General features: G+C 38.3%; 1 protein-coding gene across 8 annotated transcripts; it reads right to left on the bottom strand.

The window, feature by feature from the left end:
* Positions 1 to 31,130: 31,130 nt before the first annotated feature.
* Positions 31,131 to 101,605, bottom strand: EFEMP1 (EGF containing fibulin extracellular matrix protein 1). 8 transcript variants are annotated; one of them, XM_069583282.1, is made up of 11 exons: positions 101,193 to 101,605; positions 99,866 to 99,953; positions 95,696 to 95,744; positions 95,131 to 95,532; positions 48,821 to 48,943; positions 44,755 to 44,874; positions 43,696 to 43,815; positions 42,374 to 42,493; positions 37,845 to 37,968; positions 37,570 to 37,765; positions 31,131 to 31,756 (listed from the first exon to the last, which is right to left on the bottom strand). In XM_069583282.1, the coding sequence occupies exons 2-11, from the start codon at positions 99,944 to 99,946 to the stop codon at positions 31,595 to 31,597; spliced, it is 1,497 nt and encodes a 498-aa protein (XP_069439383.1). In that variant the 5' UTR covers positions 99,947 to 99,953; positions 101,193 to 101,605; the 3' UTR covers positions 31,131 to 31,594. The 8 variants fall into 8 exon arrangements, with proteins under 8 accessions (XP_069439383.1, XP_069439391.1, XP_069439385.1 ...); XM_069583290.1 differs by having other exon boundaries at positions 101,129 to 101,505; XM_069583284.1 differs by having other exon boundaries at positions 100,527 to 101,198.
* Positions 101,606 to 144,179: the final 42,574 nt, after the last annotated feature.

The following is a 144,179-nucleotide window of genomic DNA, read 5'->3' as shown; positions in this document are numbered from 1 at the left end:
TATCAGGAACCTCCTGGGTTCATATATATATATATATATTTATTTCTGAATTTTAATGAAGGGTTTGTTTTATGTGCCACCAACAGAACAACAACAACAAAAACAGCAAAGCCATCTTCATTTTCTTTATTTTTCTTTGGTTGTCTTTTTTTTTTTTTTTTAATCAAGTCTCTCTGACTCATATCCTGGGCTATCTCAATTTGTGCATGTTTCCAGAATTCTTTTTAGTTTTCAGTTTTCCCCTAATTCTTTTTTTTTTTCCTGTTATTCATTTCCCAGCTCCTGTTTCCACATAGCCTCCCTTTTCTGCTCCATCTCTTCCTATTTCTCTACATCTTTGTGGAGAAATATAACCTTCTTTGCTCTTTTATCACAGAACTTTCATGAAGTTCTATGCCAAGTCTCCTTAAACTATGTGGGACAGATTGCCCTAGTTTAAGGGAACACTCAGGAGAGAAGCTTGGAGTGACTCATGATTGCAGGTGTGAAAGGTGATGGGTTATGACCTCTTGTAGGTCCATTCCACTCTTAGGACCCCATGATTCCATGAAGAGATACTCTTGAGATTTGTGTATCATGTAAACTTTTTTTGCATGTTTAGATTCTCCTTCAAATATTATAGTTTTAAATTAGGTTATGGTGAGCTGAAAAACAGATGAAACAATTTCCAAGCCATAAAAATTTTTGGCTGTTTTCAGAGAGGTCAAAAGATCAATATTGTCAGATGGTCAGAAATCCTTATAATATCTGAGAAGAGAGCAACTCTCAGAAGGGAGGGTAGCTGTGGCAAGAATAACTCCTAATGCAGTTAACATGCCTTGCTTTAGCACCTCCTGGTTTTCCCCACCAGTATGGTAACTTTAATCTCTCCCAGGGGAATTAGACGTCATTGATCTCTGAAGTTCTTCATGCTCTCCCCTTGGATTCCTATGGTGAGGGCTTTATTCAGGGTGAAAAACCTGCTTCCTCTATGGGAATGTGCCCTAAATGGGAGCTACGTATTGGGAGACTACACATTTATGTATCACAAATGATAAATGTAAATTTAAATCTGTTTATTTTGTTGAGGCCGTTCATTTATGTATTTGTTTCATAGTGCATCTACTTTGTTCCAGGCACACTGTTAAACAGTGGTGAACAATGGTGAGTAAAACCAGGTATGGAGTTTAGAATCCAGTGGGAAAGACAGATGGTAATCACATAACCACACAAATATATTCAAAATGATATCAGTAGTAAGAGTTAAAAAAATGGAAGTACATGGAGCTATTAGAGCATAAAGTAGGTGGGTTTGACATAGTTGTGAGGTGGGAGGAGATCTGAAGGAAGAAGTGGAGTTACTCGGTTGGAGAGTGGGGTGAGCCATTCCCTAGAGGCTGTGGCCAAGTACCAAAGCTCTGTGATGGGGGACAGGGAATCTGGATTAGAGTGAGGATGAGGCAGCAGGAGGGGCTAATATGAAGATGGGCAGCCGAGCCCAGATCATCCAGAGGCTCAAAGGCCATGTTCTTTAATCCTAAGAACAATGGGGCTGTGGCTATGCTTAGTAGCTCAGTCTTGTCTGACTCTTTCCATCACCATGGGCTGCAGTCTGCCAGGCTCCTCTGTTCATGAGGATTCTCCAGGCAAGAATATTGGAGGGGGTTGCCATGCCATCCTCCAGGGGATCTTCCCAACCCAGGGATTGAACCCAGGTCTCCTGCATTGCAGGTGGATTCTTTTCCATCTGAGCCACAATGGGGAGCCATCAAAACGCTTTGGGGAGAAGGTTGGAAAGGTGATCAGACTTCCATGTCAAAAATACTTATTTTGTTATTATAATAAGCACCCTGTGAATTATTGGAGGTCCTCAAGCATTTAAAACTGAGATATGTTTTCTGTTTTATTTTATTAATGCAAGAACACTTAACATGAGACCTACTATCCTAACATATTTGCAGTTTACAATACATTATTGTTGGCTACAGACACAAATATTGTATAGATCTCTAGAACTTTTTCATCTTAACTAACATTTTATGGCTGTTGATGAAAAACTCCTCATTTTCTTCTTCTCTTAACCCTTGGTAACCACCATTCTAGTCTCTGGTTTTATGAATTTGACTATTTTAAATATCTCATACAAGTAGAATCATGCAATATTTGTCTTTCTATGCTCAGTTGCTCAGTTGTGTCCAACTCTTTGTGACCCTATGGAGTGTGGTCCTCTAGGCTCCTCTGTCCATGGGATTTTCTAGGCAAGAATGCTGGAGTGGACTGCCATTTCCTACTCTCTTTAGTCTTCTATACCTGGATTATTTAAGCATAATGTCCTAAGGGCCCACAATGTTGTCAAATATTGCAGAATTTATTTTATTTTAAAATGCTGAAGAGTATTCCATTGTAAGTGTATATCACATTTTAAAAATCCATTCTTTTGTCAATGGACATTTAGGTTATTTCCACCTCTGCTATTGTGAATAGTGTTGCAATGAATATGGAAGTTCTAATACCTTTTTGAGATCCTAATATCAGTTCTTTGGATGCATACCCAGAAATGGGATTGCTGAATCATAACAGTAATTCTATTTTTAAGTTTTTGAGAAACTTTCATAATATTTTCCACAGTGACTACACCATTTCACATTCCCACCAACAGTGTTCAACTGTTCCAGTTTCTCTATATACTTGCCAATTCTTATTGCCTTTTATCATAATAGTCATTCTGACAGGTATCAGATAATATCTTGTGGTTTTGATGAACACTCACTTTTTCTGTATACCTGTTGACTGTTTTTATGTATTTGAAGAAATATTTATTCAAGTCCTTAGCCCATTTTCTTTTTGGACAGGTGTTCAGTTCAGTTCAGTTCAATCGCTCAGTCGTGTCTGACTCTTTGCGACCCCATGAACCACAGCATGCCAGGCCTCCCTTGGACAGGTGACATTTACTATAAAACATTATTTTTTTTACAATGTTTTTTTACAATGGGCTTAGCCCATTTTTGAAATCAGATTATTAGTGGGATGTTGTTGTTATTGAATTGCAGGATTTCCTTGTATCTATTGGAGATGAACTCTTTATCAGATATTTGATTTGCAAATATTTTCTCCCAATCCATAGATTGCTTTTCAGTCTGTTGATTGTTGCCTTTGTTGAGCAGAAGTCTTTTAATCTGATGAGGCTCCACTTTTTAATTTTGTTTTTGTTGCCTGTGCATTTGGTGTCATATTCATGAAATCATTGCCAAAACCAATGTCATGAAGATTTTCCCCTATGTTTCTTCTAGGAGTGTTATGGTTTGGGGGTTTCTATTTCAGTCTTTTTTTTTTTTTTTAATGGCATAAGAAAAAGGTCCAGTTTCATTCTTTTGAATGTGAACATTCAGTTTCCCAAAGTCATTTGTTGAAAAGACTATCCTTTCCACATTGTGTGTTCTTGAAATCTTTGTTGAAGATCATTTGACTATATCTGTGTGAGTTTATTTCTGGGCCCTATCCTGTTCCATTGGTCTATTTGTCTTCATATTCATACCATACTTTTTTGATTGCTATAGCTTCATAATCTATTTTGAAATCAGAAAAGTGATGCCTCAACCTTTGTTCTTAGTCAGAATTGACTTGGCTATTTGTGACCTTTGGTGGTTCCATATAAATTGTAGAGTTGTATCTTACATTTCTATAAAAATTGTCTTTGGGATTTTGATAAGGATTGCATTGAATCTGTAGATCACTTTGAGTACAGATGTTTTAGCAGTGTTAAGGTTCCAGTACACGAATATGGGGTGTCTTTCCATTGTTTTTGCCTTTCTTAATTTTCTTCATCAATGTGTTATAGTTTTTAGTGTATAAATCTTTGACCTCCTTAGGTAAATTTACCCTTAAATACTTTATTCTTTTTGGTGTTAATGAAAACGTGATTGTTTTCTTAATTTCCTTTCTAGCTAGTTCACTGTTAGTGTATAAAAATGCAACTGGTTTTTGTACATTTATTTTGTATCCTGCAATTTTACTGAACTCCTTTATCAGTTCTAACATTTTTTTAAATGTCTGGAGTTTTCTGTATATGAGATCATGATATCTGAAAACAGGGATAATTTTAATTCTCCTTTTGCAATTTGCATATATTTTATTTTTTTCTTATCTAGTTTCTCTGGAACTTCTGGTACCATGTTAAATAGAAGTAGTAAGAGTGAGCATCCTTGTCTTATTCTTGATTTTAGAGGAAGAATTTTCATTTCTTCACCATTGAGTATGATGTTAGTTATGGAGTTTTCATATGTAGTCTTTATTATGTAAAAGTATTTCCCTTTATTCCTAGTTTGTTGAGAGTTTTTATCATGTAAGAGTGTTGAATGTTGTCAAACACTTTTTTTCTGCATCTACTGAGACAATCATGCGACTTAAATTCTTTGTTCTGTTGATGTATGGTATCACATTCATTGATTTTCTTATACTGAACTCCAGGAGATAGTGGAGGACAGGGAAGCCTGTTGTGCTTTAGTCCATGGCGTTGCAAAGAGTAAGGCATGACTTAGCAACTGAACAACAACAAGAACATAACTGAACCATTCTTGTATCCCAGGGATAAATTCCACCTGGTCATATTGTATCAGTCTTTTAATGTGTTATTGGATTCTGTTTTGCTAGTATTTCACTGAGGATGTTTGCCTCTATATACATCAGGGAAGTGAGTTAACACACATATTGCAATTTTTAGGAACTGTGAGCAGTTGTTATAGCCAAAACCAAGTCACTAGGAGGTAGCAGTCTTTACTATGAATTACATAGTGTTTTATTTTATTTTTTACATAAATGAACTAAATATAGTCATTCCTAAGAAAGTAAAATGGTTGCTAAATTATGATAGAGAATGTAATAATGAAAGTTTCTTCTTTCTTTCAAAGAGAGTTAGGTACTAGGTATAAATAAAACAGGATATTTTGATCCCACATTTGATTTTGCTGCTTTGATCTTACCATTTTGACTCCGTTACATTGATATCAATAGCATTTTGACCCTTCTGCTTTTTACTTAACACTAATAACAAAAGTGAAAAGTATGATAGCTTTGATTTCTAGGTGCCAGACTCTGTTTTAGGTGGTTTGCATGTATTTTCTCATAGCAATTTATAAGGTATGCACTATTATAACTTTGATTTTATAAATTAGAAAACAGAAACAGCCAGGTCATCAGGTTAAACAACTTGATCAAGATAATTCAGTCAATGATATAGGATGTAGACAGTTAGCTCATGGAATACAGAGGTGATTAGAAGTATACAAACCATACAGCTGGCTGACCATTAATAATTATGTTAATACTGGATTATCTGAGAGAAATTATGCATTATCATGAACCAACAAAGCAGTTATTTTTTAATCAAGATCATAATGAATATTATATATGTAAAGAATCAATAATAAATAACAATGACAGTCATTAAAACTTCACATTATAAAATGTGTTATTTACAAAATTTAACAGAAGAATAAAATACTGACAAAATTGAGATGGCAAAATGCTTACTTGGTATGAAAAAAATGATCATGAAAAGAAAATTTGGAATGACTGAAGGTATAATCAGTAACATTTGATGTATATAAAAATCTCATAAATGATAAAAGCTTCATTGCAAAACTTACTCCCAAAAGAAGTAATCACACTGGAAATAATATAGAAAGTGAAAATAAAATAGAAAAATTAGAAATACTACAAGTGTATGTAGAAACTTGGTCAAAGAATTTTAATGATTTAGTGAAATTTACTACACTGTGTCTTTCTCCATTAAAAATGTAGTTAAACTAGTGGTGCTAAACTATTTTAGACCTATTTAAAAAATTTTTAGGTATATCTCATGAGCATCTATTATGTAGTCCTGTTCATCATGTTTATCTTACTAAAACAAGATACCATGCTTGGTTTGCTTAGTTTATAATTTTTTTTTGAAATCAGATTTTTACTTTATCTTATTTGAAAAGTGAGAGAAAAAATGAACTGTTGAGGCTCATGTGCTACTTAGAGAAGAAGAGCTAAAAAGAAGTTGATCTTCCACATTTAATCAATAATTAACCCTTTTACTTCTGCCTATAAATAACATGGATGCTTGTTTGTTACTGGTACTGACTAGTTACATTATATTCAACAAATTCTATTGAATTGTAATTACTCAGATTATTTTGTAAATTGAAAATGAATTAATTTGTTGTTTTTCAACAGTGATTTATAATTTGACACTTTGGAGAATTCTGATCAGCTTAAATGTATGTGATAAGTATTTGACAGAGAAGCCATCTCGTATTTTGACCATTAAAAAAATTCAGGCTTTTTGTTTCAAAAAGTGAGCTCACTTGTAGTTACAGTTAATTTATCATTGATAAAATATGTAGTAACAATTGGCATCTTTTATTTACACTTAGTGAAAAGTAATCCCATTTACAATCTGCAATGAGTTATTCAAACCAAGCATAATTTCCACTAATAAATTATGAGGACTGGAACAACTTAGGAACGATGACCAAAATATAGAGGTACTAAATCTCTAGTTTAAAAAAAGACAATATTTAGAGAAGAAGCCTGCATTCTTGAGAAATGTTAAAATAAGTCCATACCTTTAGTTATTAAACTGAATGCAGTCATATTAATTAGTCATAAACATTAGCTAGTGCAATGAAATGCAACACATCAGTGAAGAGGACAGCTTGAAAACTGTGGGATATTGTATTATTCTACTGACTTAGATCAACAGTTCCAAGATCTATATAAAAGTAGAAAAAATTTTAATTTTGTATATAGAATAAAACTTTAAAAAATTAAATCAATCTTATGCATATTGTTTATGGTTGTGTATATTAAGTCTGACTGATGGTGACTGCAGCCATGAAATTAAGAGATGCTTGCTTGCTCCTTGGAAGAAAAGCTATGACTAACCTAGATAGCATATTAAAAAGCAGAGAGATTACTTTGTTGACAAAGGTCTGTCTGAGCAACTGAACTGATTGATATTAAGGCTAGTCAGTACCAGCATAATGGTTAAGAGGACAATCTCTGAAGCTTGACAGCTTAGATCTAACTTTTTGATTTCTCACTGATTAGCTATAGAACCTATAAACAATTGGGAAAATTACTTAACCTTTTTTGAGTCCTGGTTTCCTCACTTCTAAAATGGGGGTAATAATAATTCTGCTACATAGGATTGTTGTCAGAATTAGGTGTGTTAATATACCTAAAAAATTCCACCTGTTTTTGTTGTTGTTATTATTTTACTAGCTACAGGTGAAAAATTTCTGGTCTATTACAAATAACCTTCTTTACAACTAAACATTTAGTTGGTGTTTGGAGAATATTCTCTTCTGCCTAAATTATTTTTAATCCCCCTATATGTGTTACTCCAGAAGGCCTGCTAGTCAACTGTTGGCTCTGTGTGGTTATTAAGATTATAAAGCATAGCTATGCATATTATTATGTGGTTGTTGTCTAGTTGCTAAGTCGTGACTAACTCTTTTGTGACCACATGGACTATAGCCCACCAGACTCTTCTGCTCATGGGATTTCTCAGGCAAGAATACTGAAGTAGGTTGCCATTTTCTTCTCTAGGGGCTCTTCCTGTCCCTGGGATTGAACCCGTGTCTCCTGCATTGGCAGGCAGATTCTTTACCGCTGAGCCACCAGGGAAGCCATTATATTGTGATAGGAATCTAGTATTACAGGTATTAAAACAGTGGTGGCACAAGAGAATAACTAATTCTGAGAAGATACTTGTAACTATGTGAACTTGGTAAAATACTTTCTCTCATGTCTTGGCTTGTGTAAAAATGTTTCAAGTCGTGTAAAATGCTGGCATTGGATTAAATCCCTAATTTCCTTCTTAAACTTCAGATTCGTAGTAGTACTCTTTCTTCTGTCTGAAATTCGCTCCTTACATGGCTGGTCCCACATTAATGATGCCATGCCTGCTTGCCCACCTGTAGGCTGGGCTAGTGTAAGGTGGATCATCTATTTTTAAGCCACTCAGGGTTGTCAGTGGAAACCACAGTATAACGGTAAAGACATCCAGAGTGAAGTTTGCAATATTATATGCAATATTAATATAGAGGCAGTGTTGAATGACAAGATGACTTGATGAAAAGAAGGGACCACCCAAACTCCTGTGGTGCTGAATACTAATAGGCATTGACTAACATCTTACTGAACCAAACTTTCTTTAGGCAACATATTCCAGACAGAAACTGCTGGGAATTTTTATCTTTAACTTTCATCTTCACTACTCTTGTCTTCTCCATTTATAAAAAGGTACTGTGTAAATGGTTATTTGTTACCAGTGTAAAGTGTTACCACTATCAAGGACCCACCGTTTTTTAAAGTACTTTTCTGGGTATTGAATAAATATTTGCCAGTGTTCTAAATGCCGGGGCCTCTTGAGAACTTAAGAGGAATGTTGCGTAGGCAGGGATGGGGGAGGGCAACTTGCCGAGCTGCAAGTTTTGGAGGTTTAGGCTGAATGTCTTCAAAACATGTACCGTATCACTATTGCTTTAACTGTTACTGTGTTGGTGGCTGCATCTCCCTCAAGCTGCCTTGTTGACACTTGAAACGTGAGAATTCTTTTCTCCTTTGGGTTTTGCTCTGTGTTTGAAAAGGGAATCATTTAAATGTAGGTCTGCAAGAGCACGAGAAGGCAAGCAGTTGACCTCACAATGAGAGCTCAGCAAGTTGCTTCGTGTTTTCCATTCAGAGCTGTCTCCTCTCTGTCAGCTCTTTTGAAGCACCTATAAAACAAAATAGGCTCATTAACTATGAAGGGATAAGTGAAGCTGGCAGTTGCACCTATTCAAATAGGTTTTCCTTTTTAGATATTTGCCCTCCAGAAAAAAGAACAGTCAGAAGACAAATGCCTCCCTATCCTTGTCTACACATGGCCTCCCTTTTGGGGTGAGTGAGGTTAGTCAGGATCTGGGGGTTGTGGGTATTTTGCTCCAGATCTGTTACTAACCTGGAGGTTATTGTCATGGTGAAAAGTCAGGATGAGCTTGTCACCATCATTTCATTCAGTAAGTTTGCTTATAAGGATAATGACTGTATCTCTTTCTAAACAATCAAGGGCAATGCTTCATGGCTTGTCAGTGTGGACACAGACTTGTCTTAGCTGTGCCACGTTGCTGATAGGGACAAGCAATAGTTCTGGCCTGTGGACCAGCTCTTCCCATCCATAGATTCTTCTCTTTTCATGGAGCTTTCACTGCAAATTTGATTCCTTTTCTGAACTTACTGCATTCACATTTTAATGAGCTTAGAGGGATGCCAAGATACATAAGAGGTGGTTTTAACCCTTGAAATCTTAGTCAGTAAATGAGGTAACATGTGATGATGTTCAGTAAATCACCACGCAAATGTGAGGCAATTTGAGACTATCCTTGAAAGAAATATGGGAAATGTTTCTATGGTTTCTAGTTGTAGAATAGTTTGAGCAAAGGCACAGAGGTGTTTATAGTTAGGGCACAATCATTTTGGTCCTCACTTTATTTGGCCTATTTGATACTGTTGACCCTTGGCTTTATCCTGAAATATTCTCTTGGTTTCATGACACCACACTCCACTGCGTTTCTCTCTGCTTTTCTGACAGCTTTTTTCAGTCTCATCCCCAGGTTCTATGACCAAATGTAGGCTGATGATACCTCACCTGTGCCTCTAGCCAGACTGCTTTCTCAAAAGTCAGACCTATATAGCTAACTGTCTTTTGTACATACCCACATATCCAACTCTTATTTAAGTACCTTAAATCTAGCATGGCCAAAACTGAACTCCTTATTTTTCTCCCTAGTTTCCCTAGTTTCTTCCTTAGTGTTTTCTTTTTCAGTGAATAATATACATAGTTATTTAAGTCTGAAACATGATTTAGTCTTTGACTCCTCCTTCCCCAATACCCTCCATATGATAAATCGTAACACCTTTTATATTAGTTTCTCAATATCTCCTGAATTTGTCCGGTCTCTTGGTCTCCACTGTTACCTCCTTGGGCCAGTTCTCCATTATCTTCTACTTGAATGACTACAGTAACCACCTGCCTTCAATATTTCCTCCAGCTAATTTTTCCTTTACATTGTAGGCAGAGAAATCGTTCTAAAGCACAAATGTGGTCATTTTTTTCTTACTTTAAACTGTCTAATAGCTCTTTTCTGCCCTAAGGATAGTGTCAAGATCCCCAAATAAGGCTACTGTTCTTTCTTGTTCTGGTCCTGCTGGCCTTTGTTGCCTCATGTCTTGCTACCACCACTTAAGCTCTCTGAGCTTCAGCCATTTTGAAGTGCTCTTGCAGTTTGTGGACTCCTCAGATGAGTTCTCCTATCTCCAGGTCTTTGTGCACACTCTTCCTGAGCTAGCACACTCTTCTCCCTTGCTCTTCCTCTGGTCTCAGCTGGAAAGTCAATGTTCATCCTGAATTCTCATGGCTTGTTCACTTGTTTATATCCATTTAGGTTTGTCAATACCTCTTCTAGAGTATGGAATATTTTAGATATTTAGTAGATACTGTGTGGATGAATTGGTTAGTGATAATGCATGGGATGTCTTTAAGGATGGCAGATGCCCTGGCTTGACTGAAATGTAGGCATTATATGAAGGACAGAAGTGAAAGATATGAAAGGTGTTTGGGTGTCTTAGCTTGGGTTCCTTGAACATAAATTCTGAGATAAAGATTTCAGTATAGAAAGTTTATTGGGGAATGCTCTTGGGGTCAACTCTTAAATTAAACTTTATTATGCCATGAGATGCCATTGAAGGTATTTAACAGAGAAGTGATGTGACTTGGAGCTGAAATTAGGAAGATTAATCTGGCTGAGGTATCTAGATTGGATTAAAGGTAGAGAAGTTGGAGACAGGGAGGACAATGGGAAAGTTTTAAAATGGCCCAGGTGAGAAAATAGGCCTGAACAAGGGTGTTGGCAGTGGAATTGAAAAAGGCAGGTGGTTATTTGCAAGAAATATAACCATGCTAGAATCTACAGGCTGTGGGACTCTTGGAAGAGTAAATATGGGATATATGGAATAAGAAGGAGACTCAAAAGTAAGTCCAAGGTTTTGAGCCTCATTGAAATGTAAGAATGCTGGTACTGGTGATAGAAGTTCAATAAGAATACAGTCTTGATGGTAGACTAGATTTGTTGAATTTGCAGTATGGCAGCCACTCAAGTAGAAGTGATCTACAGGCCGCTGGGCAAGGATGATGACGTTCTAAGTGGTGTTCAATGGTTCAGGATAGGGCAGCAAGGTAGCAGTGCATATCACATTTTCAGGGGACTAAGGGAAGACCACTTTGGCTAGAAGAGAGAATTGATTGATAGACATATTGGTAAAAAAGTTGGAATATTGACTGTGGAGGTACTTGAATGACAGGCCAAATAGCAGTGGGGTTTAGAGGAGTTCTGGAGATTTCTTATAAAAATTGCCTTCTTTTCTGAAGTTTGATCTTATCTACTGTCTGAATGTGGGTCTCCATAAACCCAAAGAACTAGAGCTCTTCACTTGAGAGACACTCTGTTTTTTACACTGAAGTGGTTCAGAAGATTATTGGTCATTGACATTCTTTTTCATGGAGATTATATGAAGACACATTAAAGGAAAGTCCAATCTGCTTGCGTTTCTGAGATTTTTTATATTCAGTCTTAGCTTTCATGAGGCACGAAGAATCTGTGGCCTAATTGGTCAGCTGATATAGTGGCTCACCCTGTAAAGTAAATACTGTATATCTGCAAGTGGAAAGTCAGTATGTATAATCTAACTGCCTAGTCACTCCTGCCCAAATGCTATTGAAAACTTTGACCAAGGGCTATAAAACTGTTAAGAGCCAGGGCCCAAGCTTGCTTCCACACCAAATAGCTCCTTATTGAAGCTATTGTGAAGATAATAGGGCATTTGACTTGCTGGGAACCTTTTTTGCTACAGAAGCATATGGCAGAGCTGAAAAACTTTGTGTTACATAATTTTGCATTTGTTGTTTTTTATTTACCCTCTAGTTCAGTTTATTTGACATCAAAACTTATCCCACCCTCCTTTAAGTACACTCATAGAATATAAAGTGTATCTTGATATCAGTGCAGTGAATTAAAAATGAAATCTTCAGATTGGCACTCAAATCATTAAAAAAAAAAAACAAATCCAAAATTTCTTTGCTGTTGTTGAGCAGATGTTTGATTTTTACCTTCCTCCAAGGTGATCATGGGCTTCCCTGGTGGCTCAGATGGTAAAGAGTCTGTCTGCAATGCAGGAGACCCAGGTTCGATCCTTGGGTTGGGAAGATCCCCTGGAGAAGAAAATGGCAAGCCACTCCAGTATTCTTGCCTGGAGAGTTCCATGGAGAGAATTCCATTCTTGCCTAGAGAATTCTCACCAGAGGAGCCTGGCAGGCTACAGTCCATGGGGTCGCAAAGAGTCAGACACTACTGAGTGACTTTCACTTCACTTGACTTTACTTGACTTCATTTTACTTCAGTTTCATCCCAAAGTATTTAAAGCATCTCTTGGGGAAAGGATGAGAATTGCTGCTGAAGGGTTAACCTTTTTTGTTATTTTGAACAGGAGGAAGTAAAGGATTCGTACTGGGGCCCCATGGTTACTTTTGGAATGGTCTGCTAGATTTGACCAGCACGTGGAGTGTATACACTCTGATGATTTGCAAACAATTACCTCTGTTAAGGTAAAGTGGCCTGACCATGTTTGTAGCTTTCTGCACAGCTAATTGCATGAGCTTTCACTCAACAGAAGAAAACATATCAAATCGACATATTAAAAAAAAACGACTAAGCATGTTATTAAGTTACAACTGATATTCAACAGCACTACATAAATCTCTGAGAAGCAAAGAAGGGAGTATTTACTCTTTTATTCATTGTTCAGCTTTGCCCAGTTGATTTTATGCTTCAGCCCACAGAAATGTTTGTTGTACTGTAAAGGCATTTTTATATTTATATTTTACTGTTCTTTGGATGTTTGGTCTAAAGAAGGTACAATTCAGTGATCCAAAGAAGAATTACGTAAGGACTGTACATTGTGTTTTCAAACAGAAATCTTAATTGCTTAATACCTTACTTATTCCATTTAGATCCTTCCTGAATCTGGGCTAATTTTCATGGTTTCTTAGCCATCTCTAGTATAAACTTTTCATTTCTTCCTTATTTACCTTGGCTAGAGATAAAGAAGAGTCAACTTCAGAGCTTATGATGTAATGTTAGGAATGCTGAGGAGACTTCCTTATTTTCCAAATTAATGCTCATAAATAAATATACATATATATATATTTCTTTTTTTAAGTAGTAATATTCTTTTAACAGGCATCGAAGATTTTAATGTTCTTTACTCACCTGTGGTTTCTATTAGCCTCATCCCTGGTAGATAGGATTTTTTGTTTACTGACATGTTTAAAAAAAGAAGCACAGAAAATATCCATGGCCACAGGGAACTAAGCACTGAACTGTAATGAATTGGTTAGGCCTATGAGCTTTGGTGTCAGACTAACTTGGGTTGCAGACCTGGTACCACCACTTTCTACCTGTGTGACTTGGGCAGTGTCCCTGTCCAAGACTCAGTCTCTTCATCTTTCAAATGAGATAGAAATGCTCATGTCATAAAATGAGATAATATCTGCAAGCATATAAAGCATTTAGTGCAGTGTAAGGCCACAGTAAAAAGCATATAATAGGTGCTCAGGAAATGTTATCATCATTACTATTGAAATATCAAGGCATTAAAAAGTACTTTTCTTGGAAAAAGGTAACACTGATTTGGTAACACTAAGCTAAAATGTTTGTTTGTTAAGATGTTTGCAGGCTTGCCTTAGATTTTCACCTGAGGCACGAAATTCCATCCTAGGAGATTAATGTGAACTCCTTGCTCCTCGCCCTCACTTAACACTTTTGAGTCCAAACTGCTCCTGCAGCTTTGCCTTTTACATCAACTTGTTCAAAGCCTGGACTTCCTGCTTTGCTTTTGTGTAGCCAAAGTCCAGCCTTTCCCCCAGTTCTCTTTTACTAGGAAGTTTGGCTTTGTTATGCCAATCATCCACTGAGGGCCGACTTTCTGGCCTCAGTACTGCTTTTTGGGTTTGCCTTATCAGCACTGATGGACCTGACACATCCACAGTGATGCTCAGTTGTGGATGTGTCTGGTGGTGAAAGTAATCTTTGAAGCATGTAGGTCACCAAGATATTATCAGTTCAGTCAGTTCAGTCACTCAGTAGTGTCTGATTCTTTGCGACCCCCTAAACTGCAGCACGCCAGGCTTCCCTGTCCAGCACCAACTCCCAGAGCCTACACAAACTCATGTCCATCGCATTGGTGATGCCATCCAACCATCTCATCCTCTGTCATCCCCTTCTCCCGCCTTCAATTTTTCCAGCATCAGAGTCTTTTCTAATAAGTTAGTTCTTCACATCAGGTGGCCAAAGTATTGGAGTTTCAGTTTTAGCATCAGTCTTTCCAATGAATATTTAGGACTGATTTCCTTTAGGATTGACTGGTTGGATCTCCTTGCAGTCCAAGAGACTCTCAAGAGTCTTCTCCAATACCAGAAGCATCGATTTTTTGGTGCTTAGATTTCTTTACACTCCAACTCTCACATCCATACATGACTACTGAAAAAAACCATAGCTTTGACTAGATGGACCTTTGTTGGTAATGTCTTTGCTTTTTAATTTTTTTTTTATATTTTACTTTATTTTACTTTACAATACTGTATTGGTTTTGCCATACATCAACATGAATCCACCACGGGTGTACATGAGTTCCCAATCCTGAACCCCCCTCCCACCTCCCTCTCCATACCATCTCTCTGGGTCATCCCAGTGCACCAGCCTCAAGCATTGAACCTGGACTGGCGATTCGTTTCTTACATGATATTATACATGTTTCAATGCCATTCTCCCAAATCATCCCACCCTCTTCCTCTCCCTCAGAGTCCAAAAGTCTGTTCTATACATCTGTGTCTCTTTTGCTGTCTCACATTCAGGGTTATCATTATCATCTTTCTAAATTCCATATATATGTGTTAGTATACTGTATTGGTGTTTTTCTTTCTGGCTTACTTCACTCTGTATAGTCGGCTCCAGTTTCATCCACCTCATGAGAACTGATTCAAATGTATTCTTTTAAATGGCTGAGTAATACTCCATCGTGTATATGTATCACTGCTTTCTTATCCATTCATCTGCTAATGGACATCTAGGTTGCTTCCATGTCCTGGCTATTATAAACAGTGCTGCGATGAACATTGGGATACATGTGTCTCTTTCAATTCTGGTTTCCTTGGTGTGTATGCCCAGCCGTGGGATTGCTGGGTCTTTTTAAGATGTTATAGTCCCCAGTTAATGGGACTGGTAGGCTCTTACTACTATTGAACAGGAACTCATATGAAAGATTGTGGTAACCACCTCCAAAATTTTAGACTGAACCTTCAGCTTCACTGTCCAGTTTTTGCTTCAGTTCAGTTCAGTGGCTCAGTTGTATCCGACTTTGTGACCCCATGAATCGCAGCATGCCAGGCCTCCCTGTCCGTCACCAACTCCCGGAGTTTACTCAAACTCATGTCCATTGAGTCAGTGATGCCATCCAGCCATCTCATCCTCTGCTGTACCCTTCTCCTCCTTCCCCCAATCCCTCCCAGCATGAAGGTCTTTTCCAATGATTCAACTCTTCACATGAGGTGGCCAAAGTATTAGAGTTTCAGCTTCAGCATCAGTCCTTCCAATGAACATCCAGGACTGATCTCCTTTAGGATGGACTGGTTGGACCTCCTTGCAGTCCAAGGGACTCTCAAGAGTCTTCTCCAACACCACAGTTCAAAAGCATCAATTCTTTGGCACTCAGCTTTCTTCACAGTCCAACTCTCATATCCATATGTGACCACTGGAAAAACCATAGCCTTGACCAGATGGACCTTTGTTGGCAAAGTAATGTTTCTGCTTTTGAATATGCTACCCAGGTTGGTCATAACTTTCCTTCCAAGGAGTAAGTGTCATAATTTCATGGCTGTAATCACCATCTGCAGTGATTTTGGAGCCCCCCCAAAATAAAGTCTGATACTGTTTCCACTGTTTCCCCATCTATTTGCCATTAAATGATGGGACCAGATGCCATATTCTTTGTTTTCTGAATGTTGAGCTTTAAGCCAACTTTTTCACTCTCCTCTTTCATTTTCATCAAGAGGCTTTTTAGCTCCTCTTCACTTTCTGCCATAAGGGTGGTGTCGTCTGTACATCTGAGGTTATTGATATTTCTCCCAGCAATCTTGATTCCAGCTTGTGCTTCTCCCAGCCCAGCGTTTCTCATGATGTACTCTGCATAGAAGTTAAATAAGCAGGGTGACAAGATACAGCCTTGACGTACTCCTTTTCCTATTTGGAACCAGCCTGTTTTTCCATGTCCAGTTCTAACTGTTGCTTCCTGACCTGCATACAGGTTTCTCGAGAGACACGTCAGGTGATCTGGTATTCCCATCTCTTGCAGAATTTTCCACAGTTTATTGTGATCCACACAGTCAAAGGCTTTGGCATAGTCAATAAAGCAGAAATAGATGTTTTTCTGGAACTCTCTTGCTTTTTCAATGATCCAGCAGATGTTGGCAATTTGATCTCTGGTTCCTCTGCCTTTTCTAAAACCAGCTTGAACATCTGGAAGTTGATGGTTCATGTATTGCTGAAGCCTGGCTTAGAGAACTGTGAGCATTCCTTTATTAGCATGTGAGATGAGTGCAATTGTGCAGTAATTTGAGCATTCTTTGTTACTGCCTTTCTTTGGGATTGGAATAAAAACTGACCTTTTCTAGTCCTGCGACCACTGCTGAGTTTTCCGTCTGTGATTACCTATCATATTTTCAAGATTTCTGTGGCTTCTTTGAGTTTGCTTTAGTTTTTAAAAAGAAACCTTTAATTTGATATGAATATCATTGTAAAAAAACAATTACAGATAAAAGGAACTACAGAGAGGAGACTACAATGTTCTTTTGATCCTATCTCAGAAATAACTATAGTTAATATTTGGTGTACTTCTTCTCTCCATACATATATTTATGTAATTGAGATAGTCCTTTATGCATTGCCCACACTACGTCATAAATATTCTCCACTCCATAAAAATCTCTTTCTAAACATTTTAATCACTGCATAATATTCCATTTTATAGGTGTGCCATAATTTAAATGCCCCCATTTTTTGTACTGTTCAAACTGTTTTCATTTGTTTGGTTACTAGAAATAACATTAAAGTAATCATATGTGTGTTAGTCGCTCAGTCATGTCTGACTCTGTGACCTCATGGATTCAAGCCCATCAGACTACTCTATCTATGGAATTTTCCATGCAAGAATACTGGAGTGGATTGCCATTCCCTTCTCCAGGGAATCTTCCTGATCCAGGGATGGAACTCAGGTCTCCTGCATTGCAGGCAGATTCTTACTGTCTGAGCCATGAGGGAAGCCCAAAGTAATCATATTTGCACATAAACATTTTTCTTATAAATTTAAAGTATTGATAACCTTTTTTTTAACAGTAAAAGAATAATTTTCTTTCTTTCTGCCTTCTCTGGATAAGAAGTAAACAACTAGACTGAGACAACTGTAGACCCTTAAATATCCACTGAATGGATAGGTATTGAAAAGGTGATTTGCTCTCATTAAAAGTGAATACATACGGATGTGGAATTAAGTAATGCTCCTACTTATTCTTGAACACAAACAGTATGGTAAAGAGAAGGGATATAGAGAAAAACAAATGAAACTGAAAAAATTCGAGGAGTTAGAAAACTGTTCTCTGCCCCAGTGGAACACTTCCATTGCCCTACTAAAGAATATATACTTGACCTTTGAACAATAAGAGTTTTCATTTAATGGGTCCTTTTATATGCACATTTTTTGGTAGTAAATTAAACAGTACTACACAGTTCACAGTTGCTTGAACCCATGGATGTGGAACCTCAGATATAGAGCATAAGGAGAGTCAAATGGATTTTTGACTGGTCAAAGGGCTGTTACCCCAACCCATTTGTTCAATGGTCACCTGTACTCATTTTCTAGTTTCTCTACTGAGGCAGAGACTGCTAGCTAGTGACAAAATCCCTTTGCTCTTCTTTCTGTATATACAACTAGATAGACTCTGTTTCCCAACCTTCCTCAAAAGTGTGGCCAAAGGAATATAACAGAGTGATGTAAGCCTCTTCCAGTCCTGCTCCATAAAAAGTTCTCATTTTCAATCTGCTATTGATCTAGCTCTTGATGTAGATGATCACAGGGACCTTGGAAGCCATCAGTTGCAGGTGGTAGAGCGCCCAAATGGAAGAAGCTTGATTCCTGAATCTCTGCTTAGAAACAATTATCTGCCTATTGGGCTACCAGACACCTAGGCTTATTTCCAACAAGTCCTTCTCCCTTGCTCTCCACTTCCAACCTATCATTAAGTCCTTTATTTTGTCTGCTATGTACAATCTGTTCATTTCTCTCCGTGCTCTCCACCAATTCTTTTGTCCAAATTAGCATATCATTTTTTCCTGGGTTGCTTGCATAATCTTCTTCTTCTTTTTCTGTATTTTTTTAGTTCTTTTTTAAAAAATTGGAGTATAATTGCTTCATAATGTTACTTTCTGCTATACAATGAAGGGTATCAGTTATATGTGTATATATATACACATATATATATGTATATATATTTACCCTCCCTTTTAGGCCTCCCTCTCATCTCCCACCCCTTCCCCCCCATCTAGGTTGTCACAGAGCACCAAGCTGAGCTCCTTGTACCATACAGCAAGTTCCCACTAGCTATCTATTTTTCACATTGTTGTTGTTGTTCAGTCACTCAGTTGTGTCTGACTCTGCCACCCCATGCACTGCAGCACACTAGGCTTTGCTGTCCTTCACTGTCTCCTTGAGTTTGCTCAAACTCATGTCCATTGAATCAGTGATACCATCCAACCATCTCATCCTCTGTTGCCCCCTTCTCCTCATGCCCTCAATCTTTCCCAGCCTCTGGGTCTTTTCCAGTGAGTCAGCTCTTTCTATCAGGTGGCCAAAGTATTGGAGCTTCCACTTCAGCATCAGTCCTTCCAATGAATATTCAGGGTTGATTTCCTGTAGGATTGACTAGTTTGATCTCCTTGCAGTCCATGAGACTCTGAAGAGTCTTCTCCAGAACCACAGTTTAAAAGCATCAATTCTTTGGTTCTCAAACTTCTTTGTGGTCCAACTCTCACATGACTGCTAGAAAAACCATAGCTTTGACTATGCAGACCTGTGTTAGTAAAGTGATGTCTCTGCTTTTTAATATGCTGTCTCAGTTTGTCATAGCTTTACTTCCAAGGAGCAAGCACATGGTAGTGTGTAAAAAAAATTCATTCTGACTCCTTTCCAGTTTATCTGAAGATCAAAGGGAGTTTTCCCAAAGTGCAAATATGATGACATTACTTACCTGCTTAAAATATTTAAGTAGCTCTCCATTGCTCTAAGAATAAAGCCACAGATTCTTCAGTGGTACCCTGTCTAGCTTTATCTCCTATCCTCTTATGTTTTCAGCTTCACCTACACTGGTATTCCAGTCCCTTGGACTCCGTCCCACAAAATACTTCTTCCCTCCCAAGGGCCCTTGTGTATGTAGATCCTTTTCTGAACATCCTTCCCTCCCTTCTTATTCGGTTATCTCCTTCTCATTTCCAATAGCTCAGCTCTGGAAACATTTTTCAAGGGATGCCTGGGTGGGTCATTTGATTTCCCTCATTATAGACTCTTGGAACACCACCTCCCTTTTTGGTAGAATCTGTCATAGCTGCAATTTTATATTTGTTTGTGGGATTATTTATTTGTTTCCCCCATTACTAAATTTACTAAAAAATAGGAAGAGTATTTTAAAAGCCACTGTATCCATGCTTGTGGGAAGATTAAAATAAGGAGACATATAAAGAAAGGTTGGGGAAATGAAAAAACTGATGGATGGAGTGAGATTTGTCACCACATTATTCAGTATTAGGAGTCAGGATCTTGGTTAGTTTAGGAGCTACAAGGTTTAAGAGGTTTCTTGACATGTCCCTTGTTGTGTTTTACTTCCTTGCCTTTGTGTGTAAATTCCCCTCTGCAGGAATAACCTTTCTTTGCTGGGACAAACGCATTCCACCTTTCAGACCAGCTCTGCTTTCTCCGATGTCCCCCAGTCAGGGTTAAGTGCTCTCCGTTGTGCTCCTGGTAGATCATATTAAGGCTCTAGAGAAAGATAGGTCTTGTTTCCAGTCTTGATCCTGCTCCTGCTTGACATCTGGCCCTAAGCAAGTCGTTAAATCTGCTTCTTCACCAGTGAAATGGAACTAAACTTCATTGTTTAAAATGGAACTCCTTCTTCATTGGATGAATATGAGAAATGAGGTAATGGACTGAAAGCTAAATAAATAGTGACTATTGAAAAAAAGTTGAACTGATATTATTGTGTTTAATTGTCTAATCATGTTGTAACTTCTTTGAGGCCAAGGACTATGTCATATTTACCTTTGCTCCCTTAGTACTTAGCACAGTGCCCTATGTATAGTGGATGTCCAGTGAATGTTTATTGAAGTGAATTACACTGGAATTATTATATGACATGTCCCCAGGCCTGGAGCTGGGATGTAACCAGGGGTTTGGAAAGCTTATCTCTTTGAGGTCTTTGTGAAAGGTAAAGTGAAAGTTGCTCAGTCATGTTCCACTCTTCAGTTCATGGAATTCTCTAGGCCTGAATACTGGATTGGGTAGCCTTTCTCTTCTCCAAGGGCTCTTCCCAACCCAGGGATCGAACCCAGGTCTCCCGCATTGCAGGTGGATTCTTTACCAGCTGAGCCACAAGGAAAACTCTTATTAATGGCTAATCAACAGATCTTAGGAGGAAATAAAAGCAGATAATCACCGCTAAGAGACAAAGTGGAGGAGCAGCTTACGTTTAATCACTGTAAGAACACACCTAATGGAGGCCAGAGGTTGAAAGAGACTTTTCAGCTTTTGAGCTTGAATCAGAAATTAGCAACTTTTAAATACACAGTTGCTATTAACAAGATTAATTAATGGCTATGCATTGTGCTGCTAAATTTGAAATTAAGGGTTATCTCCTATACCTTTTTCCCCTGCCTATGCAAATATTCTAAGGCTCAGATTAAATATTCTTTTCTCTTTTCACAAAAGCCCCATAATTGCTAGATGCAGGACTACTTCATGTGATCAGGGATGCATCCAGGCTTTGAGCAAAGCCTTTACATATTTAGAAGCTCACTTTACGGGAAAGAATACAAATTATAAATGCAAAATTAGACACAAAAGGGGATTATTATTTAAAATAACAAAACAGATCACAAATCACAAGATTTAAAAGCTGACAGTAAACATCACAAAGTCTAGGAAAATAATATTTTTTATTAATTAGCTACCAGGAACTCCTTGGTAATACTTTTCCTTCTACATTTTTAATACATATCTTTTGATTGCCTATGGCCACAACTTTGTAACATCATTTATTTTTTTGAAATTTTTATTTTATATTGGAGTATTATTGATTAACAATGTTGTGTTAGTTTCAGGTATACAACAAAGTGACTCAGTTGTAAATATACATGTATTTATTCTTTTTAAAATTTCTTTCCAATTTAGGTTATTGCAGACTATTGAGTAGAATTCCCTGTGCTCTACAGTAGGTCCTTTCTTATAGAAAGAATAGAAAGATAACACAATCTTTCTTCTAGAATGGTTGAGAACAATTTTAAATGGACACATTTACAAAAAGATTTCTTTCGTTTCAAGAGCCATTTTGGCAATGTCATATGAATTTTTGAAATTGTTGTCAAATTTGGAAACCTCTAGCAAGCTTCAATCATATAAGATATATACAACTGTAAATCACTCCTAGTTTTCTTGTGCAAGAACTAATGTTTAACACCCTTTGAAATGGCCACATTCACTTACCAATGAGTTGTCAATGACCTTGTTGTGGTGGTAAAATTATCAGTTTTATGTTTTCTTTACTGATATTAGTGTTCCATATCAAAGTAGCAGGACTCTTAAATTCCATCCCAACATGTTCACATAACTCATTCCTTTTTTATTAATTTGATCAATGTAAGCATCTATTTATTATTTCTACTTGAAATTTATTTCTTCATTTCAGTGAATTACAGTTTTGGGGGGAACTATAGATTTGGGGGGATTATAATTCAATTCTCATTGACAGAATAATTTCTAGTGAGTTCTTATAGAAATACATGGAAAATATTTTCATGATATGGTGCATTTATAATTGCATATGCTACATGCACTGTTCACTGAAGAACAATGTATTCAAAACCCTAAAGGATGATGCCATCAAGGTGTTGCATTCAATTTGTCAGCAAATCTGGAAGACCTGGCTACAGGATTGGAAAAGGTCAATTCTCATCCCAGTTCCCAAGAAGGGTAGTACTAAAGAATATGCTAATCATTGGATAATTGCACTCATCTCCCATGCTTAAAATCTTGCATGCTAAGACTTCAGCATTATGTGAACTAAGAATTTCCAAATGTCCAAGCTTGATTTAGAAAAGGAAGAGGAACCAGAGATCAAATCACCAACATTTGCTGGATCCTAGAGAGAACTAGGTAATTTCAGAAAAACATGTACCTCTGTTTCATCAACTACATCAAAGCCTTTGACTGGATCATAATAAATGGAAAGCTCTTAAAGAGATGGGGATACCAGACCATCTTACCTGTCTCCTGAGAAACCTGTATGCAGGTCAAGATGCAATAGTTAAAATCCTATATTAAACAACTGATTGGGTCAAGACTGAGAAAGGAGTATGATAGTGTTGTCTGCTGTCACCCTGTTTGTTTAATCTATATGCTGAGCACATCATAAGAAATGCCAGGCTGGATGAGTTACAAGCTAGAATCAAGATAGGTGGGAGAAACATCAACAACCTCAGATATGCAGATGATACCACTTTAATGGCAGAAAGTGAAGAGGAACTAAAAAGCCTCTTGATAAGGGTGAAGGAGGAGAGTGAAAGAGACAGCTTAAGACTAAATGTTAAAAAAACTAAGATCATGGCACCCAGCCTCATTACTTCATGGTAAATAGAAGGGGAAAAAGTGCAAGTAGTTAATAGATTTCCTCTTCTTGGGCTCTAAAATCATCGTGGATGGTGACTGCAGCCATGAAATCAGAGGATGTTTGTTTCTTGGCAGGAAAGCTATGGCAAACCTAGACAATGCATTGAAAAGCAGAGACATTACTCTAACAACAAAGGTCTGTATAGTCAAGGCTATGGCCTTCCCAGTGGTCATGTATGGTTGTGAGAGCTGCACAGTAAAGAAGGCGAAGCACTGAAGAATTGATTCCTTCAAACTGTGGTGCTGGAGAAGACTCCTGAAAGTCCCTTAGACAGCAAGAAGATCAAACCAGTCAATCTTAAGGGAAATCAACCCTGAATACTGGTTGGAAGGACCGATGCTGAAACTGAAACTCCAGCATTTTGGTCATCTGATATGAACAGCTGACTCACTGGAAAAGTCCCTGAGGCTGGGAAAGATTGAGGGCAGAGGAGAAGAGGATGTCAGAGGTTGAGATGGCTGGATGGCATCACCAATGCAATGGACATGAACTTGGGAAAACTTTGGGAGATGGTGAAGGACAGAGAGGCCTGGCATGTTGCAGTTCATAGGGTTGTGAAGAGTTGGACATGGGAAACTGAGCAATAACATGTTACATAATTAAATATATTCCTGAAAACGTATCGAATAAACACCAGATTTTTTGGTTTTCATTTTACACCTCTGATGATTGGGAGAATTTTTCATAGATTAGCTTCTGGCTCTTTCAAAACTTCTTTTTCTTCTACTACCTACTCTGGTGCTGGATACTGTGTGAAAGTGTTAGTTGCTCAGTCACGTTCGACTCTCGTAGGACACATTAAAATGTGATAAGACCCCTAGCCTTGAATCTCTGTGCATGCTGTTAGGTAAAATCAACAGAGAGGGTGGGTGGTAGGAATATTTTTAGGAGATATTCCTATACCAGACAGGAACTGGAATTAAACATACATAGAAGTGTTGGAGAAGGCAATGGCACTCCACTCCAGTACTCTTGCCTGGAAAATCCCATGGATGGAGGAGCCTGGTAGGCTGCAGTCCATGGGATCGCTAAGAGTCGGACACGACTGAGTGACTTCACTTTCACTTTTCACTTTCATGCATTGGAGAAGGAAATGGCAACCCACTCCAGTATTCTTGCCTGGAGAATCCCAGGGACAGGGGAGCCTGGCGGGCTGCCTTCTATGGGGTTGCACAGAGTCGGACACGACTGAAGTGACTTAGCAGCAGCAGCAGCAGAAGTGATTGTGAACTATATAGTTATATTTCTCTAAGGCGAAGTTAAATGTACTTTCTAACTCAATTTCCTGGGCTGGATTCCCCTAAATCCTTATGACCATCCCAGAGCTACATAACACAAGAAGTGTGAAAGGGGGCACCTAAGAGGGATGATCAGTCCTAACCCATTTGGCTAAAATGTATTACTTTTTCAAATTTTACAAAAATAATATGATAACATGGACACATTGTAGCTTCAGAGCCTTGGAAAGGATGATGCAAGGGAAAGGCCTTGAAGCTTTAGCTTTACTAGCTTCCATGAAAATTCATCTTTGAATGACAACTAATTTTATATAAAACTCTATAATTGGACTTGTGCTCTGGAATCAGGCTCATGGTGTTAAGTGTACAATACCACTGTACATAATATCTTGTGTGTCTTTGCATCGAATGAACATGTTTGGGGCCTGATTTGCTAAATGAGTGATACACAGAGGAGAAGAAAACTTGAGTTTTTGCCAGAGAAAGGAAGAGGGCGGGGGGAAAGATGAAGAACCAACAGAAAAAGGTTCAGGAAAGGCTTATGTGGTGTGAAACCATCAGGCCATGTGCTTCTGTGGTCAGAATCCAAGCAATGTGGGTATTGCTGCCTGGCAGACAGTCCTTCAGCAGCAAGAGCTTACTGAGGTTTGCAGTAGAAGTTTCTAGCTCCCTGATAACATCCGGTATCAAGCCTTAGTCTCTCTTCTCCTCTGCCTGAGGGCTTTCTCCAGTGCCAGAAAACTCACCCTGCTACAGGTAGTTGTAACTGGGTGTGTGTAGCATTAATGCCCCAGGGGTAACCCTCCCACAGGGATGGGAGTCTGTCTAGGCAGCTTCTGGTGGGAGGCTTTTGAGGAGAGTTCCACACTGTATCTCAGAGGATCCCCAGAGAAACTAAGTACTAATCTGCTCACAGAAGAGACCCACTCATTTACTCACTCAGTTATTAGCATCTCTCCCTTCCCTGACTCACTTTCCCTAGTTTCTCACCTGTGCTTCCTAAGTTAACCTGTCAAACTTCCCACACTCAGTTCTGTGACAGGGTCTACTTCTGGAGCAACAGAAAGCAAGACACCTGGTTTAAGTCACTTTAAGAAACATAATATAAACATTAAAATAAAAAACATGGAATACAGTTTTTAAAGGAAATAGTTTGGTATTCAACAAAATTATTTATTTGTATTAAATGCGTCTGTTTAAAAAGAATGCTGAGATTCTGAAGAAATTAATTTAGTTTCTATGGGAAGATAAAAAAGAACCAAATTATTGCATTCAGGGCTTTAAAATTCTCTTGTGTTTATAATCCAACTCTGGCTTATTAAAGGAGTCTGTGCTCTGTTAACATACACATGCGCTTATAATATAAACAGCTTAAATAGACATCTGTGTTGACTACGTATAAATGGCAGTTAACTTTTGCCTTGTTTCTGTTCAGCAATCCTGATATTTTAGTCTGCTGGCCAGATGAAACAAGATTGGTTTTTTGGTACCAGATGTGTCACAGTTTGCATTTGTATTTTGCAGGTGCTCCCCCCCAGCTGGGAAGATGGAAACTTGCCCTCTCTCTGAGATGATGAGTCAGGATAGAAATACAAACGTGTTAAAAATAATTCAACATATTAATGGAAGGCCTTGTCCCTTGTGGGCTTCTTATGTGTAACATATGAGTAGGCCAGCAGCTGTTCTATATTTTAAAAAGAAGAACTAGAAAGTTAGAAGCATACATGGCCATTCAAAATATAAGCAACTGCTTGCAATCGTGGAAACAGGGTTCAACAATAAACTTGTATTTGTGAATCTTCTCCCCAAATAATAATCTCACTGGGTCGTGTTCAGATGGTCTTAGGGTATTGAACAATCTTTCTATCTCCCTCCTTTGCATTTACGAAAACAACTTCCTTGTAGAGGCAGAGTGGTAGAGATAACTATATTCTTTAGATAAAAATGGGGATTGATTTCTAGCTTATTTCCACTCTCTAATATTTATGTTTTAAATCACAGTAAAAAGTCCTAACTTTTTTGGGGGGTCATTTTTCAAATTGAGGATGAGGTGAACTAAGTAAGTAAACGATGTCATCATAGTATTTATTTTGGCTGCACAGGGTACTCGATGCAGCATATGGGCTCTTTGTTGGTGCACTTGGGCTTTCTCTAGTTGCAGTGAGTGGGGCTTTATTCTCTAGTTGCAGAGGCTTCTCATAGTGATGGCTTCTCTTGTGGAGCATGGGCTCTAGGGTGCGTGGGCTTTAACAGTTGTGCTGCACAGGCTTAGTTGCCCCACAGCATGTGGGATCTTAGTTCTTGAACAAGGGATCAAATTCATGTCCCTTGCATTGGAAGGTGGATTCTTAACCACTGGACCACCAAGGAAGCCCCAGGGAGATCATTTTAACTTAAACATTGTGAAAGAACCAAAAGCCCCACAGTCGGCTGAGCTGTTAATAAAATATGGTATCTCTTGTGTTATTTCAAGCCTCTAAAGCAAGAATGCTTTAGGTGATGAGGTGATGATGTTTGTTGTTTGCTCCTTCAACACCTAATGAATGTTAACTGATATCAGGACTGGCAGTAATCTCTCATTAACCCCTTACCTTCCACTGATCTTATGGGAGGAAGGACTCATTGTCTTTTGGTCTAGTTTCTGAATGAGGAGAATGCTAACCCCTTTCCACCCTTACTGTCGCTCTCAAAGCTCCCCCGTGCAGAGAGTTCTGTTTGTACCTTTAGGAGTAGGCTTTCTTTTTTCCTTTTAGAAATGTCTAAGCTCTCAAGTATAGTAAGGTCTACATGATTGGTCCTTGAGTTTCAGTTTCTAGAGTTCAGAAGTATTTTGTGTAACAGTTATTTTCACCTCACTGGAGTTTTTTAGAGAACAAATGAGCAAAGTTTAACAGAGTAAATCAGAATCAGGTTAGTACCTGTGCTATTTCAATCTTTTTGTGGTTAACAGCAGTGGTGACAACTGCTCGTGGTAATCAGCAAAGCTGGTCCACAGTTTGGGGTGGATACTGCAGGAAGAAGCTTGGAAGGAAAGTGATTGCTTGTTGGTGTTGAAATTTGGAGTATAGCCAACAAAAAGAGCCCTAATCTAAGTCATAAGACATTCATTCAAGGCACAGTGCTCTTGCTCAATAAACTGTGACCTTGAAAGTCTTTTTTAAAAAGTTTTGTTTATTTGTTATTGGAGTATAGTTGCTTTACAATGTTGTATTAGTTTTTATTGTACAGCAAAGTGAATCACATTTAGGTCACCATAAAGCATTGAGTAGGTTGAGCAAGTGTTAATAACTTGTTTCACCAGGTGGCATCTAAGTTTAGAATCCTATTATTATTAAAAAGAAGTGTAGGTAATGGGAGATTTGACGTTTAGAAGAAACGAAGTCTGCATATTGTCAAAAAACCTATTAAAGAGGGAAATTTGGCAGCTAAAGGGAAGTTATTCCCCTTTTGAGAAGTGCTAGCAACCAAGAGGTCTTTTCTAACTGCTATCAGAAAATACCTCTGTCCAGTAGGAGAGCATGGAATTTTCAGGACCCAGGTATGGGCAGTGGACTGGTGATGGAAATTACTAGTTCAATCTTCATTATTGAGGCTTACTGAGTAAGAACGTGGTTTTTCTGGAAGCATGTTCGGAAGTGTGGGAACCTATGACTTGAATTTTTTGCTGGCAAAACAAAGTAAAATCATTTTCAGTTTAACATGAGAAATAATATTTCGGTTAGAATCAGTAGAAAGGAGCAAAACATGCATAATTTAACAGTGAAAACTAAAAAAAGTTATTTTGAATTGTAATTTTAAAATTTATAGCTAAACTGGATTATTTCTCATGTCCTTGTCCCTAGCAATGAACTCTCATTTTGAAGACATGTTTTGGGGTAGGAGCTATTAGTTTTCTTTTTTACCAATGCGGACATTGTGCTTCCCAAGGGAGAAGGAAATGGCAACGCACTCCAGTGTTCTTGCCTGGAGAATCCCAGGGATGGGGGAGACTGGTGGGCTGCCATCTATGGGGTCGCACAGAGTCGGACACGACTGAAGTGACTTAGCAGCAGCAGCAGCAGCAGCAGCGCTTCCCAACAGCCACTGCATACAAAGAAGACTCAAATGTTGTAAAAAGTTTGGCAAATAGAGCCACCTTTTCTGTCAATGCAGCTCAGGTATAAGGAATAGTTATAGTTTTTAATGATGAAAAAAACATCTTGTTTCAATATCCTATGTATAAAGAAACCAAGGTACCAAGAAGCTAAGTCTCATACCTCGTTAATGTTAGAACTGAGACTCAAACCCTGGTTCTTCTATGCTCCATCACACTGTTAGATGCTGGAAGAGACTACCATAGAAGCTGCTCAATTAATGTTTGCTGCTGAATAATAATGACTCTGATGATGAATTATTTTCATAATTTTTATTCATGGGAGCTGGTTTAAATCAGTGATTCTCATGGAGGAGGGAAGGTGGGAGTCATGTGTAGTTTGAAAACAAAACTTTGCTTTACTGCTTTGGTTTGTTTTCAGTGATGATATTTACTTTATTTTGAATTTCAAATTATGTTTGAAGACAGCACGAGACTTTTATGTTTACTGAGGACAATTGTACCTGTAAAGTGACTCATGTGTTAGCTTCTTTCAGGATTTTGCTTCTGTGAATAAAATTTATTTTCACTTGCTCTTCCTTTTAGTTAAAAATGAAACTAAAAATGGGTGATTTAGACGTTAATCAGTTTCCTTTTGGATACTCCAGATACAAAGAAATTGCAGGTGGAAGCAACCTATCAACTATAGTCTATCAACTGATGAATGGATAAACAAATGTGGTATATTTATACAATGGAATATCACTCAGTCATAAAAAGGAGTGAAACACTTACATATGTTACAACATGGCTGAACTCTGAAGACATTGTGCCAAGTGAAAGAAGCCAGACACAAAAGGACATCTGTTGTATGATTCTAGTTGGATGAAACATCTGCTGCTGCTGCTAAGTCGCTTCGGTCGTGTCCAACTCTGTGCGACCCCATAGACAGAAGCCCACCATTCCTTGGTCCCTGGGATTATCCAGGCAAGAACACTGGAGTGGGTTGCCATTTCCTTCTCCAATGCATGAAAGTGAAAAGGGAAAGTGAAGTCGCTCAGTCGTGGCCGACTCTTCGCGACCCCATGGACTGCAGCCTACCAGGCTCCTCCATCCATGGGATTTTCCAGGCAAGAGTAATAGGCAAATTCAGAGAGATAGAAACTAGACAAGTGGGAACTCCCACCAAAGCTTGTGGGAAGGGGGAATGAGGATTGACTGCTAATGGGTATGGACTTAATTTCTGAGTGATGGGCATGTTACAAAACTAGGTAGTAGTGATATTTGCAAAACATTGTAATATACTAAACACCACTGAATTGTACACTGTAAAATGGTGAGTTTTATCCATATTTTACAATTAAAAAGAAGAACGAGGATTGCATCAGTGACACTTTATCAACCCTTTTCATGTGTTTATGGTTTGTGAATAGGACTAGGTGTTGGGATGAAAGGGAAACCATCTTGTTTGCAATTAATGGCTTCTGTAGGTCCCCAAAATATATACATAAAATATATTAGTGTTTTATCATGATGCTGCTGCTGCTAAGTCGCTTCAGTCTTTTTTTTTATCATAGATTATATTTAACTTGTACAAATATATAAATTATGTTATATAAATTATATAAATATATAAATAATATATTCTACAAAAAATATTTGTAGAATATATTACTGTGTGTGCTTAGTCACTCAGTTGTGTCTGACTCTTTGCAACTCTGGGCTGCAGCCTGCCAGGCTCCTCTATCCATAGGGATTATCCAGGCAAGAATACTAGAATGGGTTGCCATGCCCTCCTCCAGGGGGTCTTCCCAACCCAGGGATCGAACCCAGGCCTCCCACATTGCAGGGGGAGTCTTTAACTGACTGAGCCACCAGGGAATACTGGGGTGGGTAGCCTATCCATTCTCCAGAGAATCTTCCTGACCCACAAATTGAACTGGGGTCTCCTGCCTTGCAGGTAGAGAAAGAATCCAGCTGAGCTACCAGGGAAGCCAGAAGTATATATAACCTATGCAGGGGCTGCCCAGGTGGAGCAATGCAAGAGGTTCAAGAGATGTGAGTTCAATCCTTGGGCTGGGAAGATCCTCTGGGGTAGGAAATGGCAACCCACTCCAGTATTCTTACCTGAAAAATTCCATGGACAGAGATGCCTGGTGGCCTACATTCCATGGGGTCACAAAGGGATAGATACAACTGAGCAACTGAGCACATAGACACATTTTAATACATGGATTATATGTACTTCTATAATTATATATATTTTAGAGGTTGGGGTAGAAGGTCAGGGCTTATGCATGTCATCAGAACCTGACCATGCTGGCACCCTGATCTTGGACTTCCAGCCTCCAGACTGTGAGAAATAAATGTATGTTGTTTATAAGCCACTCTGTTAGTTATAGTATTTTGTTATAGCAACTCCAACTGACTAATACACTAAGTTTGCTTCTGCTGGTCAGCTCTAAAGTGGTTTAGAAATGAATTTGTTTTCTCATCTCCTCCCCATAGATTTCTCAATATAATAATTTTCTAGGGGATATCTTAATCGTTTGGGGAATTTTGCTTACTGTTTTTGTTTACATTCATAACAAAAATTTCTGGAAAAATGTAAAATATAGAAACTACTATACTATGCAATAGTGATTTATTACTATGTAATAAACAACTACATTTAGACTGATCATAAAAGTAAAAACCAACACAAATACCCTCATTTTCTAAAGAAATATATCTTTATTGACTTTTTCCATTTTCTTACAAAGCAGTTAAAATCTCATTCTTGAACTTGCATGCTGTTCAATGTAACGGTGGCTGTCTCCTTATGAGACTGTCAGTGGAGCTGTGGTAAGTTTCCTTAAGCACCACAGAAGACAATCATTGCGTGGTCCCACTTTTCCAGAAAAGAATCCAAGTTTCACCAGAAAGAGTATGCTTAGCTCTCTTGAAGAAGACCAGTTTAGTGGATTAATGTCTAATTTACATACAGTAAGAAAGACAACCTTTGAATCTTTACAGATTAAATGCCCACTTTATACCATGGTGTAATTGTTTGAATTATTTATGAGTGTACAGTATATAGATGTAGATGAACTAGATATGTCTATAAATAAAATAGTGCTTTAAGATAACAATATTCTTTGGCTGATTTAAATGCCTACAGTGGATTCTTTAAAAACACTAAAATGAAAATGGCCCCACTATTATTGTCAATCTTAACACTGAACTAGTGCGGAAGGTTCCTATACTGTTGACTGTCAGCATCTCCAGGTCCACTATATATTCTCTTGGTCCTGAGAGCGACTTCACCAGCACAAGCATTGCACTTACAGGACTTGTTTGCTAAAATGAAAGAAAAATGAGGGAGTGAGAGAATAATTTTTCCTCTATTGGAGTTTTTATTATTTGTGAATACACTTCCTTATAAGAATTAGGGGAAGAATTCTGAGGTAGGATTAAAGTCACTACTTAGTCCATTCTGGGTTATAATCCTTCTTGAATCTTGTCTCTTGCCCACACAGTCATTAGTTTCAGATATAGGGACATGCTTTTTTGATAGTTCTTTGTTTTCTTTCATCTCTCTGTGTTAAATTGTCTCTTCATTTTTATTGAGTAGTTATATCAATAAGAGACTGCAGTTCAAGTGAGAATGACTCATAGAGACTGCAGTTTATGTGAGAATCTGATATTTTTTTGACTGATAAAAAAGTTGTCACCTTTCACTTCTCACCATTGTGGATCTGTTTATATTCTAATAGGTAAAGAGATATGTAAATAGTTTTAATAGAATGTGGAAAATGCTAAGATATGCGGGGATATGCAGGGTTACATGAAGATACATAGAGGCATATGTATGTGTATGTGTTAGTTGCTCAGTCGTGTCTGACTCCTTGTGACCCCATGGGCTGCAGCCTGATAGGCTCCTCTGTCCATGGAATTTTTCAGGCAAGAATACTGGAGTGGGTTGCTGTTCCCTTCTCTAGGGGATCTTCCAGACCCAGGGATTAAACTCAGGTCTCCTGCACTGCAGGCAGATTCTTTACCATTTCAGCCACCAGGGAAGTCCATATAGAGGTGTATACACACAGGGAAAAAGAGAGGGACTCTGAAGCATTAAGGGAAGGCCTTTGATTGCCTGAGGACAGTCACCCAGAATAATTGGGAGTTTTGTAAAGAAGGATGTTCTGGAGAAGTGGATGCAGTTTCATTTTAATGGACAATATCATGGGCACTGGAGACTCCAGAGAGATCAGTTTGGACAGGCAGGCAGGTAGATGTGTGGATCTGGATGCCAAGAGGAGGGCAGGGATAGAAACAATGGATTAGGACTTTCGCTGTCACTTCAACTGTGTGTGTGCTAAGTTGCTTCAGTCATGTTCGACTCTTTGTGACCCTATGGACTGTAGCCTGCCAGACTCTTCTGTCCGTGGGATTCTCCAGGCAAGAACACTGGCATGGGTTGCCATGCCCTCCTCCAGGGGGGTCTTCCTGACCCAGGGATGGAACCTGAGTCTCTTATGTCTCTTGCACTGGCAGGTGGGTTCTTTAATACTAGCACCACCTGGGGAGCCCAGTCACTTCAACAGATGGACATTAAACCAAGGGAGAAAATGTATGATAATACATGATACATGATAATACTGGGTCTGGGAGAGGCCAACATTTAAGGACGGGCAGAAGAGAAGCCATTGAAAGAAGCTGAGAAGAAATAGATAATTAAGTAGAAAACAGATGAACAGCAAGAAGCGCCCAATAAAGCAGGGGAGGATGAGGGTGACTAGGATGAAAAATGCCTCTGGATATAGCAGTATGGATGCTGTTGGTGGCTTTTTTACCAGAGCAATTTCAGTAAGGTAGTGCGAATAGAAGGCGGAAGAGCAGGAAGTGAGAAAGTAGAGACTGTGATTACAGACTATGCTTTAAGAACCTTGGCTAGGAAGGGAGAACAGAGAGAGGAGGCAACATCTAGAGGGAAAACAAGTTGGATATGTAGGAGGTATATTAGAATTTAATAGGGTAAGTTCCCAAAGGAAATGGAATGAAGAATACAGGAGTGAGTTGGCCTTGATGGATAGAAATGAAAAGAGTTTGTCTTTGGAAAATTCAAGCAAGAAGGATAGAAAGGAGACACATGGAGTTAAATTTGCAAGGGATAGGATGTTAAGTTCAAATAATTCATGACTGTTGGTTTCAGTGGTTTCAGAAGAGTAGGAGGTGAGTTCACCTACTGAAAATGAATGGTGACTACTCCATGGACATGAATTTGAGCAAGCTCCAGGAGTTAGTACTGGACCAGGAAACCTGGTGTGCTGCAGTCCATGGTGTTGCAAAGAGTCAGACATGACTGAGCAACTGATCTGAAGTACTTAAAGAGTATGGGGACATTTGCGATCAGTGACTGAAAAGAAGGAACAAAAGAAAGTAATAGGATTGTTGAGCATATTGAGGACACATCTGAAGACTTAAAATATTACCAATCTGTGCTGACAAGGTGGGTATGAAAATAGATATGGATTATGCGATTGATCTAGGGTTGCTGGACAGGGAGTGGAAGTGCTGATCACAGTAGTTCAAGGGTCCATTAGGAAATTGATAGGCTATAAGAAAATGGGGGGTGAAGGGTCAGAGGACTAACAGAACTTTGAGGGTAAAGTGAGGGCATGAAAGAGAAGGAGAATCAGTCCCTGAGGGGATCACTGGAGACTAAGATTCCAGTGTGGAACTGTTCTGCATGATAAAAGTGTCCATCACGTGGCTATGGGATGGTGGCAGAGTGACATGAAGCTGAAGTTCACGGGGGATGACATGGCCAGAGATTTGTAGGCTAAGGTCCTGGATGACTATAATAGTGCCCAATTCTGAGTGATCTCACTTATTCCCTACACACACGCCCCGAGTGAGCTCATCCATAGCCATGGCTTCAAGTATGACATATCTGCCAGTGACTTTAAAGTCTATACTATGAATTCCAAGCTCACATATCCAATACCCTACTCAGATTTACTTGGAAGTCTCAAGGCAACCAGTACTCCATATGTCCAAACTGAACTCCTTGGCTTCCTCTCCACACTAACTCCTTCTTCCTTATCTCAGTAAATGGCCCCATCATCTATTGTTGCTCAAGACAGAAACTTGGAGGTTATCCATGATGTTTCATTCTCCTTCACCTTCCCATAAAAAACAGCTTACAAAGTCATGTAGTTCTTCGTATATCATCATTAATCTGTCCACTTCTTTTGGACACACTGCTACTACCCTAGTCCCCCATCTTTTGAATTAATGGTCTCTCCATTTCCATTTTTGCTCCACTTCAATCCAGGCTCTACAGAGTAGCCAGGGTTGTTTTTATTTTTATTTTTTTAATGAAAATATGATAGCAACTCCTCTTCTTGAAACCCTTAGTATGGTTTGTCATGCATTATGTGATATAGGCCCTGCTCATCTCTCCAGGCTTCTCTCAAATCACTCTGCCTATAGCACCTGGAGTTGTAGATCAACTTGTCTGCTTTTTATTGCTTCCATTTGCTAGTCTCTAACTGCTAGTCTTCAGTTTAAATCTACTTCCAGGAAGCTCCCAGACCACCACTACCTTGGTTAGGGTTGACATGTAGTGTACTCATGAGGAATTTGCCATGTTCAATTGAAACATTCAGCACACTTGTGAACATTTGTTCAATGTCTTGACCATAAGACCCACTGGGGCCAAAACTGGTTTGGTTTTATTCACTGCTCTATCTCTAGAACCTAGCATGGTACTTGCCTCTTATAGGTAACAGTGATACCTTGAAGGTGTTGACTGAATTAATTCATTCATTTAAAAATATTTTTGAGCACTTGCAAAATGCCAGGTACCATTCATTCTATGTGCTGTGCATGGAAAAGTGAACAGATAGATAATGTTTCTTCTCATTGCCCTCACATTATAGTAGGTGACATTGACAAATAAATATTATGGAAGGTGGTGCTAAGGGTTATGAAGAAAAATAAGTCTCAGTAAGGGAGGAAAGATATTGGTTGGTGTGGGTGAAGGATGGTATTCTACCTTCAATTTCACGTATTACTTCTTTTTAATGTGTTCACTTTTCTAAGGAAGAAGATTTTCTCAGTATTCTTCCAAAAGGAATATAAATAAAATCCTATATCCCTCAGATTCTTTCAAGGATAAGGTCCAGTCTTATGCTTCTCAAGAAATTGTCTTTAACTCCTAATTCTTTGATGTCTTGGGCCATGGAATTAAACATAGTTAAACACTGCTGCTGTTTTCGTAGATGTTAACTATGCCACAAAGTAATATTTAAAGCTCTTTGATATAAGGAACTGTATATTACTTACACTTAGCATGGAACTGAGCATATAATAAGTGTTTAATTAATGCCTGCTGATTGTAAATGTCCTCTGCACAAGTGGAATTTCAATAAAGACATTTTGTAGGATTTTATACAACTACTTTTTGAATTATGTGATAAGAAGTAGTCTTGAAATATCTTTTTATTTTAAATGCTTCTTTTTGTTTTTCAAATAGTAGTATTTAACTCTGGGATTATAAAAATTGACAATGTTTTATACCATTCATTAAAAGGGCTTTTACTTGAGAAAAATACTGTATTTATGATAAGTGCACTGATATGAATCATAAAACTTTAATAATGCCATGTTTATTAAAAAATATGCAGGAACTTTGCATAACTATTTGTTGAAACTCCTAGGAAATTTTTTTCTTCAATTATACCTAAGAGTCCCAAGTGGAAAATTATTTTTAAATGAACCTATTTTGTTGCCATGAGTTATAAATAATGTGATTTCTTTTGGCTAAAATTATTAAATTGATATTATCTGAACTGTGTGAAGTTTCTTTAAAGTAAATTTCTTATGAATATCTATTATATCTCAAATTTAAAGCATCAAATGTTAAAGAAGTTTATTTTTAGTTATTAGAAAAAAGAATAGTAACAGATTGTATTTGGGTTGGGTTTTTCTCTTCAGAAGTTGGTCATGAGAAATTAATCATTTTTAATTTACTGGCAAAGAAACAGAATCACATAATTCTAGAGCTGGAAGGGAACTTAATATATCAAAGAACAGGATAAATGTGTAAACATTAAAAATCTGTAAACTTTACCACAAGGATGAATTTCCCAATTTACTTTTCATATTCTCAAAATGAAATATTGACCTTAAAATCTGATTAAAAATGAAGAGTGCCCAAAGGAGTTTTGAGAAAATTGTAACTGGATGAATAACATCCTTAACATGAAACAGTTACCGTAACTCTGCAAATTGGTTGGTGTGGTGCCATCATTTTCACATGAAGTGGTGAGCCATATTTAAAATGTCAGAATTTTAACCTAAAATGAACTTGCTAAGATTTTGCAGGGGGACTAGAAGACTGAAGCATTGGAGTCAGGAAGATCTGCTGGGAAACCTTTGGAGGGATTAGAGAGGTGCTAAGAGCCAGTTTAAAGGAACAGAGTCAGGGACATGAGGAAGCAAAGATAACACAGGGGACATTGTGAAGAGAGAAATGGCAGAATTCAGAGATAGATTTCGTATAGGCAATGAAAGAAAAGGAAAACATAAAGGTGACCTCACACTGTCTTCCTGGAAATTTGCAAGAATGGTACAACTTACTGGTTGTATACATGGTAAAAGGGTGGGAGGTTGGGGTCACTTCTCAGATACTTCTGGGTCTTAGTTTTGGTGCAAATCTTGTGAATGTAGCAATAAGGAATTTAGGGTTTTTGAAAAGTTCTGTAAGAATTAGTTTTTCTATGTACAATTAAATAGCTATCACTGATTTGTAGTATCTATTTTGTGTGTGTGTGTGTGTGTGTGTGTGTGTGTGTGTGTGTGCAGGCAGGCTTGTATTTTGGTGATCACATATAACTCTGTTAGAGTCTGTAATTTTTATCTGAGTGACTTTAGAGAAGCTATTTCATCTCCCTGGGTCTCACTTTTCTGTAAAATATGGAGATAAATATTAATCTTACTAAGTATCAATATTACTAAGAGGATTATGAGATAATACATACAGGAAGGCCTTACACAATGCCTGCACATTAAAACTTTTTAAATGTTGGCTTTCTTTCCAAGTGAATTACTATCAAACAACAACAAACTTGAACCAAGTTTGCTAAGGTTGCCCTCAGGATACTTACTCTTAGGTAGAACTCTCCGTTTTCATTTCCAGATTTAATCCGAAAAGTGTTGATAGTGTTGGCATAAATGGTTGTGGCCTGTATTTGGAAGATGTCTGATGGTACAGACCTATCAGATCGAATGCTCATGTATTTGTAGACGATGGATTGAGGAAGTTCTCGGCACATTGCATTTGAGACTGGGCAAACACATCGGCTGCAGAGACAAAAGTATTCACTGTTAGGCTTGGTAAAATCAGAAGATTCTCAGTTTCAAAAGTTCTGGTTTTTCTTACTTCTCTGATGTTAGAACATAGGGATCTTGACAAGGATTTCGTGGGTAACAACGGAAGCCGCCATGATAATTCCAACACATTTCATCTTCCCGACATTCATTTGTGGTCTCACACTCATTTATATCTGTAGAGATGCAGAGTCAAAGAGTTTACTGATATAAGTAAATTGTCTAAGTGGCAGATGCCAGTTTGCCACCAGAAAGAACTATATCTGGACTGTTTAATTTGATTTTAGACCTAAAATTTGGTGGGACCTGAATTCATTGCATTTAATTCAGAACAGATATAGTGAAACCATTCTCAACTGATTAATATGTGTCATTTCATTGTATTTTATCAAGCATCTATTATTCATCTGTTGAATTAAAAGCCAAATGCTAGGCCATTGACTTTGCTTAAATAAAAGTGAAAGACACCACTTCTTGGGGGATTAGAGAACGCTGAAGGAAGGAGGAGCCCTCTCAACTTGGCCTAGAAAAGGTGGTGGTTAGATAGGATTTTTATCATGGGAGTGGGGAGGGCCTTCCAGGGTGAGAAAGCAGCAAACAAAAACTCTGGAGATGGAAGTTTATCGTCAGGCTCAGGAGCTTGAAGAGAGGGAAAAGCTAGAATGTGGTTTCAGTAAGTTGTAACATGCTGCTGGATAGTGGGTGCTCTGGGAGTGGGTTACACTGTCCTTAAGAAGCTGTTTACAGGAAAAGAAATAAAGCTATGAAGCATTCCAGCATGTGAAAGTGAAAGTCACTCGGTCGTGCCTGACTCTTTGCAACCCCATGGACTATACAATCCATGGAATTCTCTAGGCCAGAATACTGGAGTGGGTAGCCATTCCCTTCTCCAGGGGATCTCCCCAACTCAGGGATTGAACCCAGGTCTCCCACATTGTGGGCAGATTCTTTACCAGCTGAGCCACCAGGGAAGCCCAAGAATACTGGAGTGGGTAGCGTATCCCTTCTCCAGCAGATCTTCTCGAATTGGAAATCTAACTGGGGTCTCCTGCATTGCAGGCAGCTGAACTACCAGGGAAGCCCATAGAATGTGGCTATTTAAAGATCATGGGGAAGAAGAGGAATTAAGGAAAAGGCAGTCAGCAGTGAGAAGCAACCCAGGAAAACGCAGTTCAAGGAGGTCAGAAGAAAAGAGAGTCTCAGGAAGGAGGGTTGTGGAAAGGTCAGGCTGGACAAAGACTTAAGTTTAGACATGGGAATCAAGAGTTCCCAGATAACATCTGCGAGAATTTTCTCCAGAGAACCATTACATTTACAACAATGACAAAAATTATATTACTATGCATAACCTTATGTGTGCCTCCCTTTACATTTGAATAGTGATAAGATTTTATCCGATATAAGTCTTTTCTGAATCATTCCTTCCACATAATCAGATATTTTCATTCATTAATTTACTTATTCCATAAATAATTTACTGAATTCTTGTTAACAAGGCAGTCATGGCCTAGTTGCTGGGATGTGATCTCTTTCTTCCCTCTGAATTCTTATATCTCATTTTTGCTCTTTTGGGGCCTTTATTGGTTTCTGTTTTGCATTATTGAAATCTGCATGTTTGTTTCAATCCTATTAGCTTGTAAACTCCTGGAGGGTAAGCGCCATTGTGCACATCTTTTTATCCCTTTATCACATAGCATGAATGCACTGGAGGCACCTGGATTTTAGCAAATATTAAACTGAATGTGAGAGTTGGACTGAAAGCTGAGCACCAAAGAATTGATGCTTTAGAACTGTGGTGTTGGTGAAGACTCTTAAGAGTCCTTTGGACTGCAAAGAGATCCAACCAGTCCATCCTAAAGGAGATCAGTCCTGGGTGTTCACTGGAAGGATTGATGTTGAAGCTGAAACTCCAATATTTTGGCCACCTGATGTGAAGAGCTGACTCATTTGAAAAGACCCTGATGCTGGGAAAGATTGAGGGCGGGAGGAGAAGGGGATGACAGAGGATGAGATGATTGGATGGCATCACTGACTCAATGGACATGAATTTGGGTAAACTCAGGGAGTTGGTGATGGACAGGGAGGCCTGGCATGCTGTGGCTCATGGGGTTGCCAAGAGTTGGACACGAATGAATGACTGAACTGACTGAAACTGAACTAAGTTGCACCGACTCAATGGACATGAATTTGGGTAAACTCAGGGAGTTGGTGATGGACAGGGAGGCCTGGCATGCTGCAGCTCATGGGGTTGCCAAGAGTTGGACATGACTGAATGACTGAACTGAACTAAGTTGCTCTTCAGACAACATGCGGAGATAGTGAGAAAGTTATCTCTATTTGGCATGAAGGAAAAACAAGTAAGGGTTAAGTGGCTGACTCAAGTGTATACAGATAGTGACAGGCATCTTTCTACCACAAGGTACTGCATCCTCTAAATGAGAATAATTCCATTCTTTGTCTTTGGAGAAAAAAATTTTTTTTTTAGTTTCCAAACTGGCAAGAGCTCTCTGGAACCCAAGAGGAGACTGGAAAAGCCATGCAGTTTCCAAGAGTCAGTTACAAAAAGTATCTCTTTTGGACTAGCTGTGGCTAAAGAAAGACCTTAGATTCCTCAGAAGAAATCACAGCTGACTTGTCCTTTCAATATTTTTTACTTTTTTGAAAAATAAAGATGCTGTTTAGCTACAGGACTGGTTTGTTATATGGAGTTCAAAAGTGGCAAAAGGAAACTTTATGTAATAATTTCATTTATTACTTCCAGTAATTTACAGCCTAGCATAATCAGCTCCTTAATCATTTTGGAGGGTTTTTCAGAAATGATTAATAGTATTAAAATATTTCATGAGTGTGTCTGTGTATCTGAGTATTCTCTCTCTGTTTCTCTTCCTCACCACTGTCCCTTTCCCCTTCCCACACCAACCAGCACATACACAGAGAATTTTCATTTTTGCAAGACTGTGGAAATGAGAACAGTTATTTCATCCCTCAAATAAACTTTTTAGGGGAAGGTGAGAATTGAAACTCTTTTGGTATTAATTTAACCTGTGGACTGTTGGGAAGGGATGCTTTCAGTTGGGTAAACCAATCATTTTATACCTTAAAAGAATGGTCTCTTTCACAAAAAATGTTTTAGTTTAACAAATATTCTTCAAGATATAACACTGATGAATCCCTTATTTGCATTTCACCTTTCATCCTAACAGATATAAATGTTTCCATAAAGTAGGCAGGTAACTGAATGTTAACTTGTCTTTTGCAGGGTATCAAGTCTATTTATGATTAGAAAAACACATAGATATTTGTTTGAAGGGCTCCAGAGAAATTGGTTAGGATAACCCTCTGGCTAACATTTTCCTACATGTAATATTCATGTTAAAAGTCTCAATTAGAGTTCAGAAAATAAAACCTCTGGAATGCAACGTTTTTCCACAATTAACATTACAGAGTCTCTAGTAACCTTGAAAGGGTTAGAAAGATGTTACTTGTGTAATGAACTACATTCTGATTATGCTCGTGTTTTGTGGTTAGATTCTAGTTGAATAATCACATGCATGCTATAAAGCATCAGGTAATAGATGTTCCTGTGAGTTAATATTTCCCTGCAAAATCATGATGCAGACTCAGAATCCTGTCTCCTTTCCGAGATATTTTCTTTTCTTAACAAAATTTTACTGTCCTTCTAGGAAAAGATTTGCTACTGGTAATTAATATTTCTAGGTAAATTTCATAAAAACACCTTGAATTTTCCAGGCTTTATAGTTTATAGTTTTTCTGTGTATTATTCCGTTTCATTCCCTCAACTCCCTTTTTCAAATGAGAAAGTTCAGGCTCAGAGAAGTCTGATAGTTTGTTAAAATTGTATAGATAGAATGTCATATAGCTGGGTCTACAACAGATTTTGTGTCTTCAAATTCAGTCATTTTTTTCACTTATTTATATAAACGTGTGTTTGTACCAATTTATCCAGGATTTTCAAATCTCTCAGAGAAATTCTGAAATCATCCTATGTAGGGAGCTGTATCTTTTCTACCTATATGTCACTATGAAGATCACCTGAATATTTACTTTAAAACTGGATTTAAAGAGATTAGCTATTTTTGGATTAATAGTTTTTTTTTTTAACTGAAGAATTCAGGCACATTTAATACACATGATGCTGACTTTGTCAACACTTATTACTATCCAGTTTATAATCCTAGCGCTTTAGAGTATTGAGATCTTTTTGAGGTACACCTAACCACACATTAAGCTTATGTTCTATACTGAAATTCATGGCAAAATATTTTCATAATTGAATAATTTTTGCTGGATGATTAGAAGATGTATATCATAGGAATTATGTAGGCTATTTAGAAGGCATATTAATATTAAAATTATTTCTATTTTAAGAAAAAATAATTACTTTAAATTTCAAAGAAAGATAACAGTGAATATCCTTTTTATGAGGTGTGCATGTCTCATGATCAACAGGGGAAAAAATAGCTCAAATTGTAAAAAACGAGAGTCTGTGGTAGAGATTCCAATACTTCCTCCCTGCTTTTCTTGGTTAAAACTTAACAGATCTGAAAACAATAAACTTACCCTGACATGTTCTACCTCTTACCACTTGGTATCCTTGGGGGCACATACATGAGAATTTCCCAGGTTCATTGACACACTGATATTGACACAAGTAGCTCGAGGTTCTGCATTCATCAATGTCTGTTGAACCAGACAAAAGCAACACCATAGAGTTGAATACGTACATGTCATTATTTCGGTATTTTTTTTTAAAACATTGCAATCTCTGAAACAGAAATGTAATACTTTATAAGAGGCTCAAATGCAAGTTCTAACAATATCAGCTTATTTCTCATGGAACTTCACAGAGCAGAGAATTTTCTTACCATCAGTTTTACTCAATTACTGCTGACACTTTGGCAAATCCTGGAACTAACCATCCTAGCTGAGCAGACTGAAAGAAGTGGTTTGTGGTTGATGATCCTCGTGTTGTGCTTGGCAGACCCACCCTTGATGCAGATTCATATTTGCCTTCTCAGAAATTGGGTGGCTCTGCTTCCAAGTTCATCTGAGTTTTGAACTCCAAGTTCCATCCCTATGCTAGCTTCTAGAGGTTGATGTCCTGGCAGAAGGCTTTGCATTTCTCAATGGTGCTGTTCTTATAGTTTACTCAGAAGGGCAGAGGCAGCCGTCCAGGGCCAGCCCCTTTTGGTTTTGAGCACAGTGGCATGATGGGAGGCCTCTCTGTGTAGGGTGTGATCTTTGTGGCCCCAAGTAAAGCTGGGACAGTTTGTGAGGAAGTCAAGAGCGTGAAGTGTCAATGGCATCCCTCAGGATGTCTTAGGCCATTTGAAGTACACAGTGGAGCGAGCATGTGCAGTGGACTCTGATTGTGATCCCTCTAGTTAAATGGCCCTCTTCCTGATCATGTGGAGAGTGAAACGAAAGCACCTTAAGAAATGTGCCCTGAGCACGCAGTGGCAGGGATGCCTAGAGGCCAGATCTTTTGGTTTCTATTCTAGTGTTCCTGACATGCAATCAGCTACTTTTGAACTTAAATATGCCACTAGTCCCCTGGAATTTTCATTAGACACAGAATTTGATTCAGTAGGTCCGGGCTGGGGCGTGAGAGTCTACAATTTCACAGGCCCCTAGGAGGTGCCAGTTCTGCTGGCCCATCTTTGCTAATTATCAGATCCAGCCTACACCTAGTATTTCAATTATTTTTTCTTCTTTCTTTTGATAACATACTAAAAAGACAGTATCATAAGTGAACTAAGTTAGTTAACTGGATTTTAGAACATAATAAAAATTTGCTTTCTTAAACAGGTATATACTCGGATAAAGCAACAGCAAAGACAGGAACTGTACTATTACTACCAATTATTTGGATAATATTTTACCTTCACAGTTGAGTCTGTCACTGCTTAACTCATATCCTTGATTGCACTGACAGATGAATGAACCAAGAATGTTGTAGCATTGCTGAGCACATTGATTGCTGGCATCACATTCATTTATATCTGAAAGGCAAGGTCATACACACTTATATATTTATGTCTTTAAATATAGTCTTGCTCTTTTGTACCTATGTCATCTGATGATAAGTGAGTAATTCCCTAACTGGATTCTTTGCCTTGCAGAAGCTCACTGGAGAACATCCATTCAGGTCTCATATTTATTGGAACAACTTCAAACATCTGTCATGTACTTTCAGAAATACCAGAATATTTTTTTTCCTGGGAATGACAGTTAGTTTGGTGTTTGATGAATCTTTCCAAAAGAATTTAATGATTCTAATAAATAAACATTCCAATATCTATTTTCTTTTATTGTTAAAATGCAAAATGCCAAGTCTATAAATAATTGATATAAGACACATACTGATACGGTCTCTCAGCATGCTGTAGTGAAGATTTATTTGTGCTATTTATTACTTTTTAAATGGGTCCTGTTAAATTCCATTACAATTATAACATAAGCCTTTGAGACCCATACAGAGTTTTGCAATGCTCTAAGGCACTGAAAATATTGTGAAAAGGCATTTTTCCTGCACTAGATTTTTTCCATGTCATGCCAATCTTAAAATTGTGTGCCGTGACATTGCATTCTGAAAGGGTAGAAGAAGCATGTGAAAATCAGATGCACTCTCAGCAGAAAGTTTATGTATCTGAACTTGTAGTAACCCTTTTGGCACCTTCAGTGTTTGTATCACACACTGTTGACTAACTGGTGTGTGTATATCAATTGATCTACAGTTAAAACTTTTTTTTGATACTGTCACAGAGGAGAACTAAAACCAAAGTTAAAATTTTTTTCCATTTACATCTTGATGTGTTTTTAAAAACCAGATTGGTTACTGTCTTTTCAGCTATGGGGAAGTTGATGGGAACCATGAATATAGAAAACTGGAGATACTGCTGGGAAGACAGAAATTGGTTGGCTGTTTCCAGAAGACTTACCTACACAGGTATAGTTGTTTGCTGCCAACTGAAACCCAGGATTGCACTGGCAATAAAATGATCCTGGTGTGTTCACACATCTTTGGTGGCAATATGGAGGGATGGTGCATTCGTCTACATCTAGGTTATTAAGCACACACGCAAAGAGAACCAAATTACCGACTATCCAAATTACTATCATTGATCTGTTTAATCTCAAGTTCTCAGCAGAGCATTATCTAGAAAACCTGGAGACCTCATTTTAAAAGTAATTATTTTTCTTTTTTAAAAACTGGGGTATCTGTGCTTTAAATATACTTTTGTATGCTCTCTGTAGCTAATGAAATGTTAAGAACAAAGATTTCATAAACCTGGCTGGATGGTTGAGACTTAAAGAGGGAAAAGTAATTAAGACTATTTCACATATAAGTGAGAATGTGAGGCTGGGAATATAAAAGCTTATTTATAATTAAAGAAGTAGAAAAGAACTACGGAAGAATTGAGGTATAGTATAAAACTAAGAAAGGAGGCTGTTGCTTAGTGGGTGACGTTGGTGAAGTCACTCAAATGTTCAGTAGTTCATTTTTTCTTCCGTATAAATGTAGACAGTAATGCTTGCTATGTGTATCTTATGAAGTTTCTGTGAGAATCAAGTGAAAGAATGCTGTGGAAGGAATGGAATACTAAACAAGTTACTTTTTGAGAGTGCCCTTCTGACACACTGATCAAGTGTTCCAGCCTGTGTCCTTCTCATATAAATATTTCCAACTATAAAATGCTCAATTGAGAACTTGCAGAATAGAATTAATATTTTAGAAGCATAATAAAATTTCATTAATTTACAACTGTACACTTTGTGACAACTCAAATATGGCATGTGTAATTTAAAATAATAATTATATACTTTCAATGCAATGATACTATCTTACAGGAAAAATGAAAACAAAACATAACTTTATGCTGAACTCTTCTGGTATTTTAATAACTACAAGTGTGGGAGGCAGTGTGCTTAAGTAGGTAGTGTACCACGAGGTAACCTGAGTTTAATTCTTTGTTCTGGCATTTACTAGCTTGGTCTTAACCTCTCAGAACTTCCACTTCCTCTTTTGTGAGTAATAATACAACAATGTGGTAGGGTTGTTGGGAGGATAACATGAGATGATACAGGCGAACTTCCTTGCACAAAATAGGTAAAAACAAATGGAAGCTATTATGAATAGGCTGCAAATATATGTGATTTAACTTGAATATTAAATAAACAATAACAATGTTCACATAGCTTCCCTCCTAATTAGCTGTCTGGTCAGATGTCATGTCAGGGAGGCCATTTCTGTCCATCCATATAAAATAACTTCTGCTCCACTTACCCCTAGTCCTGCTTTATATTTCTTTGTAGCCAGTGACACTCCCTGCCATTGTGTTATGTGTTTATTTGCTTCTTGTCTGTCTTCTTCACTATAATGCATGGCAAATAATATCCATTTTCTCCCCTTGAGGTAGAGATAAAGTATTTTTTGTCTGTTGTGTGCTTAATACCTAGAATAGGGTCTGGCACGGTAGGTGCTCAATAAACATTAGTTGAATGAATGGAAAGTTCATACTAATTAACAGCTGTTGTGGCACAGTTCTTCCTAGTACCTAGTATCATAGCCAGGTGACAATATCAATAGCTAAGTTATGTAATTGGTACTTTCTAATAGCTCCACGAGGGCTATGCTTCTGTAAAACTGTTTGTTTACCACAGTGGTCCAGCACCTGGCACACAGTAAGCCCTCAATAAATATTTGATGAATAAATGGTGCATGTCTTTTTAACAAGTAAACATTCATTGAACCTTTGTTATTTGTTAGCATTGTGGTTGGCAATGTAGGTTTATACTGCTAAACATATGATGATGATCATATGTATATTCTACTCCATCTTATATGGAAAACAGGCATGAAAACAAATTATTGTATGGAATTATAAGATTAAAAATAGAGAAGTGTACAAGAGATAGAGGGAGCACCATTCCATGTGACTTGCTGACCACTGCTGGTCTATTTGGACCAGTCCACAATGAATAAATATAGAAATTGGAAGCATGTGTTTAGGAAGAGCAATTTGGTGTTACTGCAACATTCCTATTGTACTCTGCAGAAGTACTGATCTATAACAGGCTAGAAATTTACAAAAAGAATCCATCAAAGTTTGAGAATTACTGGCATAGAGGAGGGAGTGACTATATTTGGGGAGATATGGAACACTTCCCAGAGGAAGTGACTTTGACCTGGAATTTAAGATTTGAATAGGAGTTTGTCAGAAGTGCATGTCTGGTACTGAAAGCTTATAAAGAGGTAGCAAAGTGTGACACTGTGTGATGTACAGGGGAACTATAACTCGTGGGACAAAGCTAAAGTATAATTGTTTTGGCAGGAAAAGGGTGTTGTTACAACAGAGTTGGGCGAGGATAAGATGGGGAAGACCTTATATGCTGCTGAGGAATGCAATGCTGATTCTGGGAGTGAGGGGAACAGCAGGGAAGTCACATGATTAGATCTGAATTTAAGGACATCTCCTACCATCTTATAAAGAGCTCTAACCATATGGTCCATTTGCTTTGATTCTTCCCATAGTAGGCTGGGTTTGTTCTTTTTCTATACTTATTATACCCTCAGTTGTTTATTTTCCTGTTACAACGGGCAAAACTTTGGTGCCTATGACTTTTTCTAAACAATTTTCTCCTAAATCACAGCTTCAGTCACTGCAAATTCCTGGTCCTTCATCAGAGACTGGACTAACTAGCCCCAGCACCTAGCAGAGCCTAATGGCAGAGAGAGCAGGGCCAGGGCCTATGAGAGTTCAGAGTGGACACCCTGACACCAACAGCTTACATTCATCGGTGAAAACTGAATGTGGCGTTGCCTGTCCCTAGACATTTTTATCCTCTGTTCCTAAGAGAAAATAAGAACTCTTCATTGATTTAATGGTACAAGGAAGTATGTAAGTCAGTGGACGAAGGGAGTCAATTACAGAGTTTCATCCTAGTGCTGGGCCTCAACATTGCACCCAGAACACTTGAGTTGACTTCTTATTTGCCAGCCTCCCCATATGTGTTCTTCCAGTCATTCAAAATGCTTGCACTGAGCATCTCCTTGGCTGGCAGACTTCAGGGACTGGGGAGACAACAATGACACAAACCAGACCTGGCCCCTGCCCTCAGAGAGCTCAACTAGAGCTCTCAAGGAGGGCTCATGTGTTGCGGTTCTAGTACTGGAGCCACTTGTAACATAAAGAATGTTTAGTACAAGTCTGTGAACTCATTACATAATGATGGCACACAACTATTCAACCCAGGACCAGGCACCATTCTAAGCATTCCTGCACATGAGCTCTTGAGATAGGGGCTGGTTTTATTTCCACAGTGCAAAGGAAAGAAGTGAGACACAGAGGATTTAAGTAACTCAAAGTGAGTTAGGGATGGAGCTGGGATTTGAACCTTACTATTCGCTCTATAGAGCTTCCCAGGTGACTCAGTGGTAAAGAATCCACCTGCCAATAAAGGAGATGCAAGAGATTCAGGTTCCATCCCTGTGTTGGGAAGATCCCCTGGAGTAGGAAATGGCAACCAGCTCTAGTATTCCTGCTTGGAAAATTCCATGGACAGAGGAGCCTGGTGGGCTACAGTCTGCGGGGCCACAAAGAGTGTGACATGACTGAGTGACTGAGCATACACACAGCACACATTTGCTCTGTAAGCTATGTTACACTAAAACCTAGTGAATGAAGCCCATAGCATCAGTGTTTTAGAGCTAGGACACCAAATAACGAATTTAAATGATTTTCCTCTTTGCTTTTGTGGTCTCACTCATACCCTAAATTTCTGTTTTTGCTTAGTCTAAGACATAACTGACACTTTGATATCCAGAATATGCTTAACCTATAAAGTTGGTTTTTTCTCATTAATATGGAAAATGGGTTGGTAGTCAACGAAAGAATAAGCATTATCATTCTGCAAATAAAGATGAGTGCTTTGATTTGAAGGCCTGAGTATTAAACAATTAAGATGCTCCAGACAGGATTTGGCTCACTGCACTGTTGTACTTACCTACACACTGCTCTCCTCGCTTCTGATACCCAGGAGGGCATTGACAGGCGAAGGAACCTCGTAAATTGATGCACACTTGATCCGCTCTACAGTTGTGTGTCCCTGCAGTGCATTCATCTATGTCTGATAAAGACACGCAGCACAGAGAGAGTTTGAGTCGACTGTGGAGATGTTGGTATTTCCTCCATCTTTTTTGCCATACTTTTCTTAAAGAAACCAAGTTTTCACTCTATTCTTAAAACATTACTCTGTAATACTGTTTTATTGGAAATGCTTAAAATGATAAATTATTTCAAATGTTCAGAAAGTAATTTCATAGATGCCACTGTATATCACTTATTAATAGATTTAACAAATGCTAACATTCTGCCATGCATGCTTCAGTTCACTTTGTTTTGTTAAGAAATAAAACATTGGAGGTGTGACCAAAGCTTTACTTCTTCTCATCCCTTTATTCATCCATCTACTACCATCCTGGTAGGCGTGAATCCTTCCTTGAGATTTTTTTTATACTTTCATTGAACATATATGCACCCATTACCATATATGGTATTATTTTGGGTGTTTAAAAATGTTAAATTGTATGATACTTGCTTTTCCACTCAATATATCACATTTGAAATAATTTCTAGTGACCAATCTCTAAAAATCTGCCTAATACCTAGGTAAAAATAAAGCTTTAATATTATGCATTGCTTGTTGCTGTTTTTTTTTTTTTCATAAACTTTAGCATAACATGGATGAATAAACTTTTCATTGCAGATTTCAAAATAAAAGGGATTAAATTTAATCATATTTCTCTAGGGGAGATAGGCTGGTATAGTTTAAAATACATATTTTACCAAAGCATTTCACATCTTGGAATAATTTACTAAATGTACCTTAAGGAGTAGATAGATTTAGTTCTAGAAAAGTAAAAAAAATGTTCAGTTTGAGATCAACATGTATATGCATGGCAGAATCCCTTCACTGTTTACCTGAAACTACCACAACATTGTTAATCGGCCCTACCCCAATACAAAATAAAACCTTTAAAGTCTGGGGAAAAATATGATGTGGATTTGTGTGTGTGCACTCATATTGGAATAACTTATAAGTGAAATTTAGTTCTGAACTTTTCCACATCACCTTTGCATTCATTTGAATCTCATATTTATGAGGTTAAATAGCACAGTGAAAAGATTATGAAATATTGGCATTCTTCAACAACTGAAGACTCTAAGCTTCTTTCAAAAATATCTAAAATTTGTAATTCCTAGATGACAGATTTTACATAAAAACTGAGAGAGGTTTTGGGGTATCTGAATCATCACTGTGGTAGACCCATGGAAGTGCTTTGGAGGAAATAGTGGGCCAAAAATCAGTACTGAAAATGAACCATCAGTAGTTAGAATTTATTCCTAAATCCTGCCTTCCCTTTAAGAGGCTCAGAGAGTAGCCCTGGGTGTGTTGCCTTTCATCTTCCTTTATTTTCAAGCATAATTGCTGCACTTACACTACCCAGCATATTAATGTAGGAAGCTCAGGTTATAAGAGAGTTGTCCTCAGATATCGGCTTTGGTTAGCTGGGTGTGGAAAAGACAAGAGGGATTCTTTCCAAGAGAAAGAGGGAGGGAAGATAAAGAATCCCCGAGGGGTGCCTGGCTGTTTATTGGATAATAACCTATAAAAGCATCTACTTACATAATTCTTATTATACGGGTTTAAAGTTCTGGCAAAATTTTTGTTATTATTTTTGTCTGTTTTGACAATTTTTATTGCTATTTTTAAATCAGTGATTACAACTCTGTCCTTTCTAGGTACTATGCAAAGGTACAGCAATCTTTCTTTGAGATTATCTGCTTTTTTGTGTGTGTCTTTTATTATTTTCTCATATGCACTTGATGAAAACATGTCTACTGGGGTTTCTTCAGAGCTTTATGACTCGCTAATACAGAAATGACAGCAGAATTCCTATTGTTTTATGTCAAGAACATTTGCCAGCATTTGCAGTGATAACAGCCCTGAGAGATACAGCAATGTGAGATTCAGATGTGGCAAGTTTCCTCAGTACATGCTGGCGGAAGATCAAGGGCTTGGGTTGGCTGCTACATTTTCTAAAGGAGGCCTCACCAGTGACTGTGGCTTTTCTTTCTGAGACATCCCTTTGCAAACTGCCTCCACCCCATAGCATTCCTGATGTGATTTCCTTCCTATTCTTTTTTTTTTTTTTTTTGTCTTTCAGTTCTCTTTGATAAATAGGCTAACATTTCCAGTGGAATTAATATATCATTAAATAGGTTTCGTACATAAAAGTCATGCTCCCTGGACTAGTTCTTTTTTAAGAGCCAGGTTTGTTTACCTTCTAAGAAGGATAATTTAATAAAAGTATTAGGTGAATTAAAGTAATTTAATTTTAAAAAAACCCAAAAAGCAAATAAAATGCCACCATCTCTACTGCCACTATATTCCTTTCTCTGTCAATAACAAACAAAACTGAAACAGGGTTTACCTCACGTAGGATTGACTGGTGATATTTTTAATATACTTTCTATTTACCTGGATTCACTTTTAGTTTTAATTCTTTCAGATGGGAAATCTCCCTGAAATTCAATAAAACACAATTGCATGAAATCCCCTTCAAGAAATTATTCCAAAGGAGTTGAAGGGATGCTTCATCTTATACCTTGAGCTGCCATCTGCTAGTAAATGAACAGACTACATTTTCATTTATGGCTTTTCTGACTCGAGTTTAGAATATTTATCTCCTTTGCTCTTTGCAAGTTATGTAATGCTGAAATTATGTGTAGATAGACTAGATTTCTCTGAACTATCTTCAATAAGACTGTAAATTTGTTGGTTTATTTAAATAACATGGTTTTATTAATTTGAAAGTTGTTCTTTGAGATCCTGTTATTGTTTATCTACACATCTATACAAAATCATGCAAAAATAATTTTACATTGTTATACTCTTTTATGATTATCTTTTCTACTGGTATGCATCTAAAATATACTACTATGCTAGAAACTCAAAGCAGAATATCCATCTCTGTGCAGATGCACCAGCAGACCTAGCTTTCCCAGATATGTTTATAAAAGTCCTCTGTGGTGGGAATACCTTACTGGCAAAAGCAATTCTTTATTCATACGGGAAACTACTCAGGTAAGCCACAGTTTCCCTGATAATCTAGGAAATAGTACTCTGGGGAGAGGAGTTTTTGTGTTGTTTTTAAACTATTTGTAAGTTATCTTTGACAGTTCAGCTCACTAGGTTCTTTAGGTAGACAGTTATCATGGTTCTTGGGCCTTGAAACCAAGTTCTTTGAGGACAATGTCTATGTATTACTTTTTTTTCTGTATTCCTAGAACCTTATAGAGTGCATGAAACATGATGGGTTTTCAAAACATAATAGTTCAATAATGGATGAATGAATCAAGGTTGTTTTCTAAGAATGGATGCCTATAGTTTAAAGAAAGTAGGGTCAGTGTTTTATCTCACCGAACTAAACATTTACAAGACAGAGTAACAGGTAAAATGTTAGAAACACACCAAAATGTCAGCAAATGGAAATGGCTATAAAGCAATGGAGTAGAGAAATATAGAAGCTAGGAAGAAAAAGGCAGCATCAGAGGCGGAAGGCTGGCCCAAGGAGGTGAATTTTGAGCTGCATTTTGAAAAAGGTAAGGTATGTGGATTGGCAGAAATAGGAGGTTAGGGGCTTTTTTCATGGCTCAGTGGTAAAGAATCTGCCTGCCAATGCTGGAGACATGGTTTCAGTCCCTGGTCAGGGGAAGATCTCAGATGCCATGGAACAGCTAAGTCCATGTGCCACAACTACTGAGCCTGTGCTCTAGAGCCCAGAAGCTGCAAACTACTGAAGCCCACACACCCTGAAGCCTGTGTTCCACAACAAAAGAAGCCACTGCAATGAGAAGCCCACACACCCCAGCTAGAGAGAAGCCTATGCTGCAATGAAGACCCAGCACAGGCAAAAATAAATAAAACAACACATGTGAAAAAAATTTGAAAAGAAAAAGAAATAGGAGGCTATTTCTAGGCAGAAGGGAGATTACATTAGAAAATGCTGATAAGATAGAATTGGTTTGCATGAGAAGAATGGCAGACAGCTGGAGTCAGCATGGCTGGAGGTACTGTGTATGAGGAGTTTGGTGCAGTGCCTGGTTAAAGGCACTCATAAAATGGTAACTCAAGTCATGAGCAAAATTCAAGGCCTTAAAGGTGTGATTAGGCTTCCTAGGTGGTACAGTGGTAAAGAATCCACCTGCCAATGCAGGAGATGCAGGAGACGTGGATTCGATCCCTGGCTTGGGAAGATATCCTGGAGGAGGAAATGGCAACCCACTCTAGTATTCATGCCTGGAAAATCCCATGGACAGAGGAGCCTGGCGGCCTACACTCCATGGGGTTGCAAAGAGTTGGACACGACTGAGCACGGCACAGAGCACAGAGCAAAGGTGTGATTAGAGTTTAGATTGAACACCACAGGAAGCAGCTCTGAACTATGTAGACACAGCCTAATGTAAACATTACCAAAGTACAAAATAATAGAATGTGCTTCCTAAAATATCACGACACATAAATCAACTCACATTTCATCATTCTAATGTATTAAGAATAGCTAATGGCAATATTTGGTGATTCCTTCATTTTTCAAAAATGTGCCCACACTCTCCCTTCTAGTGATTTATACTATTGTAGGTCCCTCTCTTGCTGACTTTGGCATCATCACTGCATTAAATAATCCAGCTGATCTTCGCTCAGCTCTCACTCCTAGCCTTTTTATCGCACTGATCCCCAGTCTATGGAACTGCATATTTGGTTTTCTCTCAGAGTTAGTAGAGGCAACTGTGTCCACATCTCCGTGGTGTCCATTAAGTCCCTGCTTAGGCCCTCATTCTCTATGTTTTTGGCTCCTGCCCTTCAGTATGACTCATATTTCCCAAACCCCTGACTCATGCTGCTTTCTCTCTCTTATGCAACATTTTAATCTTTGCAATGTTCTTTCCATAATTTGATAACTTACCACGACATGGAGTTACTTCAGTGTGTTTTCATGGGCAAAGATTTTGTGTACCTTAAACGCTCTATACTACCACTTATACTTTTCTTGTGCTGCTTTACATTATGGGAATAATTTAGAGCTACTTTGGAATAAGCCACCATTCACTAGATGTTGTATTTTATGAGAATGCACTGAAATAGAAATAAGGGACTTAAATTATTTTTATTCTGTCAATGCCTCTGTGATCTAGGGCCATGACATCAATTCCTTTTCTGTTTCTCTGTCTGTAAAATGGACTGTTTGTCCTTAATGATATGCACAGATTTTTAATTAGTTCAGAATTTTCAAAATACATCTTTTTAATTCCAGACCATAAATCCTTAGAGTAAAATAACCAGATCTTTACTAGTTCCGAGTGGGCCACTGTAAAATATTATTTGATAGCAAAGAAAAGGTAATGGTTAAATTCAAGTTGCTGCTATTTCTTGATCTTTGTGGCTCTAAAACCTTATTATGTCTTCACCAACAATACTAATTTAATCTCATAAATGAAAAGAAGTAGGAGAAAAAGGTCAAGATTCACATTTGCTGTAAGGAGAAGTTTCTTTACTCCTAGCTGCTTTCTTCCCTCCCTCCCTCCCTCCCTCCCTCCTCCTTTCTTTTTTCTTTTTTCCTTCTTTTTTTTCTATAGTGACAGGATAATAAATTAGTTCCTAGCAAAGTACACTTTCTACTTAATCTATGAAACTTTTTGAAGAAAAGAGATTCATTGGGTGAAGATCTTATAGTCATTTTGGATATTAATCTTATTTTTCAGTACAATCCTGGAAGATAGCATCTATTTCAGCAAGTGCTGAGGCATTGCTATTTTATTGCTGTTTCATCCATTAATGGCTATTGATAGTGATAGCCTGAGTAATCAAGGCATTATATTATATTGACTGAAATCTATTAAGGATAAAATGTGTAATATTTTATATGGCTTCATATACAAATTTGTTAAAATTCTAAAATTAACTGGTATAAAAATAGGTAAACATTTAATAGTATTTAAACATCTATTATTTGTTTAGGAAATAAGACCTACAAGTCTCTGATTTTATCCTAATAACAATCCTGTAGAATAATGGTCTCATTATCCACAATTATTGGATGAGGCAGGAGGATGCCACTGAAATGTAGGTTGGTAAGTGACCTGCTCAAGGTAACACAGAACAGAGAAATCTTGGAGTCAAGAAACGTTTCTCTTTTGCTTCTGTAATTTAGGTCTCCAGAAAGGCTTATTTCTTAAGAGTTCTGGATAGTAGAAGTTCTACTGTATATAATATATATAATTTTTCTTAGAATTAAAGAGAGGGTTGTTAATCATTAGGGTCTTGATTCTTCCTTTGCATCTTTCTGCTCCATCAGAGTAACATTCATAGCTCTCCAAGTCTTCCGTTTCCCTCCCCAGTCCTTAGCCAATTATCAACAATTTTTGTCAAAGACTTTCTATTTCCCTTGCTGCTTCTTTAATAGCCCTGGAATCAGATTTATCTGGGACAGATGCCCAGTTCTAGTTAGCTTTTCACCCTTCTGAAATTATCAGCTAGAATTCACCCAAGCTAAGCAGTTCTAGTGGGGAAAATAAATACTGACATTGAGTAACAAAAGAGGACTGTCTTTGTTGATGGCCAGCAGTAGATTTATAGTTCTAGATTCTTATCTGTTTTGGCAAGACAGATTGTTAATAGTTTGGTTTGCTTTAAATGATAAACAAAAATATCACCAAAATCAAGAAATATCAGCTTCCCAGATAGTTCATTTGTTCCTTTTAGAAGAGTAGTCAATCAACTATACTGGAAGTCCTTGGTACTGCACCGCGTTCTAACAGACCCTTGAAATGTGCTATCACCGTGTGGAAAAGTCATGGTACGTGTATTGGGGTTGCCTTGTCAGCCCTGATAGTGGATTTGCACTTCAAATGACCTTCTCTCACCTAGTTTCCTCTGTCTAGAGGTGTTCATTTGCAAGATGTTGGATGAGATTAGACATGAGGTTCAAGTCTAACCTCATGAAGTCATATCTAACATTCATGAATGTAGGGAAGAAAATCAACTGGTAAACATAAATAATCAACTTATGACTCATCTCTACTACAAACAAACCAAATGGACCCATCAGGCCAAAACAAGACAGCAAGCAAGGACTCAAAGACCTTAATCCTCATTCTTCAGCTCTTTTTGCACACTGTCAAAGTGAAGCTTATTACTTTCAGTCTTAAGGGAAATACATTTTCTACTGGTAAATTGTTGTTAATTGTCAGGAGTGTTCTCTGGAATCTCTGTGAATATGTCACATCCAGGTAAACTCTCTTTTTTCTTCTTAATCTTAATAATCCATTAAAAATATTTGAGAAAAGATGACCCTGGTATTTGAATGATATTACAATCAATCATTAATCTATAATCAATCATTAATACAGTGGAGGTAAAACTGTATTTTGAAACAAGCAGTACCATCAGTCTTTGTTCTAGGGTGGCTCAGTACCAGGAATAAAGGATTCTGTGTGAAAGTTCAAGCCCATCCCATACATGTCAAGGACCTACTTTACACTGGATGGCCTTCAGAGGAGTTGTGATCCCATTTTATTAGGGGATGCCTTTGCATTGACTGAGAAGGGAATGGAAACCCACTCGAGTATTCTTGCCTGGAGAATTCCATGGACAGAGGAGCTTGGTGGGTGACGTCCATGGGATCACAAAGAGTTGGACATGACTGAGAGATTTTCACCTCACTTGCACTTATATTTCAATTGTGTTTTCTGGTGCCCCACTACTTCATCTTGCCCCTCCCACCTCCCTCCTATTTCCAGCTCCAGATCACACCACTGGAGAGTGATGAACTGAATGGAGGCTGAGTATATTCGAAGGAGTCCACCATGCCTTCCCTGAACACTGTGATTCGACTCCTGGCCCCAATCCTTAAGGCTTTAACAGCCAGATTAGTCAGCCTCTCTAGCCCAAGGCACACACATTCCTGGCTTACTCCTTCAGCCCAGTCATCACTTGAGGTCACATAAACCGCTGGCTATGGCAATGCCAATTATAAGCATGGCTTGAGGACCTCCTAATTGTATGAGACCAATTACATTATACTTCTTGTTCATTTAACAATAAACAGCTTTTGTGCCCACTAAATTGAGGCATACTACTAAATTTGCTGAATGTAACTTGGCAATACTTCTCCAAATCATTAACTACCTAAGACTTTGAAAATAAAGTATATCTTTGTGCCTCTTGCCCTCAGAGCATGTTCCGTTCTTGTGTGTACTTTCCTACCCATTTCATTACACTGTACTTATGATGCTTCTGCATAATGTTTCCCCATATGCCTGAATGCCCTTCCAGTTTTCTGAATTCCAAATGGATAGGTAGGATGAAGTGAGTGAGGTGTGTGACACCAAATTTGTGCTAAATTTCCTTTTCTTTTTCATTCAAAATTTCAGCACAATGAAAAGCAATGAAAGGATAAATGTGTGTGTAAATCTTAATGAATACTGACTTTATAAAACAATAATAGTAAGGTCTTTCATAATTTATAAAAAATTAGAATTAAAATACATGGGAATAAAGTGCATATGCTGGCAGGAATATAAATGGATTTTAAGTATTTTAAGGTCCTGCTATAGTCTGGGAAGAGGTAAAACCAATAAATAAAACCAGTTTATTCTGGACTTAGATAAGTCAAGGGTATATGTTAAAGTATTCCCTAGGGAAAGCACTAAAAGGAATAGTAGAAGAATATAAAACTCAAATATAATACAGGGGAGAATGGAATAATACAAAATAGTCCATCATTTTAGTTTGAAAGCAAAAAAGAAAGGAAAGAAAAACAAACTATAATATGCAGAATGAAAAGAAAAAGGCAAATAGAAAATGGTAGCTTAAACCTAAACTTATCAATAGTTACATTAAAGGTAAGTGAATTAAATGCTCTTATGAAAACCAAAAGTTCTCAGGTTGATTACAAAAACAAAACCCAAATATGCTGTTTCAATAGAAATGATTTAAGTATAAGGACACAGGTAGATTAAAGAAAAAAGATGGAAAATATACTATGTAAACACTAACCCAAAGAAAGTTGGCTTTGCAATATTAATATCAGACAAAGTTGACTTTAAGGAAAAAAAGATTAGAAAGGATAAAAAATAATACTGTGTAATGATAAAAGTTTAGTTCACCAGAAAAATGTAGAAATTCTAAATTTAACTGCATTTAATCACATAGCTTCAATATAGATAAAGCAAACATGAGTCAAACTAAAGGGCAAATGGCTATATACAGTAAAAGATTTTAACAATCTCTCCCAGTAACTAAAAGAATAAACACACATTTGCAAAAATGAATAGAAAATATGAATAACATGGTTAAAATCTTTGAACTGACATATATGGAACACTGTACAGAATATATAATCTTTTCAAATATTGAGAAAGCATTAATGGAAAATAACTATATGCTGCTTTTAAGTCTAAATAAACTTCAAAAATTGCAGTATACAGATTTTATTCTCTAACTGCAAGGCAAGTAAGATAGAAACAACAACAATAATAATGACAAAACTAGAAAAATCACTCTCTTTTGGAAAAGAAGGACATACACTTCAAAAGAGCTCATGATTTAAAGAAGATAACAAAATTGAAATTTAAGACTATTTCAAACTAAGTGAAAATGAAAATGTTACGTATCAAGGCCTGAGGGGGCGGGGAAAATGCCAGCCTTTAAGAAGGACTATAGCCCCTACTCTCCTTACATCATCCTTATCGTCCCCCAACACTGTACCCAGTCTACAAAATGAAATTTGTATCTGAGCTAGTCTGCTTTGAGAGTGACTTGAGGATTTTGAAGGTCTGCTTAAAGAAGAAGAAAAAGATCTTGACCATGTCTTTCCAAAGAGCAGAACTAGAATAAACAGAAATCCGAGGAAGGCAGATTTTAGTTCAGTGAAAGAAAAAAATGTTGTGGTCATTGAACATTTTAAGATATTAAGAGATAACAAGGTTCCTATCACTGGAAATATGCAACTGGTGTAACTTTAATCCCAGTAGTGTGTGTATATATGTGTGGCAGGGGCAGAGGTGGGATTTGACCAGTTATCTGTGTTTAAAGATGGTGTTAAGGTACTGCATGCAAATATTAATAGTTTCTAAATCTGGATGGTGGATGATCAATGTTCATTTATCACACACTCAACTTTAAGTTTGAAAATTTTGATAAAAACACTGAAAAATAGGTGCTGCATCTACCCCAGTGTAGAAAGTTGTGAGGATTCAATAAGATGAAATATCTATATTTTCTCTCTTTGACATATGGTGTACATACATATATCTTTGTGTATACACAATATATATTGTGATGTTTGCTTTTATACTTTTATAATTTTTCCTCTTACATCTGAAAAACTTACTCTATGACAAAGTATAACAAGGAAAGATCTCATCTTAAGTGTTTTATTTTTCATTCTCTCTTCCTTGAGCAAGGAAGTAGTTAAGATATCCTAGACTTGTTATTATACTAATATATACTATATGTTATACTATACTATACTGTATAATATACTATATATTACTGGTATATATAGTTTACTAACAAATACTAACAAAATATATACAGTATACTAACAAATTCCTTGTTAGTTTTAAGAATTTTTCAGGAAGGAAGACTCTGCAGGCTTTACCATATTAAGGCAGAAGATTATTCAGTGTTCAAAATGTTAAATGCAAGCAACTATCAGCTTGTGCCCAAGTGTTTCATGTGCCATCATATCAAGTAAGATTTGACTTTTTGGTTTTGTTCCAAACTGATACTATAGTTACCATTTCCTCCAAGTTATTCATGAATTATCATGCATACTTGAATTTAATTTGCTGATAAATTGTGTTTGACCTAGATAAGCTATGGGATATACCCTTACCCACTGTTAAAACACTTTTAGTGATGTGAAGCAATAGCATTCAAATAACTCCTGATTATTAGTTCAAACAGTACCTAAAGGCAATAGGGGACAAAAGAAAATACTGTTCCCTAAAACTATGACCTGGTGAGTTTTGATGCTAAAGATTTCTCAAGCTAGCATATAAATAGTCTTTGGACTTTTTAAATGAGTTTGGGGTATTTTGCCCTCCATTTCCATTAGAAGGAAAAATACTATATATTCTCTGAAATTTCTTTCAGTTTTAAAAATCTGAAGTTAAAGCTCACTTTGCTGAATTCCTGAATGCTGTTGTAAAACGGATTCATTTTCCAGCTCTTATCACTTCTACCCTTTCTAACACACAACATTGAATCCTGGAAAACCTGAAAAACATGCTCTTGCTTCTTGAGAGCCATGACTGTTTCTTCGTCCCTTGTTTTCCTTTTTCCCCTTCTAATCTGTAGAATCAAAGGAGGATTTAAAATGGACTCATCTTCTGAACAGGATTAAATGGCTCTGTTAGCAGAGGGGGATGCACAGAAAGTTCTCTTCAATGTTTAGGCAGTACTGTGTACCTGTAAAGTTACATACTTGCCCAGAATTTAGAGAAGCTTAATGCTTGATTGCCAGCTTAAACTCTGAAAAAAAATCTTGTGGGGAAACATGCCCTATACACGGTTTCTGTCTGTAGACTACAAAGAGAGGTGGACCTGTGCCAGTTATGTGTTAAAGGTAGATGCCAAACTTAGTCTTTAAGAGAATTTCTTGGCATGAATAAACACAGATTAAAAAAAAGTCTATATTCTTAGATCTGTTATATACACTTAAAATGGTTACCGCATGGGGCACATCCATAGAGCCTATCATATTCCAAGTTTTCATTTTAGAAGAAAAATGGAAAAATTGAGTAATTCATATTGTTAATTTTAAAATTAGCCTATAATTATTTCTTCCTAGAAATATAACAATTTGTTTATGGAAACCTTTAAATGAAAACCTTTGACTTCAGGCACATATATAATATGGTCAATGTGGATGACTGTGAAGCTGCCAGATAGCTGTAAGGAGGTCCCCTATCAGTGACCTTCAACTACAGATCTCTTTCCATGGCTTTTGGAATTTGAATAGCCATACTATTTTCTCTTCATTTTCTGCCATAAGGGTGGTGTCATCTGAATATCTGAGGTTATTGATATTTTTCCTGGCAATCTTGATTCCAGCTTGTGCTTCTTCCAAAGCCTCTTGAGGAAAGTGAAAAACTTGGCTTAAAGCTCAACATTCAGAAAATGAAGATCATGGCATCTGGTCCCATCACTTCATGGGAAATAGATGGGGAAACAGTGGAAACAGTGTCAGACTTGCTTTTTGGGGGCTCCAAAATCATGGTGATTGCAGCCATGAAATTAAAAGACTTGCTTGCTCCTTGGAAGGAAAGTTATGACCAACCTAGATTTCATATTAAAAAGCAGAGACATTACTTTGCCAACAAAGGTCCATCTAGTCAAGGCTATGGTTTTTCCAGTTGTCATGTATGGATGTGAGAGTTGGATTGTGAAGAAGCTGAGTGCCAAAGAATTGATGCTTTTGAACTGTGGTGTTGGAGAAGACTCTTGAGAGCCCCTTGGACTGCAAGGAGATCCAACCAATCCATGGTTGGATCAGCCCTGGGTGTTCATTGGAAGGACTGATGCTAAAGCTGAAACTCCAATACTTTGGCTACCTCATGCAAAGAGTTGACTCATTGGAAAAGACTCTGATGCTGGGAGGGATTGGGGGCAGGAGAAGGGGATGACAGAGGATGAGATGGCTGGATGGCATCACCAACTCAATGGACATGAGTTTGGGTGAACTCTGGGAGTTAGTGATGGACAGGGAGGCCTGGCGTGCTGCAATTCATGGGGTCGCAAAGAGTCAGACACAACTGAGACTGAACTGAACTATTTTCTCAGTACACAGTATTTTTAAGTTTTAAATTATATTACTTGAGATTGTTTCTTTCTTTAGTTGCTTGTGCTAGATTTTGTCCTAGCCTTATTATACCAAGAATTAAGAGTTTATGGGAGGACTCAATCTTTTTAGAAAATTTGGGAACCACAGAATAAATTTTTTCCCTGTGCACCTCCCTGACAGAAAGATATGAAATATGATTGAGATACAAGAGTAGGTAAGATCATGGGATTTGGAGTCAAACAAGTCTCAATTCAAATTCCAAGCAACACCAGTTTTTTGATATTTGTCAGGGGAGAGTCATTTAACTTTTCCAAGTCTCACTGCCATGTCTGTCAAGTAGGGATAATATGCATTTCATAAGGTTCTTGTGAGGATGGACTGAAGTAATACACATCCCAAATGGCACCTCACTGACACTAAGGGCTCAATAAATTGTATTTAACACTGTGAGGTTTTTACATGTTGTTGTATATCAGGATGGTACTTCTGTTATAGACAAGTGGAAGGAAGCAAGAAAACTGCAGATGTCCTGGTATATAATTACATATCCTATCTTGGTTTCCTTGCTCAGTGTCACATTTTGAATGTGGTGGTCATGACTGAAATCCACTTAGGAGGAACAACCATAGCATCGAATGACTTCCCTTCCTTTGGCATATTCCAGATGCATGGATGAAAGAATAGGCAAAATCACCCTTTCTTTCTTAAAGTTATTTCTCATTAGGGAAATTGCAAACAGTTACACAAATGTGATCTGGCAAAACAGAAAGAGTCTACATCATTTGCATTTCATATTTTGAGATATGAAAGGACAGTTGGTGGCAATAGGACCCATCCACAGAAATGGAGTATTAATGTTTATGAAGTATTAATGTTTAGCAAACATAGCTTTAATTGGCACTCTGATTAGAACCTACATGTAATTCTGATAGATTTGAAAAAACTGTGAAAAATACAAATTTCAGAAGCAATTTTTATTATTATATTTGTGGGATACCTGGGTTTGATCCCTGGGTTAGGAAGATCCCGTGGAAGAGGGCATGGCAACCTACTCCAGTATCCTTGCCTGGAGAATCCCCATGGGTAGAGGAGCCTGGTGGGCTACAGTCCATAGGGTCACAAAGAGTCAGGCATAACTGAATGACTAAGCACAGCACATGTCAAGGATATGGTCATCATTTCTCAAGGTGTCAATGAAATTATAAATCAGAACTTGAGAACAGATGGGGAATATTTTCAAACATGTGGGAAAAGCTACATGTAAAGTCATGACAAATGTTTCTGGGTGTTTGTTCATTAGGGACAAGGCTCAGCATCACATTCTAAGATGAAAGCATCAGGTGCTTAACTTCTCAAATGAGGAGATCTGAGGAATCTCCACAAGACATAATGGTGATGTATATCATTTGTAGTTAATGAAACACCCATTCAATCATATCATACAGGAATGTTTGATCTGGAGCCAATTTTTGTTGGTTAAAAGTTATGCTATTAATAAAGCAAAAAAATATGGCATATGAGAAAAATAAACTTGGGAAAATTAATTTTGGTTCCTTTGGATACCAAATGACCTCTAAATGCTTTCATTATATCCACATATAGATTATATAGGTGTATATGATAAATTCTTGTTCTCATATTAAAAGTAAACATAGAAAATTAATAGGAAAAATTAAAGAATTTAAAGCCTGAGGAAAGACACTATGCTTATGGTGACAGTGTGACAAATCAGCAAGTGACAAGGGTGACTTCATTCTCTGTTGTCTTATTATCCCACCTTTTCCATCCTGCATTTCTGACTCTTTCTTCCTATTTCAGTGTTCGATCTTGCATTTCAGTTCAGTTCAGTTGCTCAGTCGTGTCCAACTCTTTGCGACCACATGGGCTGCAGGACACCAGGCTGCCTGGTTCATCACCAACTCCCGGAGCCTGCTCAAACTCATGGCCATTGAGTCAGTGATGCCATAGAACCTTCTCATCCTCTATTGTCCCCTTCTCCTCCTGCCTTCAATCTTTCCCAGCATCAAGGTCTTTTCCAATGAGTCAGTTTTTCCCATCAGGTGGCCAAAGTATTGGAGCTTCAGCTTCAGCATCAGTCCTTACAATGAATATTCAAGACTGATTTCCTGTAGGATTGACTGGTTGGATCTCCTTGCAATCCAAGGGACGCTCAAGAGTCTTGTCCAATACCACAGTTCAAAAGCATCGATTTTTTGGCACTCATTTTTCTTTATGGTCCAACTCTCATATGGAGAAACCATAGCTTTGATTATATAGACCATTGTTGGCTAAGTAATGTCTCTCCTTTTTAATATGCTGTTTAGGTTTGTCATAGCTTTTCTTCCAGGGAGCAAGCATCTTTTAATTTCATGACTGCACTCACCATCTGCAGTTATTTTAGAGCCCAAAAAAGAAAGTCTCTCACTGTTTCTATTATTTCCTCATCTATTTTCTATGAAGTGATGGGACCAGATGCCATGATCTTCATTTTCTGAATGTTTTTCACTCTCCTCTTTTACTTCCATCAAGAGGCTCTTTTCCTCTTTGCTTTCTGTCATAGGGTGGTATAATCTGCATATCTGAGGTTATTGATATTTCCCCTGGTGATCTTGATTCCAGTTTGCATTTGTAGTTGATCCTGTATTTGCCCTTTCTTAATTTCACTTCAGTCAGGCAGACCATTCTTTTACCTTGAGAATTCTGATTGATGCCACATCCAAGGGTAGTGTGAGGATCTCCTACTAGTGCAGGCCTTGGGCAATGTGAGTGCTGTTTCCCTGACCCAGGGCTGTGACTCTCCAGTGCACCCCTCAGGAGCTCAGCAGACTGTCCCTGCCATCTCCATCTCTTCAATGAGGTGATCTGATGCTACCCAGGTCCCCAGAACCCCAACGCCAGTAACTTAATCCTGTGACTAATGCAAATCCACATGGACGTCAATAAAATGCAGAAGGTCCGTATAACTGGATGAACCTCACTATACTATAACAGGTAATTTCATATAAAAACTAGTCTTTTCATCAACATCATCTTGTATGACCCTCAATATCAGCCAGGCTACATATTTCCATGGTGCGAACACATGTTGCCACTTGTCTGCCTTTGCCCACGAGCCTCTCCCCAACCCTTCTACCTTAACAGGATAGATTGTCCTTCTATCCAGTTCCTATCCACCTTCCTGAAGCTTCTTTTCCCAGGTTCCTTTGCCCAGTGTAAGATGACTGCAGAAAGTAACCTGTCCATTTGAGCTCCTGGACTGCCATATCCACAAATCATCAACTGTCTTGGAGAGATCTTGGTGACAGCTGCTCCTATCCCCTCCTGCTTAACTAGACTCACCTTAAGGATGAAGGAGTGCCTCTGGCACTTTGTCTGGCTTAGGGTCCTAAATAAGTTTTTCTCTGACTACTGAATTTTGGCACACTCCATTAGGAAAAACCGACAGCTGAATAAACCTAGGCACACATCAGTGGCCTACATAATTTTATAGCCTCAATTTGTTGAAGGTACCAATTGAGCTCTCTATTAGATCTGATGTGTAGTTTCTAGCACTATTATATTATAAACTGGCAAAACACTTAAGATAAATAACACTCGATACTTTCATAGCATTTATACAATTATATTGTCACTATAACAATTTTTTTTTATAAGGCTAGGGATGCTATGCCAAATAAGGTGAATGTGTGGAAACTCTTGTAGCTTCTGCAAAGTTACAGAGAGGTTGAGTTACAATTTTATTTTCAAACTAGTTTTCCAGTAAGTTTTAGTACAAATTTTAAGATGGAACAGATCTCAAGTAGTAAAAATTCTTTAAGAGTTTACAGTTATATTCTGTGTGGATAAAATCATAATGGCCTAGCACAATGACTAAATGCTGAGTGGAATTTTAAGGCTGGATTTGACTTTATAAGCTTTTCCTTGAGCTAAGATATTTTTCCCACTGTGTTATGTTTGATAAAGATTGAAACTTATAAACAGGACTGTGCCATTTTTATAATGAAATTCATACTTAATTTGCCTTTGTAGCACTGGTATGAAATGAAGAATTAAACCAGTTCTAATTAGCTACAATAAAATTATCTCACCAGGTTAACAAATTTATAATTTAGAAATAAGTTTTAAAAGCAAATGATGTGTGTGCCTCTTCTGTAAACAAACCTGATTATGTCACCTCCCACCTATCTTCAGGATGAAATCCAAACTTTTTAACAGGATGTTCAGGCCCCTTCCTGATTTGACTTGCTTATCATTTAAAATGCTCACTGAACTATACAGAGCACTTATTTCTCCTGTATTTCACTTAATGACTAGCAAATGCTGTTCCCTCTGCATAGAACATTTTTTCTCTTTCCCTCTATCCCTTCCCCCAGTTCATTAAAGGCTAATCCCCACAACTTCCTAAGACTGAGGTCTGGTGATACTTTCTCTGGGAAGTTTCTGAAATGGGACTCAAAATGTCACATTGGTATTATTGTCTTCTTACTCAGACTGTTAGCTCTTTATGGGCAGGCACCATAAGCTTTCATCCTTGTATTCTCAATACCTACTATGCTTTGCACACAGTAGTTACTCAACTCAGGCTTGTTGAATAATCTCACACTTTGAAATTATGATTAGGGATCCAGCTATAGGATGTCTCTGTAGTCTTGTGCCATCTCCCAAACTATAAGAAACAAAGCAAATGTTAAAATATTTCTACCTCCCATTTTATTATTCCAAAATCCAACATCATTAAAAAGCAAATTTAGACAACTAACATTTCATCTCCGGGAGACCCACTCTTGAAAAGCATAAGCATGACTGTTTATGAAGTATTCCAGAATGGACACTTAGATCAATACATAGACAAGTCAGGTGTTTTGTCTTTGCAAAATTCTAGCTATGAGTAGATCCTCAAAAAAACCAAAACCAAACCAAAACAACCACCCCCAACCAAATAGTATCAAGACTTAGTGATCTCTAAATCTAGTTAAAATTCCTCTGGAGTACCCTATAGGCTAAACTATATATTCTTATGGTTTTAAGTTCTTTCTGTATTAGCTTAGCAATCTAGCCTCACTCCCACTCTAAAATTGCTGTTCCCCATTTTGTATTTTTAAACGAAGATCATTTTTAACTGGAAAATGCATTTTCCATGCATATTCTCATGACATATCATGAGAACTTGTTGCTCTCCTCTGTTTATAATCAGATTACTCCTTTAGTTTATGCTGATTTACAAAATGGATAGTAGGAGACTCACAGGGGAGTCTGGGCCATGGATAATTGCCTCTTGCCATAATTTTCTATAACTGCAAAACCCTTATTTAATTAGGGTATGACTCTACTTCAGTTGTATTCATTGCATATGCAGTGTCACAGACTTAAATATGTTAAAATAAGAGAAACTGTTGTTAACAGTCTATGTTTAGACAGTTTATGATTAGAGACTTGCTCCATATTCCTTCAGTCATACAGTATAACTAATGAGCATTCTACAGTTTAATGGATGTGGGCATGAAGCACAAAGGCTGATTGTTCAGAAGATCATTTAAGGGCTTACTTAGCTCCTAATTGGCTATTTCATTGGGTACAGGAGCTGAATTACACCAGAATGTGATTAATTTCAAATTTGATGTTTACTTTGGTAAAACCTATGAATAAATGGATTGCTAAACAATATTATAAACAGTTTACCCTACTTGAAGTGGAACTTGTTTTGAATCATCATTTGACTCAGGAAAAGCACTTGCATGCAAAAATAATGAATGTGTTTATTGGAAATAGTTTCTAACAAAGTATTAAATTATTATTATGATTCTGAAAATAGTCCTTATGGAGCAAACTTTTTATACCAATTATTAGCATCATTACTGTATGTATTAACTTGAAAGTTCTGTACAATTCTTTCTTAAAAACTCAGTTTTAAGCAAATCAGACTAACATATGCCCTCTGGTCTCAGTTCCCCACCCCAGTCCTATTGAGGTGATTTAACACATTTAACCATATATGTATGCTTATTTCTCCCCCTCACCTTACAACTATCTGAAGGTAGCATTTTTATTAGATCACTCCTTGCTCAAACATTTTACTAATTTTGACAGTACTAAATCTAAATAGCTTAACAAGAATTCAAGGTTCTATATAAATTTTCTCCAATGACTTTCTTGTCGTGTTTCTTGCTTCCCCTGTAGAAGACCCTCTTTCCATCACCCTGAACAGTAATACAGTACTGTTACCATTACTCAGGTCCATCTAGCAGAGCCTGCCCTTTTTCTTCTCAGATTTATTCACATCTGTCAAACATCTGCTCCCTACAAAAAATTCTTAACTGGCCCTTGGTTGCAGCAACCAATCCCTCCTTTGGACCCTTCCAGTTCTTTTTGTTAAATTAATCAATTAGTTAATTTTTAATTGGAGAATAATTGCTTTACAATGTGTTAGTTTCTGTTGTACAACATCATGAATCAGCTATATATAAATATATATATATATAGCCCTCCATCTTGACCCTTCCTTCCACTTTCCCCATCCCACCCCTGTAGGTCATCACAGAGCATCAAGCTGAGCTCCCTGTGTTATATAGCAGCTTTCTATTAGCTATCTATTTTGCACATGGTAGTGTATCTATGTCAATGCTACTCTCTAAATTTGTCCCACTCTACCCTGCTGTGTCCATAAGTCCATTCTTTACATCTGTGTCTCTATTCTTGCCCTGCAGATAGGTTCATCAGTATCATTTTTTCTAGATTCCATATATATGCATTAATATACAATATTCATTTTCCTTTTCCTGACTTACTTCAGTCTGTATGACAGACTCTAGGTTCATCCCCCTCCAGTGCTTCTTGGTAACCATCATTTACCATTTACTACATAGGGACTATGGCACTTAACTAGGGTTTTGTTGACTTGAATTGTTGAGCTGAATTATTTGGTTAATTTTCTTTTTTATTGATTTATAATTGACATACAACATTATATTAGTTTCAGGGATATAACAATTTAATATTTGTGTATATTGTGATCACCACAATAAATCTAGTTAACATCCTTTTTCTTATGATGAGAACTTTTAGGATGTACTCTCTTAGCAACTTTCAAATATACAATACAGTGTCATTAACTATAGTTACCATGCTGTATGTTATATCCCCATGACTTATTTATTTTATAACTGAAAGTTTGTACCTTTTGATTCCTTTCACTCATTTCACCCACCCTCCACCACCCACCTCTGGCGACCACCAATGTGTTCTATCTATCTTTCATTTCATTTTTTAAATCTGACACGTATGAACGTGAGAGCTGGACCATAAAGAAGGCTGAGTGCCAAAGAATTGATGCTTTTGAACTATGGTGCTGGAGAAGACTCGAGAGTCCCTTGGACAGCAAGGAGATCCAACCAGTCAGTCCTAAAGGAAATCAACCCTGAATATTCCTGGGAAGGACTGATGCTGAAACTCCAATACTTTGACCACCTGGTGAAAAGAGCTGACTCACTGGAAAAAACCCAGATGCTGGGAAAGATTGAGGGCAGGAGGAAAAAGGGAGACAGAGAATGAGATGGTTAGATGACATCACCTATTTCAATGGACATAGCGAAAGTGTGAAAATTGTTCAGTCATATCTGACTCTTTGCAACCCCAAGGACGATACAGAGTTTGAACAAATTCCAGGAAATTGTGAAGGACAGGGGAGCCTGGCGTGTTGCATGCAGTTCATGGGGTCACAATGAGCCGGATACAACTGAGTTACTGAAGAACAACAACAAATCTCTTCAGATAGACTGAAAAGTCCTTGCAAGAAAGGTGGTGTGTCTAAACATCTAGTATAGTTTGAACACATATTAACTGAATGCATTGATGCAAAAATTGATAAGTGACTAAAAATTGAACAAATGAATGTACGAATGGTATGAATTTCAGAGTACACATGGAAAAAATACATCCTAAATTTACACTAACAATTTCGAATCTACCGAGGAAAAGAAAGGGAGAGTTCTTAAAAGCCAAGACTCCTGATATTTAAATTATTCTTCGATGTCTGCAGGGCAAAAAAGTAGTTAGTCCAGAAAGAATAGCCAGAAATGGGCTCTTTTAGTTCCATAATCTCTCTATTGAGTCCTGTGTGTTTAGGAATTTAAGATCAGCGTGAAGTTATGGTGACTACCTGGCCACACAATGTCCCCTTTTCCTTCTCTCCATGGAGGGATCATGACCTTATCCCCTGGAAAGTGGACTCTCCTCCAAAAGCATTTGAGGACCGCTTCTCTCAAAGATTAAATGAAATGCAAAATGGGTCCAGGACAAAACCAATCTTATTTAAGAGAGCATGCACAAATTCTGGAGGCAAAAGTCATTGCTAAGTTATATATGTATTTTTTTCCTGAACCTTTGAAAAGATCAACTCTGGTTTCAGTTTAATTTTTTTTTTATTTTTTTCAAAAGAAACCTACATGGCCACTTCTTCAAATTTGTTCCAGATGGATTTAGTCATAGAATGATTGATTATCCACTCAGTTGTGAGCTATGTGGTTAAGCTCAGAAGAGCCTGCAACAAACTGGTCTGGAGCTGTTTCACGGTTAAGTGGCAGAAAGGATAATCCTTACACTGTCATTTTAGAGTTAGTGATGAGGAAAGAGGAATTTAGTGAGGCTACTTATGTCAAGGGAATGTATTAGCAAATGGATGGCTGAATATGAAGAGATATTATGAGCATAATGCTCCCTCCACCACTCCACCTCCACCCTGTATTTCATGGTAAAGGGAACCAGATCTGACTGAGAGCCCCATGAGAGCGGCCCCAGCTCTCACTGCCTGCTTCTTGAACCAGTCCAGCCTCCTGGGAATGCTCCAGGCCCAAGGCCAGAGGCTGGCTGCTACCTGGCTGCTGAGGCACCTATTATCCTACTACCCACTCAACAGGTCCATAGAGCCTTTTATTATTGGCGTCAGAAACACCTGAGAAAACCTGGAAACTAATTCTGGGGAAGAGTGAACCAAGGAGAAAATGTACTGCTCTCCATACAGAGCTGTATTATGTACTTTAAAAAGCAATTTAAGAACATTTTGTTCATTTCCATTTTCTTTTAGGGGGAAAAAAAAAAAAACAACCCTTTCCTTTGGATTTTGGTTACTCCATTTAATAGCTGCATTAGCCTTTTCTTGGTTCTTTCACTCTGGTTAAGTTACAATCTGGCTACCAGAATATTCTTTTAGGGAGATTGGATGTGGCTGATGGCCTTTCCTACATGTCACCATTTGATTTCATAAGTTGTTCAATTCTTAGTATCTCCCATCATGGTGATTTTCTATTTTTGCTCATATACCCTTTCCCTTTTTTTTTTTCCCCTTAGAGTGCTATTCTACCTCATTATTGCCTTTTTGTTGAAAAACAAACCACTATTCTGTCTCCTATCAAGACACCAGCTCCTTAAATCCTAAGACAGTTCATGTTGGATTTTATTGCCGCTGAATTTTTAAGTCTTACAAAACTTATTTATTGTAACCTTAGGTTATATTCATCACAGGTCTCCTAGTAGAAATTTGAGGCAAAAGAAAAGATGTAAACATATTTAAACACAAAAATGGCAACTCTAGGAGCAGGCTTTTGAATAGGTTGTAGGAAGAAAAATGTGACCAAAACATAACAGCGATTTCTATTTGAGAGATGGAGAACATTTTCCATGATCCTCTAACAAACACACAAATATCACAGATGTCTAGGACAAAAGTTCACGTGAAGTAAGAACTGTGTTTATTAAATTTCTTTTATATAACAAGCATGTGGATACATGCTGATCTGCAAAAATAAAGGGAGTTTTTGTGTTTGCTCATAAAGTTCTTGTTTCATGGATATTGTTTATTTGTAGAGTGGAGTAAAGCAGGATTTTAACTAAAACATTTGAAAGTCAGAGAATATATTCATAATTATTTAGAGTGGTTTTGGAGAGAATTGATAGCATTCTAGAAGTTCCACGTCCATGAAGAAGAGAAGGGTACATTCATTCAAAAGGAGCTGTTAGAAGCTATGAGGCTCTTCTTTTGAACAGGACTTCGCCTGTTTGGACCGCACCCATCAGGATGCATATCTGAATGAGTCATCCACTCTCCTGAACTGCTGGGGAGGTGGGTGCATTTTGCTTTTTGACCCATATTTTGCCTTTTGAAACCATTTAAAATCCTAGATTTAAGTCTAAAGGTTTAGATGGAATCATTTCAGGGAGAATTTTAATTACAGATTATGTAGGCTTCTGACATGGCTCTCAATGATCCTAGATTCCTGGCATTCACACCCTTGACTGTGAGCTGATCTAGTGGCTTGTTTCTAATGAACAAAATGTGCTAAAAGTTCTGGACTGTCACTTCAGTGATTGCATTACAAAAGGCTGTGACTTTAGTCTTATTAGTGTTCTCTCTTTTGCTGACACCTCTTGCCTTTTCTCTTGCTTACTCTGCTGAAGAAGGCTGCTGTGCTGTGAGATGCTCTATGGAGAGGTATATGTGGCTAGGAGTTGATGGAGGAAGACCTCATGAGGAATGGAGGCAGGAAATGAATCCTACCACAAACTCTAGCTGAGTGAGCTGGGAAGGGGATTCTTCCCAGTCAGGCCTTGAGACAATTTCATGTTATAAAAGACTCAGAGCCTAAAAACCCAGCTAAGCCATACTTTGATTCCTGACCTAGAGAAACTGAGATAATGAATTTTTGTTGTTTCAAGCTGCTATGTTTAGGTCAATTTGTCATGTGGCAAGAGATGACTCATAGACTTCGTTATGGTTTCTGTGTAACAGATAATAATGCACAAAGTCAGGAAAGACCTTTGGTCATAAGCCTAGTTTGAGTCTGAGGCTGAAAAAGTCTTGAAATGTGAAATGAACGAACCTGTAGACTTTTAACAGGTTGTTCTTTGCTGAAAGGTATTCATGCCCCACAGTGAAGACAGGAAATCTTAATTCAAAAGCAATAAAAAGAGAAAAAATAATAAAGAACTTGTAACATTCAGTGTTGGCACATTTACATTTTAAATGAGTTTAAGGTAATAAATAAACTACTTAAATACATAAAATACATAAACATATTTTAATATATAAAATACATAAACATATATACTATACTATGTAGTATAATATAGTACACTGTATAGTACTAGTGTACTATACTATATGACATCAGTTCAGTTCAGTTCAGTTCAGTCGCTCAGTCGTGTCCAGCTCTTTGCAACCCCATGAATTGCAGCATGCCAGGCCTCCCTGTCCATCACCAACTCCCGGAGTTCACTCAGATTCACGTTCATCGAGTCAGTGATGCCATCCAGCCATCTCATCCTCTGTTGTACTAATATTCCTATAGTAATATTGTAATACTGCCTCTTGAGATATCTCTGCAGGTCAAGAAGCAACAGAACCAGACACTGAACACTGACAGGTTTCAAATTAGGAAAGGAGTACATCAAGGCTGTATATTGTCACCTTGCTCATTTAACTTATATGCAGAATATATCAAGTGAAATGCCAGACTGGATGAAGCACAAGCTGGAATCAAGACAGCCAGGAGAAACAGCAATAACCTCAGACATGCTGATGACACCACCCTTATGGCAGAAAGCAAAGAGGAACTAAAGAGCCTTTTGATGAAAGTGAAAGAGGACAATGAAAAAGTTGAATTTAAAACTTAACATTCAAAAAACTAAGATCATGGCATCTGGTCCCATCACTTCATGGCAAATAGAAGGGGAAACAATGGAAACAGTGACAGACTTTATTCTCTTGGGCTCCAAACTCACTGCAGATGGTGACTACAGTCATGAAATTAAAGGAAGCTTGCTCCTTGGAAGAAAATCTACGACCAACCTAGACAGCGTATTAAGAAGCAGAGAAAATTACTTTGCTGACAAAGGCCCGTCTAGTCAAAGCTATGGTTTTTCCAGTAGTCATGTATTTGATGTGAGAGTTGGACCATAAAGAAGACTGAGAATTGAAGAATTGATGCTTTTGAACTGTGGTATTGGAGAAGACTCTTGAGAGACCCTTGGATTGCAAGGAGATTCAACCAGTCAATCCTAAAGGAAATTAGTCCTGAATATTCATTGGAAGGACTGATGCTAAAGCTGAAGCTCCAGTACTTTTCTACCTGATGTGAAGAACTGACTCCTTGGAAAAGACCCTGATGCTGGGAAAGATCGAAGATGAGAGGAGAAGGGGACGACAGAGGATGAGATGGCTGGATGGCATCACCGACTCAATGGACATGAGTTTGGGTAAATTCAGGGAGTTGGTGATGGACAGGGAGGCCTGGTGTGCTGCAGTCCATGGGGTTGCAAAGAGTTGGACACGACTGAGTGACTGAACTGAACTGAACTGAACTGATAGTAATACATGCAAAAAAGTATATTTACCCTGCAGACACACACATACCAACCAACCCAACTCCTTTACAAGCTAGGACTGAAATGGAATCCTTAGCTGTGGCATGAACCACAATAATTACCTCTGTCAGTGCCTGGGGGGGAAGACTGCAGTGATCTAGCTTTTAAAGCTTCAGTGATTTGGTCCAGACTTTCAGCAGACAACTAGTACTAGGTGTGAACTGTTTTGTCAGTAAAGCTTTAAATCATTAGAAATGTCTGGTTTTTTGCTTCTGAGTCATTAATTTTATTATAATCACAGAATACACCTGCATTCTTCTCAGGGCAGATTTTAACTTGCTCTAGTATGCTTTTCCTTATAAAAAAATGCCAACTGAAAGGCAAAGAGTTCCTATCAATAGAAATAGTTCAAGAACCATATAGTGACCACACTTCTAGGGCTTGTAGCTAGACAAAGTACACTTTCTCTACCTCTCTTTTTCTCTTTCTCATTCTTTTAAAATTATTTTGAATGAGAGCTGGAAGAGACAACTCTTAATTTTAACAGCTGAGAAAGCTGAGTCTCAGAGAGGTTAACTGGTTTAATACAGTCAGAGTCACTTGGGGAAGTTTCAGATGGGAACCTTTTTCTCTTACTAAGTTTTATGGAATTTCTGCCACTCTTTTCCTGTCAAACTACTTTCTGTATCCTCCTGAGCATTCAAGCACAAAAACATCCCACTACAGGAGAAAATTCTATTAATTAGTAAGCAAAGGAAATATCTATGTATTAGAGCTGTAACTGTTACAGTGGGATTTATATTGGAGACATTGAGTAATCAGGGAAGAAGAATATATTTTTGGGAAAAAAAAAAAAGCCCCACCACATGCAGATCTAATTTTATCCAAAGTATACCCACTTTGATAACTGCAGAAAAAAGAGAATGAAGAATCGCTAGACATATCAGTTTCTTGGTGGGAAGTACAAATTGCCAGCTACTGGAAGGTAGGCTCTGTTCATATCAACAAAATCTGGGAGCTTGTTAGAAGTGTGAATCCTGGGTCTCATCCCACACATAGTAAATCAGAACCTTCATTTTAATAGGATCCCAGGGATTCATATGTACATTAAAATTTTAGGCCAGAATTGGTGGTCTACCACACATAGCATATAGAAGTTTCTCAGAAACATATTAGAAAATTGAATCTCAAATTTAAAGACTCCCTTAGCCAATTTCATAAAAACAGCAAAACTGATTTACTTAGTTGTCACCTTTTCTTTTTCACCTTCATCAGTCCTTTGAGGAAAATATACATTTATACCTACTATGCTGCTGCCAAGTCGTTTCAGTTGTGTCCAACTTTGTGCGACCCCATAGATGGCAACCCACCAGGCTCCCTCATCCCTGGGATTCTTTAGGCAAGAATACTGGAGTGGGTTGCCATTTCCTTCTCCAATGCACGAAAGTGAAAAGTCAAAGTGAAGTCGCTCAGTCGTGTCCGACTCTTAGTGACCCCACGGACTGCAGCCTACCAGGCTCCTCCATCCATGGGATTTTCCAGGCAAGAGTACTGGAGTGGGGTGCCATTGCCTTCTCCATGCCTACTATATACATAGGTAAAAAGTGGTCCTTGTTATACTATTTTACAAGAATCTTCAGTACGACCCATTTTTGATGAGAATAGTCTTATCTTTGCTCATTGTCCTCTACTCTTCTACCTTGCTCTATTTTTCTCTCTCTCACAGACTCATTCAACATCTCCTTTTCTGACTCTCATTCCTCTTACAGCTGCTCATCTCCCAGGGAAACAGGAGGTTCCTGGAAGAGAAGGATATGGTTCAGCTGTTTATTTTGCTTTTTCCTCCACAAAAGTGTGAATATTGTACTGGCATCTACCCTCACAGGTGTTCACTGCATTTTTGCTTTTTCCTTAGATAACTAATTTTCATACTGAGTGGTGCGTGGGGATGGTAGGTGGGTGTTGGGGGGAGAGTGTTACTGTTACCTTGAATCACTCAGCAGAGGAGCCAGGGAAATTTTCATAACTGGCATCACTGTTTCATCTTAATTTGTGGTTTATATAGTTGCCCCTCTTATCTCTGGTTTCAGTTTCTGGAAGTTTCAGTTACCCACATGGTCAATTATGGTCTAAAAATATTATATGAAAAATTCCATAAATAATTCATAAGTTTTAGACTGCCCACCATTCTAAATAGCATGATGAAATACCTTGCCATCCTACTCCATGCTGTCCAGGACATGAATCATCCCTTCATCTAGCATATCCTGCCCAGCAACCAGTTAGTAACATCTAGCTTTCAAATCCACTCTTTTGGGTATTGCAGTGCTTGTGTTCAAGTTAATCATATTTCACATAACACTGGTCCCAAAGCTCAAGAATTGTGATGCCAGCAATTAGGGTATGCTGCAGAGAAACTATAAAGTGCTTCCTTTAAGTGAAAATGTGGAAGTTCTTGACTTAACAAGGAAAGAAAAAAAATTTGTCCCTGAGGCTGCTAAGATCTACATTAAGAAGGAATCTTCTAAATATGAAATTGTGAGGAAGGAAAAAAAAAATTTGTGCTAGTTTCGCTATTAAAACTCAAACTGTAAAAGCCATGGCCAGTGTGCAATAAGTGCTAAGTTAAAATGAAAACAGTATTAAATTTATACAAAAAGATATTTTGAGAATGAGAGAGATCACACTCACATAACCTTTATTACAGTATATTGTTATAATTATTTTATACCATTATTAGTTATTGTTCCTTATCTCTCACTGTGCTTAATTTATAAATTAAACTTTATCATAGGTATGTATATATAAGAAAAAACAGTATATATAGAGTTTGGTACTCTCCATGGTTTTAGGCATCCACTGGAGGTCTTGAAATGTATTTGCAGACAAGTGGGGACTTTTGTATTTAAAATTGATCAATGCACAAGCAACACTTAAGTCATGAATTTTCAGCATCAGTAGTTACCCAATTATGATCTTTGTAGTTAAGAGATTCACCTAACAGCAACAGAGAAGAGAAAGTATCTCTTCTCCTTTAGGGGAAAGTGGTGTTTTCTTTTTCGCTGAGTAATAGAGTTGACATAACAGAGTGTGTCATCTATTAAACTGATTTTAAAATGTCTCCAAGTCAACTGCAAAGGCTGACTTGACTCTGCACTGATTTTTCTTTTCCTAATGTGAGATTTATACTGAGGAATAGGCAGTTGCTTACTAGTTGGTTTTACCCACTTCTCAGGACTTCTACTTGATGTTTTAAGTTCTTGAGAAAAGAAAAAACATCATTCATATTTAATCAAATAACTCATTCAATTTTCCTTACTGATGTCTTCTCTATTCTCTATCCCTATATATATTTCCTTTTAATATGAGACCAGAAACAGTGTATTTCACCAAGAAAAACAGTTATAACAATTTTGTTATGGATTAATAATGGTTTGGGAAATGTATAATTCTGCCTATTCCTGACTTTGACATTATAGTCAACTTTTCCAATAATTCTTTTACAACCCTATTAGAATCCTAATACTGTTTGGGGCTGGGTTTTTCAATGACAACTAAATAACCCAAGCTCTTTTTCTAAGAGTGATTATTCTATTTGGGTATTAACCTTTGGTGATAGCTTGGTTTATTGGAAACTTGTTCTGGCATGCTTACACAATCTATTTTTCTGCTTAAATTGAAAAATCAATGAGAATATTTTTTTAGTTTACTTAGAGTTGAACTCCAATTTACGATGGTTTTTCTAATTAACATTTTAAAAAAATGAACTAGGGGCTTCCCTGATAGCTCATTGGTAAAGAATCGGCCTGCAATGCAGGAGACCCTGGTTGGATTCCTAGGTTGGGAGGATCTGCTGGAGAAGGGATAGGCTACCTATCCCAGTATTCTTGTGCTTCCCTTTTGGCTCAACTGGTATAGAATCTGCCTGCAATATGGGAGACTTGGGTATGATCCCTGGGTTGGGAAGAAGAAAAAGGCTACCTCCTCCAGTGTTCTGGCCTACAGAATTCCATGGACTGCATAGTCCATGGGGTTGCCAAGAGTCGGACACAATGGAACAACTTTCACTTCACTTCAAAATGAACTAGTCACCAAATAATCTTTCCCAGCCTTTCAGAATTATCATTAGCTGTATAAATTCAGTTCAGTTCAGTCACTCAGTCATGTCCGACTCTTTGCGACCCCATGAATCGCAGCACTCCAGGCCTCCCTGTCCATCACCAACTCCTGGAGTTTACTCAGACTCGGGTCCATCGAGTCAGTGATGCCATCCAGCCATCTCATCCTCTGTCATCCCCTTCTCCTCCTGCTCCCAATCCCTCCCAGCATCAGAGTTTTTCCAATGAGTCAACTCTTCGCATGAGGTGGCCAGAGTACTGGAGTTTCAGCTTTAGCATCATTCCCTCCAAAGAAATCCCAAGGCTGATCTCCTTCAGAATGGACTGGTATAAATTGCACCACAATTAAATTTCCTTCTTTCATTTAGGTTCTTTTTATCGTTAGCATGTCTATACCCCCATCACTAAAGAAGAGAGGTCTTGCAATCGAAGTTTAGAACAAAGCCCAGCATCTTTACCAGCTTGTGTGGGAAAACTTTTTTCTCTGGCTACCTTCCTGCTTGGGTTAGGGTTCTTCTTATATGCCAGGTCATGAACAAAAAGGGTCCATAGCTTTTATTGGGAAGTTTAATTAATTGAGAATGACTGGAATTTTCTGGCTTGCCTGTTGAGTGAACTTTTATTCTGGGCTACATCCTGACTATAATTCACCAGAGTCTGTCTAGTCAAAGCTATGGTTTTTCCAGTAGTCATATATGGATGTGAGAGCTGGACTATAATGAAAGCTGAGTGCCAAAGAATTGATACTTTTGAACTGTGGTGTTGGAGAAGACTCTTGAGAGTCCCTTGGACAACAAGGAGATCCAACCAGTCCATCCTAAAGGAAATCAGTCCTGAATATTCATTGGAAGGACTGATGCTGAAGCTGAAGCTCCAATACTTTGGCCACCTGATGCGAAGAACTGACTCGTTAGAAAAGACCCTGATGCTGGGGAAGATTGAAGGCAAGAGGAGAAGGGTAAGACAGAGGGTGAGATGGTTGGATGGCATCACCAACTCGATGGATGTATGAGCAGGCTCCGGGAGTTGGTGATGGACAGGGAATCCTGGCGTGCTGTAGTCCATGGGGTTGCAAAGAGTTGGACATGACTGAGTGACTGAACTGAACTGAAGAATAAAAGAGTATGGCAATTCAATAATAGTCCCAGATACATTATTTTCTAATTCACTCTATGATGGTCTGTCAAAAAAGTTTATTTCGTTAAAAATTGAGTTGTTTATTTCTTATTTTCTAACACAAAGATAGGTCAAGATAGAATCTTGGTAAATCTCTAAGAAAGATTAGTCAAGACATGGCCAGGATGCTGTAGAAGTGTAAGAGAACACAATCTTAGAGGTTATGTCTTAACATTTTTATTTCTATTTTGTTGACTCTTTATATATTCCATCCAACATGTTTTTTGTTGCTTGAATCATGTAGTAGCTGTCCAAGGTGACCTGTTTTCTTGTGATAGGTAAAAACAGGAATTTATAAAGCAGTTCCTAGAGTTGATTTTACAAGAATAATGAGAGAATCCTTTTAGAAGCATTTTCAGCTTTGATCAGTTTAATTTTCATATATGTTACTTTCCTGTAAAAAAAAAATGGTGTATTACATGTTTGTGCACATGAATCTGTGTGGGCTAAACTTGAGTAGGTATGTGTATATATGTGCACATGTGTGAATGTAAATAGCTGGAACGAACTAAATCCAGGCAAGGAAGGGGGTGCATTTAGGCCGTGTAGGCAGGTCTCTAAGGTGTCTTTTAACAACTTCCTTTGGAATATCCTTTCCTTTTTTAAAAGAGGTACCTTCTGATCTCACAAATTTCTCAGGGCAGGACTTGGATAAGCAGAGAAAACCATCTTACACAACATTATCTCTTTAGGCCTCAAATGATGAAAAACAGTGATTAGGAAAAAAGTTTACTGGTAGGTTTTGAATGATGCCAGATACATAAACTGCTCACATATTTTAGGAGAATGATTTATTTTGAACTAATTCTTTAAGAAGCTTCTTCAAATAAACAAATTCAAAGGACTGAATAACAGACTCTGGAAAGCAGACTTATACTGCTCTGCATTATTTTGGTATATTAAAAATACTGAGATACTTAAATTTTTTAGTGAACAGTAACAATTTAATGACAATTTAATGACATTTTGTGAATGTATGTATAAGAGGAGGACTTATGGCAAAATAGTGAGATCTAATTGATCACCACCAAACAAAAATTCTTCCCTGATCCACATAGTGACAGATCTGGTCTCCAGGTTGGACAATGAGTGGGAGCCCGGAGTTGTTTCCTATTTTAGATTGTGTTCCACTGTCCACTCAAGGGAGTAGGATTAGATTATCTGCAGCACACAGCTGTTTAGAGTACAAAACTTATTTCACTACAGTCCCTAGAGCTTTTTGAGATTTTATATGCACAAAGGAAGTTGTGGTTTCCACCATGATTCTCACTTTAGCTGCTGCTAAGTCACTTCAGTCATGTCTGACTCTGTGTGACCCCATAGACGGCAGCCCACCAGGCTCCCCTGTCCCTGGGGTTCTCCAGGCAAGAACACTAGAGTGGGTTGCCATTTCCTTCTCCAATGCATGAAAGTGAAGTCGCTCAGTCATGTCCGACTCTTAGCAACCTCATGGACTGCAGCCTACCAGGCTCCTCCGTCCATGGGATTTTCCAGGCAAGAGCATTGGAGTGGGATGCCATCGCCTTCTCCGCCACTTTAGCTGGGCACACATAAAGCAAAACACACAGCTTTCATGGTTGTCTCTAGTTCTGTTGTCTCCTTCACACTCCTAATTCATGTACAGTTAAGTACAAGCTAGCTATTAGCTCCCAGGGTCCCCTCAGTATTCTGCATTCTTTCTTCCTGGGACTCTCAGATCTATGGATTTCTTTCTCACTTCTCTGGAAATTCAGTTCTTCCTACCTTGGGACCAGATCATAAGTGTGCTTCTTTAAGTCACCTATAACCAACTAAGTAACTTTCCTGGATTCTACCCTTTAGCATTTTAACAGGATAGATTTTAAAAGAATGGTTTCATTCCTAGCCACAGCAATCAGACAAAAAAAATAAATAAAAGGTATCTAAATTGGAATACAAGAGGTAAAACTATTTGCAGGTAACTTGATACTCTATACAGAGAACCTTAAAGACTCCACCAAACACTTTTAGAACTAAATAAATGAATTCAGCAAGACAGGCAGGATAAAAGATTAATATACATAAATCTGCTGCATTTCTTTATACTAACAATGAAATACCAGAAAGAGAAAGTAAAAAAAAAAAAATCCCATTTAAAATCACATAAAAATACTTGCCAAAGCAATTCTGGGGAAAAATAACAAAGCTGGAGGCATAACCCTTCCACACTTCAGGTGAAACTGCAAAGTTATAGTAATCAAGATAGCATGGTATTGGTACAAAAACAGACACGTGGATCAATGGAACAGAATAGAGAGCCCAGAAATAACCCACACACCTACAGTCAATTAATCTATGACAAAGGAGGCAAGAATATACAATGGAGAAAAAGACAGCCTCTTCAACAAGTAGTGTTGGGAAAGCTGTACAGCTACACGTAAATCAATGAAACTAGAACACTCTCTCACACTATATACAAAAATAAATTCAAAATAGTTTAAAGACCTAAACACAAGACATAACACCATAAAACTCTTAGAACATAGGCAAAATATTCTCTGACATAAATTGCAGCAATATTTTCTTAGATCATGCTCCCAAAGCAATAGAAATAAAATAAAAAATAAACAAACAGAGCCAAGCAAACTTAAAACCTTTTGCACAGCAAAGGAAACCATTATCAAATGAAAGGTAACCTACAGAATGGGAGAAAATTTTTGCAAATGATGCAAAAGGCAAGGGGTTAGTATCCAAAATATGCAAACAGCTTATATAGCTCAATATTAAAAAAAAATTTAAAAATGGGCAGAAGACCTAAACAGACAGTTCTCCAAAGACATACAGATGGCCAACAAGCACATGAAAAAATGCTCAACATCACTAATTATTCAGTTCAGTTCAGTCACTGTCATGTCTGACTCTTTGCGACCCCATGAATTGCAGCACACCAGGCCTCCCTGTCCATCACCAACTCCAAGAGTTCACACAAATTCATGTCCATCGAGTCGGTGATGCCATCCAGCCATCTCATCCTCTGTCATCCCCTTCTCCTCCTGCCCCCAACCCTCCTAGCATCAGGGTCTTTTCCAATGAGTCAACTCTTCACATGGGGTGAAATTGGGGTGGCCAAAGTGTTGGAGTTTCAGCTTTAGCATCAGTCCTTCCAATGAACACCCAGGACTGATCTCCTTTAGGATGGACTGGTTGGACCTCCTTGCAGTCCAAGGGGCTCTCAAGAGTCTTCTCCAACACCACAGTTCAGAAGCATCAATTCTTCGGTGCTCAGCTTTCTTCACCGTCCGACTCTCACATCCATACCTGACCACTAGAAAAACCATAGCCTTGACTAGATGGACCTTTGTTGGCAAAGTAATGTCACTGCTTTTTAATATGAAATCTAGGTTGGTCATGGAGAAGGCAATGGCACCCCACTCTAGTACTTTTGCCTGGAAAATTCCATGGGCAGAGGAGCCTGAGCTAAGAGTCTGATACAACTGAGCAACTTCACTTTCACTTTTCACTTTCATGCATTGGAGAAGGAAATGGCAACCCACTCCAGTGTTCTTGCCTGGAGAATCCCAGGGACGGCGGAGCCTGGTGGGCTGCCGTCTATGGGGTCGCACAGAGTTGGACTGAAGTGATTTAGCAGCTTAGCAGTAGCAGGTGGTCATAACTTTCCTTCCAAGGAGCAACCAAGTCTTTTAATTTCATGGCTGCAATCACCATCTGCAGTGATTTTGGAGCCCCCCAAAAACAAGTCTGACACTGTTTCTACTGTTTCCCCATCTATTTCCCATGAAGTGATTGGACCAGATGCGAGTGTAATGCAAATCAAAATCACAATGAGTTATTACCTTATATCAGTCAGAATGGCTATCATCAAAAAGTTTACAGATTGTAAAATGCTTGAGAGAGTGTTAAGAAAATTGAACTCTCTTACACTATTGGTGGGAATGTAAACTGGTACAATCACTATGGAAAACAACATGGAAGTTCCTTTAAAAAACTAAAAATAGAGCTACCATATGATCCAGCAATCCCACTCCTGGGCATATATCCAGAAAAGAAGAAAACTAATTTGAAAAGATATATGCACTCCAATGTTTATAGCAGCACAATTTATGATAGCCAGTATATGGAAACAGCTGAAGTCACATCAACAGACAATTGGTTTAAGAAGATGTAGTATGCCAAAGAAAGTTCAAACTACCATACAGTTGTGCTCATTTCACGTGTTAGTAAGATTATGCTCAAAATTCTTCAAGCCAGGCTTCAGGAGTATGTGAACCAAGAACTTCCAGATGTACAAGTTGGGTTTAGAAAAGGCAGATCAAATTGCCAACATTCACTGGATCAGAGAGAAAGAAAAAGATTTCCAGAAGAACATCTACTTCTGCTTCATTGACTACACAATGGAAATCAGAACAAACTTATGGAGTCACAATAAACTATGGAAAATTCTTAAAGAAACGAGAATATGAGACCATCGTACATGCCTCCTGAGAAACCTGTATACAGGTCAAGAAGCAAAAGTTAGAATCAGACATGGGACAATGGACTGGTTCCAAATTGGGAAAGGAGTATGTCAAGGCTGTATATTGTCACCCTGCTTATTTAACTTCTATGCAGAGTACATCATGCAAAATGCCAGGCTGGATGAATCACAAGTTGGACTTCAGATTGCCAGAGGAAATATCAACAACCTCAGATATGCAGATAATATCATTCTAATGGCAGAAAGTGAAGAGGAACTAAAGAGCCTCTTGATGAGGGTGAAAGAGAAGAGTGAAAAAAGCTGGCTTGAAAGTTGACATTCAAAAAACTAAGATCATGCCATCTGGTCCCATCACTTCATGGCAAATAGAAGAGGAAAAAGTGGAAGCAGTAACAGATTTTATTTTCTTGGGCTCCAAAATCATTGCAGACAGTGGCTGCAGCCATTAAATTAAAAGATGCTTGGTCCTTGGAAGAAAAGTTATGATGAACCTAGACAGCATATTAAAAAGCAGAGACAACACTTTGATAACAAAGGTCTATATAGTCAAAACTATGGTTTTTCCAGTAGTCAGGTACAGATGTGAGAGTTGGACCATAAAGAAGGCTGAGTGCCAAAGAATTGATGCTTTTGAACTGTGGTGCTGGAGAAGATTCTTGAGAGTCCCTTGGACAGCAAGGATATCAAACCAGTCAATCCTAAAGGACATCAGTCCTGAATATTCATTAGAAGGACTGCTGCTGAAGCTGAAGCTCCAATACTTTGGGTACCTGATACGAAGAGCTGACTCTTCGGGAAAAATCCCGATGCTGGGAAAGATTGAAGGCAACAGGAGAAGCAGGTGGCAGAGGATGAGATGTTTAGATAGCACCACCAACCCTATGGACATGAGTTTGAGCAAACTCCAGGTGATAGTGAAGAACAGAGGAGCCAGGTACACTGACGTCCATGAGGTCACTAAGAGTTGGACACAACTTAGCAACTGAACAACAACAACAACCATACACACACACACACACACACACATATACATATATACAATGGAATATGTCATAAAAAAATAAAATATGTCATTTGCAGCAACAGATGGACCTAGAGATTATCATACTAAGTGAAGCAGTAAAAGACAAATGTTTTATGGTATCACTTACATGTGGAATCTAAAAAATAATACAAATGAATCTATATACAAAACAGAAAAAGATTCACAGACATAGAAAACAAACTTATGGTTACCTAAGGAGAAATGGAGGGAGAGAAGGGATAAATTAGAAGTATGGGATTAACATATACAAACTACTATACATAAAATAGATAAGCAACAAGGATTTACTGTATAGCACAGGGAACTATGTGCTTCCCAGGTGGCTCAGTGGTAAAGAATCCGACTGTCAATGCAGAAGACACAAGAGACTTGTGTCAATTCTTGGGTCGGGAAGATCCCCTGGAGAAGGAAATGGCAAGCCACTCCAGTATTCTTGATTGGAAAATTCCATAGGCAGAGGAGCCTGGCAGGCTATTCTTGGGGTCCCAAAGAGTTGGACATGACTGAAGGACTGGGCATACATGCACAGAGAACTATATTCAATATCTTATAATAACTGATAATGGAAATCTAAAAAATACAACTGAATCAGTTTGTTGTACTCTTAAAATTAACACAATATTGTAAGTCAATTATATTTCAATTTTTTAAAATTACATAACCAAAAACCAACAACAAAAAACCTACAGATGGTTTGTGGCTTGCAGTCAAGGGACAGGACCAAAAGAGATTGCTCTGATCCCTTCTTCCTTTTTTGTTCTTATTTTACAGAGTTTTATCCAGTGCCCTGATTTCCGCCACAATATTGGAGAGCTTACATAAACATTTTTCTAGCCTTGTGATTATTTCACTTCAAATACCATAAATATTAACATTTCCCTGAGCCAACTGTATTTTCATTATTCACCATTATATTTCTGATGAAGGGTATAGCTGATACAGAGATGCAATCACCGGTTAAATGGCTTTTCAGAAAGTTGAAAGAATTATAGTGTTTCTTATGTTTCTTATTATTACTTTTGCTTTAGGAATAATAGCAACTTATTTATTTGCCAATGTTTTTTAAAAACCTAACAATCCATAATATAAAGAATAAATTTCATAGTTTCTTCTTTCAAATGTCTTAAGCTTAAGACAGGTACTAGATATCTAAGACCTCTATTGTTAATAAAAAGTTTGATACATACAGAGTTGGGAAATATAATTTATACATATATGGTATACATAATAGCTTATTTTCAAGGATGATTTTAGAACTCAAGTAAACTTAAAGCATGAATTCTCTAGTGATTAAAATACATTCATTTATTCAAACAACACACACACATACACAAACACAAAACATTTGCTTAGTGCCATTTTAATAATAAGTAAAATGGGACATAATTTAGGAAGATACTGAGACAGAGCTGGAGGACCACACTAGTATTTTGTTGGGGAGAGTTACTGAGGATGGAACCAGTCATAAATGTTTGCTCTGCAGTGCTTCAGCATCATGGGTACTGTCTAATTTTGTATTCCTCCACATACCATTACCCCTAACCTTGTTAGCATTCCTATCAGCAGCACCCTGCTTCTGGGGGAGTCTCCTGGGAAACCGCTCTTGAGTAGGAGGAACATGGACTCAAAGCTGTTTTTCCCTTGTTCTGGCTTGTCTACATGATGCTTACTTCCCTCGCTGTTTGGCTCTTAATTTCCTCTTCAGAACTCTCAACTTCCCCTCATTATTCTCTTTTAAATACTCCATTCCAGGAAGGAACCAGACTTTTGTTCTTCACCATACATCTGGGAACATGTTCTTTTTTTCTGTCCAAATGTGGATTTTAGTAAATTGTAAGGATACCTGTATCACATATTGATTTTGCTACTACTTCTGGCAATTCATTATGTACTTCTTGTGATGTCCCATGAGTTATTTTCCAGAGTTATATTTTGTTTCTTTTATTGTTATTTGATAATTCATGGGTTGATGATGGCAAATTCCCAAAGGACAATGTCCACTCCTACTTTGATTCTACCAAAGTGCCTTAACAACAAAAAGTGATTCTTAAAATTTGATGGAATTACTGAACATTAACTGAATGGTTTTGCATTCTGTTTGATCAGTTTCACTCGTGATATTGCTTGGTTACCCTTGATTAGTATAAACATACAATTATTTTAAAGGTAGTTCAAGTTTTAGAATTGAGTTAGCCAAATATCTTGTTTTCAAGTTTATTTAGTACACATTTATATAACATTAATTCACACTCTGTCCCTCCTTTTAATCTGTGGTTATGCAAAATTGATAGCAATAAGCTATCCATGCTGCTGCCAATATCCTGGCACTCAGCCTTCCTTTCATGTCATTCCTTAGCTTCATCTTTATTAAATGTTTACAGATCATTTAGGTTCAAGCTACAAGTCTGCAATTGTGGCTAAATGCTTACAATGAGAGCTGTTTTCTTCTGCCAATATTTGAATGCAGTTTTCTTGGTCAGTTTTATTTTTGAGTGTGCAATTTGCAGTTACCTCCTGGAAAAAGAAGCATGCTAATGAACTTCAGATGTGGCACAGATTACTTATTTGTACATTCGTGCAAAATCAAACACATTTGGGACAAATTTTGTTTACTCTTTGGTTTCAAAGAACAGAATTGTGCCAATAATTCAACAAGTGCACAGGCAATCTTTACCAATGGGGCTATTTGTTGATTTCAGAGACTCTAGTTTGACATTTTCTTCTGGAGAAAGAGATAATGAATATCCAGTGCATACTCCTGAAGTTACCCAGACTTGCAATTCTACTATAATCTGCTTCTTTTTGCTTCTATGGGGTGAGGAAAATTCATTCTGCTGATTAAGTGTTAACTAGTTTTAAGAATCTTGTCTTTGATGGGAAGTAAATCTTTGATAAAGTTTTAATTGAACAGAAGATACTCATATGAATAGTATTCTAATATTTGATGACATTCACAGAATCTAAAGGGGATGTCAGCCATGTATCTGGTATTGAAAGGATCTCCTATCAGTTTGGTAAATAAAGCACACTTTTAAGGCCAAAATCAGAATCAACATCTTCCTCTATTGCAACTCTACATGAATTGAACCACCACACAACGTTTGTGCCTCGAGTGTAAGGGGGATGTCTTTAGAAGGTACGGGTATCACTTAGCACCAATCATTACCACAGGCAAAACATAACTGTGAGTTTCACCTACTGACAATTTAAGGGCATTTATAATATTTCACAGGGCTTCCCAGATGCAGTGGTAAAGAATCCGCCTGCCAGTGATGTGTATTTGACCCCAGGTTGGGAAGATCCCCTGGAGTAGGACATGGCAACCCACTCCAGTATTCTTGCCTGGAGAAGTCCATGGACAGAGGAGCCTGGTGGGCTACAGTCGTTGGGGTCCCAAAGAGTCGGACACGACTGAGTGACTGAGCACAGGACAGCAGTGTGGCATTGCACACTTGCAGAAGCCTTCACACTTGCAGGCTCCACAGACAGGCCAAACACCTCTGGGTTCTTGTGAAGATGTCCTCTTTCCTCTAGATTGCACATATATGCTCTTGGTTCAGGAATACAGTCCTAACCAGGACTCATGGTCAATCATGTTTGGGGATGAGGGCACTGGTGATGGCAATAAGAATGGTGAGAGAAGTAGACACATTATTCTGTCCCATAAACAGAAAGCATTTTTGATGTTTTCTCTTCATTACTTCCCATACCCCACATAAAGTATTCTTACCCCACCCTTTGATTTTTACAACTGAATGCAACTTCCTGAGATTAAAATTATGTTAGACCATTGGTTCTCATACTTGAGTAGCGATCAAACTCATAGGATTGTTAAGACATAGATTGCTAAGCCCCATCCTTAGAGTTTCCAATTCAATAGTTCTGATGGGGTTCATGATTTTGCATTTCTAATAAGTTACTGGATGATGCTAATGTTTCTGGTCTGGAAACCACATTTAGAAAGTCATTGAGTTAAATAGTTATATAACTTATTCTTTTGTGACGGAGAAGGCAATGGCACCCCACTCCAGCACTCTTGCCTGGAAAATCCCATGGACGGAGGAGCCTGGTGGGCCACAGTCCATGGGGTCGCTAAAAGTCGGACACAACTGAGCGACTACACTTTCACTTTTCACTTTCATGCATTGGAGAAGGAAATGGCAAACCACTCCAGTGTCCTTGCCTAGAGAATCCCAGGGACGGGGGAGCCTCGTGGGCTGCCGTCTACGGGTTGCACAGAGTCGGACACGACTGAAGCGACTTAGCAACAGCAGCAGTCTTTTGTGGCAGAAGTGTGATCATATCAATATCTTCCATCCTTCTACCTCAAGTAACTATCATTCAATTTTTATGAAGGAATTTTCTGACTATATATGAATCACAAAGATGTACATATTATTTACAAATGTGTATTAAAATATGTCTTAAATTAACTGAAATTTGATGACTATAGTGTTTGGAGATATAAATCATGAAACAATGCTAGATTTTTCAGGAAGAAATCAATGCAATTATATGGCATCAGCTTATTTAAAAAGTAATTAAGTTTTCCCTATAAACTCAACTTCTATGCATTTACATGGCCTTAGAGAATTTTAAGATACTCAAAGATAATTAACACCTAAACACAATAAACTATTAGTAGGTGAAATACCCATTTTACATTCTGCTTGAAATATTTCTTTTCTGTTAATATAATAATTTACTCAATTATAGTCTTCTTTTTGCAAAATATCTATTTTCTGAGATCAAAGCTCTTTGCTGGGCTGTATAATTATATATAACAAAAATTAGGCACTTCTTCACAAAACTAAGCAGAGCAACCAGAGACCCTAATGACAGTAGTGAGGATGAACGAAAGGCTAGTATTTGAAAGTTGCTTGGTAATGACAATGCCAAGTATGCTAAGCTACTTGATTACACTGTAATTTATAAATCCTCCTTTGGATATGATATCATTTAAGTTTCAAATGAAAGAAGCCAACAAGAGATGTCCCTAACATCTGAGAATCTCTATGTGTTAGTTCAAATTTCTCTTTTTTAAAGTAGTTGTATAGATAATAACTTTTTTCCTTTTCAAAACAGTACTTTAGTTATGTTTACAAAGAAATGTGCAGAAGATAATATATGGTCTCCAAGAGTGTGGAGCTTTTTAACCCTAAGTATAATTTTTTAATTCCTTTAGGCTTTACAAAAGGCAGCATATTTCTCTTTTTAGCTTTTTAGTTGCTCCTGCATCATAGGTAATAATAACAGAAATCAAATAAAATCGTTGAAAATACAGCTAAAACTGAAAAAAGAAATTTGGCAAACAAAAGTTTGTAGTTGAAGTATGGTTTTTAATTTAGCTGAGTGAAAATTTTTCCCAGTGGAAATGAGGAAAGATGAACTAACTATGGTATGACATATATCCAAGTATGTAGGTGCTAATGTCTAGGTATCCTATACATGCAATCTAGAACAATGTGGAAATTGACAAATGGGCAGAGTCCTGACAACTGCAAAGAAAGGCTCTGTCCAGGTACATAAAGATCAATGAAATATTGTTTTTCAAAGTTTAAAACAAATTGAAAACACAGTCTTACTGGACAAACAATGCCTTAACCTGAAAAAGTGGCTTTAACACTGAAACTTTCCCACTGTTGGCTGTGGTGTGCAGAACATTTGTTTACGGGGGTTTGCTGAGGTGCTCAACAATTCCATTTCTCCAGGACTGAGGCATTTCCAGGGAAGTGGGACATTTAGTTTTCAGATCAGGACAGTCTTGGGTAGACACAGATGGTTGGAAACCTTAGGGTATGTTTTCACATCTTTCAGTTATACCTTATATAATACAAGCCAGGAATTGCACTCTGGATTTGACTCCACAATCAGCTTTATTAGACATTTTATCAAGTTCATTTTCTAATGGCATGGTTTCTTAAGCAAGTAAGTAATGATACTTGCAAACCCTGGCTGAGTTTAGTAATGATTTAATTACTAGTCATTCAAAATATTCTACATGTAATTTTTGAAAGTTCAATTAAGTGGACAAATTCCTTTCAATTGGGCAACTGATTCTCTTATTTCTCTTATTTTTCCCCCCTACAAGAATGGGGCTCTTAGAATGTTATATATGGTAAAAAAAATTCTTTCTCAACTTGAACTCGTGTTTTCTAACTCCATATCCTTTGAAGATTACAATAGTGACTATGCACTGAAGATCCAACTTCCTTTAGGAACAGATGAATATCTGTTATCTTTGAAGTGGATGATATTTCATGGAAAAATAATTAATTTCTAAAGCTTAATTTTTACATGACTCCAGGCATGTGACACTGAAATGATCTTCATGAAATCTGATAGCTGCCAACATTCAGAAAACTAAGATCATGGCATCTGGTCCCATCACTTCATGGTAAATAGATGGGGAAACAGTGGAAACAGTGTCAGACTTTATTTTTTTGGGCTCCAAAATCACTGCAGATGGTGACTGCAGCCATGAAATTAAAAGACGCTTACTCCTTGGTAGAAAAGTTATGACCCACCTAGATAGCATATTCAAAAGCAGAGACATTACTTTGACGACTAAGGTCCGTCTAGTCAAGGCTATGGTTTTTCCAGTGGTCATGTATGGATGTGAGAGTTGGACGGTGAAAGCTGAGCGCAGAAGAATTGATGCTTTTGAACTGTGGTGTTGGAGAAGACTCTTGAGAGCTCCTTGGACTGCAAGGATGTCCAACCAGTCCATCCTAAAGATCAGTCCTGGGTGTTCATTGGAAGGACTAATGCTAAAGTTGAAACTCCAATACTTTGGCCACCCTATGCGAAGAGTTGACTCATTGGAAAAGACCCTGATGTTGGGAGGGATTGGAGGCAGGAGGAAAAGGGGACAACAGAGGATGAGATGGCTGGATGGTATCACCGACTCGATGGACATGAGTTTGTGCGAACTCTTGGAGTTGGTGATAGACAGGGAGGCCTGGTGTGCTGTGATTCATGGGGCCACAAAGAGTTGGACACGACTGAGCGACTAAACTTAACTGAAAGATGCCACCTGTCATTTGAAATTCTCAGTGTGAATGACTTCCCCAGTATCATGCTCATTTGGTAAAAATTACCTGGAAAAAAATGCTTACTGTGAATTGATAATTGGATGTTATGTTTTAAACCCCTTGGTTTTGCATAAAATTGAAAAAAACCTGGACAAATAGATGAATAAAGGTTAAAGAATCATGTTTTGACTAAATGTTAAAACATGGAAAGCTGGTTAAAAATATATTTACAAAATAGAATACATTTCTTTATTTACTTTTTTATTTTTGGCCACACTACCCATGGCATGAGGTATCTTAGTTCCTTGACCAGGGCTTGAACTCTTGTCCCTCTGCATTGGAAATGCAGAGTCTTAACTGGACCACCAGGGAAGTCCCTAATATAGAAATATTTTAAACTATCTAGTGGTATTTAAATTATTAAGTGCCAACAGTGATTGATAATAGTGCATGCAAAGGCACAGTTAACTAACATTGAAATACAGTTCAGATTTCAGTCATTACATTAAAAATGTCCTCAGCTTTAAGTTATATAATGATAAACTGTACCTGTTGAAAAATATATACGGAAAAAAGAAATAATTTTATGACAAAAATATGACTCATCTTAGGCGTTCATTTATTCTGATCCAGCAATCATGGTAAATGTGTTTGGATTACTAGTCATAAGTATGCAACATTTAAAAGGAGAATGGAGATCTTTATTAAAACAGAAAGTTCCTCAAACTCTACAATGATGTCAGTAATATAGGTCCTTGGAGCACATTATTGTTTTAAGCAGAAGTCCCTACACTTTCACATTGGTTATAAAACATTATTTTGTGCTGCTGGCCTGGAATGAGAATGTCATACATCTGTAGGCAATTAGAAGAAGCTGGACTGCATGTTTGATCAGCTCAGTAATAAATGGGCACAAGTGTGACTCGACTTATGTTAGTCAGATTCCCTAGACAGATTATCCTGTTGTTATCATATGAAATAACCCCCTTTTATCAACAATTTAGTAAATCCACATTTATGGGCACTTTGCAAAAGTGTGTGATGGGAAGAAATCCAACTTAAGCCTTAAGTCATCCAAAAAAACTTTTAACCCTGCTTTTAATGATACAGACCCCCCAATCTCAAATTGTAGAAATTGGTTGAATTATGCAAAACAGTTTGGGTTGGAAATGCCTCATGTGCACACAGTCAATGAATATGTATTTAGCATCTATCATAAGCATTTAAGAGTTTTAGCTTATAACTGAAAAAGAAATTCCCAAAGAAGAAAAGACCTTACTTTGTAAGGTAGTCTAAATCTTTAAGAAAGATTAAGTAGGATTTCATTTTTATTATTCACTTTTTATTATACAGTTTTTACTGTAACCAATGCATGTTGTAAATCCTGAATATGTTTTATTCTAGAACTTCATTCGATTCTAGGCATTCTTCTTGCTTTTAACCACAACTGTCAATAATGGATCATAAACTACTTTGTAGTTTCTGATAAATGAATTTACCTGCTTTCTTCCCCTCCTAAGTACCATTCAAACATATGTCCAAAGTATAAAAAAATAATTCAATATGTAAAAGTCAATCCTTTAAAACTTTCACCAAACCTTTTCAGTTTCAGGAAAAATACCACCAAACCTTCCAATATAATTATATATTTAAATAACACAATTAAAAGTTGCTATCTTAAATAAATTCAAGGTATTTTTAAACCAATATTCACTCAAATACACACACCATACAAATATAAATATATATTTATTTGTAAATATATATTTATTTATATATATATAAATAACCTCATGAGGTTATCTCTTTGACATAATCCTTAAATTAAATATCTGAATATCAAGCAGATGCTGAATTGGAATTCTGACTCATGACAGTAACACAAAACAGATGCTAATAAGATAGGCACTCTGAAAAGTGACACCATCACAGCATGGCTTAGCTCTTGATGTGGGATACTGAAAATCTGAATGCAAAATATAAAATAATAAAAGTCAGAGCGTGATAGGTTTCCTTACTTCATCTATAAACCATTTAAAATCTACTATATTTTTATACAGAAGATAAAACTCAACGCTCGTGAATAAGGGGCAGCGTCCTAGAAGACCAAAAGATGCTTCTTTCACTTAATACAGCAGGTAGGTGACCCCAGTTGAACCCTTCTGTGTTGAGGGAGGAAGGTGCTCTCTTCTTCACTTATGTAAGTAGAAGGTAAGAACTCCTAGGCCCTTCCTATTGGCCAGTGTGTACCAGGCACTTATGGTGTATATGGGGTATACCCAGCCAGCACCTGGCAGTGAAAAAGTAGTCCAAAGCTTCTATGGCCACATCAGGCAGATCTAAAAGGGTTTGCTAAGTAGGCAAAGAGGAAGAAAATCCCTTAGCACAGTCCAGTTAGTTCATATGCTACACGTCTTCAAAGCCCAAGATTCTTATCAGTTTGCTAGCATGAGTCTACCGGATGTGTATTCTTTGTGAGAATAAACAGAAAAACCCAGGCAGATGGTGCCATGGTGCAAGTGATATAAGCAAAATGTGCTCAAATGAGAGCTTAAGAATAGATATAAGTGTGAGTGGGGGAAGATTCCTTCAAAGGTAATGACAGGCAGAAGTCCCATTTCTTTATTCCTCAGTGAGGAAAACAAGACACTGGCAAGTTCAATTAAGAGACCTTAAAGGGGGGCATTTGTGGAGTAGCTTGACAGCACAATTTCAAATTCCAAATGAGTAATTTGACTGCTCCTTTTGACAGCTGTGACTCTAACCCCATCTGTCTGGGTTTGAAGGCTGGCTCTGCACTCACCACCTGTGTGACCCCTGGTTCTTAAACTTGGCTGCACACTGGAACCACTTGGGGAGCTTAAAAAAAAATACTGATTCCTGGAACCCATCCCCAGAGAGTGTTATTTAATTGGGCTAGGGTGTGGTTTGGACATGGAGAAGTTTTAAAGGCTCCCAAGTGACTCTAAATATGTGCCGCTAAGGTTGAGAACCATTGGTGACCTCTCTGAGACAGTTTCCTCATTTGTAAAATGATGACAACACGGGCAGCAACTACCTTTTATGATTTTTGTGATGATTGAATATGATAATGCAGGCAAAGCACTTAGCACAAAGAATGGTGAGGGGGAAGCTCTCAATAAATGAGAGCTGTTGTCTTTCTCACCACAAGGTGCACTTGGGCAAGAACTTTTTCATTAGCATAGAAAGTCATGCTTACCTTGGCACACGTTATGCTCACTCTGCTCATAGCCTGTTGCACACTGGATCCGGTGAGAAGGGTTGGCGGGAATGCGCTGAGGGTCAGCTGGGTTCCGCCGGGTGACAAAGTTATTTCGGCCAGTCTGCACTTCAACAGCAGCACTGGCAACAACACCACCCCCAGGCACCACTCCACTGGCAGCGATGCCAGTGGCTGCCACACCCCCAGTGCCTGTACTAGAGGTCGCAGCTGCATTTGCAGCTGCACCCACACCTTCGGCTGCTGGTGTTTCTTGCTGAGGTTGCTCATTGTTGACAATAATCTGGGCTGTTTTAGGAAGGCAGAGGTATCCTCCATAGTGGTTGACACATTTCATTCCACCTTTGCAAGCGTCTTGGACAATGTCACATTCATCAATATCTGTGGTGAGTAATAAAATAAGTCAGGAATCTTCTTACAGGGGAAACCAAACATGTAAACACATGCTTACACCTTTTGGGTATAATACAGGTGGGGCATGAAGGACATACTAGATGGAGACAGAGAGCTATGGTCAGATGGGACGTTTTTGAAGCTGGCTCACCTTTGCACTGCTGTCTTACAGGATCCCACTCATATCCATCTGTGCATTGCTGTGAAGAGGGGCCAGGAGATAGTTAATTGAGTATCCACTCTCTAAAAAGTCACTCTAAAAGCTTCATATTTATGGCAACAGTCTTGGTACTAGGGTCCCACATAGATGATGAGATAGTTAGTTTAACATTCTGTAGCTTTTTAAAAAAGACACATCTGTGCACTGGACTGCTTCAGAGATCCCTTCTCAATCACCACCCGTCTCAGCTCTTTTGTTGCATTTCCATTGGATCCAGTTGCCCATAACCATCTTGGAATTCCTTTCTGTCTTGATACTAATACTCTGTAATCTCTCTGGTTTTTTTTTTTTTGCTTTACTTGACCCTTCTTCCACATTATAAATTTTACCAAAAAAAAAAAAAATCCAACTGAGTTCTTTTATTCAGCCCTTGACTATTCCCCCTCTCTCTAAATCCTCTTAGAACACTCCAGCACCTGACTTTCCTTATCATTCCTATTCAGTTAAGTCCTGATCCGTCTTCTCATACCATGGCCTGCCTCCCAGCTTCAGTTTCTAAAGGTCCTCTCTAGTTCACTCACTGACAGAACCATCTGTCAAGTACCCTTTCACACCAGGCACCATCGTAGTCTCTGGGAAAGCAAAGATGATTAAGATCTTGTTCCCATTCTCAGGCAGCTCACAGGCCTGAAGAGGAGACAGACAGGTAGATTAGCTGAAGCAAGATGTCAGGTGTCGTGAGACAAGTTCACCTGTGGAAGGAGTGATGGACTCTGCTCAGGACTGTGGATAGGCATGACAAGGTGGAAAGGAGGGCTTTGTGGGCAAAGCTACAAGTGAGTTGGATTTTTTTCCAGGGAGATGTGGTAAGTCTAGGATGAGGGACCACATAAGCAAAGGTGCAAAGCTGGAAGGAGCTACCGGTAGTCCTGGGTGGATGGAGTGAGGTACGAGAGGTAGGCAGGGCCAAACCTGGGAAGCCTTTCTTTGGAAAGGCCAAGCGGGAACTGAATTTGACCTTGAAGGTCAGTGAATCTCAAGCTTTATTATGCTTAAGAAAGTCTGGTGCTTGTTAAAATGAGATTCCTGGGACCAACCAAAGGCTCTGACTCTGTAGGTCAGGTAGGGGGCATGGAATCTGAATTCCTAACAAGCATCTCAGGTGATTCTGATACAAGTTATCTATGGGCTACTTCTTGAGACATGCTGGTCTAACTGATGAGGCCTCTGAAGAATTCTTAAGCTCAAGAAAACATCTGATCACATGCAGATTTGAGGAAGAGGTTTTAGGAAGGATTAAGCAAAAGTAGAGTAAACAAACAAATAAACTTAAATTCTTCCATAAGAGCCAAGAGTTGCTTGGCAAACAACAGATGCTTGGCAAATAAATAGCTGAATGGAGACAGAGATGAGTTTAGATATTTTACTGACTTCTGAGACTTAATAAGGTGAAAACTAAACTCATTTTATCTCCCAAACTAATGCTTCTACTTTTACCAACACTGTCCAAGGGACTATACCACATTTCTCAGGAACCAGGATAACAATTTTAACATCAACTTTTCCATTATTTTCCTTCAAGCTCTGCTGTTATTGCGTCCATTTTTATATCTCCCATGTTGGTGTAAGCCTTCCTGACCTCATGAGAAGGCAAATCTCCTTAGCTGGTCTCCATATCACTACATTCAGCACACAAGCCTCTATGATAACCTTTCTTTGCTCTCTTGGTTACACTGCTCCTCCATCTAAGAGCTCACAGGGGCCTGTGGACCCCTCATCTTCCACTATTACCATCTTTAGGTTCTCCACACCACCCAGCCCCTTGTCACCTCCTGATCTTGACTTGGCTATGTTCCCTTCTAGTCTTTGATTATGCTACCTTTTCTGATTCAGGTGCCTCTTCAGCCTTTCTAGAATAATCCAAAGTCCTCACTTCCTTCAAGAAGTAGCAGCAAGTTCTAACTCCTTCAATAAGCCTGAAGGCAGCATGCGCTAAGTCGCTTCAGTTGTATCCAAACCTTTGCAACCCTGTGGGTGGTAGCCCACCAGGCTCCTCTGTCCATGGGGTTCTCCAGGTAAGAATAATGGAGTGGGTTGCCAGTATGAACATTAATCACCTCTCTGCTTTTGTATTTCTTTAGCAACATGTATAAGCTGCATAATACTTTGTACTTTTCAACAGTACTTTTCTCAGATTAAATTCCCCAAGGTTAAGGTCTGAAATTTTTTAGTAAACAATTAAGCTTGAATTGTTTTGATAGTGATGAGAATTGCTTATGCACAGGGCAGGTACAAGACGAATACATAACTGAATGGATCCTATCTTTAATATGAAAGGAGAATATGAGGCTGTCTTGTGGATATGATCCCATCCTTCTGAAAAGTATCATTCAAGCCAGGTAGAATGGTAGTTCACTTGATAAATTTGTATGCTAAATAGAGGAGACTTGCAGTTTGTTTTAGGGTTTCAGTTCCAGGACATTCAATATGGATCATATTAAACAAGCCTAGACTGAATTTAGTTTCACCACTTATTGGCTGTGTAGTCCTTAATTTAGATACCTCTCTAATCTTTAGTTCTACTGTTAGTAGAAGTAAGAGCATGCCACTTAGCTCATATTTTGCTATGAGGATGAAAAGAGATAGTGTCTCCATAGGGAGTTACTAAAAAAAAGTTACATCTTGTCCTTTAACCATGAACTAATAGCCATATACAGTTTAAAAGAGAATAGATTTAATCTTGGCACAGAAAGGGTGCCATATCTGAGAAACCTGGTACACTACTGGTGAACCCTAGTTAGCGGTCTTAAAACTACAGTGTCTAAACCACAGGGAACTTTCTTGCTGAAGATGAGTAAGGTTTAGGTGATTAGCAAAGGGAAGGGAGTACAAGATAAGCAATTGTAAAAAGCAATAAAATCTATTATTACATGAATATAAAAGGGGGTAGCTAATTTAATTTTAACTCCCTAAGAAGGTAGTAAGTTTAGCTCGAAGAACAAAACAATTTCATCTGAAGATAAACAACACATGTATTCATTTCTCTTGCTTTATTTATCTTCAGCAGAGGAAGCAACTACATTTACCATTAAGTTAACAAAATATTTATACTAAACCCCATTTGATTTATAGTTGATCTGGACAACAAGGAACATTTGCCAGATGAATACTAACATTCTAGGGATATTACTGTATCAAAAAAGTGAGATAATGTTTATTATCAGTAATTAACTTTAGCTCACTTTTAAGAGTTTTATTTTCAAAATTTTTCAACATTCTTTTGAGTAAGATTACTTAATTTTAAGTTGGGAGCAAGTAGAAAAATATGTTTTTCATATTCTGATCCAGGACAAATGTCATTTGCCTCACAACACTGATTAAAGACTAGAAAACACAAAACAGAGGTGCAAACAAACTTAACAGAAGTGAGGCAAGCACTGCTCTCTGTTCTCACCATCCATTCTGGGCAGTGGTGGGGAGGGGTGGTTAGATGATGATATTTTCAATACCTTATTCAATGTTGATTGTACTCATACAATTAGCTAATGAATAAAAATTACTTGGAAATATCAGATATGCTAATCAGAAAATACAAAACCAAATTTCACACAATGCATTTTACCAAATACTGCATCCTGGTAACACATGTCTGAGTGGCATTTATATGAGCTATCAGTTAGATTGTAAGTGAATAATAGCCTTTATAAAGTCGAGAAAATCCACTTACATGAGAACATAAGTCACATGCACAAATGAGGTGATGGGCTTTATGATATTTAACATTCCTATTTGAGTCTTACTCCTTGAGTTCTGGTTTTATCTGCATATATATTGTAATTCATGTTTTCCAATTACTTATACTCATTAATATGCTGAATATAAACATGTAGCTTACTTTGATTTTTGTTTTAAAGGAGTTTCCCTTTTTGGCCTTGCATAAATCCTTACATTTTGGTCCCTATCTCAAATGGCGATCTAAGTGAACTTTTGAAAGGACGGGCTATTTACAACGGATCTTAAACGTGAACCTTGCTAACGCTGGTTTAATTTATTACCCTCCACAGAGAATAGCCCACATAGACTGGCAGGACTGGATAAAGTCTCCCTTGTGCCACAGAATCCCACTGAACCGCAGTTGTCTCAAATTCCATCACCCCTTACCGTGTATGTGATGGTTTCTTCAGTGTCCTGTGACTTGACCAACGCCAGAGTCAGCATAGTTAGGAAAAGGGCTTTCAACATCGTGAATCTCAAATAAAACACAGTACAAACCGATGCTTAGCAGCTGCAGCGGAGGAAAATAAAACTTCAGCTGTAAAGTAACGAGCAAGGTAGAGAAGGTGGAGAAGGCTGAGGCTCTGTCATACACAACTTCTAATCTACTTCTCATCTCCCCACCCCCTCCTCAACTTCCCCTTGGCCAAACGGGACACCAAAGGCTGAAGACGGCTGCAGAATTACATTTCGATTTACATTGTCCGGCTACGATGAACATACACAAAAGCTGTAAGATATGCAACTTACACTGCACCTACAATAGGCTCGAGAAAGGGGGTGAAAGAGAAAGAATACAGGGTAATTAATTTCAAAGGTGACGGTGCATTTTTTTTTCGAGGGTGGAAGTGGGGCAGCAAATCTCATATTCCTCTGAACGTTAAGGCTTTCCCTATAAGCTCACCTTTAGCTAGTTAAGTTCCTTGCAAAGTTCAGTAGAAAAACTTGTGAACCAATATCAATTATCTTGGCTTCAAACTTTTTTTTTTTTTTTTAAACAAAATACCACAGCGAAACTCCGGAGCAATCTCCTCCCATAGTAAAATACCTGCCCTTCAGAACTCCTTCTCACATTCCCCAGCGCAAACTCTCCAAGTGGCATTTCCACGCGTTCTCTGTGAGCAGCTTTGTTTAAAAGCCCCAGGTGGTGTAGAGGAGCAGCCCAAGCGTCTAGTTCCCTCGCGCCTTACGGGTGTCTCGGTCCCCGAAATGCTACCTTCAGGATCCGGTCTGTCTAAGGCCAGAACTGGGGAACCACACCGCAGCCCAAAGTACCAGTTTCAGGGCGGCCGGCCAGGCGTCCTCAGGGAGGCGAGGTCCCCTTTCTTAACTATATTAACATGCGGCTGTCTCTGGGGAGCTGCTCGGTGCTCCAGCTTCTAACCAGTTCCGGTGGAATCCAGGTGCGGCTTAAATCTCACACACTGGCCCCCTGAAACTTTTAAAACTTCATTTTCGGGCAAAGCCTTGTCGGTTGATTGTCGGCACGCACACACATGCCCATCCAAACAGATGTCACCTAGTGCTCGCACATCCTGACAGATCGCATTCCGAGACCTCACACCTCCACCTCCCTCTCTGCCTTAGAGATCCTGCACTGTGTGGGGGCAGTCCTCAGGTCCACTGCACCCCTCAAGTCACCCCACTTACTCCTCGGCGCGCGGCCCCGCGGGCACTGGGTGCGCTGGTGTGACCCCCGCTCTGGGGCTCCTACCTGCGCGGCCGCGCGGCGCTCCGGGCCCGGGCAGCGAGGGGAGAGCGCAGGGGAGGGCAGCCCCGTGGGTCTGAACTGGCGAGGTCTGGCAGCGGCCGCGGCAGGAGGAGGAGGAGAAAAGGAGGAAAAGGGGAGGGCGAAGGGGGGCGGAGGAGAGAGCTGAGGGAGGCGCAAGGGCTGAGCTGAGCGCAGCAAACCCGGAGGGAGGGCGCGCTGCGCAGCTGGGTCTGCGCCCCTTCCTCCGAGGGCGCTTGCCCGCCCCTCCCAACCCCTCACCCTTAGTTCCCAGACGCGCCGGAACTCTAGGCAGAAGATGGCACGTTTGGCATGTGATGTTTGGGATTTGAATAGGCCTTGGTGATGCTCCAGCCTCCCAGGCAATTTCTCGTGCCCCACGGAGTGGAAAACTGCTCTCCTAGAGAGCTTGTGAGCGTCCTGAGAAATTACTTAAACACACACACACACACACACACACACACACACACACACAATAAGTGAATCCTAGGAGAGTAAATTAACCACATTTATAGGACTAGTTCTTTTGCCTTATCTTTAAGATATTTTTGGGGTGGGGGAGGGGATAGGGGAGTGGCTGCTGCTGCCGCTGCTAAGTCGCTTCATTCGTGTCCGACTCTGTGCGACCCCAAGACGGCAGCCCACCAGGCTCTGCTGTCCCTGGGATTCTCCAGGCAAGAACACTGGAGTGGGTTGCCATTTCCTTCTCCAGGGGAGTGTCTACTTCCTCAAATATAGAAAAAGAGCATTCATAATGTTGTAGCCATGCGTTCTGGGAAACAAACTCACTCAGAAGGACAATGCAGATAGTGGAGTGCAGTTTATTACACTGGGGGGCCCAAGGCAGAGTCTTCTCTTAGCCAAGGACCCTGACCAGTTTTTCTGAAAACCTTATATGCCCTAAGTGCTACTGCTACTGCTGCTAAGTCACTTCAGTCGTGTCCGACTCTGTGTGACCCCACAGATGGCAGCCCACCAGGCTCCCCCATCCCTGGGATTCTCCAGGCAAGAACACTGGAGTGGGTTGCCATTTCCTTCTCCAATGCATGAAAGTGAAAATTGAAAGGGAAGTCACTCAGTCCTATCCGGCTCTTAGCCACCCCATGGACTTCAGCCTACCGGGCTCCTCTGTCCATGGGAGTTTCCAGGCAAGAGTACTGGAGTGGGGTGCCCAACCCACCTCCCCAAGTTCCCTGAAACTAGTCTGAACAAAGGAAAAGAAAGATACAATCAAAGGTAACCCGTGATTCATATGCCTTAAGCCTAGGTAGTTAACAATGGACAATTATCAATAGGCCTGTGGTCATACCCCAATAAGCATAATAGAAGTTATGATTCTATTTGGTTACACAGATAATTAGGGTATTCTTTTAGGCAACAGAGAGTCTAGGTACGAGCCCTGGGGCTCCTCCATCCAGGGGCCCTGGTTTTCCAGTTGGTATATCGTTTCCATAGATACTGGGCATTTAGCTCAAAGTCCACAGTCTGGCCCAAGATGGAGTCCTGCTTTCAAGATGGAGCCTGTTCTGTCTGTTTCCTCCTTCAATTCAACAAATATTTGTGACTTACTGTGTGCGAGGTGTTGGGAATAGGCCAAGTAGAACTCACACAAAATTGTGAGGTTGCGTTGTTTTTTGTCTCTCAACCACACCCCTCACCCCTTTATCATCTACTGCTTTTCTTCTCTCCACTGGTTCATTTATGGGAGTCCCCAACATTGGTCATTCAAAGTTGGATATTTCACTCTCACCTTTCATACTAATGGTGGCATTTCAGGAATTTGGAGAGAAAAAAAAAATTTTTTTTCTGGCTTCTTCAAATCATACCACACAGATTGTGGTTATCTTTGAAAGCTCCAACTCTAAAGTCAGATTAATAGTTTGCCTCCAAGGCAGTTATGACTTCTGAAGAAAATAGTTTCATGAATAAGACAATATGCAAGCTGAAGTTGTTGACTCAGCACCCCCTCAGCAGGGACAGAGGCTCCGCCCAATAGCTCCTTCTCCTTCCCTGCAGACCAAAGGGCAGCTAATGATAGGGAATGCAAGAGAGAGAGAGAGAGGCTGCCGGGGGGTGGGTGGGGGGCTGGGGGGCTGGGGGGTGGCGGGGGGAAGCCTCTGTCCTTATCTCTGGGGTATGTAGTAGGTTTCCAGCCTTGCTAGTTTGGTTGCAAGTCCCACAACAGTGGACAAGATCAGAGGAGCTTCACCACTCTGATGCTTCACCACAGTTATTTTAGTGTATGGGGTTTTGGTAATAGTATTGAAGATTTTGGTGCCAGAATTTCAATGTTTGTTTCCCCAGTCGTTCAGTTCAGTTCAGTTCAGTCGCTCAGTCATGTCTGACCCATTAGTGACCTCCAAACTTTAGTAAATTGTATCTTTGCTTTTGTACAGTAAGAAGATCTGTCTAGGCATTTTCTTCTACTTTTTGAGTTCTTTTTACCTATCTTCAGCCCTTTCCCCAGGAAAAAAAGGGGGTTAAAACTCCCAAATTTCTATCTCCAGCCAGGAATTGTTCCTGTACATCCAACTCCTGACCTGCTATCTTCATTTGTGCACCTAATGGACATTTCAAACTGAACAGTCTGCTGACTTTCACCCTTCTTCCCAACCTTCTCTGCCTACCTGCTTCACCATCTCAATGAACAGCAATTTCATCTTTCCATTTGCTTAGATCCAAGATCACAGAGTCATCCTTGGTTTCTCTTTTTTTCTTACACACCCTGCAGTCAGTCCTTCAGAAAACTCTATTGGCTCCATCTTTAAACTGTATCCAGAACTGAACAACTTCTCATAACTTCTTTCATGACCATGCCACCACCATCTTCCACACAAATTATTTTAGCTTCCTTATCTTTCTCCTTACTTATACCCTCACTTCTCTGCAGCCATTTCTCAGCAGAAGTTCATGTAAATGGAATTCTAGAACATGTACATTTTTGCATCTGGCTTCCTTCACTCAGCATACTTTTGAGATGCATCCTTGTTGTTAGGTATATCAGAAGTTCACTCCTTTTTAATAAATGAGTATTGTTCCACTGTGTGGATATACCCTGGTTTGTTTATCTGTTCACCTGTTGATGGGTATTTGGATTGTTTGTGGATAAAGCCATCATGGACATTTAATGTAGAAATTTTTGTGTGGACATATGTTTTCCCTTCATTTAGATAAATACTTAGGAGTGGAATCTCTGGGTCATATGGTATAGGTATGTTTAAGTTTATAAGAAAGTGCCAAAGTATTTCCCAAAGTAGCCATACCACTTTGCATTCCTACCAGCAGTATGTGAAACTTTGTGATATTGTGAGCAACTTATAATGTTAGCCATTTTATGGCAGGTGTGTAAGTGGCAGCTCATTGTGGTTTTATATTATGTTTCTCTGATATCTAATGATACTGAACTTTTTTATATGCTCATTATCCACCATTATGTCTTCTTTTGTGAAGAGCCCATTCAAATCTTTAATTTATTTCTTTATTTTTGTTTTTTTGTCTTATTAGTAGTAAGAGCTTTTTTAAAAATACAAGTTCTCCCTGCAAGTTCTTTGTCTGATTTTTGAATGTTTTCTCCCAGTCTTTGTTTTGCCTTTTCATTCTCTTAATGCTGCTTTTTTGAGAGCAAACATTTTTAAATTTGATGAAGTCTAACATTAATTTTTTCTTTTATGTTTTGACCTCTTTATTTACTATTTATAAAATCTTACCTTTGGGAAATCTTGTAAGTGCTATAAGCCTCAGTTCCTGCTTCTATAAAATGGGAAGGATAACATACTTTCTTTCTTAAGGTTGTGGGGACTAGGTAAGAAACTCATGGTAAATATCAAATACATGTGAATGATTGTTCTGAGATATTAGAATATATAGTGTGATGGGCTATAGTAGACTGTTCCTCCATCTTAACTTAACCCAGGATTCTTCAGGTATTCCTTACAATAGGGCATCTCCTGACAGGTCTAAGGTAATGAAATCAGCAATGGCATTCTCTGGCTGTTGTTTCAGGGTAGCCCATCGTCCCACCTCAACCAATCATAACTGAGGGGAAGGATTTCTTTCCTAGGTGAAAGGTCTCCTAAGCCCTCACTGGAGAACAGTGGAGCCCTTTGCCTCCATTGCCGTTGTGTTATGGCAGCCATAACACAGCCCAGAGGTAAGCCAGCCTGAGCATATAGAGGCGATACCTGCTGTGTGTGGCCAACCACATGGAGAAAACCTGGATCTTGATGGATTGTTCAGAGAGCCAACTGACCCTAGAAATCATGATACTTTTAGGGGTCCTCCGCAGTGTTGTTTTAAGAATTAATTAATTAATATTTGGCTGTGGTGGGTTTTTGTTACTCTTTGAGGGCTGTCTCTAGTTGGTGAGCAAGAGGCTACTCTCTAGTTGTGGTGCGTGGGCTTCTCATTGTGGTGACCTCTCTTGTTGTGGAGCACAGGCTTTAGGTGAGCTTCTGTAGTTCTGGTGCCTAGGCTTAGTTGCCCCATGGCATGTGGAATCTTCCCAGAGAAGGGATTGAATTCATGTCTCCTGTATTGGCAGGTGAATTCTTAACCACTTAATCGCTAGGGAAGTCCTCTCCACAATATTTTAATTTTTAAAGTCAGAAGGAATAAATAAATATCCTCCAGTCTGGATTATATTTGTCCCTATACTATTACAATTGTAAAATATAATTTTTATGGAGAAAGGGGCCCAAGAAGGTAAAACTACCAGGGACCAGAAAGTTATAATGTGGCCCTGATTGTTGAGCTTCCAAATTAGCCAGACTTGAACTCTGCACTGACTCTGCACCCCTGTTTTGTGAAGTAATATATTTCCTTATGGCTCAAGCCAGTTTGAGTCAGGTGTTCAGTTACTTGAAACAGAAAACATCTCGCTGTTAACAGGGGAAGAATCCCACTCTGGGAGCTCTGGTTCCTGTGAAGTGTTGTACCTGTGTCCTGCACTCCAGAGTGCCAGGCCTTGGCTGTTTCTTAGGAGAGTCTATTGGGGAGCTTCCCAGGCTTTCTGTCCTGGTACACGTTGAGCATTTCAACCACTCTGCTTGGATCAGCTTCTGGATCCCCCTCCATCCTTTAACCTTTGTGTGTGTGTTTGTGATATTCAAGATTTAAGAACTGAGATCTTCCTTTAACAGTCACTGCCTCTGGAAGACTACTCTGGCAGACAACGCTGGCTTCTCTTCATAGGATTTGAAAAATAACCAGTGATAAGGGAGCCATCTCTTTTCCAGTTTGCCAAATATTATACTATATGTATCACAAAGAAAATTTTCATATTGCTCCCTTTTTAAATGGAGAAGGAAATGGCAACCTACTCCAGTACTCGTACCTGGAAAATCACATGGACAGAGGAGCCTGGTAAGCTACAATCCATGGGGTCACAAAGAGTCAGACACGACTGAGTGACTTCACTTTTTATTTCCCTTTTAAAAAAAATTCCTTGAAAATAATTAGAAGTCTCAAGGACCCACAGGCTTTAATTGAGTCATGGAGCCACAAATCTTGTGGTTAAAACCTGATTAATAATTTTCACTAGTATGTGGGTAACTGGAAAATGAAATCTGTGAAAAAATGTTAAGAAGGCAGTGAAGAAGGCAGTGAAGATGAAACAATTATGTAGGGATTAATGGCAGGGTGATTGACTCATTCCATGTTTCCCAGGACTTTTCCAGTTTTTGCACTGAAAGTTCTATATCCTTGGAAAGCCCTCAATCCTAGGCAAACTTAAAGGTATAGAAAAGAGAACTCCTTGGCAGGCAAGTGGTTAGGACTCTGAACTTTCACTGCTGAGATCTGGGTTCTATCCCTGGTACAGGAACTAAGATCCTGAAAACTGTGTGGTGTGGCCAAAACAAACAAAAGTGAAGAGAAAAGGTGTGGTAGAAAGAAAATATGAGAGGACACAGGAGTTCTTGCCTGGATTTTTGCTGTGCTTTAGCTGGGTAATCATAGCAGTTGCTCAACTTCTTTGTGTCAGTTTTACACAAACACTGACCTGGGTAACAACATTTATTTGTAGTTATTATACTGAACCTACCTGTTGTCACATTCTGCTTACCTGTATTTCTCACATTGCTTTTGCCTGTTCGTCATTTCTTTCCTTACAGTGGTAGGCCATCAGCAGTCTTGCGCATAGAATGCCCCCTAAGTACAAAAAGGAAAAATTCCTAGGTCCAGAAAAATAAGGAGAAATGACTTAGTGCCAGTAAGAGAAGAATGTCAAAGTTTAAAACCTGGCTGTTAGGTCTAGTAAATTGTGGCAGAAGTATTGTCTTCTCTAGTGCCAGTAAAAGAAGAATGTCAAAGTCCAGAACCTGGCTGTTAGGTCTGGTGAGATGGTAGAAGGATTGTCTTCTCTAGTGGTTTAAGTTGTTTCTGTGCTGATGAGCCTGAGGACACAAAGAACACTGAGCCCATGATTCCAGGTTCCTCTGACTGGCAGACAACTCATTCTGCATGAGCTGTCAGGACTTCTGGATTTAGATTTGCCTCTGCAAGCTACATTCAGTATCACGGTAATCCAAGTCTATGCCCAACCAGTAATGCTGAAGAAGCTGAAGTTGAACGGTTCTATGAAGGCCTACAAGACCTTCTAGAACTAACACCAAAAAAGGATGTCTTTTCATTATAGGGGACTGGAATGCAAAAGTAGGAAGTCAAGAGATACTTCAAGTAACAGGCAAATTTGGCCTTGGACTAAAAAATGGAGCAGGGCAAAGGCTGACAGAGTTTTGCCAAGAGAATGCACTAGTCATAGCAAACACCCTCTTCCAACAACACAAGAGAAGACTCTACACATGGACATCACCAGATGGTCAATACTGAAATCATATTGATTATATTCTTTGTAGTCGAAGATGGAGAAGCTCTATACAGTCAGCAAAAGCAAAACTGGGAGCTGACTGTAGCTCAGATCATGAACTCCTTATTAGCACAGACTTAAATTGAAGAAAGCAGGGAAAGCCACTAGCCCAATCAGGTATGATCTAAACAAAATACCTTATGATTATACAGTGGAAGTGACAAATAGTTTCAAGGGATTAGATCTGATAGGCAGAGTACCTGAAGAACTATGGATGGAGGTTCATGACATTGTACAGGAGGCAGTGATCGAGATCATCCCCAAGATAAAGAAATGCAAAAAGGCAGAATGGTTATCTGAGGAGGCCTTACAAATAAGTGAGAAAAGAAGAGACGCTAAAGGCAAAGGAGAAAAGAAAAGATATATCCATTGACTGCAGAGTTCCAAAGAATAGCAAGGAGAGATAAGAAAGCCTTCCTCAGTGATCAATGCAAAGAAATAGAGGAAAACAATAGAATGGGAAAGACTAGAGATCTCTTCAAGAAAGTTAGAGATACTAAGGGAACATTTCATGCAAAGATGGGCACAATAAAGGACAGAAATGGTATGGACCTAACAGAAGCAGAAGATATTAAGAAGAGGTGGCAAGAATACACGGAAGAACTGTACAAAAAAGATCTTCATAACCCAGATAACCATGATGGTGTGATCACTCACCTAGAGCCAGACATCCTGGAATGTGAAGTCAAGTGGGCCTTAGAAAGCATCACTATAAACAAAGCTAGTAGAGGCGATGGAATTCCAGTTGAGCTATTTCAAATCCTGAAAGATGATGCTGAGAAAGTGCTACACTCAATATGCCAGCAAATTTGGAAAACTCAGCAGTGGCCACAGGACTGGAAAAGGTCAGTTTTCATTCCAGTCCCAAAGAAAAGTAATGCCAAAGAATGCTCAAACTACCACACAATTGCACTCATCTGACACGCTAGCAACATAATGTTAAAATTCTCCAAGTCAGGCTTCAGCAATACGTGAACCGTGAACTTCCAGATGTTCAAGCTGGATTTAGAAAAGGCAGAAGGACCAGAGATCAAATTGCCAACAGCACTGGATCATTGAAAAAGCAAAATAGTTCCAGAAAACATCTACTTCTGCTTTATTGACTATGACAAAGACTTTGCCTGTGTGGATCACAACAAACTGTGGAAAATTCTTCAAGAGGTGGGAATAACAGGCCACCTTACCTGCCTCCTGAGAAATCTGTATGAAGATCAGGAAGCAACAGTTAGAACTGGACATGGAAAAACAGACTAGTTCCAAATTGGGAAAGGAGTGTATCAAGGCTGTATACTGTCACCCTGCTTAGGAATGCCAGGCTGGATGAAGCACAAGCTGGAATCAAGATTGCTGGAAGAAATATCAATAACCTCAGATATGCAGTTGGCACCACCCTTATAGCAGAAAGTGAAAAAGAACTAAAGAGCCTTTTGATGAAAGTGAAAGAGGAGAGTGAAAAAGTTGGCTTAAAGCTCAACATTCAGAAAACTAATATCATGGTATCTGGTCCCATTAGTTTATGGCAAATAGATGGGGAAACAATGGAAATGGTAAGAGACTATTTTTGGGGGCTCCAAAATCACCACAGTTGGTGACTGCAGCCATGAAATTAAAACACGCTTGCTCCTTGGAAGAAAAGCTATGACCAACCTAGACAACATGTTAAAAAGTGGAAACATCAGTTTTCCAACAAAGGTCATTTAGTCAAAGCTATGGTTTTTCCAGTGGTCATGTATGGATGTGAAAGTTGGACTATAAAGAAAGCTGAGCATCAAAGAATTGGTGCTTTTGAACTGTGGTGTTGGAGAAGACTCTCTAGAGTCCCTTGGACTACAAGGAGATCCAACCAGTCAATCCTAAAGGAAATCAGTCCTGAAAAATATTCATTGGAAGGACTGATACTTAATCTGAACCTGCAGTCCTCTGGCCACCTGATGCGAAGAGCTGACTCATTGGAAAAGACCCTGATGCTGAAAAAAATTTGAAGGTGGGAGGAGAAGGGGATGACAGACAATGAGATGGTTGGATGGCATCACTGACTTGATGGACTTGAGTTTGAGCAAGCTCTGCGAGTTGGTGATGGACAAGGAAGCCTGGTGTGCTGCAGTCCATGGTGTCGCAAAGACTCAGACATGACTGAGTGACTGAACTGAACTGAACTCTGAGCTACAAGGTAGGCCAGGACCTGGGGCATCCACCTTGAACTTTTATTTTCATTTATACTGTCATCTCCTTCTATCCAGAGAGTGTACATTCCAAGGCCTCCAGTGGATGCTGAAAACTATGGAAAGTACTGAAGTTTATATATACTATGTTTTTCTTAGGCATACATAATTATGATAAAGTTTAATTTATAAATTAAGCACAGTAAGAGACAACAACTCTTCCCTGGTGATTCAGTCAGTAAAGAGTCTGCCTGCAATGTGGGAGACCTGGGTTCAATCCCTGGGTTGGAAAGATCCCCTGGCAAAGGAAATGGCAACCCACTCCAGTATTCTTACTTGGAGAATTCCATGGACAGAGGAGTCTGGTAGGCTACAGTCCATGGAGTCGCAAAGAGTCGGACATGACTGAGTGACTAACACTTTCACTTTCACAAGAGATAATAACAATAACTAGTAACAAAATGGAACAATTATAATAATATACTGTGATAAAAGTTATGTAGTCTCTCAAATGTCTTATATTGTACTCACACTTCTTGTGATGATGTGGGGTGATAAAATGCTCACGTGACGAGATGAATGAGGTGAATGACAACAGAAATTGTGACTTAACATTAGGCTGCTATTGACATTCTGACAATAAGTCAGAAGTAGTATCTGCTTCTAGTGATCCTGGATCATTGGACCATGATGATGTCTTTGATTGGATGTAGGCAGATGATGTCGATGGTTAGGATCTCAGGTAGGATGGAGCAGGACAGCTCAAGATTTCATCATGACACTCAGAATGGTGCAATTTAAAACTTGAGTTGTTTATTTATGGAATTTTCCATATAATACTTTCAGACCATAGTTGACCTTGGGTGACTGAAACTGTGGGAAGCAAAACCATGGATAACTGGGAACTTCTGTATCCTTTGCTTGCTTATTCTTATGGTTCTTCAATCCAGACACCGCCATCTGGTCTTGAGAATTTCCACTTCAAGTAATTTGTAGGGAGCTTATTTTTCCTCTGACTTTTTGAGTGAGCATGTGGCTCAGACTGTGCCAATAAATATCAAAACTATAGATGCAGTAGTTGGTTCAGAAATAATGGACATACCCTAAGATAACCCCCAATGAGGAGTTAGTGTCGTGTAGGGCTTGGGTCCAGAGAGCTTGGGTTCAAGTCCTGCTGTGCCACTCACTCACTGTGTGAACTTGGGAAAGTTACTTAAGTCTTTTGGGACCTTGATTTCCTCATATGTGAGATGGGAATAATTATAATTCCTAGCTCATAGAGTTTTTATGAGTATTAAACAAGAAAATGGACATAAAGGCTTTAGTACAATTCTTTGCACATAGCTATTGCTGTAGTTGTTATTACTGATCATGGTGACTTAAGTCAGATAATCAGATTAACTGAATGATAGAATGAAAGAGGTCATTAAGGTTAAAAAATTTCTTCATATTTTTGTGTGTAACTTTCTCTAATTTATGGGATATTTAGAAGAATCAGGGTCTAGACGCTTAGTCTGCTGCAGTTTGATGACTGGGTCATGGAAATCTGTGGCCCCACTCTGAACAATGTCCTCAGACAATAGTATTTTTTGAATAAATGGATCTAAGTGGCTTATAAAATTATACTTCTTTACTGGTAGTAAATAGTAGTAGTTACCATTTTTACAGTCATTACACCATGTGTAAAAGAACTATTATTGTGCCTGTTTTACTAGAAAAGAAATTGAGTCACTGAGCAGTTTAGTAACTTGCTCTGTTCATATAGTAGTGAGCAGCAAAGTGGGGATTCAAAAAGCAGGCTGTCTGGTGCCAGAACCCTTGTTCTGAATTCTCATCTCTGTTACTCCTTCCCCACCACCAACGGAATTTAGGATTTCAGGGACAGAACAGAAGCATTGTGTTGCCACTACAGAGATTCAAACTGATATGTAGATTGAGCAGACTGTAATTGGAGATTGCAATAAATTCACCTTGAAAGATTTGAAGATCTGTTTGGTTGGAGTGGGTGGGGGGCAGGGGGCACGGCAATCACAGTTTAGAAGGAATTCACAGATGTTGATGACTACACATTGTGTTTTAAGTCTCCATTTATATCTAAAAGAAAGATGCCCTGTGAGTGTAGCTCAGTTCTGCTGCTGCTGCTGCTAAGTCGCTTCAGTTGTATCCGACTCTGTGCGACCCCACAGACGGCAGCCTACCAGGTTCCGCCATCCCTGGGATTCTCCAGGCAAGAACACTGGAGTGGGTTGCCATTTCCTTCTCCAATGCATATAAGTGAAAAGTGAAAGTGAAGTCGCTCAGTCGTGTCCGACCCTCAGCGACCCCATGGACTGCAGCCTACCATGCTCCTCCGTCCAGGAGTGGCTGATTAAGGTGCATGCTGTGTCCAGCTTTGGGTACCCCTGGTATTCTAGAGACCAACACATGAACAGCAGAAATGGCCTATAACTTTTGGCCATATAACCAAATCAGACAGTATTTGGGTCCAGTTGGTTTGTGAGAGTATATGCTGTTATGAATATGTTGAAAGAGAAGCCAATGTTGGGATCAGATTTGCCTGTACAAACCTTTGCCTTTCATAAAAACAGCTTTTTTTGTTAAACACTAGATTTCTTAGTATCATGATAAAATTTGATTACTGGCTACTGGTAGCCCCTGTAATGTCATTTTGCAAGAATAATGTTGATTAAATTATTTATTTTCTTGGGCTGCTTTCATATTGATGCTTAAAAATTCAGCATTTTTTAATAGCTAAGTTTATCATTATTATCCAAGAAAATTTTCTTGTGGTGAATACACATATGAGTTTCTGATATACTTGTCTTTATTAAAGAAGTAGTCTTTAATAGTCTTTTTAGTGCTAAGTTTCTTTTATTTTAATATTATTTTTTGTCGCTGAATTGGAGTCAGCATCAGGCCAAGAGAAAATATGAATTTTAAGTGGGTTTTCAGCACACACCTGAGTCTTTTCAAATACACACACACACACACACACACACACACTCCACAGAAGATAATGTGTGTTTATGAAATTGATTGCTGAAACAACACCAAACATTAACCTATGTGATTGGTGGCCTGTGCTTTAGAAGACTTGTTGAAATACATGGAAGTTGGATTGCAGCTTTGGCCTCAAAGAATATTGGCAAATTTGCTTTTATGTGATATTAATTTGCCTCAATTATGTCATTGGTGAGTTCTTTGTTTTAGTGAATGCCAGATGTATTCTTCTTCAGAATATATTTGGTGAAACTCTTTTTCTAAATGCCAAACGGACATGAGAAAACTTTCAGTCATCTGGAGCTCGTAAATTGTTCTGAAATTTTTGGAATTTTATTGAAGGCTTGATTTCATCATAGAGCAGAGAATACCTTGGATGAATAAAAAGCAAATCAATCAGAAATGATTGGAACCAGTAATTAGAATTTCCTTGGAGAGAAAAAAATGTATGATGTAAATCCATGGCCTGGCAAAAAAAACCCTCAAAAAAACCAAAGTTGCTTTCTAACAAGTTATCAGATCTTACAGAGCAACTTCAGATGCGGACACAGATGTGAAGCTTTATTTTGTTTCCAGCAACAAGTTCCTCCCTCTCTTTTTTCAAAATTAGCTTTTCCGGAAACTTCATTTGACTAATCAAGGCTGATGGAATTTTGAAATGACTGCAGAGCATGAAATTAGAAATAACGTCCTGTGAAAATCAGTAACTTTATTTCAATATGTAATTTAATGAAATGGGTCATCACTCTCCCACTTTTGTGAGTTTGGAATCTTTCCATAATATTCTGTTGACTTTAAGAATTTTCTGTGTTCTACTTTCCAATTTTGTTTACCTTATTTGAAGTATTTTTCCCTTTTGTTGTGAATTTTTATTTGAATAGAAAATCTCCCTTATCTGTCCTTTTGTGAATACTTAAACTTGTATCTTGATACTGATTAAAGATAACAAAGCAGGTTTCAAATCTCTTTGAAAATGGTTTTTAAAATGTGTAATAGAGTTACTAAAACTGATTTATGATTTTCCCCCTTTAGTATGTCTTATCTTATACCAATGGAACTACTGAGACCAAAGCCTAAAATGGAATGGACATTATTATTTTCTCTCTGTCCTTGGAGGAATTTTAAGGCATAAATTATTTTGATAAACTAGCATTAACTTCTTTCTCACTGTAGAATGTAGAAAGGGAAAAAAAATCCCTTTCTTCTTGGAATTTATAGTATGCTGCTAACGGAAAAAGTATAAGGAATGAAATATCTGACTTTTATCATTGATTAAATAAGGCAAATATGGAAACTCTATTCAAGGTAAGAGGCTAAAAGTTTATATATCTGCAAGGGAGATATCACAAAGATATTGCTTGGGTTTAAGTTGTTGTTGGTTTTTTTAAAAATAACTCTGTTCATTCAGATGATTCAATTGCAGTTAATTTTTTAAAAGGCCAAGAGTTATAAAATACTTGAATTTATTCAGTACAGTTGGAAGAATGGCAGGATAAGAAAGGACTTTCCAATCTAATCTAAGAAAGATGAATTCCTTTTATGGAGAAAAGGAAAAAGAAGAAAAAGGGAATCTTAGCAGTCATCTGCTCCAATTACCATGAGGGAATTAGAACTTAGATGACTTGTCCAGCTTAACCCTTGTTAGTAGTAGAGCCAAGGACTAGAACTAGGTGTCTTCATACCTTGTCTTTGGAGCATTCCACCTCCCTGTCCAATCTCTTTATCTACAGCCTCCTTGGTCTCTTTCACATAACCATCATTGTTATCATCTATTCATGCAATACAAATTGAGCATTAGACTGAGGCACTGTTTCAAGGCTTAAGGAGCTGTTGGGTGGAGCTGACAAGTAAGTGTGCAGGATGACATGGATCTTATCTCTTTTGCCAGGCTCTGATTTTCTTGAAGTCAGGGACTATGTTTATTTGCCTCCCTTCCAGTCCACATTGCAGAACATGCTCTATGAAGTTTTATGCAGAATGTCCTCTGCCTTAGGAAATTTCTCTACTGGTCCCTAGTCTATGAATCTTTCTATCTTGATTTCTACCTGTTGCCTCTTATCCTCCTGTATCCTCCTTTGGACTAACAATTTGCTTGGTTAACCTGACTTTGATTTTGGTGTTTCTCCTGGAGATTACCTTTTGTATTAATATCATTTCTGCTTAGCACTATGCTCTGTAGTCTTTGGTCAAATGACCCTTGTATTTGCCCTTACTGCAAGCTCCCAAGATACTGCCCATAGCCTGTGCTAGAGCCCAGCTCCCACCCACCTGGAGCTGAAAGGAGTTTTATCTTTGTATTGCTGAAGAAATGAGGATAACCTTACACTTGGTAGATACTCATCAGATGTTTGTGGAATGAGCAGTAAAGACAATACGTAGTGTGGTCTTTGTTGTCATCCTCATTTTTTATTGAATGTTTGGCTTGGAGGAAAGGTGCAATGCAAAATGATTTATGGTTCAAATGATCACATTCAGATAGATACATAAAAATGAAACCTATTCTCATTATTGAATTTCCAAATAGCTGGTTTAAACATCTGGCAAATTCTATGAATATCTGGTTATTATTTTCCTTCTCTGTGTATTGTGAAGACTTAGTTTGTATATAAGTTTTGCTATATTAAGGAGTTATTTTCTCTTCTCTCTGAGGAAATATCCAATCAGTAGAGGAAATGGGGTTCGGCTGTGTATACATGCTGAATTTCTATCACTTAGTCTTTCAAAAACTTTCAGAAATTCTTGGCTGGAGTTCACTAATAACTAGCAATTTAAAAATAATGCATGAATCAGCTTTACTTTAGACAAAATAGCACTTATTTTTTTTTAAGAAGAAGTATATTATATTAAAGGAATATGGACAATAGATTTAAAAATTTTAATTGGTTAGAAGCTTATTTTTAGTAGTTTGCTAGCAGTTAAAAATGAATTTATTCTGTTTCTAAGCATTCTCTAGCTTCCTTCTTCCTAATGATTCTTTTGACAACAGTATTTGTCTTTTTTTGATTTTTAAAAGTAATATTTGCTCAATGCAGAAGTTTATAAAAATTGTTGTTGTTCAGTGGCTCAGTTGTGTCTGACTCTTTGTGTCCCCATCGACTATAGCACACCAGACTTCCCTGTCCTTCACTGTCTCCTGGAGTTTGCTCAAACTCATGTCCATTGAGTCAGTGATGCCATCCAACCATCTTATCCTCTGTCACCCTCTTCTCCTTAAAATCATCCATAATGAAAATGACTTAAACATTATCATTCTAAGAGACAACTGCTGTTAACATTTGGTTGTATTTCTTTCCAGACTTTTCCATATGCTCCCTTGCTCTCTATTTCTCTCTTTGCCACACATTTATTCTAAGCATGTATGTAAATGTAGATAGTATTAGACTTCCCAGGTGGTACTAGTGGTAAAAAGCCCACCTGTCAATACAGGAGACTTCAGAATTATGGGTTCCATCCCTGGGCTGGGAAGATCCCCTGAAGAAGGGTATAGCAACCCACTCCAATATTCTTGCCTGAGAATCCCATGGACAGAGGAGCCTGGTGGGCTACAGTTCATGGGGTCGCAAAGAGTCAGACGCAACTTAAGTGACTTAGTTGTGCATACACACATACATGCAGACAACATTGTTATTTTTGAGCATGTACATTATATTAATATATATACAAGATGTATATTGTTTTAGTCTTTCTTAGGATTTATATTTCAAACATTTCTTTGTATTTTATAATATTTTATAAAGCTTCTCTTTGATTTTCTCTGTGGTAGGGGAGACAGGTAATGCTTAATCCTTTCTGGAGGAATCACAGGTATTTTTTGAGACTCATTCTACATGGTTGTAAGATAGTTATCCACATCTGGAAAGTGGTTTATAATAACAGAGTAAAATTATAAAGGCATATTATCAAGGTGAGAGTTAAGAGATTCTTATGTTTTCCCCTAGTTATAAGCTACTTTCAAACATTCATTATATCTAAGCTACACAAGGTAGAGGCTATCCACCTCTGCGTTAGCATGTGGCATGAAATTCTCGAGAAAAATGTGTGGATGGCTTATTGAATGATTAGTTTTTTTCCTTGGAAGCTCTGGTTTAGCTGAAGAATCTCATAGCACACTGACAAATATTATCAAGAATGTGTCTCTCTTCCTCTCTTCCTCTCACCCTCTGGTCAAGAGTGATTGGCTTCAATAAATGTTCATCATCTTCTCTTTGTGACTCTGTTTTGCTACCATTTTCTTTGGAGTATTGACAGACCTAAAGAGACTGCTTGCTTAATGGACCTTGGAAACACAGTAGAGTTAATTTGTGTATGTTTTAGTCTTTCCAACTAGATTTCCTATAGTGCAAATTTGTAAAAGTGAGGATTTGTGTCTTATTCTTTTGCTTCACTATTTCATTTGGACAACAGTGAGATTTTTAAACTCATACAATGTTTAAGATACAGCCAAACACAAAAGTCCTTTGCAAATAGAAGTGAACATGCATTTCTATTGTTTGTAAGTGCTAGTACAAAGTCTAACTTCTAATTTGTAATGTTTATATGAGAAAGCTCTTAATCATTTATTTGTAACTGATTAATAGACTATTCCTAAATTATATAAAATCACTGTGAAGTCAAAGACTATATGCTCTTCAAGTAGCCAGTTAAATCAGTACAATCTGTGAAATATAAACCTAATAGTCAAACTATTTATGGGCAGCAATGTACTAACTAATTTATTTTTATTTTTACTGTCATATGGAAATACCAGTATTTAATTTGGTATTTAGATTTAATGAGGTGATTATGTGCTGATTAACTGGTATTGCACTTTGAAATTTTTAAATGTATTTGGTTGCTATGAATCCTATGGTTTATTGAATCCTATGAACAGAAAGTAAAACTTAGTCAAATATCTATGTAATATCATCTGGATGGTTTTTGTGGCTGGATGTTTGTTATTTATTTTACAAATTGTTTTTAAAATTTTTTATTGGTCCCTTACTTTTCCTACAAATATCTGTAGAACACATACCATGTACTAAGCATTGGGTTTACCACCATGCCCCTAAAGATATTATAGTCTGGAGGGGTATCAAAAGTTTAAGCAGGCATTTAAAATGCAATGTGATGGGGTGGTACAGAGACCACAGGAAGAGGCAATTCACCTCACTTTGGGAGGCCAAGGAAGACTTGTTTCCCAAAAGGAGGGATATTTACGGCAATCTTGGAGGATAAGTCAAGCTAGTCACCAACAAGGGAGGAAATGACCCTTCACTAAGGCTTAGAGAGCCTCCAGAAAAGCTGTAAGCAATGCAATATAAATGGAGTTGAGAGATCAAGTAGTGGAGGAAAAGGAAGTTGAAGCTGGAGGGATAAGCTGGGGCTGGATTTTGAGGCCTTGTTTGCCACACTAGGCAACCTGGGCTGCATGGTGCTATGTAAGTGGATTTCAAGCATTGAAAAATGTCAACTGGATTTAGAAACAAAGTTGTATTTGACCTTGAAAAGAGAAGTTTAGTTGGAGCTGTGGGAGTGAAAACCAGATTGCAGCAGGTTGAAAAGTGAGTAAAAAATAATGAGAGTAAAAAATAAGTATAGACAGTGGCTGTTGTCAGGAAGTTATTTTGATTTATGAAACGTTTAAAATTTGTATGTCATTAAATGTATAGGATTAGTCTTGAATTGTAGATTGGCTACAATAACAGATACTAGATTTACTATTTTTTATTTTTATTTTTATTTTTATTTTTTAAATCTTTAATTCTTACATGTGTTCCCAAACATGAACCCCCCTCCCACCTCCCTCCCCATAACATCTCTGTGGGTCATCCCCATGCACCAGCCCCAAGCATGCTGTATCCTGCGTCAGACATAGACTGGCGATTCAATTCTTACATGATAGTATACATGTTAGAATGCCATTCTCCCAAATCATCCCACCCTCTCCCTCTCCCACACACCTCTCTTGATGTATGGTAATTTTATTTTCCAAGAGTTTTTGAAGAAAATAATGTTAGGTGATAAAACTGTTTCCTCTAAAAAGAAGAGTCTCTTTATGATCAAGACTAATGTCTTCTACTTAAGAATTATGGTTTTTTTTAGATCTGATAAGTTCCTACAAAGTTCTGTCTACACTTAAGTAGTTACTGCTATAAACAAAGCAAGCTACAAGAATTAATTTTTGAGAATAATTTATTCATTTAAGAATTCTTGACATTATTAGAGACATTGGCTCTAGGATTTTTTTGGAATTATTTGAGTAAGAAGAATTCTGCTTTCATAGTATTACGCAGTACTATGTTGCCTTCCTTTTAGTACAAATGATTGGTTTGGCCAAGAAGTTCATTTGGTTAGTGAATATGCTGTTCAATAAAGTTCTTGGTAAAAATAAAAAATGCATCTTTATATTTTTACTTAAAACCAAATGAACTTTTTGACCGATCCAATTTTTTCAGGCTGCAAGCATTAAAAATGAAACTAGTAGATGATGCTTTTAATGTTAAAACTGCTATCAGAGGTGGATTTACCTTGAAGTTTATGAAACTTCAGAGCCCCCTCACTTGTGCAGCCCTATATTCAATTTTCTATCTCAAATTTCTAACTTTATATTCATAATTATTCTTTTTCATAAACAGCGTCCCCAAATTATATACATTTCAAACCAAAAAAATCTGAGTCTGCCCTGATTTTTCTGTAACAGATTATTCCTAGATAAAGAACCTCAATGTCTTTAAAACTTCTACTTTGAACTTTATCAAGAAAACTGGAGAAGTAGGCTCCTGAAGGGAGAAACATACACACTTAAATTTTAAACAAATGATAATGAATCGAGAATATGCTTGAAAACCAACAAAGTGAAAAAGTTCCTACAACTAAGTAATTTTATTTTATCTTGTGTGGCTTTATGGTCTAGAAAGAGGACATGATTTTTGAGGCTTACTGTGTGTGAGTCCTCGATGGACATGAGTTTGAGCAAGCTTTGGGAGTTGGTGATGAAAAGCGAAGCCTGGCATGCTGCAGTCCATGGGGTTAAAAAGAGTTGGACACAACTGAGTGACTGAACTGAACTGAACTGTGTGTGAGACATGAATCGATCTTCTCAGCAATGAAGACCTCCTACTGTCTATGGATGAGGAAGCTGAGTCCTCAAGACCTGAGACTAATCTGGGCCTGCTTATTAAGGATGTGCTTAGCTTTCTGTGCATTTTTCAAATGGTCCACACACACTGTTCAAGTGGTCAAGTTTATCTGTTTGATACCTGAACAAACTTAACTCTTAACAGGAAAATATATCTAAAGAAAAATGCCCTGGAACATAAGGGGCCATGGCTGGCTCAGAAAATGGAACTCCAAGCACTTGTCTCTTCAACAGTGAGTCTTATCTGTGCTATTATTAGCATATACAGATAATGGATCATTACCTTGGTATATTTTAGATACCTTTTCTACCTAAGGTATTTTATTGCTTTTCTATTTCTGTGCTGTGCTATGCTAAGTCGATTCAATTGTGTTTGACTCTTTGTGACCCTGTGGATCATAGCCTGCTAGGCTCCTCTGTCCATGGGATTCTCCAGGGAAAGGTACTGGAGTGGGTTGCCATGCCCTCCACCAGGGGATCTGCCTGACCCAGGGATTGAACCCGTGTCTCTCATGTCTCCTGCACTGGCAGCTGGGTTCTTTACCACCAGCACGACCTTGCTGTTCTACCTAAGGTATTTTATTGCTTTTCCATCTAAGAAGAGCATTAAACCACTAAAAAATCCACTGGTTGTCCATAATTTGGATCTTACTAGAACATTTGAATTGCTATCAGAAAATTGACTTTTTAAGAAAGGAAGGGTAAAGCTACAGTTTCACCACAAAATCAAATGAAAGACATGAGTCTAACTTAACTATGGACATGGGAAAAAAGAAATGTTCAATAAAAGCATTCAATAAAAATCCCCTTGAGTAGTTTCTTATATGACCCAGGTACCTGCTGTCATGCAAACAACTTAAAATTTATTTGTCACTAAAATACTCAGCATGCACAGGGTTTGTGGTTAGACACAATCAGAGTCAGGAATCTCATCTATTCTAAAGCCATCTATGAGTAGCTGAAGAATAGATCATCCTTTTTTTTTTTTTTAACCCAACTGTCAAAGCATTTATATTACCCAAATAGGGTCATGTAATTCCATAGAACCTAGAGTATGTTTAATTGAATCCTCCTGTGGTGATTCTGTTTTGAAGCTGGTTCCTGGTCTTCAGGATTTCTAGAAGTCTGGAAAGGGTTTAGTTGTTTATTACTGGCTTTTCCCAGACTATTAAGGCCTCCCTATTCCCTGACTCTCCAGCAATATTTTATGTTTAAAGAGCACCTGGTACTCTGAGAATAGTTGATTTTCATGTTTCTAATCTGAAATATGATTTTTAGAAAAAATAAAAAGCCAACTGCTGGAATCAGGAAGTGTCTATTTAGCTTCAGTAACATATTTTTTTAAGTAGCTCTATTTGATTTTGTCTTTTTTCCTATCCTTTGCTGATAGAAACATTTTCTACAGAAATTGAGGTTGGAAAGGAGGCTGAAACAAGTGAAAATTTTAGGGCTACTACTCTATAATATTACTGTAAAATTATTTTTAGCATCTATTTGGTAAGAATTACCAAAAAAAAAAAAATCTCCTGTTAAAAATTTGCCAAATAATTTTATAGCTGAAAGAACTGCTTCTGAATGTTATATTTAACCTAAATAGCTGACAGATTTATCCTTCCAATAACCTCCCACCTCTGCTCCTCAAACCCCCTACCTACTAATTTTGTCTTCTTTAGTCATGAATAAATAACATTTATGGTTACAGTTTGCGATGGCCCTTGGGAACTGTGAGATGCTCTCAACTGGAATTTAAATCTACAAGCAGTAATCCAATTTGTCAGATTTTGGGACTTTAGCCATGTATACTTAGCATTATTCAATCACCAGTCATATCTCTCAAAAGAACGGGTCTCGCCACATAAATTCGGTTTCTGAATGAAAGCCAGTGTGAGTCAAACAGACACAACTAATTGGGTCTTCACTGTAAGTAACATTTGTTAGCAAGTTGCAACGTAATTGTTCATTATCCGATAGAAAAAGCTCTATTGGGTAAATATTTTGCTATGAAAACATAAAATATATGATGAATTCAGGGTACTTACTGGGAGATGCTCATTGGGAGGTTTCCACGGTTTAAATGTAACTAAAATCTTGGACTTTTGATGCTAGAGCATCAAATTTGAAGTGATATTTAAAATATTTTTGGACTGATTGTGTTTGTCTTCTAATTACAGCATGGTTTAGTCTTAATGAAAACTTATCGACACTTTTGTGAAAGTTAGACTGGATGATTTCATTGGGAATTTAAGCCAGTTACATCCTAACTTTTTTTTTTTTACTTTCTCATGTCCTCTTTTGATACCTGTGTAATTATTTAGAGAATAAGTAAAAATCAGGACCAAGTTTTAATTTCTACAGTGTTTGCAAAGTCCTAGTAGAAGTGCCATCTCCATGGGTTCCTCTTGAATACTTTCCTCCAGGCAAGAGGGACCTTGTAACCACTGGGAATGAAGTGTAGGTTATAATTCTTAGTCATTTGTTGTTGTAGGCTTAAGTCCAAACAATGAACTAGAGGTGAAAGTCCCTAGGTCCTATTACTAATCCCCATGGTCTCTTAGGTTCCTTTTGATTTTCTTCTCATTACATTATTAACTGTATAGTGTCAGGGGATACATCAAACTCCCATAATGGAAGTACAATGTATAAACAGCTTATAACCTGGAAGATTTCTTGTTCTGTATGTAGGGTTCTTATATTTAATGTATATCTCGCCAAACTTGGGATAACTATTTTAAAACTTTGTCAAATTTCTGCACCTTTCCTAATGTTTTCCCTGATATTTTATTTTAATTATTATGACTTCCTTACTTTGTTGTATTAAATTGTGGCCGCATTACAATAGGGCACTTAAAAATCACTTCACTAGAGACTACTATTGTATTCTGTAGTTTGAACAGTCTTGGTTGGATTCCACAATATTTCTTCTTGAGTCTCAGCATCTTCTCTTTGAAAAGTTTCAGATTCACCACAAAACAAAAGGTGAAGTTTAAAAAAGTTGTATTATCTCTGTTATTATTTACACACAATACACTTTTTCTAATTAATACATTTGAATTTTTTTAAAAGTTCAAATGTATAATTCATTCTATGTGCATATTGCAGAAATAATGACAAGCAAATAGATAAAAAATTACTTCACATCCTACCACTCAGAGGTGACAAATGTTAACATTTTCTTTCTGATGGATATTTTTTACTATCTCTATATTTATACATGTATACATATATATTGACCTCCCTGTGGCTCAGACAGTAAAGTGTCTGCCTGCAATGCAGGAAACCTGGGTTCGATCCCTGGGTTGTGAAGATCCTCTGGAGAAGGGAATGGCAACCTACTCCAGTATTCTTGCCTGGAAAATCCCATGGACAGAGGAAATTTTATTTATATATAGAAAGAAATATCTCTATATTTATATATAAATACATATATATTAATAAATATAATATGTGTATAAAATGGGATCATACTATGCCTACTTGTTTGGGCTTCCCAAGTAGCTCAGCTGGTAAAGAATCTGCCTGCAATGCAGGAGACCTCAGTTCAATTCCTGGGTTGGGAAAGTCCCCTAGAGAAGGGATAGGCCACCCACTCCAGTATTCTTGGGCTTCTCTGGTGGCTCAGGCAGTAAAGAATCTGCCTGCAATGCAGGAAACCTGGATTCGATCCCCTTGTTTTACCCCCATTCAGTATTATTAACAATAGATTTTCCTGTTTATAATTATCTATGGTATCATTTAATGGTTGCTTAAGGTGATGTTATATAGATTGCTATAATTTATTTAGTCAATCTCTAATTATTGGACATTTAAATTATTGCCAAGTTTATATTATTATAAAGAGTTTGTGCTGCGCTATATTACTTCAGTCGTGTTTGACTCTTTGCAACCCTAGGGACTGTTGCCTTCCAGGCTCCTCTGTCCATGGGATTCGCCAGACAAGAATACTGGAGTGGGTTGCCTTGCCCTCCTGCAGAGGATCTTCCCAACCCAGGGATGGAAACTCTTATCGGATCTGCCTTGTAGGTGGATTCTTTACCATTAGTGCCACGTGGGAAGCCTCTATAAAGAGTTTGCTAATCATAAATTCTTATACATAAATCTTGTGCAACTAATTGTTTATTTTCTTAGGAAGAACTTCTAAAGGCATAATCCTGCTGCTGCTGCTGCTGCTAAGTCGCTTCAGTCGTGTCCGACTCTGTGCGACCCCATAGATGGCAGCCCACCAGGCTCCCCCATCCCTGGGATTCTCCAGGCAAGAACACTGGAGTGGGTTGCTATTTCCTTCAATGCATGAAAGTGAAAAGTGAAAGTGAAGTCGCTCAGTCGTATCAGACTCTTAGCGACCCCATGGACTACAGCCTAATCCTAGGTTAAAGGATATGCACACATTAAGGCTTTTGATATCTGTTGCCAAATTGTTTCTCCTAAATAATACATCAATACATAGTTCCTCCTTTGAATATGAATGATGTTTTATCCCTTACTATCCTTTTCTTTTTAATATTTGATGTTTTCACAGTTGAAATGGCATCACATGGTTGCTCTGATTTCTATTTCATTAATTACTAGTGAGATTGAAATGCTTTTTTAATGTATTTGTGTGTTCGCTATAATTTTTTTAATGGATTGTTTCAGTGTTTAGCCTATTTTTGTATTAAATCTATTTGTAGGACTTAAAATGTAATAACTTTTGTCTATTAAATAGAAGATTTTTTGCTTTGTCATTTACCTTTTAATGTTTGTGGTATTTTTGATATACAGTTTAAATTGTTAACTTTAAAAAATTAAATATATCATTCATACAAATGAACATGTAAATACCATACATATACTGTTTGAAGAACAATAAAAATAAAACGAGTAATCGTGCACTTACATCCCAGTTTAAGAATAATACATTTCCAAAATCTTTAAAGTTTGTATGAGCTCCTATCATATCATATTTCCGTTTCTCTCTGGAGGCTACTGAGTTCCTTAATTTTGTTGTTTTCTTTATATTTGTATCAAATACAGAGAATTCCTAAATAATATATTATTTAACTTTGCATATTTTTGAAATGATTTAGAACTAGAATCATATTTTGTGAATTCTTTTGTAGCTTCCTTTAAAAATACTAAACGTTCATTTAGAATCGTCAATGTTGTTGCTTCCTTTTTAGTGCATGTATGGTATTCTGTTGTAAGGCCATATCACAATTTATTTATTCCTCTGTTGTTTCCAGTTTTTGATATTACAAAAAATGCCTCTATAAACCTTGTACATATCTCCTGGTGCTTATGTGCAAAAGAAAAAAAAGTATTCTTAGTATTAGAATTGTAGGGTTATAGGTTAGTCATATTTTCTGCTTACAAAAAGCCAAATGTTTTCCAAAGGATTTGGACCATTTTATCCTCCAATCAATAGTGTTTAAGAGTTTATGTTGTTCCAGATTATTATTAACATTTGATAGTATCAGTTTTTAAAACTATTGGTAGCAGTAAAATGTTATCTCATTGAGGTTTTCATTTGCATTTCTCTGATTACTAATGAGGTGAGCATCTTTTTTGTAAGATTACTGGTCATTTGTTGATGTTCCTCTGAGGAATGCCGTGTCATGTCTTTTGATGATTCTTTTATTGGGTTCTCTACCTTTTCATTATTCCTTTACTTTCTTCTTTACTTTCCTCCCTTCTTTTCTTTCCTCGCCTACTTCTGCCTTCCCTCTTTCCTCCTTTTTTCCCCCTATGTTTTTTTATTCCAAGGTGGTTTTTATATATTCTGGATACTTAAGTTGATTTTATGTGTGAAAATGCCTTCTCTCCATCTGTGACTCCTCCCTGCGTCCCTTTATGGTAACATCTGAAATTAATTTCTGTGAATGAGGGCTTTCCTTGTGGCTCAACTGGTAAAGAATCCACCTGCAATGTGGGAGACCTGGTTTGATCTCTGGGTTGGGAAGATCCCCTGGAAAAGGGAATGGCTACCTATTCTGGCCTGGAGAATCCCATGGACTGTATAGTCCAGTTCAGTTCAGTTCAGTTGCTCAGTCATGTCCAATTCTTTGCAACCCCATGGACTGCACCAGGACAGGTCTCCCTGTTCATCACCACCTCCCAGAATTTACTCAGACTCATGTCCATTGAGTCGGTGATGTCATCCAACCATCTCATCCTCTGTTGTCCCCTTCTCCTCCTGCCTTCAATCTATCCCAGAATCAGGGTCTTTTCAAATGAATCAGTTTTTCGCATCAGGTGGCCAAAGTATTGGAGTTTGAGCTTCAAAATCAGTCCTTCCAATGAATATTCAAGGCTGATTTCCTTTAGGATGGACTGGCTGGATCTCCTTGCAGTCCAAGAGACTCTCAAGAGTCTTCTCCAACACCACAGTTCAAAAGCATCAATTCTTCAGTGCTCAGCTTTCTTTATAGTCCAACTCTCACATCCATGCATGACTACTGGAAAAACCATAGCCTTGACTAGATGGACCTTTGTTGGCAAAATAATATCTCTGATTTTTAATATGCTGTCTAGGTTGATCATACCTTTCCTTCCAAGGAGTAAGCATCTTTTAATTTCATGACTACAGTCACCATCGGCAGTGATTTTGGAGCCCCCCAAAAATAGTCTGACACTGTTTCCCCATCTATTTGCCATGAAGTGATGGGACCAGATGCCATATTCTTTGTTTTCTGAATGTTGAGCTTTAAGCCAACTTTTTCACTCTCTTCTTTCACGTTCATCAAGAGGCTCTTCAGATCTTCTTCACTTTCTGCCATAAGGGTGGTGTCATCTGCATATCTGAGGTGATTGATATTTCTCCCAGCAATCTTGATCCCAGCTTGTGCTTCATCCAGTCCAGCATGTCTCATGACGTACTCTGCGTATAAGTTAAAGAAGCAGGGTGACAATATACAGCCTTGACATACTCCTTTTTCTATTTGGAACCAGTCTGTTGTTCCATGTCCAGTTCTAATTGTTGCTTCCTGACCTTCAAAAAGATTTCTCAAGAGGCAGGTCAGGTGGTCTGGTATTCCCATCTCTTTAAGAAATTTCCACAGTTTATGGTGATCCGCACAGTCAAAGGCTTTGGCATAGTCAATAAAGCAGAAATAGATGTTTTTCTGGAACTCTCTTGCTGTATAGTCCATGGGGTCTCAAAGAATCAGACACGACTGAGTGACTTTCACTTTCACTTTTACATGTGGTAGGTTGCATTACTGGTCCCATTTCTTTCCTCCTCCCTGTACACTCTTTGGTATGTGGCTTCAAGTTCCTTACACAAAATCAAATGGTATTTCCCCAGCTCTTTACTTGGAATCAGTCGTGTTACTTGTTTTGGCCAACAGAATGTGCAGAAGACACGTCAGTTCCAAGCCTAGGCCTTAAGAGGCTTTGTGTGTTTCTGCTTCTTCCACTTCTATGATAAGAACATGTCTGAACTAGTCTACTAATCCCAAGCGAAGGAGAGCTACTTTAGTCAAGCTTTATAAGTTGAGTCCAGTCAATTTCAGCTGAATCCCAGATGACTCATAGACCTACCAGTGATAGTAAACCATTGCTGTTTTAAGCCATTGAGTTTGAGGTAGTATGTTCTGTGACAAAGTTAACTGATACAAGTGCTGATTCAATTTCATATTTCTTTTCTATATGAAGATCAATCATCTCTCTTATCATTATATAGTAATCTCTCTGGTCTTTCAGTTTTCTTTGTATTAGCAATTTTTCATTGATAGTAACTATTATTGCTTTTGAATTTATCTCTATCATCTTAATTTCATTTTCTCCTTCTCTGATTTTTGCTATGTTCCTTTTTCCTCTCTTTTTACTTTCTTTTGGTTTGGATTGTAATTAGCCTAATTTTTATTCTACTTTTTTTTTTTTTTTTTTTTACTTTTTAAATTGTACTTATTAGTTCTATTAATTTTATGGTAACCTTAAAATTTTTAACATACATATTTAACTTAATAGTTTTTAAAGGTAATTACCTTTTCATCCTCTGGAACAATAAAAAGATCTTACAACACTTTAACAACCATATTTTGTAGTATTATTTTTGTCTGCTCTACCTTTTTAAAATGCCACAAATTACACATTGTTATTATGGTGCTCGGGCTCCCTCCTGCAATGCAGAAGAGGCTGGTTCAATTTCTGGGCAGCGAAGTTCCCCTGGAGAAGGGATAGACTACCCACTCCTGTATTCTTGGGCTTCCCTGGTGACTCAGATGGTAAAGAATCTGCCTGCAATGTGGAAGACCTGAGTCTGACCCCTGGGCTGGGAAGATCCCCTGGAAGAGGGCATGGCAACCCACTGCAGTATTCTTGCCTAGAGAATCCCCATGGACTGAGAAACCTGGCAGGCTATGCTCCATGGGGTTGCAAAGAGTTGCACACAACTCAGCCACAAATCACACACAACACAGCATCATGGCAGTCAGTGTTTATGGAATTTGCCAATATTTACTATATTTTCTCTTAGTATTTCCTCTTCCATTTCATATTTTTCTTTGGTGCCTTGTCCTAGAGTGCTACCTTTAGAAATTTATTTGGGAGGCATCTGTTGGTGGTAAGCTCCCTCCTTTTTTTTGCTTTTCTGAAATAGCTTCATCATGCTTATCTTGAAAGGTATTTTTGCTGGTATACAATTCCAGACTGAGAGTTTTACTGTCATTTGGCATAATGAAGGTATTGTTCCATAACCTTCTGGCTTCCATGGTTATTCTGAAGATGTCAGCAGTAATTTAAATTGTTCATTTGTCAATAATCTCACTTTTCTATCTGGTGTCTTTTAAGATTTCTTTAATTCAGGCATGCTTCAATTTCTCATGATGTGTGTAAGTAAGGGTTTGTTTTCATTAGTCCTTCTTGGCATCACTGTGATGCCTGAATCTGAGGGTTTATGCCTTTTCACAATTCTAGCAATTCTCTTGCATTTCCTCATACTCTTTTTATCTCTTTTGGCTGTCTTGTTAAACAGCTCTCTCTTCCTTCCGAGTCTTTGGACTTCTCTTTTATATGTTAATTTTTGATTCTCTTTGCTGCATATTGATTCAGTTTTAGCCTCTGGCTCACAACTTCTCTCTTCACCTCTGTCTAATGATTAAGCTGACAACTGAGTTTCTAATCTTAATCTTTATAGTTTTCATTAGTAGAAGTAAAATTTCATTTTTTAAAAGCCCTTCCCATTTTTATAATCTTCAGTTCAGTTCAGTCGCTCAGTCGTGTCCAACTCTTTGTGACCCCATGAATTGCAGCACGCCAGGCCTCCCTGTTCATCACCAACTCCTGGAGTTCACTCAAACTCACATCCATTGAGTTGGTGATGCCATCCAGCCATCTCATCCTCTGTTGTCCCCTTCTCCTCCTGCCCCCAATCCCTCTCAGCATCAGAGTCTTTTCCAATGAGTCAATCTTCGCATGACGTGGCCAAAGTACTGGAGTTTCAGCTTTAGCATCAGTCCTTCCAATGAACACCCAGGACTGATCTCCTTTAGAATGGACTGGTTGGATCTCCTTGCAGTCCAAGAGACTCTCAAGAGTCTTCTCCAACACCACAGTTCAAACGCATCAATTCTTCGGTGCTCAGCCTTCTTCACAGTCCAACTCTCACATCCATACATGACCACTGGAAACACCATAGCCTTAACTAGACGGACCTTCGTTGGCAAAGTAATGTCTCTGCTTTTGAATATGCTATCTAGATTGGTCATAACTTTCCTTCCAAGGAGTAAGCGTCTTTTAACTTCATGGCTGCAGTCACCATCTGCAGTGATTTTGGAGCCCCCAAAAATCAAGTCTGACACTGTTTCCACTGTTTCCCCATCTATTTCCCATGAAATGATGGGACCAGATGCCATGATCTTCGTTTTCTGAATGTTGAGCTTTAAGCCAACTTTTTCACTCTCCTCTTTCACTTTTATAATCTTACTTATTCATAATTTTGAATGTTTTTTCTTTAAAATTCAAATATTCTCATTCATTGTAATTTTATTAATTATATTTCGAATATATACTTCATTTAGAATTTGTCTTGATGCAACATGAGAATAGAAATTAATTTTATTTTTTTCTCAAATAGTTAACTTATCCCAATATCTAGGTAATTTGTCAAAAAATAGAAATTTGAAATAATAAAGACTGAAGTTGCATTACCAATAAATAGAAGTTGTGTTTGAATAGAAATTATAATCTACTATAATCAAATTATTAATTGCATAATATGGAAAACCAATAATGAAAATTAATGTTTTTTTAAAAAGTATCTTAATTTCCTTTGTATTCTTTGAAAGAGGAGGACTTTTAATTCTTTTGTTTTATTTGCCAATGTCTACTGTGGAAAATATCTCTTTTCCTGTAAAATTCCCAGGATACTCTAAAATAAGGCATTAAAACAGGAAGTCCTGGGGAGCTAAACATTTTTCTGTCTTCATGTATATTCTTTCTGTTTTTCTAAAGTCAGAAACTTGCATATATTCAATTCCCCATTGTGACACAATTATTGGTGGCCTTGTAGAGAATTGGAAGGAGAGACACATTAATTTGGAAGGGAAAAATGGAATTCTCTTATTTTCCCAGGGATGTGGACTATGAAGGTAGAGCAAGTGTTGCATGGATAACCTCTGTGGAAGAGTATTAGGCTCCTCTTCATAGATTAGATCGTGCTCTCTAGTCAAACTTCCTGTATCTGTAGAATCATTTCCATGCAAACTAGAGAAGTAAAATTAAACTTCTAATTGTACCTTTAGCTCACGTTTGTGCAGATGTATGTTATGGACACAGTCTCAATCATTCAGCAGTGGTTGGCTGACCTTTTGAAATCTCCTGCTGGGTCTTGCTTAGCATAAGAAGAGACTTCAATCTCCATTTATTTATAATGTGAGAGAATAGATTATTTTTATTAATAGAACATATGAATTACTAGTCACATTTTTAAATCAAATAATAAATATACATTTGAAACTAAAAGTATATGGAAAAGACTTGACTCTGGAGATTTCAGATTTTAGTGTTTTCCTCTTGCTGTCAGAACATGTACTATTATTGCCTGATGGTTATAGATGAATAAGGCAGTTACAGATGGAATCAGAACTACCTTTTTGATGTGTTGAAAGTTGCTTTATGGGTTACATTTATGAAAGCTTGTTTACTTGTTATTTTTCCTCATAAAAGAGAAGCTACACAATTCTAAGCAATATTTGTGACTCATTTCATATGCCCACAGCAAGCAAAACGGTGTTAAGAACATAGTAAGCATGCAACAAACACCTGTAAATGAACAGAAACGGGAGCATAGGAAAACATTATTCAGTTTATTTTAACTTTCTGGTTCACTGCATTCTAAATAAATGACAGTTTATTGTAGCGAGGAAAACAGGACATGATGGAATCTAGGAAAGATGTGGAAAGAGAAGGTTGTCCAGCAGGTCAGGGAAATTTGAACCCGTTGTCAAGAGTTCTGAATGTTTTTCCTGTTCAACATTATGAGGTGCTTACCCATCATTAATTTTAGTTTGTTTTTATATGAACTTAAACTTTGGGTAATTCTTGACTAGTGCTTTTTTATGTAACATCAGTTTTTTAAAAATGATTTGCATTTTGTTTCAAAACAGTTGCCCAAAATATCTTTGAAAAAAGAGGGCTGTGTTCACCTTTAATATTTAAAAATCACTTGGAGGCAGTTCAGTTGAGCCTGAGTGTGTGTTTGCAAAAAAGTAAAACATAACCAGAATGAGTAACCTCTGTTCTCTGAGGCTTATTGCATATCATTTATGCTTGAACAAACAGAATGAATTTATTTGCTTTAATGTAAAAAATCTTTGACCCAAGAGTTAAAAGGAGTTTGCTGACCAATCCAATAAAAATAGCCACAAACTTACTTTTTAACTGAAATTATATTTAACCTACATCTCTTCATTATAGGAAAAGTTGAAAACAGTTTGAAATACTTTTCTAGTGTTAGCAGGCCTGTTTAAAATGTCTACTCTGGTAATATGAAGTGTAAGTCAGCAAAATTATCTGAATATCCCAGGCCCCCAAACCAACCCTTGGAGATAGAGGTGAGTTTTGTTTTTTTTTTTTTGTTTGTTTAAATTATCCAAATAGCTTATCTTTATAATCCCATGACATTTGGTAATTACTCAGTCTTCATTGAGTCCCTGCTGCCTTGTGGACAGAGATCTATTAATAAAATGAAAGGATTTAAGAAAATGGTATGTCAGAAATCAGCAGCAAAAAGCTCATTTTACTTTAAAAATGTTTTCAAATTAAACATGATACATGATAATTTAGTTAAACTTGATGAAATCTTGATAATCTTTCCATATATCTATATTTTGCTGATTAATCCTAGGAGAATTTGCTTTGTTGTTTTCTGTTTTCTCTAAAGGAGTGGTTGGGTCTTAGCTTGATTTGATGTTCCCTCCCAGGCCACTAATAAAGGCAGGCCTCTTCCCAAAATGACTTTTTTATTATTGTTCTAGAAAAATGCTGATGACAATATTTTTCTTTATTACCCTTTATACCGGTCTTGCCAAGTCTTCTCAATTGAATATGTAACAGTCAAGTAGTTTAATGAATAATTTGGGGGCAAACAAGGGCCTTTCTCCTCCTGGCAGTCGTTTTATAGCTGTCAGTGCAACCTAGAAAGCACAATAGTATGAGTAGGAAATTCAACATTTAGTTGAGTTTCTCCTTTGAGACTCGGAGTTTGATTATAGAAGAAGTAACATTGATTAAATGGCTTTTAAATAATTAAGCACTTTTGTTTCATCCTCAATACTGTGCCACATGCATTGTGTGGTGTAAAAGCTTTAAGATGTGATTACTCTCACCAGCTTATTCACAGTCTAGATGAAGTGATCATATTTACACCTGAAGTCCGGCAATTAAATGGTGGCATAAGATAGCATATGACTAAAAATCAAAATAAGCACTGTAAACAGCAGGTACTACAAGAGCTCCTGATGGAGGTGAAGAATCAGTAGAGAACATTTGACTTAACCAGAGGAGTCACATCATACTTAGGAATTAGGTGCCAAAGTTAACACACAATGTAAAATGTATGTGAAGTCAATATCCAGCTCTCTTAAATCACCTGTAGATTTCAGTATACATAGTCACAAACACTTGCTACACTGAATACTGACACATTCTCTCCTTAGAAAGTTATGAACATTTAGTGTTTCCTTTATTATACAAACAGATCACTGGAAAACTGCCTCAAGTTTAACTTCAAACCCAACAATCAGGGTCAGCATCATGAGCTGCTTATATGATGAGGGGACAATGGGAAGTGGGATCTGACTAACTTGGCAGTTTTTGTTCCTTTAATGAAGTAGTGGGCAGAAGTTTCCACACTTTATAATTCTTTTTCTCTAATTCTCTCCTTTCTATTAAACCTGTAGAGGCAACTTTACTTAAGTTTAAAGTGTATATGATGTGTTCCACTGTATATAAGTCATTAAAATTCTTGCTGACTCTTGACTCTTAGATGGTGAATTCTGAATTGTTTTTATTTGGCTGAATTTTACATTTGTGTGCATACCTAGTTTAGTATATTATTGTATCATGATTATTGAGGACGTTTCTAGTTCCTGTATCATTTTCCTATATTTTCTTTTTTATCTTTCTAGTTTCATGGGATTTCATATACTCTCTCTTTCTATAAGCGAAAATCGCCACCTGTCCTGGATTTTTATTCCTTCTCATTTTCTCTAAGATTAAATTTACTAAAAGAGTCACCAATCAGAAAATATTAAGGAACACCTACTATAAGGCAAACTATTGAGCTAAACTTTGGGAAAGAAACTTTGAAGTGCATCAGAAAGGAAAACAGGGACATTTAATAGCTCAAAGCACTGTGTTGTAAATGCCAAACTGGTGATACAGAAGGTAAGTGGTGAGGCTATTCAGAGGAGGAAGACACTCCTGGCCTAGAGTGAGTGGCCTGAAAATGTCTGGGCAAAGGGCTGGGATTGAGGCAAGCCCAGAAACTTGGGTACAGTTCAGATAAGAGGAGGGCAGTGTGTGTTCATAATTACATTCATTCAGGTAGAGATAAATGAGTAGTACCTGGTATTGGTTTTATGTGAGCTTACAGTTTAGTGATGAAGACAGACAGGTAAACAGATAAATTTCAACACAGTGTGGTACATGTGTTCATGTAGGGATTGAAACAAAGTTCTATGCAGGCATAAAGACTGTTGGATTGTGATATAAGAAAGGAGATATCATTTGGACTACACTTTAATTGTAGGAGGGGCTCCCGTGATAGCTCAGTTGGTAGAGAATCTGCCTGCAATGCAGGAGACACTGGTTCGATTCCTGGGTCAGGAAGATCCGCTGGAGAAGGGATAGGCTACTCATTCCAGTATTCTGGCCTGGAAAATTCCCTGGACTGTCTTTGCGGTCCCAAAGAGTTGGACACGACTGAACGACTTTCGCTTTCACTTTTAATGGTAGGCAGCGGCTTGCAGGCACAGAAGGAAGAAAGGCACATTAGATCAGAGAAAGCACTTCTAGACACAGATCTGGAAAGAACAAGAAAGCACAATGTCAGTGACAAAGGACTGGGGTTGAGGGCATGGTACATGGGGAAGCAGATTATGAAATGCCTTTTAAGAGTTGGGAAGGACTTGCATTTCAACTTGAATGAAAAGAGGAGTGAAGAGAGAGTTGTAAGCCACAGCATGACATTATCAGATTTGGTTTCTTACAAGGAAATGCATTAAGCGTGATGGCAGAGAGACCACCTGAGATTGAAAGCTACACAAGGGGAAGGTTATGTTTAATCTCTCTTGACATATTCAGCACTATCACATGGTGCATGCTAAGTCACTTTAGTCGTGTCCTACTCTTTGTGACCCTATAGACCGTAGCCCACCTGGCTCCTCTGTCCATAGGATTCTCCAGACAAGAATACCAGAATGGGTTGCCATGCCCTCCTCCAGGGGATCTTCCTGATCCAGGGATCGAACCCACATCTCTTGCGCCCCCTGCATTGGCAGGTATGTTCTTTACCACTAGCACCACCAAAGCCCTGTGTTCTATAATGTTTTACTGATTGGAGATTTTTTGTTACCTGAATAGTCCAAGAAAGGTTGAGAGCCCAATCTAAGGCCTTAAGCAGAGAAGGTAAAAAGAAGTCAAATATGAGTGAGGGTTGTGAGATGGAATCCATAGGGTCTATTGTCTGATTAGGTGTAGTGGGAAGTGATTAGGAAGAAGAGAAAGTTGAGGAGAATTCCGTGCTTTTCAGCTGGGGAATCAGATGGATTTATTATGAATTAAAACAGAAACCACTGGGGGCACCATGGGTTCTCTTGGGAGTCAACACATTTTGTTTCAAGGGTCTGTGAATTCATGCTCAGCCACATCCAGTGAGTAATGGGAAATACCAGCCTGGAGAGTGAGGCTGAGACTGAGGTTGGGGATACAGATTTTAGAATTGGTGAGCAATGAGTGGATGGGTCGGAGGTAGAAGAGAACACCCTGCTATGGCCACTCTCTGAGGAATGGATGAAGATTGTATAAGGTTGAATAGTATCCCACTCTAAATTCATGTCAGCCCAGAACTCCAGAATGTAACTTTATTTGGAAATAGGACCTTTGCAGATGTAATTAGTTAAGATGAGCCATACTGGATTAGAATGGGCCCTAGTCCAGTGACTGGCGTCCCTCTGAGAAAACAGAAAAACAGATACAAAGTGGAGAAGGCCATGTGAGCACAGGTGCAGAGCAGCACAAGCATGGTTTGATTAGAAGAGATGATTTGTGTCAAGGGATGGTTTACAGGTTGGGTCCCAAAGTACTTAGAACCAGTTCGAGGTGCACTTCTGTGCCAGTGAGGGTGGACCAGGGACAGGGAGGGTCTGGGCTATTTCTGTGCTTTGAATCTTCTGTCTCTCATGGTCAGCCTTTCCCCACCTCGCCTCCAAACTCAAACGGGTCTCCCCTAGTGTGTGAAGGATAAAATGAATGGCCCTGGGTCTAATCCGCTGCCCCTTCTCATCTCCCTTTGCACCACTGCCTCCATTTCCTCACCACTCATCCTCTGGGACTTGATTTCTCTCCTCAGTTTCTCAATTAGTCTTTAACTTGTTAAATTTTCCAGAGCTTCCTCTTCCTACTCCTCATTTTTCTTGAACTCACTTGCATCTCTACATCATCAACATTTCTGATTTTCTCTGCCTTGTTGAAAGTTTCTCTTCCTATGAATTCTGCTCTGTTCTGTTATTCCAGTTCTTAAATTACATCTTGGTCTCCCCAGGGTTCATTCTTCCTGCTGCTGCACAGTGTGGATGAGATGATTCTTTTGGTTTAACTATAACTTCTATGATTTCTTCCTTCCTCTCACAGTCAATTTATATAACTAGTCATTGAATGAATTAATTATGAATTAATTCAAAGCATATTAGTGCTATCAAAATTCCTTCTTTACATTTGACCTTTCTCCAGTTGGGATCTCCTGATAGCTCAGTTGGTAAAGAACTCACCTGCAATGCAGGAGTACCCGGTTCGATTCCTGGGTGGAGATCTGCTGGAGAAGGGATAGGCTACCCATTCCAGTATTCTTGGGCTTCCCTGGTGGCTTAGCTGGTAAAGAATCCACCTGCAATACAGGAGACCTGGGTTTGATCCCTGGGTTGGGAAGATGCCCTGGAGAAGGGAAAGGCTTCTTCCCACTCCAGTATTCTGGCCTGGAGAATTCCTTGGACTGTATAGTCCATGGGGTAGCAAAGAGTCAGACAGGACTGAGTGAGTTTCACTTTCACCTTCCTCAGGTCAAACCTAATTTTGGTCAGGAATGTGAGTGTGGTTAGTCACTCAGTCGTGTCCAACTCTTTGTGACCCCATAGACTATAGCCTGAAAGGCTCCTTTTGTCCGTGGGGATTCTCCAGGCAAGAATACTGGAATGGGTTGCCATTCCCTCCTCCAGGGAATCTTCCCAACCCTGGGATCGAACCCAGGTCTCTTGCATTGGAGGAAGGTTCTTTACTGCCTGAGCCCCCAGAGAAACCCGTGAATACTGGAGTAGTGAGCATCAGTTATAATCTGTGTCTGTTTAAATTTTCTCTTATTTTATTTGAAATGTTTCCTTAATGAGGTCATTGAAGAAAATTTGAAAAGTATATAAAAGGAGAAGAGAGATATAAATTTACCCAGTGTTTCCTTTCACCTTTTGTTACCTGTAGGGATTTACTGTTTATTTTTAGAAGCAGAGCTAAAAGCAAATGCTTAATATAGATACATACATACATACATACATACATATATATATATGTGTGTGTGTGTGTAATATATAATATTTGTCTTCTCTTTTTAAAATTTAATATTATAAGCATTTTCATGTTACCCATCCTTATGAGTATTTATAGCTTGTATAGTATTCTGTCGAGAGGTTATATTAATTTTTCCTTAACCATTTTCCTATGTTTGACATACAACTTGTTTCTGTGTTTTTCTGTTATAAAATGATAGTAAATATCTTTAGCATGAAGCTTTAGTTTCAATTTTTTTTTAAAAATGATACTTTTCCAAAAATGGACTTTTTGGATCCAGGGTATAAACATTTAAAACCTTAATATATATTGTCAAGTTTCTTGTAACAGAGTACTACCAACTTGTACACCAGCAATCTATAAAGGGTACTAATTTACCACAGCCTTGCTAAAGTGTTTAATTAAATTTTCTGCTCTTTAAATACTTGACTTTTTTCATCTAAGAACACCAATGATGTATTTTAGTGAATAAACTTACAATTCAGATATTTTAGTCATACATGCACTTAGGGACTGATAGCAGAAATTAAATTGATGACAAGGGTTTGTCTTTCACTAACAAAAACATGTTTACTTGGCAAGGAGAATCTTAGAAAAAGGAAAGATCTGAAAAGAAAATTTGATATGGTTTTAGAAGCAGTCTCTTTGAAACTGTAGGACAGTATCTTGGCTTGAATTTCTCTGTAATTCCTCTACAGAAAAGAAAATATTCTTAATTTATTAATTTTAAGCAGAAAAAGAGTTCCAACAGAGAGGGAATAACTTTCTCTCTGCAGATATGAGATTCACTTATCCTTATAGAAAACATCTTCCCAGAGGCGTGTACAGATGAGCATATTCTGATGTGTTTCTTATCTGCTTGCCAAATGAAGTGCTTGTTTAGCAAAGCTTCTATGAGAGAAGTGTGCATTATCCTAACGTAGGTATGTGTTGTTTGTGGTATGTGGGTTGGCTTAAAACATTAATTAGATTCTTCCTGCTAGTTTATATAGAACATACTGTCAGTTTATAGAAGAGATATTTATATGTTTGTAGAGTTCTTTCAAAGAGTCTGAGATCTGATATGTTTCAAAAAAACAATCCATGTCTTATACAGTCTGATTTCTGGAATAATTTTCTCATAACCTCTGGGTTTCTGGTTAGTGACACTTGAATAAAATTCAGAGAAAATATAGGTGCTTGATAGCACCTAGTCTTATGTTCTGTATTCCAAACTTTTGAAAAAATCAAACCACTATTAATATACTAAAAGCTAAATTTTGTAGAATGTTAAACATTCATGAAAGGAATGATGAAAGAAAGGATAGGTTTTCTGCCAGCATTGCGGTCAGCAGCAGTACTCTGGCCTGATTACTTAAGCCGATGTTTTTCCTAAATCAGTCATGAATCAGTAATTATCAAGTTTTGCAATACGAGGCAGTTCTCTTGAGAATAGCAAATGATTTGTAATGTTCAGTTGATAGCTTTTTGAAAAAAAGAAATGTTTTGGCTCCTCTTGGTGGGTTTCCCTGGGCACTGGGCAGAACCCCTATTGACTTAATGAAACTTGTCTGTGGAGGCTTTGTAGGTTCAGTTTTCCTACATGATCAAATAGCACATATTTGCTTTCTTTCCCCACAAAAATAAGAATGCTGCTGGTGTGTGGTATGTTGGTTCCACTTCCATTCATTTGGCTTAACTATTTAAACCACAATGTCGTCCAAAAAGGGGAAAAAAACAGAAATCACAGATAAAAAAAAAAAAAAAAAAGAATTCACAGATGAAAATTCAGGAATCAAGGTTTTTTTTCTTTTTGATTTAATTCTGTTTTTTCCAGCACATTTTGTGATAACCTGTTTCTTCTGTCATATTCTTCTGTCATAATAGTTCTTCTTTGTGCACTGGGATTCTAAATCTTAGAGTTGGAAGGGACCTCATGAAAAGTTTCTAATTCAGTCCCCTACTCCTCTGTCTTAGTTACAGAACCCAGAATTGGTTAAATAAGGATCCAAACATGGCTCTTTCTTTTGCTTGATAGTACATTAGCCAACATGTCTGCATCGATGCAGTTGCCTTATTTTAGAAACAAGAAACCTGGAGCTCAGTGGATTACACACTTTGCAGTTTGTCCCAATGTGCCATGTGACACTAGAATTTTAAACAGTTGTCATTTGGTGTCCAGGACCCTCATGCTGGTGCTTCTCTTTTATGGTCACCATCCTGCAACTACATATTTACTCAGGAGCCTGTGTAACTTTGCCGTGTCCACTCCCTACTTCCTTCACTGTGGAGATGCTCTTTTCTTGGATATATCTTTGATAACACCTTTGCTTGGAGGTTCCTTGTAATTTTAATGTCTTACCATTGCAGGAGGGCTCCTCAATGTGGGGACCTGTAGAGCCCTCATCAGGTGAACCTTTCAAAATAGTCTAGAATCCTTCATAGCTCTTCTTCAAGGGCTTGCATTTTTAGCTCTTTGGTCAGTCTTTGTCTTGAGGTGCTCCTTGTCTCATAGCCGTGATCCCCTTTGAGAACTAATGAATTTTGCCATTCTGAGACTATCCCAGACACTCTGACCCCAGGAGTTTGGTCAGGATTTTGGTATGTTATGTATTCTCTATCTGTTTCCTCATCACATATCTGACAGTCTGGTACCTGAATGAGCCTAAGTCATGGGTAATCTGCAACATTGTGACAATTCTGCAGTATGGGTTCCCAGATTCATCTGTTGTGCTATCAAGTGGGAGCTGCAGAACCTCACACAATCACAGGGTTGGAAGGGAGCCTACTGGTCTTTGAATGCTTGAGTCACCCCTGCAAAGTCACTGCCAAGTAATTATCTAGCCTGACGGGAAACTTATTACCTCCCAAGGCAGTTCATTCTAATTCGAACAGTTCCCACTGGTGGGAAATTCTTTCTCATACCTATTCAGTGTTGATATGTTTCCCGTATTGAATAAAACAGAATTCCTATTAATTAGGCACCTCCCCCCGGCCCCACCAGAGTCTTTCAAGAGTTGACTTAATATCTTTGGAAGGAAAACTTATTTGCATTTATAGAACTTGGTGGATGCTGCCCTGTGAAATTCACAATGCAGCTTTACATAATTAACAGATCTGTAGTGGGCATTTAATGTAAAACACTTGTTGAACTAGACTGAATTATCCTCTGAATCAAGCAGCAATGGCTAGGAGTATAGTGCTTACAGCATGTGTGTTCTTTTGGCAGCTCTTGCCTTGGGCTCTTAGTTGCTTTATATGCAGGAGCCTTGCCTATACAGCTAGTTGTTAAGCTCCTCGGGGTGTGGACTTGTCAAGGATGTTCAGTCCCTAACGAGCTTACTTGTGATCTTGCATTCACAGGATCAGCTAATGTTTTGCAAGAAAGCGAAAGTGCAAGAATTGCTACTCCTGCCATTGAACTGCTTTTCTTCTTTGCCCTGGACGATGAGTGGTAGTAGTGGTAGAGGTGGTGGTGGTAGTCTGTGTGCGTGTGAGTATGCATGCACACGTGTGTGCATGTGCATGAGCTCAGGGCCAGTTCTGTCTTACTGAAGGTTTTAGAACCAATTTCCCAACAGAAGGTCAGCCTGCAAAAAATATTCCCTTTCTGCTCTGTCTGCCACAGGGGTTAAACTGACACCTGGGTGTTGGTCTGGCAGCCTGCCAATCACATTCCAGGAACACCCTTCTCCATCATCTGCCTGGTGCACACTTCCTCATTCCTCAGCAGGAATGTCTCTTTGTGGAACCTTCCTGATCCACCCAGGCAGAGAGATCACCTCTTCTTTCTTGTCCTTGCTGTACTATGGACAGTCATATTTTTACACATGCTGCTTTGTATACATATATTATTTGCTTCAGCCACTGTCTCTTTGTTATTCTGTGAACTCCTGGAGGAAAGAGTCTCATTCCTCTTTGTTTCCCCTATGTCAAGAACAGTGACTAGCTACACAGCAGGGAGATACTCAATGAATATTTTTGAAGGAAAGACAATTAAAATAGATGAGTTGTTTGTGACGGCTTGGGAAATATTCCCAAGTGCTAGAGAACCTATTTACAGACAAACTTTTGAAACATAACATTTTTTGAGGTTGGGGGTTTCTTGCACTGTTTTGTGTGCTTCAGGGCTTTGTTAAACAGTATTAGTTAACCACAGTAAAGGGAGTGCAGTTCAGTTAAGCCATGAGCTGGAAAAGGAACAAAAGTGGGGCACCCTCTGAAGATACAGACCTGCTGTAGATGTCTTGAGGAAAATGGAGAGGCAGGTAGGACATGGGTAGGGCAACCAAAAACAGATCAGGCAAGCAGCTGACTTTAGAGTCTAATGGAGTAAGTGAGAAGTCCCCAGAGTGGTTGAATACACAGTTGACCCTTGACAAATGTGTATCTGAACTGTTCAGGTCCATTTATTTGCAATTTTTTTTTTTTTGATACCAAATAGTATTGTAGTACTACATAATTCGAGGTTGCTTGAATATTTGAATTTGGAACTGGAGATACAGCAGATGGTTGGAGAGGGGTGACTATAAAGTTATAAGTGAATTTTGGATTGTGTGGAGGGTCAGTGCCCCTATCATTCCCATATTGTGCAAGGGTCAACTGTAGCAGTAGGAATTGATGAAGAGGTGATCCTCAGCAGTGTAGGCTGCTGACGCTGATTTGTCAGCCAGCATTAGGGAATCTGCCAGCAGGTAAGTGGTATGTGTGTGAAGGACACAGTGGCAAGGGTCTAGCAAAGCTTCAAAACTGGCCTTTTGTCAGTTGTTCTGCAAATATTTGTTGAATACAGTATGTCCCCTACATACAAACAAGTTCCATTCTGAGAGCAAGTTCCTATTAATAACGCCAATTTTTTCCTAAGTCCAACAACATTAGCCTAGGTACCCAACAAACTCAATTGGCTATGTAATGATGTACTAAAATAGGTTTATAACACTTTTCACACAAATAATACATAAAAAACAAACATAAAAAATAAACATTACAGTACAGTACCTTGAAAAGAACAGTAGTACAGTGCAACAGCTGGTATACGGGGCTGGCATTGAGTGAACAGGCAAGAAAAGTTACTGACTGAAGGAAGGAGAGGACTTAGAAATGGTAGAGTCAAAGGACTGTCAACAATAGAGATGGAGGGCAAGCTGCAGTTTCACTCATGCCTGACATTGATGGCACTGATTCTGGTTCCTTGCTGGATTCAATTTGTCTGCCCTCTTGAAAAAATGACCCAGTGACATCTGGGTAGTAGATCTTTTTTTCTTGTCTTAGATAATAATACAGTAGCACTGGGTTGAATTCTTTTCTTAATTTTTTTAAATCTATCTACGTATTTATTTATTTATTTTTGGCTGAACTAGGTCTTTGTTGCTGTGCCCAGGCTTTTGCAAGTTGCAGAGAGTGGGGGATGCCCTCTAGTTTCGATGCATGGGCTCCTCATTATGGTGGCTTCTCTTGTTGAGAAACACCAGCTTTAGGGCTTGGGCTTCAGTAGCTGTGGCACACGGACTTAGTTGCCTCATGTCATGTGGAATCTTCCCTGACCAAGGCTAATGCACGGGACACACAAACCTGTGTCCCGTGCATTAGCCTGTGGACCGTTAACCAGGGAAATCCTGGATTGCATTTTGAATGGCTGCTGCAACCTTTGGTCTCTGTTCAGGTCTTGTGCCTCAAAAATGAACAATGTCTCCTCAAATTAAATCCCCTGCCATTTCCTGTGTCATGAATCTCTTCTTAGCAGCACCCGATGTATCACTGCTGCTTTTCTGCTTGCTTTTAGATGTTCTGGGTGGGCTTGAAATAAAGATACTGTGCTACTGTACTCTACTTCCCAGGTGGCTCAGTGGTAAATAATCAGCCTGCCAAGCAGGAGACATGGGTTTGGTCATTGGGGTGGGAAGATCCCCTGGAAATGTAAATGGCAATCCTCTTCAGTATTCTTGCCTGGGAAATCCCATGGACAGAGGAGCTTGGTGGGCTACAGTCCATGGGGTGGCAAAGAGTCAGACACAACTTAATTGACTAAAATAGCAACAGCAATAGTGTGCTCTATACAGTGTGTTGAGCTATTTCAAATCCTGAAAGATGATGCTGTGAAAGTGCTGCACTCAATATGCCAGCATTTGGAAAACTCAGCAGTGGCCACAGGACTGGAAAGGGTCAGTTTTCATTCCAATCCTAAAGAAAGGCAATGCCAAAGAATGCTCAAACTACCGCATAATTGCACTCATCTTACACACTAGTAAAGTAATGCTCAAAATTCTCCAAGCCAGGCTTCAGCAATACGTGAACTGTGAACTTCCAGATGTTCAAGCTGGTTTTAGAAAAGGCAGAGGAACCAGAGATCAAATTGCCAACATCCGCTGGATCATGGAAAAAGCAAGAAAGTTCCAGAAAAACATCTATTTCTGCTTTATTGATTATGCCAAAGCCTTTGACTGTGTGGATCACAATAAACTGTGGAAAATTCTGAAAGATGGGAATACCAGACTACCTGACCTGCCTCTGGAGAAACCTATATGCAGGTCAGGAAGCAACAGTTAGAACTGGACATGGAACAACAGACTGGTTCCAAATAGAAAAAGGAGTACGTC

The sequence above is a fragment of the Ovis canadensis genome, chromosome 3 (genome assembly GCF_042477335.2).
Source record: "Ovis canadensis isolate MfBH-ARS-UI-01 breed Bighorn chromosome 3, ARS-UI_OviCan_v2, whole genome shotgun sequence".
In the NCBI taxonomy this organism is placed as follows: Eukaryota; Metazoa; Chordata; class Mammalia; order Artiodactyla; family Bovidae; genus Ovis; species Ovis canadensis.
The sequence above is the reverse complement of the archived record's forward strand: the minus strand, read 5'-3'. Positions and strand labels throughout refer to the sequence as shown.

Bases quoted from the DNA above. Each gene is read 5' to 3' on its own strand.
- EFEMP1 (XM_069583282.1), bottom strand. From the start codon at position 99,946: ATGTTGAAAGCCCTTTTCCTAACTATGCTGACTCTGGCGTTGGTCAAG. The intron at 95,745-99,865 runs GTAAGGGGTGAT...CCCTCTTCACAG, and splicing joins AAGAAACCATCACATACACG to CAATGCACAGATGGATATGA. The intron at 95,533-95,695 runs GTGAGCCAGCTT...TACTCACCACAG, and splicing joins TGTAAGACAGCAGTGCAAAG to ATATTGATGAATGTGACATT.